General features: G+C 42.5%; 1 protein-coding gene across 1 annotated transcript; it reads right to left on the reverse strand.

Annotated features, from left to right (window-relative positions):
* Nucleotides 1-228: 228 nt before the first annotated feature.
* enpp6 (ectonucleotide pyrophosphatase/phosphodiesterase 6) lies at nt 229-65,884 on the reverse strand. Its single transcript, XM_072257127.1, has 8 exons — nt 65,574-65,884; nt 61,928-62,107; nt 54,950-55,061; nt 30,981-31,122; nt 21,599-21,778; nt 19,662-19,799; nt 10,026-10,149; nt 229-488 (listed from the first exon to the last, which is right to left on the reverse strand). Exons 1-8 carry the CDS (start codon nt 65,812-65,814, stop codon nt 283-285), a joined length of 1,323 nt encoding a protein of 440 aa, XP_072113228.1. The 5' UTR covers nt 65,815-65,884; the 3' UTR covers nt 229-282.
* Nucleotides 65,885-144,179: the final 78,295 nt, after the last annotated feature.

The raw sequence follows: 144,179 nt of genomic DNA on the forward strand, positions 1-144,179 counted from the left end.
CTATGATCCTGATGCAGGTTGATGGGACTAGACAGATTAATAGTTTGGCATGGATTAGGTGGGCTGAAGGACCTGCTTCCAGGCTGTGGTGTTCAATGACTAGTTTTTGTACTGAAGTCTTAAAATATGCCTTTGCCCCAAAAATATACTTTTAAAGAAATACAAGTCCAAAGTTTCATTACAAAATTTGATGTTAGAAACAAATTGAAGAATAACCAAATACAACAATCTTGGCCAAAATTTTATTTAAAATAACAAACACTGAAAGGACTTAAAAACATATTAGAAAAGCATCCAGGCAAGTGTTACTGTCATCATGATGATACCAGCTTCTGCTCTGAGGGTCACAATGGACTTGTTTCTCAGCATTAACTCCACTTGGGACCAGGAACCATTGTTTGGCAATGGCTCGATTCCAGCAACATGACACATGATGTTATAGACGTCAACCACCCTAATCGCAGGAACCTTGCAGTTCACTCTGAAATCTGAATAAATAATACAGATTAGTTTGAAACTTATTTTGAAGTGCTGGCCATTATCAAAATATTATAGTATTTAAGAAAAATCTACTTTCTAGTTAAGGAGGAAATTAGAGCACAAAAAATATAAAAATAGAGCACAATTAGCCATTAGGGTCTCTGAGTTTGCTCTGACATGCTGTCATAGCTGATTTGTTATCCCTCTCAACCCCATTCTCCTACCTGCTCCCTGTAAACTTTGACCCTATTAATCAAGAACCTATCAAGCTCCATTTTAAATATAACCAATGATATTAAATATAACCTCCATGCCAAAGAATTCCTGAGACTCTGGCTGAAGAAATTCCTCCTCATCTTTGTTCAAGAGGAATGTCCTTCTATTCTGATGCTGTGTCCTTTGGTCCTAGACTCTTCCACTATAGGAACATCTTTTCCACATTCACCCAATCTAAGTGTTTTGATTTTTCAATGGTATTTCCCTTCCATCTCCTGACACCGAAACCATTTCTACCATCGACAGACCGTGTCAGAATCATGACTTATGTAACTCCAGCAATGCTTAAAGGAGTTTGACTCAGTCCAGAAGAAAATTGTCCACTAGATTGGCACCACTCAAAATATTTGCTCCCTCCTCCATTGGCAATTCAGAGTTACGTTCCATCTACAAAATGAACTGCAGCAACACAACAAGTCTTCTGAAATAATTGTCCCAAATCGAAGGCCTTTAGCATACAGGATCTCTCCTGGTTACAGCAAAGTTCTTGTTCTTGAGGTCTGTTTGTAATCTGAACAGCCTGCAAGTTGGAAATGAGCCTGTGGGCAAAGTTCACACATGGTAGAACATGCCTGCAGAGCCGGGTCATCCCACTGGAATAGACACCCTGCAGAAGCATTTTAAATCCTTTTTTTTTTTTTTTTTGCTATTGTTAATAATAAAGCTGATATTAATGAATTTAGCCTGAGCATAATAATGAATTTTTTTTCTTTAAAAGACAAGGTTTTAAATACTACTGACAGTTTTTAGAAAGGATACATCTTCTGGACCAGACAGTGTGACTCTAGATAGGATTTACAAGATGGACAAAGTGTTAACTAGAATATATTTTATAATTCAATTAGACAAATTTCCAGCTGGTGTCAAGAACAATTGCCCGCAGCTTCACAACAGCTGTCAAATCCATTCCACAGGTCCACCAAATGCTTGTAGTGCAGTAGTCGGGCATTTAGAAATGTAGGAAACCTACAGCACAGTACAGGCCCTTCGGCCCACAAAGCTGTGCCAAACATGTCCTTCCTTTAGAAATTACCTAGGGTTACTCATAGCCCTCTATTTTTCTAAGCTCCATGTACCTATCCAGGAATCTCTTTAAAAGACCCTATCGTATCTGCCTCCACCACTGTCACTGGCAGCCCATTCCACACACACACCATTCTTTGCGTTTTTTAAAAAAAACTTACCCCGATATCTCCCCTGTACCTACTTCCAAGCACCTTAATACTGTGCCCTCTTGGCCATTTCAGCCCTGGGGAAAAAGCCTCTGACTATCCACACGATCAATGTCTCTCATTATCTTATACACCTCTATCAGGCATTTGTTTGTGGGGAGGATCTGTGTACATATACAAAGAAATCTGGTACATGGCAATATATTCCACCCTGATTTTAAATACATTGCTATCCCTTTATGGAATCTCCTCCTCTCAACAGTACTGTGGGCACTGAAAGTGCAGTTGGTCAGAAAGGAGCTCTACCTCTGCTTGTGTGGGTTTCAACTGCTACTGAAGGCAGGTAATGAAGGGAAAAAGGGAAAAAAAAATCACACAGGCAAAATATTGCTGGTCTCAAAGTTCAAAGTTACTATATACAACCTTGAGATTTATTTTCTCTTCTGGGGAAGGTGGGACCTGTACAGATTGGATGGGTTGCACCTGAACTCGAGGGGGAGCAATATCCTTGCAGGTAGGTTTGCTAGCAGGGTCCGGGAGGGTTTAAACTAATTTGCTAGGGGGATGGGACCCAGAGCGATAGAGCAGTGAAAGAATTGCATGGAGTAAAGCCAGATCTAACATACAGAGAGGCTTTGAGGAAAGAGAAGCAGAATAAACGGCGTAAAGACAGTAAGGTAGAAGGGCTGAAATGTGTGTACCTCAATGCAAGAAGCATCAGGAACAAAGGTGATGAACAGAGAGCTTGGATACATACATGGAATTATGATGTAGTGGCCATTACAGAGACTTGGCTGGCACCAGGGCAGGAATGGATTCTCAATGTTCCTGGATTTCAGTGCTTTAACAGGGATAGAGGGGGTGGAAAAAGGGGAGGAGGGGTGGCATTACTGGTCAGGGATACTATTACAGCTACAGAAAGGGTGGGTAATGTAGCAGGATCCTCTTTTGAGTCAGTATGGGTAGAAGTCAGGAACAGGAAGGGAGCAGTTACTCTATTGCTGGTATTCTATAGGCCACCTGGTAGCAGCAGAGATACATAGGAGCAGATTGGGAGGCAGATTTTGGAAAGGTGCAAAAATAAAAGGGTAGTTATCATGGGTGACTTTAACTTCCCTAACATTGATTGGCACCTGATTAGCTCCAAGTGTTTAGATGGGGCAGAGTTTGTTAAGTGTGTCCAGGATGGATTCCTGTCACAGTATGTGGACAGGCCGACCAGGGGGAATGCCATACTAGATCTAGTACTAGGTAATGAACTGGGTCAGGTCACAGATCTGTCAGTGGGTGAGCATCTGGGGGACAGTGATCACTGCTCCCTGGCCTTTAGCATTATCATGGAAAAGGACAGAATCGGAGAACACAGGAAAATTTTTAATTGGGGAAAGGCAAATTATGAGGCTATAAGGCTAGAACTTGCGGGTGTGAATTGGGATGATGTTTTTGCAGGGAAATGTACTATGGACATGTGGTCGATGCTTAGAGATCTCTTGCGGGATATAAGGGATAAATTTGTCCCGGTGAGGAAGCTAAAGAATGGTAGGGTGAAGGAACCATGGGTGACAAGTGAGGTGGAAAATCTAGTCAGGTGGAAGAAGACAGCATACATGAGGTTTAGGAAGCAAGGATCAGATGGGTCTATTGAGGAATATAGGGAAGCAAGAAAGGAGCTTAAGAAGGGGCTGAGAAGAGCAAGAAGGGGGCATGAGAAGGCCTTGGCGAGTAGGGTAAAGGAAAACCCCAAGGCATTCTTCAATTATGTGAAGAACAAAAGGATGACAGGAGTGAAGGTAGGACCGATTAGAGATAAAGGTGGGAAGATGTGCCTGGAGGCTGTGGAAGTGAGCAAGGTCCTCAATGAATACTTCTCTTCGGTATTCACCGATGAAAGGGAACTTGATGATGGTGAGGACAATATGAGTGAGGTTGATGTTTTGGAGCATGTTGATATTAAGGGAGAGGAGGTGTTGGAGTTGTTAAAATACATTAAGACAAATAAGTCCCCGGGACCTGACGGAATATTCCCCAGGCTGCTCCACGAGGCGAGAGGAGAGATTGCTGAGCCTCTGGCTAGGATCTTTATGTCCTCGTTGTCCATGGGAATGGTACCGGAGGATTGGAGGGAGGCAAATGTTGTCCCCTTGTTCAAAAAAGGTAGTAGGGATAGTTCGGGTAAGTATAGACCAGTGAGCCTTACGTCTGTGGTGGGAAAGCTATTGGAAAAGATTCTTAGAGATAAGATCTATAGACATTTAGAGAATCATGGTCTGATCAGGGACAGTCAGCATGGCTTTGTGAAGGGCAGATCGTGTCTAACAAGCCTGATAGAGTTCTTTGAGGAGGTGACCAGGCATATAGATGAGGGTACTGCAGTGTATGTGATCTATATGGATTTTAGTAAGGCATTTGACAAGGTTCCACACGGTAGGCTTATTCAGAAAGTTAGAAGGCATGGGATCCAGGGAAGTTTGGCCAGGTGGATTCAGAATTGGCTTGCCTGCAGAAGGCAGAGGGTGGTGGTGGAGGGAGTACATTTAGATTGGAGGATTGTGACTGGTGGTGTCCCACAAGGATCTGTTCTGGGACCTCTACTTTTCATGATTTTTATTAACGACCTGGATGTGGGGGTAGAAGGGTAGGTTGGCAAGTTTGCAGATGACACAAAGGTTGGTGGCGTTGTAGATAGTGTAGAGGATTGTCAAAGATTGCAGAGAGACATTGATAGGATGCAGAAGTGGGCTGAGAAGTGGCAGATGGAGTTCAACCTGGAGAAGTGTGAGGTGGTACACTTTGGAAGGACAAACTCCAAGGCAGAGTACAAAGTAAATGGCAGGATACTTGGTAGTGTGGAGGAGCAGAGGGATCTCGGGGTACATGTCCACAGATCCCTGAAAGTTGCATCACAGGTGGATAGGGTAGTTAAGAAAGCTTATGGGGTGTTAGCTTTCATAAGTCGAGGGATAGAGTTTAAGAGTCGCGATGTAATGATGCAGCTCTATAAAACTCTGGTTAGGCCACACTTGGATTACCGTGTCCAGTTCTGGTCACCTCACTATAGGAAGGATGTGGACGCATTGGAAAGGGTACAGAGGAGATTTACCAGGATGCTGCCTGGTTTAGAAAGTATGCATTATGATCAGAGATTAAGGGAGCTAGGGCTTCTCTCTTTGGAGAGAAGGAGGATGAGAGGAGACGTGATAGAGGTGTACAAGATATTAAGAGGAATAGATAGAATGGATAGCTGGCGCCTCTTCCCCAGGGCACCACTGCTCAATACAAGAGGACATGGCTTTAGGGTAAGGGGTGGGAAGTTCAAGGGGGATATTAGAGGAAGGTTTTTTACTCAGAAAATGCACTGCCTGAGTCAGTGGTGGAGGCAGATACACTAGTGAAGTTTAAGAGACTGCTAGACAGGTATATGGAGGAATTTAAGGTGGGGGCTTGTATGGGAGGCAGGGTTTGAGGGTCGGCACAACATTGTGGGCCAAAGGGTCTGTACTGTGCTGTACTATTCTATGTTCTTGTGGGCAACTGCATTAAATACAAGAAACACAGTGGAATCAATGAAAGATTGCACGCAACAGGTCAGACAAACAAACAAAAAAAAACTGTGCAAATACAAACCAGAAAGAAAAATAATAATTAATAAGCAATTTTAATTAATAATTTAATACTAATTTATTTTAATAAGCACGTAAGCACAATAAGCACGTGTTGGCACATGGCCAAGCGGTTAAGGCGTTCATCTAGTGATTTGAAGGTCGCCAGTTCGAGCCTTGGCTGAGACAGCGTGTGTGTCCTTGAGCAAGGCACTTAACCTCACATTGCTCTGCGACAACACCGGTGCCAAGCTGTATGGGTCCTAATGCCCTTCCCTTGGACAACATCGGTGGCGTGGAGAGGGGAGACTTGCTGCATGGGCAACTGCTGGTCTTCCATAAAACCTAGCCCAGGCCTGCGCCCTGGAAATTTTCCAAGGCGCAAATTCATGGTCTCATGAGACTAACGGATGCTTATATATACAAAAAAAATAAGCAATATACAGTATGTTAAGAACATGAGATGAAGAGTCCTTGAAAGTGAGTCCATTGGCTGTGGGTACAGTTCAGTGATGCTGCAAGTTAAGTTGAATGAAGTTATTCCCATTGTTTCAAGACCCTGATGGTTGAGGGGTAATTACAGTTCCTGAACCTGGTGGTGTGGTCCTGAAGCTCTTGTATCTCCTTCCTGATGGCAGCACCAAGAGGAGGACGCGGCCTGGATCCTTGATGATGCTGCCTTTCTGCCACAGCACTCCATGTAACTGTGCTCAATGGTGGGAAGGACTTTGCCCATGATGGACTGGGCCATATCCATTACTTTTTGTAGGCTTTTTCTATCCAAGGGCATTGGTGTTTCCACACCAGGCCATGATGCAACCAGTCCTCCACTGCACATCTATAAAAGGATATCAACGTTTTTGATGACTTCCCACACTTTTTCAAACTTCTAAGAAAGTAAAGGTGCTGCCATGCTTTCTTAGTAATGGCACTTGCATTCCAGACGCAGGATATATCTTCTGAAATGATAATACTGAGGAATTTAAAGTTGCTGACCCTCTTCACGTCTGATTCCCCCAATGAGTACTGGCTCATGCACCTCCAGTTTCCTTCTCCTGAAGTCAATAATTAGCTCCTTGGTCTTGCTGAAATTGAGAGGGAGGTTGTTGTTATGGCACCACTTAGCCAGATTTTCAATCTCCCTTCCATATGTTGATTCATCACCACTTTTGATTTGGCCAATGACGGCAGTTTCCTCAGCAAGTTTCGACATGGCATTGGAGCTGTGCTTAGCCTCACAGCCATAAATATAAAATGAGCTTAGCAGGAGTCTAAGTAACACAGCCTTGTGCTGAATGAGATTGTGGAGGCACTGGTATAACTGAAGCCTTCTGGGAGCAGGTGGATAATTCTGATTGCCGAAGCGAGAGGTTAAAGTGATCAGGGAACACTCCAGCCAGTGGATCAGCTTTAGTACTTGGCCAACTACCCCATCTGGGACAGTTTGCTTTCCCTGGGTTCACCCACCTGAAGGTTGCTCTCATGGCGACCACAGAGACTGAAATCACAGGGTCATAAGGGGCTGTGGGAGTTTATGAAGGTGCCTCCATGTTTTGATGGACAAATCTAGCAAAAAAAAAAAGGCACTGAGCACATCTAGGAGCGAAGCCTTGTTGTCAGCTCTGTCGCTTGGTTTCACTTTGTAGCAGGTGACAGCTTTCAAGCCCGGGCACGACTGTTGAGCATCCTGCACTGATTCAAGTTTGGTCTGGAATTACCATTTTGCATGTGAGATGGCTTTCTGGTCCCTATTTAACTTAATCACCAGAACTGAAAGCCACTGATCTGGCCCTCAGCAGATTGCGGATCTCGTGGTTCATCCAGGGATTCTGGTTGAGGAGGACTCTGAATGACTTTGTGGGGACACACTCGTCTACGACTGTTTTAGAAAGTCCATGACAACCATGATGTATTTGTTCATATCCCCTGATGAATCCTTGAACATTACCCAGTCAACTGACTCAAAGCAGGACCATAGCTACTCCACTGCTTCCTGTGACCACCATTGTTGTCCTCTCCTCTGGAACCTTGCTCGTTAGCCTCTGCCTATATGCAGGATGTGGGAGGAGGAGGACAGCCAAGTGATCAGGTTTCCCAAAATGTGGTGTAGGTATAGAATGGTAGTGTAACAGTGGTTGAGTGTGTTAGGACCCTCAGTGCTGCAGACACCGATGATAATTGGACATTTACATCTTTGGACTGTGGGAGGAAACCAGAGCACCCAGAGGAACCCATGTGGTCACAGGGAGAAAGTACAAGCTCTTTACAGACTGAGGCAGAAGTTGAACTAGGGTCACTGGTACTAGAAAGTTTTCTGCTAACAACTATACTGTTAAGCAATATACTTATAAGTTTTGTAAGCTGCCTGCAACACGTCGCCATGTTTCACTGGTGCCACCTTGTTGCTGTTCAGGTATTTTTGTTTCACTGAAAACAATAACCTTCACCTCCCATTTTCTCATTTAATCCCTTCCCCACCCTCCCACTTGCCACATGCCTTTCTTCCCCTCCCCCACCATCTTATTGGGGTTTTTTCCCTCCATTTCTAACAGTCCTGACGAAGGCTGTTAGCCTGGAACATTGACCATTGATTGCCCTGGGGGAAGATGATGCCTGGCCTGTTGAGTTCCTCCAGCATCTGCAGAATCTCCCGAGTTTATTATTTTCTCCTAATGCCATTGTTTAGCAGTTTCAAAGTGATTAATTCAGAGAATTATTTCTGGTTCTGGCTCTGTTTTTGTTTTAAACATCGACAAAAGCAAGGGTGACCAAGGAGTGGGGGAGAGTAGGGTTTTCATTGGGACAAGGACATCACGAGTAGAGGCAAGGTGAGCAGATCAGTAACTGCAGCAGAAGTCCAGAAAACTAGCCAGACAGTTGGAGAGAAGGTTGCCTGGAGCTTATAAACCTTTCTGGGATGACATTCCATCTTAGACATTCTTCTCAATCAGGAAAGCCCACCAACTTTTTGAGGTGGCTGAAGAGAGCTGGGGTATGCACATCCATACTCGTGTCCTTCTACAGGTGTGAGGTTGAGAGCATTCTTACAAGCAGTGGCAGGAAGGCTCTGCAACAGGTAGTCAAAACTTCCCAACCCATTACTGGACTAACCTACCCATCACTGAGGACACGTATACAGAAAAGTGCCAGAAAAAGACTAGTAAGATCATGAAAGATTCCACTCACCCTGCTCAGACAGAGTACATGGCATTTAACTGCGACGAAGGTACTCTCAACACCGTAGAGAATGATACCATTAAGAAAGTCTTTGACTACAAGTACCTCGGGTCAAGAATGATGAGTTCAGAGAAGGACATAAAGGTACGGAAGGCACTGACGTGGAGGGCTATGAACGACATGAAGGAAATCTGTAAGTCAAACCTGACCAGAGGGCTTAAAAAGAGGATTTTCATAGTAGTCATAGTGTCCATTCTCACGTACGGATGTGAGGTGTGGACACTCACCAAGACAATGCGAAAGTCTCTAGATGGTTGCTATACACGAATGCTCCGGGTGGCTCTTGATGTGAGTTGGCAACAGCACATGACGAACGTCGAGCTCTATAACAACCTACCGATGCTCACCACTAAAATCGAGGCGAGAAGACTGAAACTAGCGGGGCACTGTCTACGCCACCCCGAGCTACCTGCCAGCCTAGTCATCATATGGGAGCCCAAGCATGGGAGGATGAACCCTGGGCGCCCTCCCAAGACTACGGTTAACACGCTCCTAGAAGACAGCGGCGCGGCTAATGTAGATGAACTGAACACACTGATGAGGGAGAGGGAGAAGTGGAGAGTCCGTCATCGTGCCCGACGCCGGCCCCCCTAGGCCTGAGTCGACGTAGCAGTAGTAGTTGTAGCACCCTGCTCATGGACTGTTTGTCCCACTCCCAGCAGGAAAGAGACTATTTAGAATCCTTGCCAGAACCATCAGACTTAAAAACTGTCCTTTCCCCAAGTAGCAAGGCTGATCAATACCTCCACCCACTAACCCACCAACATTACTTTATCATTTCCTGTCAGAGTCACTCTATGTGCAGACACTCCTGTGCCTAGAGTCACTCTATGGGCACGCAATCTATCTATATAAGCTATCTTATGTATTTGCATTTCTTAAGTTTTTGTTCTTTTATTATTGTGTTTTTCATCTTACCGTATTTTTTGTGCTGCACAGGATCTGGAGAATCAATTATTTCATTTTCCTTTACATTTGTGTACTGGAAATAATATTAAACAATCTTGAATCTAACAATTCCCTTTCGAATCTCCTTTGCATTGTAATCTTCAGTTCTCCGAAAGTACCCTCAAATCCTTTCTCTCGGGTCTACAGACTTCCTTCACACGCCACTCTTCCAATACATACTCCATTGTTAAAATGCATTCCATTACATCAAGGAATTTTCCGAGAATTCAAATCATTTGGCTAGATTTACATGTTTGATGCAGAGTCTGTTTTGCACACCAGATAATAATTAAAGTATTGTATTCAATGTTACCTGGTCCGTATGCCAGAAAGAACCCCTTCATATCCATCAGCTCATTGTCATAGCCATGCCACCCTTTCTGCCAACGGTCTTTGATCCCTGTTCCATTCCCCCAATAAGGCAGTTTTTGTATATTCTGAAAGAAAATAAAACACCTGTGACCTTGAGTTGCTACAAATTATTTTACTGTGATTAGCATTGCATAAATACATGTATAACTGAATCTCTAATTATTTCAGCAGGCTTGAAAACTACATAAAGATGTTTTTTGTTTCCTCTCTCCAAGAAATACTAGCCTGCATTTTTAGCCTGCTCTACTATAAGCCTACTGACTCTCACAGCTATCTGGACTATTCCTCTTCTCACCCTGTCTCTTGCAAAAACGCCATCCCCTTCTCGCAATTCCTCCGTCTTCGCCGCATCTGCTCTCAGGATGAGGCTTTCCATTCTAGGACGAGGGAGATGTCTTCCTTTTTTAAAGAAAGGGGCTTCCCTTCCTCCACTATCAACTCTGCTCTTAAACACATCTCCCCCATTTCACGTACATCTGCTCTCACTCCATCCTCCTGCCACCCGACCAGGAATAGGGTTCCCCTGGTCCTCACCTACCACCCCACCAGCCTCCGGGTCCAACATATTATTCTCCGTAACTTCCGCCACCTCCAACGGGATCCCACCACTAAGCACATCTTTCCCTCCCCCCCACCCCCTGCATTCCGCAGGATCGTTCCCTACGCAACTCCCTTGTCCATTCGTTCCCCCCCCATCCCTCCCCACTGATCTCCCTCCTGGCACTTATCCGTGTAAGCGGAACAAGTGCTACACATGCCCTTACACTTCCTCCCTTACCACCATTCAGGGCCCCAAACAGTCCTTCCAGGTGAGGCAACACTTCACCTGTGAGTCGACTGGGGTGATATACTGCGTCCGGTGCTCCTGATGTGGCCTTTTATATATTGGCGAGACCGGATGCAGACTGGGAGACCGCTTTGCTGAACATCTATGCTCTGTCCGCCAGAGAAAGCAGGATCTCCCAGTGGCCACACAGTGGCCATTCCCATTCTGACATGTCTATCCACGGTCTCCTCTTCTGTAAAGATGAAGCCACACTCAGGTTGGAGGAACAACACCTTATATTCCGTCTGGGTAGCCTCCAACCTGATGGCATGAACATCGACTTCTCTAACTTCCGCTAAGGCCCCACCTCCCCCTCATACCCCATCTGTTACTTATTTTTATGCACATATTCTTTCTCTCACTCTCCTTTTTCTCCCTCTGGGTCCCCCCCTCCCATCTTTCTTCCCAGACCTCCTGTCCCATGATCCTCTCGTATCCCCTTTTGCCTATCACCTGTCCAGCTCTTGGCTCCATCCCTCCCCCTCCTGTTCTCCTATCATTTTGGATCTCCCCCTCCCCCTCCAACTTTCAAATCCCTTACTCACTCTTCCTTCAGTTAGTCCTGACGAAGGGTCTCGGCCTGAAACGTCGACTGCACCTCTTCCTACAGATGCTGCCTGGCCTGCTGCGTTCACCAGCAACTTTGATGTGTGTAGCCTGCATTTTAGTTTGGAGGTGAGTTATGTGCAAAAGGTGGGTGTCAGATTGGAAAAGTCCTGAAGTAACGTGTGTGTGTCTATCTCTCTCTCTCCCTCTTCTCTCCCCCCCCCCGCCCCCCACCGCCACTCTGCTGGAGGAACTCAGATGAATAAACATCGACTGTTAATTCATTTCCACAGATGCTGCTTGAACTGCTGAGTTCCTCCAGCATTGTGTGTGTGTATGTGTGTGTGTGTGTGTTGCTCCAGATTCCTCTGCAGAATCTCCTGCGTTTATAAAGTGTAGAAGTTTTCTGAAATGTCTGCCGAAAGTTCCCAATTACTCAGGCTGGACACCTTTTGGGATGGAAAGTTGCTTAAAGATCAGAGATAAAGATTAGCTTTATTTGTCACATGTACATTGAAACATAAAGTGAAATGCATTGTGCTGGACAGTCCGCAAGTATCGCCACATGTGGTGCCATTATAGGATGCCCACAACTTTCTAACTCTAACCATAAGACCTTGGAATGTGGGAGGAAACCAGAACACCATGGAGGAACCCCACAGGGTAATGTGGAGAATGTACAAACTCCTTAAAGACAGCAGTGGGACACAAATCCCAATGTTACAGTGATGCACTAACCATTATGCTACTGTAAGACCATAAGATATAGGAGCAGAAGTAGGCCATTCAGCCCATCGAGTCTGCTCTGCCATTCAATCCTGGGGTGATCCAATTCTTCCAGTCATCCCCACTCCCCTGCCTTCTCCCATACTCTTTGATGCCCTGGCTAATCAAGAACCCATCTATCTCTGCCTTAAATACACCCAATGACTTGGCAACAAATGACTCGTGGCAACAAATTCCACAGATTTACCACCCTCTGACTAAAGTAATTTCTCTGCACCTATTCTAAATGGATGTCCTTCAATCCTGAAGTCATGTCCTCTTGTCCTAGGCTCCCCTACCATGGGAAATAACTTTGCCACACCTAATCTATTAACAAGGCCTTTTAACATTCGGAATGTTTCTATGGGATCCCACCCCCCCCATTCTCCTGAACTCCAGGGAATTCAGCCCAAGAGCTGCCAGATGTTCTTCATACAGTAACCCTTTCATTCCAGGAATCATTCTCATGAATCTTCTCTGAACCCTCTCCAATGATAGTATATCCTTTCTAAAATAAGGAGCCCAAAATTGCACACATTACTCCAAATGTGGTCTCACCAGTGCCTTATAGAGCCTCAACATCACATCCCTGCTCTTATATTCTATACCTTTAGGAATGAATGCCAACATTGCATTTGCATTCTTCAACACCGACTCAACCTGGAGGTTAACCTTTAGGGTATCCTGCACAAGGTCTCCCAAGTCCCTTTACATCACTGCATTTTGAATTCTCTCTCCATCTAAATAATAGTCTGCCTGTTTATTTCTTCCAGCAAAGTGCATGACCATACACTTTCCAACATTGTATTTCATTTGCCATTTCTTTGCCCATTCTCCTTCTAAGTCTCTCTGCAGGCTCTCTGTTTCCTCAGCACTACCTGCTCCTCCACCTATCTTTGTATCATTGGCAAATTTAGCTACAAATCTATTAATCCCATAGTCCAAATCATAGACGTACATTGTAAAAAGCAGCAGTCCCAACACTGACCCCTGTGGAACTCCACTGGTAACCGGCAGCCAGCCAGAATAGGATCCCTTTATTCCCACTCTCTGATTTCTGCTGATCAGCCGATGCTCCACCATGTTGATGTTATGGCTTACTAAAGTCTCCTTCAATTGCGTAAAATACGGTAATACTTTGATATGCATATGCCGGCATGCATGAACAAACAACATTGTGAACGTAGGCGAGCTGAGTGTGGTTGAAAGAGCTTTACATTGTGGATTTAGGACAGGTAGAAAATGTAGATAAAGCTACACTGAACCACAAAATGAAGACTGTCCTATCAGACGTGTCATGTCACTCTCAGTTGTATATACATTCCTGAATGATAAACATAAAGCAATTCAGTGCTACTAGCAAACTCAAACACACACAAAAAAAACAGCAGAGTCTCATGGGAGCAGGGAACTAGGATCTTGAAAAAGGACGAGTGCACACACAAAGTATGTTCTCTCACGACAAGGTTCCGAGGTAGGAGGAACCTGGTCATGTAGGTTTACTCTCTGCACCTAGACAACTGAGTAAGTGGATGGCAGTAATTTAATACTTGACAGGAAGATTTACCAGCCCATAAAATACGGGGTATAAAAGACATATTTGATAAATACACAGAAAGGAGAACTAAAGATGTAACACACAGAATGGTGGAGGATCCCAGCAGGTCAGGCAGCATCTAAGGAGAAGAACAAACAATCAACGTTTCGGGTTGAGAATATAGAGATCTCAATCCTGAGAAGGGTCTCAACCCAAAACGCCCACTGTTTATTCCTTTCCACAGATGCAGCCTGACCTGATGAGTTTCTCCAGCATTTTACATAAATTACTCTGGACTTCAGCATCTGCAGAATCTCTTGTAGTTATCAAGAACCAAATGAATTTGGCCACAGGCAATCATTCAAGGGATCCATTAAATCTTACAACTGGCAATCCATTCTGCCATCAAGAATTCTATCTGCAGAAAATCTGCAGCTCTCCTTTTTGCTCTGAATGTCGATCAAGACTGTTTAGGCTTGGCAAGTCAATGGCAACTGAATTGCTATCTGAGTTAGTGCATTGGGTATGTGCACAGGCTGGTTAAAAGCTGAGCATTACGTACTGGGAAATACTTGGGAACATGAAGTATGACTGACAGTTTCTAAGTGCCCTTCATATTCTGCATCGAGCCACCCAAAGTCAATTTGTCTATAGCTACATGAATCTAAATTATTGATTCTTAATTCTACAATACTGTACAAAAGTCTTGGCTTTATATACATTAGTTAGGTCTTAAGGTGGATAAGTCACCTGGACCAGATGGACTTCATTCTAGTGTCCTGAAAGACAGACTTCATTCTAGAGTCCTGAAAGAGGTTACTGAAGAGAATTGGTCATGATCTTTCAAGAATCACTTGATTCTGGCATGGTTCTGGAGCACTAGAAAATTGTAAATGTCACTCCACTCTTTAAGGGAGGAAGACAAAAGTGAGGAAATAATAGGCCAGTTTGCCTAACCTTAGTGGTTGGGAAAGTGTTAGAGTCCATTATTAAGGATGGGGTTTTGGGGTACTTGGAGACCAATGATAAAATAAGTCAAAGTCAGCATGGTTTCTGTAAAGGGAAATCTTGTCTGACAATTCTGTTAGAGTTCTTTGAGGAACTAACAAGCAGGGTGGACAAAGGAGAGGCAGTGGATATCGTTTAACTTAGATTTTCAGAAGGTATTTGATAAGGTGCCTCAAGAGGCTGCTTAAGATAAAATCCTGTGGCATTACAGGAAATGGCTGACAGGCTGGAGGCGGCGAATGGAAATAAAGGGGGCCTTTTCTGGTTGGCTGTCAGTGACTAGTGGTGTGCCTCGGGGGTCAGTATTGAGACCACTACTTTTCACATTATTTGTCAGTGATTTAGATAATGGAATTGATGGTTTTGTGGTAAGGTTTGGGGATGATATGATGATAGGTGGAGGGGTAGGTAGTGTTGAGAAAGCAATGTAATTGCAGCAGAACTTAAACAATCTGGAAGAAAGGGCAAAAAAGTGGCAGATGAAATACAGTGTTGGGAAATGTATGACATTGCATTTTGGTAAAAGGAACAATAGTAAGGACAATTATCTAAATGGGGAGAAGGTTCAAGCTTCAGAGGTGCAGAGGGACTTGGGAATCCTCATGCAAGACTCCCAGAAGATTAATTCATAGGTTGAGTCTGTGGTAAAGAAGGCAAAAGCATTGTTGGCATTTATTTCAAGGGAAATAGAATATAAAAGCAAGGAGATAATGCTAAGGCTTTATAAGACACTGGTCAGGCTGCACTTGGAGTATTGTTAAGTTTTGGGCCCCTTATCTCAGAAATGATGTATTGTCATTGGTGAGAGTCCGGAGGTGGTTCATGAGGATGATTATGGGAATAAACGGGTTAACATATGAGAGTTTGGCAGCTTTGAGCCTGTACTCACTGGAACTTAGAAGAATGGGTGGGGGGAACAGTCTCATTGAAACCTACCGAATGTTGAAAAACTAGATGTGGAGAGGATGTTTCCTCTGGTGGTGGTATTTAGAACTAGAGGACGCAGCCTCAAAATTGAGGGGCGACCTTTTAGAACACAAGTATAGAAGAATTTTTTTTATTAGCCAGAGTGGTGAATCTGTGGAATGCTCTGCTACAGACTGTGGTGGAGGCCAAGTCCATGGGTATATTTAAAGTGGAAGTTGGTAGATTCCTGATTGGTCAGGGCATCGAGGGATATGGTGAGAAGGCAGGTGTATGGGGTTGAACGGGATCAGCCACGATGGAATGGTGAAGTGGACTCGATAGGCGGAATGGCCTAATTCTACTCCTATGTCTTATGGTCTTGTATGTGCCTTAGACTTTTGCACAGTACTGTTTTTGTCAATGTGGAACAGAGCGCAAGTTTGTAAATCTGGCGGGAGCAAAGACTGTTGGGAATGGTGAGGGTGGAGCGCCATGGGAGGGGTGTGGGACAGGTGGCTGAGGTGTGCCGGGGTGGGAGTGGTGCGAGTGCAGACATTCCCAGCCTGGAGACACCAGACAAGTTCATTGGATCCCAAACGAATGGATTACAGACAGTCTCTCTGGAGCTTCCTGCTCCCTCCTCTTTCCATTCCCCTTTTCCCAACAAAGATTCCCCACTCCCTGCCCCCTTCTTACTCTCAGTCCACAATAGAGACCCATATCAGAATCAGGTCTATCACTCACATGCATCATGGTTTTTTTTGTGTGGCAGCAGTACAGGGCAATACATTAAATTTCTACAGTACTATACAAAAGTCTTACGCACCCTAGCTATAATATATGTGCTTAAGACTTCGGTACAACACTATATTCTCCTCTTTATGCCCTGTCTCGTAGTTACAATGATACAGAAGGGCATTCAATATAGTAGGTTCATGCAAGCACTTAACGATCCCCATCACTCCCCTTCTTTTCCTGCAGACCAGCCGCAGTCTCTCCACCACCACATGTCCACCCACCACCTTTTGATTTTTCTTCCCAGAAACAGTGGCAAGCTTCCATAGCCAATTAAATACGAGCAATTCTTTGGCGTATGGGAGGAAACCCATGCATTCCAGGGAAATTCATGTGCTTCCAGAGAAAATGTACAGAATCCACTCAGGTAGCACGCAAGTCAGGCTGTTTCTCGGGACCTGAAACTGTTAGGAAAAGCACTAGCTGTTGAATCACTGTGCAGACCTTCATATGTATCCATATGAGGATGGAACTTTAATATGTTGAACCAGTATAACTTAATCTAACTATGGAAAAGCTAACATGCATCAAAAATACCTCTGCTTACAGTAAAAATCTGATATAGTTTTGTGACTAAGCTAGGTGGACGTCTCCAACAAATGGTAAGAGCCTAATAAACTATCTACATAAATTCTCTTTTTTATGAAAGTTGCATATTGTTACATACCTCATGGATATCTTATGGCCATGGTGTAATTGAGTATCTTATGAGCATGAGGTAATGGGCATGTGATGGTGGGGTGATGTAATTTTCCCACCAGTGTGAGGTCACGTGATGATACGTTCACCATGGGTATAAAAGGGAGACCCCTGGGGTGACGCAGTTAGTTTTAAAGTGCAGTTCTACTTTCTATTGTAAGTAGTATTGGAGAATGAAGACCTTACCAAAGTATAGGAATTCACCAAGTCGAGTAAAGCTGATATTGTTTGGCGGTTTCTGAGAGGATCGACCTTTATTGAATCTTCGTTCAAGAAAAAGTGTTCTGCATCTGAGATATCCTCTGCTAAAGCAGGAAGGATTGCACAGTGTCTATTCTCCAGAGGAAAAGGTCAGTTCATTTAAACCATTTTATTCCTGTCGTCATGAATCCTGCGGACAAGGCAGGTTCCGGCTGGGATCAGCAGTAACGTGACGTAATCGAGGAATTATTTACTTCAGGAAAGTCTCTCCTAATTGACTGTGTAAATCTCTTTGGCTTTCAAATTTGCCATTCTAAGAACTGTGTTTCGAATTTACCACTTTAAGATCTGTTTTCTTATTTACCCTTTAAGAACTGTTCCAGAGTTGCCGTATAGCAGTTAACTTCTGGTTAAGTTAGTCATTCAAATACATTTCACTATTTTTGAGTAGAGTTTAATAAATATTTGTTTTTATAAAACCTGACTCAATTCTATATTCATTGTTGCTGGTCACGTGACAATATGATCACAAATAATACCAACGTGCTGGGTGCTTCTGGCATTGTCTATTTTTGCTTTAGATTTCTAAACTCTGCAGTTTCCTAAGGCAATGATTCTTGTCCTCACTTACATCTTCACTTCTGTTAATACAGGCTCTTACTGTTTGACATGGTAGTGGCAATATCAGCTGAAGGAATGCCCCACATCTGATGATAGATGAAACCTCTTGCAAGGTAATGAATTCTAAAATTAATTTTGAAGACAGTTCTGATACAGAAACACAAATTAATTTACTAATTACAAACATTTCATATGCTCACAGAATGAACAAACACAGAGCATTCAAGCTCTATTCGCCTGCCAGTATATTTGATGCTTCCATTAGGAAGGAGGCACAGGAACCTTGGGTCCCACACCACGAGGTTCAGGAACAGTCGTTGCCCTTCAACCCTCAGCCTCCTGAACCAGTGTGGATAACGTCACTTGCCTCAACACTGAACTGATTCCACAACCCATGAACTCACTTTCAAGGACTCAACAACTCATGTTCTCAGTATTAAATATTTTACTTGCACAGTTTGTCTTTTGCACAGTGGTTATTTGTGCGTAGTTTGATTCTGTTGCATTTCTTTGTTCTGTTAATGCCTGCCAGTAAATGAATCACAGGAAAGTGTATAGACTTTGATAATAAATTTACTTTGAACTTGGAAAAAGGTTCTGAAAGATCCCCAACTGTATTAGTTTTCTGATTTCCTTTGGAGCATCACTATTGAAATCTGCATCTTCTGTTCTTTCAGGCAAGGCATACTGGATCTAAAAAAGTTTTTTTTTCTCCAGATTGCTCATCAAAAACTTCAAGAAAGCTATGATACTGCATTTCTTAATGCTCCAAGGAAAATAATCCAAATAGGTTATTTTTACAGATCAAATGCAAATCTGTCAGTTTACTATAGAAGTACAATAATAAACATTATTTTGCCTTCATCATGGAGTGTTTAAGTTACTGGACTAAATGCCAGAGCTCCAGCCTAGAAATATAGAGACAGGAGATTAAATTCCCCCAAGTACCATGGTGACATACAAAGTCATGTAATAAAATGAACTGGAATTTTTAAAGAAGCCAGCTCGGTGTTAGAAACCATGAACCAACTATTGTTTTCAAGAGCAGCGTATATCGCCAGATGGGACACACACAGGTGCACCCATTTGGGTTACCTAGAGAAATCGGCAGCAGCAGATCATTGCATTCACAATGTCCATAGGATTAACTTTGATGGCGCAGCACAGTAGTTTTGTGCCTATGGCTTTTGGGACTGCCTGGTGAAGAAAGCCATTGAAATAAAACTAGAGGAAAATAATTTTAATGAAGATAAAGGTCTCACTCAAAGTAAGAACTGGAATTCGATTGTAAACAAGACGGCAGAGCAGAAATCTGATTGGATAAGGACTAACCAATCAGGAGGGATGGAGTACGGGGGTATAAATACCACCAGACTAGACATGCCCAGGTATCATCCCTGATGAAGATGGCAGAGTTTGTTATGGTTATAATCGATACCTGTACCCAGCTGGAAGCCTGAGAAGAGTTTATTCCTCATGTACACCGGGAAAGCACAAGATCCTTTTTCAACTGTTGTTTTGTCATAAAACCATCTGGCTCACTCATGTCCTTCAGGAAGAAACAATCTGCCTTTCTTCCTAAACTAGGCTTTAACTGGCCCCAGACCAACAATAAGGTTCACTCTTAACTGCCTCTGATGATCACATCCTGTGAATGAATAAAATAATAATACCTCACTAATAAACCATCCTGGTTGAGCGACTAGAGTAAGCGGTGCTACAAATTTTCCTCCTTTATAATGGTATCGGTCTGGAATTTCCTCTTTCTTGTACACGCTCATTTCCTTGACTTTTTTCAGGCCGTTGTACACCTGGTGAGATCAAAGAAATGATACTGATCATATACAGTTGGTTAACTTTGGTTCACTTTCAGTAAACTATCATGTCTTTTTAAAAAAAAAAAGGTAACAAAATTAACAGTTTCAATTCAAAACTTTTCTAGATGTGGGGCAATTCATTTTCAGTTATAAGAATCAGTCTTTCCATGAAGACCAACAAAGCTGCAATTACCTGCTGGAGGAACTATTTACAGATTTGGTTTCCTTAAGGAAGAATGTATTTGTCTTGGAGAGGATTCAACAAGTTCTACTAAGCTGATTACAGCATGTAGCTGTACCTGCAGTAGGAGCACATCTAAAATAAAGTAAGGATTAAAGAACAACACACACAAAATGCTGAAGGTCAAACCGCATCTATGGAGGGAAATAAACAGTCAATGATTTGGGCTGAGACTAGTCTTGATGAAGGATTGTTCATCAGGATGAGTCAATTGTTCATTTTCCTCCATAGACGCTGCTTGACTGGCTGAGTACTTGCAGTATGTGTGTCAGCTGATCCTGGTATCCAGCATCAGCGTCTCCAAGTACTTAAAGGGTAAGTAAGATTTTTCAACAACATTTCATAACAGCAATGTAAACAGGATGGCCATCACTCTAATCTGACCATGCAATCATATTTTATGTTGGTTACCTGGTCCCATCACCAAGTCTCTACAGTGTGGCTGTCCACAAGACACAAACTGCTGGAGAATTAACAACCAGGAGACATCAAATCCCCATAGTCTATAAATGTGTTAGTGCTCAGATTATTGAGCAATAAGGTTCTAAGGTTTCAAGGTTGTCAAGCCGGGGAGTGGTAGTGGGGACAAGCTCCCACTACCTAAAAGTGCTCCTCACGGCATGCGCCTCAAATAACCTCTGACAACCAAGTCCAACTCCTTGGCCTTCTCGTGTGGCTTAGCCTCTAAGCCCAACGGAACTGTTTCTACTGACAGGAGAAGGAGAGAAGGCGGGTCCTGGCACCTTAAAACTAATGTTTCGGGTAGATGGAGCTCATCAGCCTGGGAAGGCAGTCTATCTAAGAAGGGGAAGACTCTGATTTCAAACCTCTGCTGTCTTGCGGCCATACCCACTCATGGGAAAGGCTTTGGGAGTAAACCCTGAGGACAAATCCAGAGCTGGAGTCCCTAAGGCAGTCCGATGTTGCTTTCAACCTCGTTCTGGCAACTCCTGCGACATCACTGGTGCCAAGCTGTATTAACCCTTGCCCTTCCCTTGGACAACATTGGTGGAGTGGAGAGGGGTGACTTGCTGCTTGGGCAACTGCCGGTCTTCCATACAACCTTGCTCAGGCCTGCGCCCTGGAGAGACTGAAGCAAGAGTTTCAGGGCGCAGATCCATGGTCTCGCGAGACTAACAGATGCCATCCATCAGATTATTGCAGGAATGTAATACTACTAATATTTCAAAATATTGAAAAACCCAGAACCATTCTTATCAAAGTATACTTGTACAATCATGGCCAAAACAGCAAATAGGATGACAGGGCAACAGGTGAATCCACTGAGATAGGATGAAGATTTCATATACTTACAATTAATAGACAAGATCAACATAAAGACAAAACCTGGGAGGATTGCTTCAATCAAATTGCCAAGGACAATTTGGAAGGAGCCATACATGACAAGTCAATGTATTGGTTCCATAATATTATAGCAATTCTAGTGCATTCCCCTTGCAAACATTAGATTGACAAACTTACCCAGCATGCATCAAATTGACTAGTATTCAAATTTATCCTCAAGTTCATTGTGCAGTTGTTTAATACCCACCTTGTTTAATTTTCCTTTTTGAGGCCATATGCTCACCACAGTTCCTCGATCCATCATGACCAATATATCTGTCATGTTTACATGTTTGTCGAGTTCGATAACCTTCTTCAGCCAGAAAATGTCTGTCATTCCATGATCCGAAAACAGAATAACATTCAAGTCGTCCTGGAGTCCTACTTCCTGTTAAGTATTTAAAGAGCAAGTTTTAGATTCAGCTCAACTTTCCACACATTACAAGGAAATTTAAAAGTTATTTGGTTTATATTTGTCACAGGTAGCGAGGTACAGTGAAAAACTGTTTTGCATGCCATTCATATGGATTATTTCATCACATCAGTGCATAGAGAGAAAAATATTAACAGAATGACACAGGATAAAGTGTTAAAGTTACAGTGAAAGTGTAGCTTTCTACACGGGCACAACTGAGAGCATCCTGACTAGCTGCATCTCTGCCTGGTATGGGCATGACACCTCCCTTAACCACATGACTCTGCAGAGAGTGGTGTGGACAGCCCAGTGCATCTGTAGACGTGAACTTCCCACTATTCAGGACACTTACAAAGATTGGTGTGTAAAAAGGGCCAAAGGATCATTGGGGACCCGAGTCACCCCAACCACAAACTGTTCCAGCTGCTACCATCCGGGAAATACCATCCACAGTATAAAAGCCAGGACCAACAGGCTCCGGGGCAGCTTCTTCCACCAGGCCTTCAGACAGATTAATTCACACTGATACAATTGCATTTCTATGCTACATTTACAGTCCTGTTGTACATGCTATTTATTATTAATTACTATAAACTGCACATTGCACATTTCGATGGAGACGTAGCAAAGATTTTTACTCATGTATGTGAAGGATGTAAGTAATAAAGTCAATTCAATTCAATGCATTAAGACAATTAGGTGCAAGACAACAACAAGAAAGACTGTGGGACCAAGGTTCCATTATATCATACTAGAGGTCTGTTTAAGAGAAGTTGTCCTTGAGCCTGGTGGTACAGACTTTCACGGTTTTGTATCTTCTACCTGGTTTGAGTGGTTGGGGGGGGGGGGAGGAAAGAAGAGACAATACAATTCTTCCTTTGGTCCTCCATCATAAAATATTGGAGCAAAGCTGTGGCAAGCACTGGATTCAGGCTCTTGTTCACCCTTTACTTCTGAGTTATCAACTCAAGATGTGACATTTCATTTAGCAGAATCTGATACGTGCTCAAGATGATGGAGAAATTTCAGCAGGTACTCGAAAAAAACATGCTCAAGCGCAAAAGTACCTTGGTTTTAACATTTACTCTCACCAGGTGAACTTTTATTTGAAAGGTGAATAGTAATATTCCCCAGGTATTAGAAAAAGGACCATTACTCTTTTTTTTCCTCTCATTCAAAAGCCATAGTTTCCAAATTTGCAGATGATATAAAACTTGACATTAATACTAACAGTGAAGAGAATAACAATAGATTTTAGCCAGATACAAACGGTCTAGTGGAATTTATAGCAGATGTAGTTTAATGAGAGGTAATGTGAGGTGCTGCCTTTTGCTGGAAAGATTGCTGCTGGAAAAAAGCTGTAGTCACAGTTTGAGGATAAAGGGGAAGCCTTTTAGGACCGAGATTAGGAAAAACTTCTTCACACAGAGAGTGGTGAATCTGTGAAATTCTCTGCCACAGGAAGCAGTTGAGGCCAGTTCATTGCCTATATTTAAGAGGGAGTTAGATATGGCCCTTGTGGCTACGGGGATCAGGGGGTATGGAGGGAAGGCTGGGGCAGGGTTCTGAGTTGGATGATCAGCCATGATCATAATAAATGGCAGTGCAGGCTTGAAGGGCTGAATGGCCTACTCCTGCACCTATTTTCTATGTTTCTATGTAGGAGCAGAAAGACCCAGCACATGTATGCAAAAATCACGGATACTGGCAGGGCAGATTGAAAAAGCAGTTAATAAGACATATAAAACTCTTAACTTCATTAATGAAAACCTATAGTACAAAAGCAGAGAAGTCATGCTAAACCTTTATAAAGTAGTAGTCCAGTCCTCAATTGAAGTATTCATTTCTGGTCACAGATTCATTTCCGATCCAGAATTAAAAATAAGGAGAATGGATTCTGGAATGGGGTCTACATTTACAAACATAGATTAGCATGTCCGAGTCTGTTTTCTCTGGAGGAGAAGGCCAAGAGCATAATTCTGAGAACTCTATCAACCTATCAGAAGTCAGGAAGGATTAGATAATGAAAGCCTGTTCCCCTTGGTGGTGCAGTCAAGAATTAAGAGGTCACAAGTATAAAATAAAGAGGATGAGAATTAAGAGTGTCATGAAAATTAAACAGAACTTTGTCAGAATCTAGAAGGTATTGTCTGCAGGTATGGTGGAAGATGTTTCACCTGTAGACCTCAAGAAGGAATGAGATAAATGTAAGGAGGGGGCCAACTTGAAAAACTATAGAGAAGGGCCAGTGGATGAGCCAACATATGCAAGACAGGTTGAATGGCCTCCTGCATTGTAACATTTCTCTCATTCAATGATTCTACCACTATAGCCGTTCACACAGTTGTGTTACAGAATAATGGTCACTTTCAGTGGAAGCATTTTAATACCATGTTGAGCAATACTCTGGAAACTATAGTCACAAATATAAATATTGCAAGAGATGTGTGAAAAAGCAAGAGCTCAAGTCATACTAATTTTTGCCTCTCAACAATAGTTACAGTCTCAAACAAGAGAAATTCTGCAGATGCTGGAAATCCAAGCAACACACAAAATGTTGGAGGAACTCAGCAGGTCAAGCAGCATCTATGGAAAGGAATACAGTCAACGTTTCAGGCCGAGACCCTTCAGCAGGATTGGAGAAAAAGAAAAGATGAGGGGTAGATTTAAAAGGTGGGAGGAGGGGAGGGAGAAACACAAGGTGATAGGTGAAACTGGGAGGGGAGGGATGAAGTAAAGAGCTGGAAAGTTGATTGGGGAAAGAGATACAGGGCTGGAGAAGGGGGAAATCTAATAGACAGAAGGCCATGGAAGAAAGAAAAGGGGGGAAGGAGAACCAGAGGGAGATGATGGGCTGGCAAGGAGATAAAGTGAGAAAGGGAAAAGGGGAAGGGGAATGGTGAAGGGTGGGGGGCATTACCAGAAGTCTGAGAAATCAATGTTCGTGTCATCAGGTTGGAGGCTACCCAGATGAAATACAAGGTGTTGTTCCTCCAACTCGAGTATGGCCTCATCACGACAGTGGAGGAGGCCATGGATTGACATATCGGAATGGGAATGGGAAGTGTACTTAAAATGGACGGCCACTGGAAGTTCCCGCTTCTTCTGGCGAATGGAGTGTAGGTGCTCAGTGAAGCTGTCTCCCAATCTATGTCAGGTCTCACCGATATACAGAAGGCCACATTGGGAGCATCAGACACAGTATGCGACCCCAACCGACTCACAGGTGAAGTGTCTCTTCACCTGGAAGGACTATTTGGGGCCCTGAATGGTAGTGAGGGAGGAGGTGTAGGGGTGGTGGGGGGGGGGGGGAAGAGGGAAAGATGTGTTTGGTGGTGGGATCCCACTGGAAATGGCAGAATTATGGAAAATTATGTGCTGGACACAGAGGCTGTTGGGGTGGTAAGTGAGGACAAGAGGAATCCTATCCCTGGTGGGGTGGCAGGAGGATGGGGTGTGAACAGACAAGCATGAAATGGAAGAGATGTGTTTGAGGACAACATTGATAGTGGAGGAAGGGAAGCCCCTTTCTTTGAAAGAGGACATCTCCTTCTTCTCCATTCTGCTGACTTTCACCAATAACAAACCATTTCTCTAACTAAAACAATCAGTGTGACACAAGTTCAAAAATTTAGTTCTAGTTAATCACTGGTTCAAAATCTATCATCAGTGCAGTGGCAAAAAAAATTCCATCATCTTGATCTCATATTGGAATAAATGAACTGATATTATTCTCAACAATTTCTCACTTTAACATAAAACAGATCACAAGGTCCTTCACAAAATTTACACACTATGTACTGGAAAGGTCTAGAAACATAGGAAACCTACAGCACAATACAGGCCCTTTGGCCCACAAAGTTGTGCTGAACATGTCCCTACCTTAGAAATTACAAGACTTCCCCATAGCCCTCTATTTTTCTAAGCTCCATGTACTTATCCAGAAGTCTCTTAAAAGACCCTATCATATCCGCCTCCACCACCGTAGCCAGCAGCCCATTCCACGCACTGACCACTCTCTGAGTAAAAAAATTACCCCTGACATCACCTCTGTACCTACTCCCCAACACCTTAAACCTGTGTCCTCTCATGGCAACCATCTCAGCCCTGGGAAAAAGCCTCTTCAATACCTCTCATCATCTTATACTCCTCTATCAGGTCACCTCTCATCCTCTGTCACTCCAAGGAGAAAAGGCCGAGTTCCCTCAACCTGTTTTCATAAGGCATGCTCCCCAATCCAGGCAACATCCTTGTAAATCTCCTCTGCACACTTTCTATGGTTTCCACATCCTTCCTGTAGTGAGGCAACCAGAACGGAGCACAGTACTCCAAGTGAGGTCTGACCAGGATCCAATATAGTTGCAACATTACCTCTCGACTCCTAAATTCAATTCCAAAATTAATGAAGGGCAATACATCGTATGCCTTCTTAACCACAGCATCAACCCGCGCAGCTGCTTTGAGCATCCTATGGATTCACAACCCAACATCCCTCTGATCCTTCACACTGCCAAGAGTCTTACCATTAATACTATATTCTGCCATCATATTTGACCTACCAAAATGAACCCCTTCACACTTATCTGGGTTGAACTCCATCTGCCACTTCTCAGCTCAGTTTTGCATCCTATCAATGTCCTGCTGTAACCTTTGACAGCCCTCCACACTATCCACAACACTTCCAACCTTTGCGTCATCAGAAAACTTAACCCATCCCTCCACTTCCTCATCCAGGTCTGATCTTTCACTGATGATAGACAAGACTTGAGAGATTTTTTTAAACGAAGTAAAGAGAAAAGTATGCAGAAATATTAGAGAGTAGGGAGAAGTCAGCTTTGCCTCAAGTTCAGTTTAAGAGATTAACAGTAAGCAACAGGTAGGTGATGGAAGTATTAACTAAGAGTTGAGGTGATGATGCAAACAAGGGATAAATTCCCAACAATTTGGAAGCTTAAGTAATGTTGTAATCAAAATTTTTGGACAAATGAGAAGGTGGTGGGATGGAAATGGAGAACAGTATGGGGCGGGAAGGGGGATGCAGTATCATTAGTAAAGAAGGGAAAATGGTGGAATTGTTGAATTCTCTTAAAATTGAAATTGCTAATTTTAAATTTGAGATGGATAGAATTATGTTAACTGAAGTCCTAAGAAATACAGGAAAATATATCATTGTTTTTCATGCTCTGCTGCCGTAGCTCATCCACTTCAAGGTTTGTCGTGTTGTGCATTCAGAGATGCTCTTCTGCACACCACTGTTGAAACGTGTGGTTATCTGAGTTTCTGTCGCCTTCCTGTCAGCTTCAACCAGTCTGGCCATTCTCCTTTGACCTCTCATTAACAAGGCATTTCTGCCCACATAACTGCTATCACTGGACTTTTTTGTTTGTTTTTCACACCACTCTCTTTAAACTCTAGAGATTGTTGTGCACAAAAATCCCAGGAGATCAGTAGTATCTCAGACACTCAAACTACTTTATCTGGCACAAACAAACATTCCTCGGTTAAAGTCACTTAGATCACATTTCTTCCCCATTCTGATGTTTGGTCTGAACATCAACCATGTTCAGAGAATGTCTGTAGGCTTTTATGTATTGAGCTGCTGCCACACGATTGGATGATTAAATATTTTCATCAACGAGGTGTACAGCTATGCCTGACAAAGTGACTCTGAATGTAGTTAATTCACAGGCCAGCCAAGATTTTACACGCATATTTGCAAATTACTCAGCCCTTTCAGTCTGTTCTATCATTTAATAAGGTCATGGATAAGCTGATCAGTACCATCTACCTTTCACTCCTGTGCTCATCAGGAATCTATCCAAACATCCATTAAAACAACCAAGGATTCTCCTTCCACTGTGCTTCAAAGAGCACAGACTAAGGTGAAAAAAATTCTCCTCTCTCTGCCTCTGTTTTTAACAGCAGTCCCTGGTTCTAGATTTTTCCACAAGAGAAATCATCTTCTCGACCTCTAAACAATCAAGAACCCTTAGAATTTTATATGCTACATTCAAGTTCTCTTTCGCCTCTTCTGAACTCCCGTAGGTACAAGCCTAAATTATCCAACTATCCTCTCATAAGGCAGCTTGTCCATTCCAAGTGTCTCTAAACTGCTTGCAAAACATTTCTTCTCATGGCAGATCAGAGTCAAGAAACTGAAGATGCACCTTCCTGATCCCGTGTCCCAAAGGGGTAGGTTGTGAACAAAACCCACAGAGATGGAGGATTCTGGGATGAATGTGTTGGAGATGGGGAGCCAAGCGTACATTCCCCTCCCCCTACCTTCTTTTCCAGTTCTGATGAGGGTCTCAGCCCAAACTGCTTATTCCTCTCCAAAGATGCTGCCTGACCTGCTGAGATCCCCAGCATCTCCAGATTTCCACCATCTGCACAATCTCTTGTGCTTATGTTAGGTTGTGTTTGATTTCGGCAGGTAGTATGCTATGGGGGCTTCACCAAGTTCGAGTCAGAGTAATTTAATTTGGATATTACTCAGGAACATGTCAATAATTTAACAGTGGTAGGTTGAATGTGAACAATAGAATAGAAGTAGAAGTAGGTGATTTTAAATCTCAGCACAGGTTTAAAAAAAAGCTTCATTTTCCAAATTAATACAGTACTATATTCATGGCAAGGATTAGCATTAACTTCCAAAAACAAAATTCTTCTCAACCATCTCTGAAGGTGGTCTGGATCTATATGGATTCACACTATTAGGAAGGAGATTTACTGTTGCTGTCTGTTCTCCCACATTCACTGTCCAACTAAATATTAATCAGGTGGCAGAAATCCTGCAATGCAACTCTTCACAAAGGAACTGCAGTGGCATCAACAACATGTGCACAACACGCAGGCTTTGCATTGAATGACATTGTCAAACTGACAGCGCATTGTATTTAGGTAACCAGTGTGAGGCCACATTCAGCACCAGCATCACACAGCTTCAACTCTCTGCTGGCAGTGGTACAACTGCAAATGACGCAAAGCAAAATTTAAACAGTTCTCCTTCAGCTCTTTTCTGGCACTGATAACGCAATTCACATTTCAACTTAAGTATAGACCCATCACTGCTTGGCCATAGGACAATTGGGCACTGAGATTATCAGGGTCAATAGATATTACTTTGCTTTATGGGGCTGTCTCAGAATTATCTCAGCAGTATAACAGAAGGCTTGAATCATTATTTCATTGCTGAGGGACCAACTTAGTTTTGTTTCCAATGACCAAAATCAGTACAATTCAAAGACAGAGTCTGCAGATGCCGGAAATCCAGAGCCCCACACACACACACACACACACACACACACAAAGTGCTGGAGGATCTCAGCGGGTCAGTGAGCATCTATGGAAAGAAATAAAGGGTCGATATTTCAGGCAGAGTTCCTCCAACATGTTGGTGCAATTCAATGTGTGATAGAATTATGGAATTATTATAGAAGACAACAAGACCATTCAACCAACTGAGTCGATGCCAGAACTAACAGAACATTCCTATCAGTCCCATACTCCCTGCTCTTTCTCCATGGCTCTGCAAATTATTCTCTCTCAGTTCCCTACCCAATTCCTGTCCAAAGACAAGAACTGATTCTGTTTTCAGAATATGGGCAGAGTATTCCTGACTGCTAGCTACAAACTTATTTCATGCACAACTCCCTAGTCAAAATTTCAAAATTGGTGCCACAAATCCTTGAATCATTAGGAACAATATTGTGCCTATCAAAACTTGCCATGATCTTGAACACCTTTCGACCATTCCTCCAAGAGAACAACTCCAACTTCTCCAGTTTAAACTTGCAGCTGAGATCTCTCACTACTAGAATCATTTGAGCAATTCTATTTCCACAGTCCTCATGGGCAGTATACTCTTCTCTACACTTTTACGGACATTTCTTCTCTGCACCTTTTCAAGCTCCTTTTACATCATTCCTAAAATTATACTGGCAAATAATTATCCACCCTAATTAACAAATGTGCAATAGAGGTTGAGGCTGTAAATTTATAATCATCTGTTGAAAGTTCATCAATCTGACACGTTCTCAATTTTCACCCTCCACAGATGCCATCTGACCTGCTGAGTAAATTTTAGTGCCTAAGACTTTTGCACAGTGCTGCAGTAATCAATATGGAGCAAACAGCAAGTTTGCAAATCTGGTGGGAGGAAAGGATGTTGGGAATGGCGGGGTTGGAATGCCTTGGGAAGGGTGTGGGACAGGTGGCAGACACACCCAGCTCTGAGACACCCAGGCAAGGTCATTTGATTCCAAACAATTGGTATATTGATCATTACAGAATGTCTCTCTGGTGCTTCCCGCTCCCTCCCCTCTCCCTTCCTCTTTCCCAATCATGACTCCCCTCTCCTTGCCTCCTTCCCACTCTCAGTCTGCAGTAGAGACCCGTATCAGAATCAGGCTTATTATCATTCACATATGTCATGAAATTTATTTTTTTTTATGGACAGTAACAAGGAAGACAAGAGAAAACCTAATAAATAACAGTATAATTTGAAATGCATGCCCACAGGTCCCTGAATAACAGCAGATAGACTGATAAGAAGGTACAAGGTATTCTCTCCTAATGATAGGAAGCATAAAATCAACCTAGTACTGTGGACAACGCTGCTCACCACATCAGGGAAGGATATGAAAACACTAGGGAAAGTGCAGAAGGGAACTATAAGGATTTTGCAAAGGCTGGAAAATTATGCAATGAGCAAAGACCATCTAGGCTGAGCTGAGCTGATTTAATTGGAACAAAAAATTTGGTGAGAGGAACAATTGATCAGCATAGATGAGTTGGGCAGAAGCACCTGACTCTATTGAAATGTGCAAAATTATAACAGGCCTAGACGGTGAGTAGATATCATTACTCCAGGGCAGAGAGGATTCTAAATGGGGCGGGGGGGGGGGGACTGATGTATTGGCAAAGAGCATTCGAGGAAAATTAAATTCATTAAATGTGTGATGGAGGTCTGAAATGCCACAGGTAAAGACAAAGCTCTCATTACATTAAAAAGTAAAAGGTTGAATACTTAAAAAGTCATAAATTGTATAAATCAGTGATACACAAAGTCAACATTATCTACAAGCAATCTGAAATTGAGTGATGCTTTTACTGATGAAGAAATGAGTCTCACAAGAAGGACACAGTTAATGAAGCAGCCACATATTTTTCTCACCTTAATTTTCATGTTCATTTTTCTTAAAGTCTCATCCAGTACTTTGGTGGCTTCCATCCTCTGCTTTGACCAGGGGCCAAAATGGTGACCTTCAACATCGTTCCGTTCATAGTATACTGCAGCCATATCTGCTTTCCCACTCCTAATCAAACAACAAATTACCATTCAGTAAAGGCAGCCTCCTTTTTAGCATGTACGATTCATTTTCCAAGATCACGTATCGTGCCAATTTGCCACAGTCTTAAAATTTTAAATGTTAATTTTGGCAATGCTTCAAGAATGGGAAGATGAACCACTTTCTGTTGTTGCATGCTACAACAAAAAAAAAATTATGACAGTGCAGCAATCTGATCTGAATAGAAAATTTTATTCTGCAGAAAGAGGCACCAAGTTGATCTCTCTATGACTCGTTTGTAATTATGATGCCAAAAATAAGGGAAATAACAAAAATCACAAATAAATGACCAAGAACCAAACCCTTCATAAACCTGGCTTAATTTTGTGAACTTGGTCACTGTGATATTGGAATTTGATTTAGAATTAGATTAGATTATGAGGACACTCAGTCCTCATTTATTGTCATTTAGAAATGCATGCATTAGGAAATGATACAACGTTCCTCCAGTATGGTATCACAGAAAACACAGGACAGAACAAGACTAAAACTGACAAAAAACACATAATTATAACATATAGTTAGAACAGTGCAAAGCAATACTGTAATTTGATAAAGAGCAGACCATGGGCACTGTAAAAAAAAGTCTCAAAGTCCCGATAGCCCATCATCACACGCAGACGGTAGAAGGGAGAAATTCTCCCTGCCATGAATCTCCAGCGCCGCAAACTTGCTGATGCAGCACCCTGGAAGCACCCGACCGCAGCCGACTCTGAGTCCGTCTGAAAACTTCGAGCCTCCAACCAGCCGTCCGTCACCGAGCACCATCTCTGCCGAGCACTTCAACCCCGCCCCAGCCGCCAAGCAACAAGCGAAGCTGAGGACTCGGGGTCTTCCCCTCCGGAGGTTCTGGATCACACAGTAGCAGCGGCAGTGAAACAGGCATTTCAGAAGTTTCACCAGATGTTCCTCCACGCTCTCACGTCTGTCTCCATCAAATCTGGACCGTGCACAGCACCCTACTTGACAGGTAACGGATATTCACCACCGGAGTGGCCGCTGCGCACTGTGTCGCACCACTATCTTCTCCTCTCTTAATTATTCTCATCCTGTTTACATGACTACTAAAATTCTGCTACAACAGGTCACTTTCCTGTACCTTCCAAATCTTGTTCAGTAGGTCCATTTAATATCAGAGAAACTTATATAATACACATCATGAAATTCTTTTCTTCGCAGACATCCATGAAAAGAGAAGTGCTCCAAAGAATGGGTGACAATTAAAACGTTAGAACCACAAAGCCCCCCCTTACTGCCCCCCACGCACAAGCAGCAAAGCAGCAACCCTCCACCACCCCCACAAAAAGCATCAACACCTTCCACCCACTGTGCAAGAGAAAAGCCCCCCATAAAGACCGCGATCTGCAGTGGACCTAAAACAAATCGTTCCACCGACACTTCCAACAACACACACACACACACACAAACAAACAAAAACACAGAAAAAAGAGGTGTCCCCTTTCACAGAAAGAGGGGAGACAACAAAACAGCTCTCTGGTTTACGGTGTTAAAAGTTATCCCACTGTTAACATTGACAGTGTTCCCTTCTGTGGCTGAACAAGGGAAGAACAAAATTACCAACGCTTCTTACTGTAGCGTGCTGTTGTAAGGAGCCTTGGTAATTTTATTTGTGTGTACGCATCAATATGTTGGGTCCAGTTTCGATCCTCAGAGATGTAGACACCTCTTTGATGACTAGTGCGTGTGTGCATGTGTGTGTGCGTGTGTGCATGTTTTCCCTGTCTTACCCTTTCCACAGTCTTTGTTCTTTGGTCTTTCTGACATTGGGTGCAAGGTTGTTGCTACCACTCCACTCCACCAGCTGATATATCTCACTCCTATATGCCCTCTCATGACCATCTGAAATTTTGCCAGCAATGATTGTATCGTCAGCAAATTTATAGATGGTGTTTGAGCTATGCCTAGCCACACAGGGTGTAGAGGGAGTAGAGCTGCAGGTTAAGCACACATCCCTGAGGTGTGCCAGTGTTATCAATGAGGTGGAGATGCTGTTTCCAATCTGCCGACAATTCGATGGATTGTGGTCTACTGATTAGGAAGAACATTTCAAACCAGGCTACAAAATAATGACTTTCTTGCTATCAAAATGCAACATAATAATTGTGAATAGGATTAATTTCAAGTTGTATGAATATCTATAAGAATAATCTGTAACATTTCACTGAGGAGGGAAGAATGTAATAGCAGCCTCTTATGGCTGGGGGAATTAAGCTCTGTGCAAACTCTAACCTTCCTCTACAGTTCCTAAGGGCCAAGTCTGCACTGTGTTCTGAAGTGACTGATAAGGCCAAAGTAGGAAGCATAAATTCGACTGCAGATAGGCAGAGGGGGTACCTGACAGGAGGGAAGGGTGGCAGCTTGTGACATGGTGCACTCTTCCTGCAATTTACACAGGACTGCTGCGTGCTCCCAATGCATGGACTCAAGGACTGGGAGCATAGCCTTAAATCATCGAATCAAATAGGGCGATGGCTTACAGTTATGGCTTAGCCAACATGCAGACTACCCATCAGTGGATTCCTAGCAAATAAAGAGTTACAGTGAAAGTTTGGTAAATATCGCAAGTTGATCTAGGGCCTGGGTATAGTGGGAGCCTCTCCTTTGTACAAGGGTTCAGAGCTTGCAGTGCAAAGCAGCACAAACCGACAGAGTCCTTTGAACGTAGGCCAATCATGGCTTTTTGGATGAGCTTAGCATCATTTCCATATCCCTCCACATAGATTTGACAAGGCCTCCCCTTCTTGTGGTACTCAGCAAAAAGAACAATGATCCGCATTAAGCTATAGAATTCTGAAAATCAGTGGGAAAGCTGTGCAGATGACTACTGCTCGCTGTGAGCTAACTGGTGCACAATTAGCCATTTGCGTGCATGGCAAGAGCTTGCCAGCTGAGGAGGGAAACAGACAAAGGCTGTTGCTGATGACCAGAGCAGAATTGCAGGGCTTTTGAGTCCAGTAATGCAATCCAGCACTCATTGGCTACATTCAAACCAAAGTTTTCCAAGGGTGCTTGGCAGCACAATTCCCTGAATTTTTTTTATATATACAAAAGGAAAACCAAAACCAATAATTAACTGTTAAAACAGTGCTTTTGAGAAAGCTATCAGCTACAGCTGGACAATGATTTTTAAAAGGCCTACATTGGGAAACAAGAAGACACTGTGCATATGTTACAGGTGGCTTGCTCGTATACCAGAGCATAGTTCAATGTGAAAAGCATCTGTGAGAACAGAAAGGTTTTGGCAATCCAAATAGGGTCCAATGATATTAGCTGTCCCAAAGGCAATGACTCATACTAACAAAAATGCATTGCTAACTCCAGCATCTTAATCAGTTCTGTCATATTAATGCAAGGCAGAAATCTTGTCCTCACTCACCCTTACAATAGGACTTTCCACTGAAGGATCACCAGATCACAGTAGAGTAGTGGTTAGCATGGCATTCTTACAGGTCAGGACATCGGAGTTTGGAGTTCAATTCTGGTGCCATCTGTAAGGAGTTTGTACATTCTCTCTGTGATTGCCTGGGTTTCCTTCCACAGTTCAGGGACATACTGACCAGTAGATTAACTGCTCATTGTAAATGGTGCTGCAATTAGGCTAGGGTTATACAGGTGAGTTGCTGGGCAACACGTCTCGTTGGGCTGGAAGGGCCTGTTACGTGCTGTATCTCTAAATGATAATTTTAAAAATCATGAGCAGGAGCAGAACTCCTGCCTAATTCTCCACTTGTGGCTAGGGTACTCTGGGCAAATTATTGATTCTGGCCACTGTCCCTAACCAGAGCTTTGATTAGATGATAATACCATCTAAGACATCCTACTCCCTCTTTGTGCTGTCTCTGCATGGACCCAACCACAGAAATATTGTACTTAATAGAACAAGATGCAGGCTGAGTAGTCTATACAAATGGCTCACCTGCTCGCTTCCAAGACTTCTCAACTCTCTGTCAAAGAACAAGATAGACAATGGGACAAAACACAATCCATTATCTGAATAGGACCAGTACAACAGGACAAAAATTCCACAACAAAGTGACACCTCATTTATCAGCTGAAGTTTTCATTTCTTCCATCACAGGTAGAATGTGACTACAGTTTGTAATAATTAACTTTTCATTTGATGTCCATACCCTGAGTATAATTAAGTGAAAATAAAACACATGAGTGGTCAGTTACTCTATGATACAGCTTGACTTGAAACCAAAAGATTTCATTTGCTCATAACATTTAATATAATATCAGATTGGAAAAACAATATGCCAAGGAAAACTGCCCTATTCTCCCATATTTTAAAGCTGTACAAAAAAGGAGCTGGGATTTTATAGTGGTGTTACTTATCTTGTGAGCTTGATGTAGTTATCTTGTGAGCATTATGTCATTATCTCGTGATGGGCATGATGTAATTGTCTCATGATAGCGGGGTGATGTGATGTCACATGATGGCATGGTATAAAAGAAAAGGCCGCCACTGTGACGCAGTTCTCATTTTTATTTTTATTGCAACATTGTTGTTGCCGGTTGGTTGTTTTGGAGACGCCACGGGTTTTGTTTGTTACACGTTTACTTTCCCCTTACAGTCCAGTATCGGTGAGTGAAAACATTACCAGCGTTATCCGAACCCAAAGGATTGGGTAAAGTTAATGTCGGTCAGCATCTTGGGAATGATCGACCTTTTTGGATTTTCGTTCAGGGATTGTGGCATGCACATTTGAGTAAAATCCCTGCAAGGCCAGGAAGGTTTGTGCAGTGACCACCCTCCAGCCAAAAGGTCAGTTGCTTTAGGACACTTTATTTCTTCGGACAAGGCATCTCTTGGCTGTGATCGGCAGATTCGTCATTACTTCGAAGGGATCGTTGTTTCGGAGAAGTCTCTCCTTAATGACTGTATAAATCACTTGGACTTTTGAATTTATCACTAAGTCTGTGCTTGGATGAGAACTGGTTAAGAACAGTTTATAAGTTTGACTGTTCGATATAGTCGCCTAACTGTTAACTTCCGGTTAGGTTAGTCATTTGTTTATTTTTCAATGTTTTTGAGCAGAGGTTAATAAATCTCATGGTTTGTTTATAAACCTTGTCTCAGTATTGTTGCTGGTTCATAACAGTGGTTAAATGATGGAACTGGTAATCCAGTGGTTTGAATCAACTTCATGTCCACTACAACCGGGAAATTTAACTTCAGTTAATTCACTTCTGAAACTGTTGGTTTGTTAAAAGATCCAAACGATTCACGAACATCCTCAAGGGAAAAAAGAATTGTGGTGCCCTTAAACATTCTGGCTTCATTTGATTCCAAACCCAAAGTAATATTTCACTCTTTAAAATGGCCAAAATTCCACACTCTACTGTGAGATCACTTTGAGGGTATTCAATAGTACCCTGTAAGTAAAGTTCAAAGTAGATTTATTATCGAAGTATATATAATCACCATATACAACCCTGAGATTCATTTTCTTGTTGGCATGCTCAACAAATCTATGGAATAATATCTTTAACAGGATCAATGAAAGACCGCCAAACTCGGGCATTCAACCAGAGCACAGAAGACAACAAACCGTGCAAATATACGCAGATATAAAGAAATAAATAATGAGAACCTTAGATGAAGAGTTATTGAAAGCAAGTCCATTGGTTGCTGGAACATTTCAATGATGGGGCAAGTGAAGTTATCCCCAGTGGTTCAAGAGCCTGATGGTTGAGGGGTAGCAATTTTTCTTGAACATAGTGGTGCGAGTCCCCCAAGTGTCTTGTACCTTCTACTTTATTTTACTTCCTGAGAAAACTAAAGAAATTTGGCCTGTCCCCTAAAACCCTCACTAATTTTTTATAGATGCACCATAGAAAGCATTCTTCTAGGGTGCATCACAACCTGGTATGGAAGTTGTCCTGTCCAAGACTGGAAGAAGCTGCAGAAGATCATGAACACAGCGCAGCACATCACACAAACCAATCTTTTGTCCTTGGACTCACTTTACACCACATGCTGTCGGAGCAGTGCTGCCAAGATAATCGAGGACACGACCCACCCAGCCAACACACTTTTCGTCCCTCTTCCCTCCAGGAGAAGGCTCAGGAGCTTGAAGACTCGTACGGCCAGATTTGGGAACAGTTTCTTTCCAACTGTGATAAGACTGCTGAACGGATCCTGACCCGGATCTGGGCCATACCCTCCAAATATCCGGACCTGCCTCTCGGTTTTTTTTGCACTACCTTACTTTCCCATTTCTATTTTCTATTTATGATTTATAATTTAAATTTTTAATATTTACTATCGATTTGTACTCCAGGGAATGCGAAGCACAGAATCAAATATCGCTGTGATGATTGTATGCTCTAGTATCAATTGTTTGGCGATAATAAAATAAAGTAATGGCAGCAAGACAGCATAATCTGATGGATGCTGCATTCCTACAACAGCACCCTGGGTACATGTGCTCAATGGGGGAGGGCTTTACCTGTGATGTATTGGGCCAAATCCATACTTTTTGCCGGATTTTCCTTCAAGGGGATTGGCAATTCCATGCAGCCAGTCAATATGCTCTTCACTACACATCTATAGAAGTTTGTCAAAGTCTTGGTTGTCACGCTGCATCTCCACCAACTCCTAAGGAAGTAGAGGTGCTGCTGTGCTTTCTTTGTAACCGCACTTACGTGCTGGGCCCAGGCCAGGTCCTCTGAAATAGTAACACCTAGGAACTTAAAGTTGCTGACCCCCTCCACTTCTGATCCTCCGATGAGTACTGGCTCATGGACCTCCGGTTTCCCTCCTGAAGTCTACAATCTGTTCCTTGATCTTGCTGACATTGAGTGAGAGGTAGCTGTTATGACACCATTCAATCAGATTTCCACTTTCCTTCTTGTATACTGATTCATCACCACCTTCGGTACAGCCCACAACAGTGGTGTCATCAGCAAGCTTGAATATGGTTTTAGAGCTGCGCTTAGCCACAGTCATAAGTGTAAAGTGAGTAAAACGGGGGCTAAGCAGCCGCCTTGAGGTGCACCTGTGCCAATTGAGATTGTGAGAGGAGATGTTATTGCCAATCTGAACTGACAGGGGTCTGCATGTGTGGAAACTGAGGATCCATGTGCAGAAGGTGGCATTGAGACCAAGGTCTAGGAGCTTATAGATTAGTTCTGAGAGGACGATGGCATTGAATGCTGAGCTGTAGTCAATAAAGAGCGTCCTGATGTATGTATCTTTGCTGTCCAGATGTTCCAGGGTTGAGTGAAGAGTCAACGAGATGGCATCTGTTATGGACCTGTTGCTCCGGGAGGCAAATTGGAGCATTCATATGGAGTTCATAAGTAGGTTCACTTGGAGTGCTAACATGATATGACCACATAGGGGCAATAAGGGAAATGGTTTTGCTGATATCCTGTATTGTATATTAAATTTTAAAAACGACAGCATTCAGCAAAGCCAAAAACATAAGAGATTCTGCAGATGTTAGAAATTCTCTCTCTCTCTCTCACACACACACACACAAAATGCTGGAGGAACTCAGAAAGTCAGGCAGCATCCATGGAGTGGGACTGAACAGCCCAAGACACTTAAACCTCTTCAGGGTAGGCCTCCCTGGAAGATACTGCGAAGAGGTTTAAATCTTCCATTTGATGGGAGTTCAGCGAAACCCACTCTCACAGTTCCCTCTCTGTGATCTCCTATCAGATGTCCCCTTCCCCAGTCTTGTATCTCTTTCACTAAACAACTTCCCAGCTCTTTACTTCACCCCTCCAACCCACACCCCCCAATTTCACTTCTCACCTTGAGGTTCTTCCTCCCCTCTCCCCCGCTTTCTCACTCTGACTCATCTTTTTTTTTCCCCAGTCCTGGTGAAGGGTCTCAGCCTGAAACGTCAACTGTTTACACTTTTCCAGAGGTGCTGCCTGGCCTGCTGAGTTCCTCCAGCATTTTGTGTGTGTTGCTTGGATTTCCAGCTTCTGCAGATTTTCTCTTGTAGGCGATAGGTAAACCCAGGTGAGGGTGAAGATGGGTGGGTGGGGGAAGGGAGATAAAGATGCTGTGGAAGTGATAGTAAGAGATAAACGGCTAAAGCAGGAGGAATCCAAGAAGAGGACAATGGACCATGGAAGTAAGGGAGAGGAGCACTAGAGAGGTGATGGGCAAGTGAGGGTCATATCACCAGTTCATTCCCTCCACGGATATGGAGTTCTTTCAGCATTTTGCGTGTGATGCAGAAAATCCAGCTCTCTCTGGTGGGCATTAGATTTTGAAGCAATATTTCTTGTGCCTGGATGCAAACACCAGCAGTCAAATACAAATCAAATTTTCAAAAGATGATTATATAAGTGGATTTTGGGAGCTAAAGCTAGACATTAAATAATGTTGAATTTTCCAACTCGCAACTCCAGTGCAATTGCAGTATGCTATTTCTGAATATGTGTATATGAAGGAAATGTCAACTTCTCAATTTTTTGGAACACAAATTGCATTTCTACAGCTGTTTTAGATTGACTGCTGTCAGGATTCAATCTCATTGAGCTGAGCTGCCCAAGTCTTGAAGCAAGCAAATCCCAAACCAGGTCATCACACAGCACTATATTAATCATCTGCACAATGTACAGATGTTTCCAAGACATTACGTAATTTCCCTGATGGCTTCTTCTAATTGCTATTTATGCCTTGCATTCATAGCATCTCCTTTCACACCATATCAATTTTTGTATATGATTTAAAAAAACTGATTCCACTTCAGCTTTAACATCTGGTAGATTGCAAACATGCCATCCCTGTGCTGAGCTGACAAACTTCAGCATGGAAATGGAGACAACATTTTCAATTTCACCATGCAGCTGCAATATTCCCTGACCTTTCCCCTGCCACTGTTGTAAAATCATTATGCCATTCCAAACTGGAAAATGATAAGCCCTTGTCATTCATTGGGGTTCACAATCTGGAGTCCATGGACCCCTTGCTTAATGGTATTGGTCCAAGGCATAAAAAGTGTTTTGGAATCCCTGTATTTGACAGACCCTGTTACATGATGTAGAATAAGTGGCTGCTTTCTTTATCATGACACCCAGACCACTGGGCATGCTCAGAACTAGGCACTCTTAAATCAGCCATGATGGAATGACAGGGCAGACTTGATAGAGCAGAATTCGACAAGTAGATTTTAGATTATGAAGACACGCAGTCCTCTTTTATTGTCATTTAGTAATGCATGCATTAAGAAATGATACAATATTTCCTCTGGTGTGATATCACAAAACACAGGACAAATCAAGACTGAAAAAACTAACAAAACCACATAATTATAACATATAGTTACAACAGTGCAACAATACCATAACTTGAAGAACAGTCCATGGCACAGTAAAAAAGCTCAAAGTCTCTCAAATATCCCACATCTCACGCAGACGGGAGAAGGAAGAAAAACTCTCCCTGCCATGCCCGACCACAGTCCGACTCTGAGTCATCCGAAAACTTCGAGCCTCCGATCAGCCCTCCGACACCGAGTACTGAGCACCATCTCTATCCGAACGATTCGACCTCAATCTCGGTCGCCAGCAGCAGGCAAAGCCGGGGATTTTGGGGCCTTCCCTCCGGAAGATTTCTCGATCGCGCAGTAACAACAGCAGCGAACTGGCATTTCAGAAATTTCTCCAGATGTTCCTCTGTGCTTTCACGTCTGTCTCCATCAAATCAGAATTGTCTATGGCCTCCTATTTAACAGATACAATATCATTTTCACCGGAGGGCTGCGCACGCATGGCGCGCTGCTATCTCTCCTTCCGCCAATTGGCCCATGTCTTACGGTCTTACAAATTAAATACACTAAACTTAGCACAGCAATAACCAAAATGCAGGCTTTGCCTTTGCAGGATTTGTATTACCTTATTCGTTATATCAATGTGTCACAAAATCCGTCCAATATGAAAAATGTTTTTGCTTACGTGATAAATAGCAACAAAGGTTTTCAGGATACAAAGCCACTAGCTGTTGCATCAACTGAAGACATTTAGTTTCTACTTCTGTCTTGATGTTATCCATTTCAGATTCATTAACAGTGGGTGACATTATCACCGTTGAATGGCAGTCCATTACCCATCCGGAGAAGTGTGAGGTGGTACACTTTGGAAGGACAAACTCCAAGGCAGAGTACAAAGTAAATGGCAGGATACTTGGTAGTGTGGAGGAGCAGAGGGATCTCAGGGTACATGTCCACAGATCCCTGAAAGTTGCATCACAGGTGGAAACTTATGCGGTGCTAGCTTTCATAAGTCAAGGGATAAAGTTTAAGAGTCGCGATGTAATGATGTAGCTTTATAAAACTCTGGTTAGGCCACACTTGGAGTACTGTGTCCAGTTCTGGTCGCCTCACTATAGGAAGGATATGGAAGCATCGGAAAGGGTACAGAGGAGATTTACCAGGATGCTGCCTGGTTTAGAAAGTATGCATTATGATCAGGGATTAAGGGAGCTAGGGCTTTACTCTTTGGAGAGGAGGAGGATGAAAGGAGACATGATAGAGGTATACAAGATAATAAGAGGAATAGATAGAATGGATAGCCAGCACCTCTTCCTCAGGGCACCACTGCTCAATACAAGAGGACATGGTTTTAAGGTAAGGGGTGGGAAGTTCAAGGGGGATATTAGAGGAAGGTTTTTTACTCAGAGAGTGGTTGGTGCGTGGAATACACTGCCTGAGTCAGTGGTGGAGGCAGATACACTACTGAAATTTAAGAGACTGCTAGACAGGTATATGGAGGAATTTAAGGTGGGGGCTTATATGGGAGGCAGGGTTTGAGGCTCGGCACAACATTATGGGCCGAAGGGCCTGTACTATGCTGTACTATTCTATGTTCTATGTTCTCATTATTTTCAGTCAGGCCAAAGGACCTGTTTCCATGGCTTTATGTCTCTAAATGCAACATTGGCCATCATCACAAAACAAAAACAGAAAAGCATACAAAAAGTAGTGGATACAGCTCAGCCCATCACAGGAAAATACCCCACCATCATTAAGCACATCTACAAGGAGTGCTACCACAAGAAATTAGTGAGGACACCCACTATTCAGGCCATGCTCTCTCCTCACTGCTGCCATTAGGAATGAGGTACAGGAGCCTCAGGAACAGTTATTGCCCTTCAACCATCAGGCCCCAGAAACTGCATGGTTAACTTCACTCACGTCAACAATAAACTGATTCCGCAACCTATAGATTCATTATCAGGACTCTATAACTCATGTTATCAGTATTATTTATCCACTTTTTTTCTGTATTTGCACAGTTCATCTTCTTTTACACATTGGTTGTTTGTCAGTCTTTGTGTTTAATTTTTCATTGAAAATATTGTATTTCATCATTCTACTGTGAAACCTGCATGAATCCAAGGGTAACATATGGTACTTTGATAATAAATTTGCTTCAAACTTTTGAACTTTGAAAACAAAGGATGGAACCTCCGTACAAATGCACAAGGTGCTAGGGAGACCACACCTGACTACTGTGAGTCTAAGGAATGATAAGTCACCAAATAGGCTCCTGTGTTTAAGGAACTGTCTTATGATCATAGCTTGAATAGTTTGGGCCTATGGTCATTGCAGGGTTGAGAGTCATTTGTTGAGGGAGCTTCACAAGACAGGCGATGAAAGAAGGTTTCCCCTTATTGGGCAATTTAGAACCTGGGGTCACTTTCTAAATATAACGTCTACTTTATAAGACTGAGAAGAGTACAGATTTCTTTTCTCAAAGAATCACGAGAGTTGTGGAGGCCAAACATACTCAGAGTCAAGATGGACACATTTTTGGTTCAGTGGGGCCAAGGCATGAAGTTCAGAGCTTGTTCAGAACAGTCATGACCACATTGAATGGCAGAGCAGGATCACAGAGCATATTCCACTTACTATTTTGTGCATTCCACAAAGCCATGACTCCCCCCTTAATGCATATTTTTCACAACTTCATGATGACATTTTTGAACAATGTCTGTAGCACTTTCCATTACTGCAGTGGAAGGGTAACGTAATTACATTACAGGTGCTAGACTGGTGAAGACATGGAGTTGGTACAGACGAGCACAAGTGCTGGCGTGGACATGGGCTGAAGGACCTAACCCTGGGTATGACTCAATGACACACAGAGGTTGTATGTCAATGTTAATCAGATATTATTATACATGACACAAGCTTAAAAATGACCCATTAACTCACAAGTAGTAATCAAACAGACACCATCACTTGAGAGATATACTTTAGAAACTTGACAGTCTCTTCTATTGACACTTGAACAAAGATGCTTTTCATACAATGTAGTATCCACTTATAGGTGAAGGTCATTGAAACCAACCACTGTATGTTGCACGCTGGGTTTGCACCATTATAAACTAATTAAGGGAATATAACAAATGAATATTTGTTAAATAGCCCCACATTGAAACTGCCAGAATGAGATCAGGGGAGGGTTCAGTGATCATCCTGTCACTTAACACACAGTTAAAGACAGATTTGTTCTGTCAATTGATATTTGGGGTGTCTTATATCTAGGGAGCCATCTGTCAAAACACTGATAAAAATGTTTTTATGGATAACGAGCTCAGGAGTTTCAGATTATCTCAGCTGTTTGAAGTCATCATGTCATTTAAGATGTACTCCCATTGTAAATATATACTTCTACAAAGTTACTTTTAGACACCCAAAATGTTGAGGTAAACCATGTAATTAGAACTATAAACACAATATTTAATCACCAGCTGTTATCTTTGTGCCTAAAAACTAAAAGAGCCTCATTATAGTTTGAGCTTGTCTTAAGAGGGATTCTCCAGAATGCCTTCTTGCCCTGTTTAATAAAGCCCTTTTGTATCTACAAGTGGCTCATTGACTGTCACAGCAACCCACCGTGGATCAATAACCTCATAGCATTAGACCAGAAGTAGGCACAATTGTGAGTTTGTTGCAGACTTCATTCAAATCATGCAGTATGTGTGTGACATCACTAGAAGGTGCGTATTATATAACCAGTTGCCATCTTTTGTGACTTTGCTGTTACACACAAGTATCGAACATTTTGCTTCACTATAACTTCATTTTGCCTTGGACATATCCACCTTCACATAAATCATATGCTATTCTTTACTCTCTGACAATTTGGTCTGTCACAAGTACCGTACATGTGATCCCTATGTCGTAACTGTGATTCTGTAAACTGAGTATCATAGTTACTGCAATTACATACAATGCTGTCAACATTTAGGTTTGATTTGCAATTAAACCCAAATATTAATTGTCAAAGGTGTGCACTCCATAAGAAAAAAATTTGGTGTTTCTTAAAAGTAGGACAACCACCCATGGCCAATTGCTCTGCTAAATGCAGGGAACAACAAGTGCATAGTGATGATTAACAGAATTGTTGTTAACTGGCTTCAATAATCACTAACTACATAATGTGGTCTATGTGGTGAAGTCGAATGCACCGAGATTAAACTGCCAGTTTTTCAGTCTTGGTTTGTCTTGTGTTTCTGTGATATCACACTGGAGGAACATTGTATCATCTCTTAATGCATGCATTACTAAATGACAATAAAAGAGGACTGCATGCCCTCATAATCTAATCTAAAAGATGGTTTAATTTTCCAAACTACTTGTACCATTTCAATTTACCAGGTCATTCTGCATTGCAAGGATAGCAGTCAACTGCAAATCAGCACAGTCCCCAGTTCTGTGTTTCTCAAAGTGCTTCTCTGTGGATAGGTTCAGGCAATAGGTTCTGCCATGTAAATATAGTCTGACTCCCAAGTGTATTTTGTGGCCTTTCTTTCATCTCTGAAATCAACACTGATCTCCCTAACCAAAGCAACTTGAAGCAGTTTGATATGCTTTTCAGAGGCTCTTTGAAGTTGTTTTGATATGGATCTTTTAATAATCTTTACTCTCAGCTCTTAAAACACATCTGTCTCAAAAGCACACTCAGCCATGGAGTGCTATGTGCAGAGCAGCTTTTGTTTCTTTAGTTATTTTGATTGGTATGCTAGATAATCATGGCTTAGAATAACATAGTATAACCCAAATGTTTTCCTTCTTGCACAATCTGTAATTCCAGATTCTGTCACTGACATTTCCAACTTGCAGATACACTTTTCCCCAATGGTTCCTGATCCAGGATGACCCAGTGTGCACATCCAAAGGCACAGAGTTAGACATCACTGTAGTCATCTGAACAATATGCAAGTAAGCAGCTTTGGTCCACAAGATACATTTTCAATATTATTCCGCTTGCACACACCAAGTAATTAGATTAAGCTTTGGAATTCACTGCCTATTCACTAGCTGAAGCCTTAACCTACAAATCAATTACAAAGCAAGCAGCAAGAAATATAACTCACTGAACTAAAATCAGCAGCAACTGTACACTGAGTGGTACACAAATCAGCAAATGCACTGCCAGATTGTTTATCCTGGTCACCAGTTTAAATTGCAATGTTATTTGTATGATGAATAATAGAATTTCACTACTCCATGACATAGAATAATCAGTTATTTTCATTATTATCATACCAAATATACAGTCTGAGTCAATGAGAAAACAGTCTCAAAGAGAAAATGCACACAGTATTTGTAAGACGTACGAAGAGAGCATTATCATTAGATCAAACAGTGTAAATTATTCCATTCACAAGATTTCAATTTTTATCCACTATTCAGAAACCGTATTACTGCTGGATATTTTTACCGGGATCTCCACTACTCCATACATACCATGGCTTCTTTAGTGGCTCTGCGTAACTCACAAGTAAAGCCTGTTCTTTAGGGTTCAGCCATTGGCCTTAGAAACTGCAAGAGCAAAACACAGGCTCCATTTGGACTCACCTTCCTCCATGCCTGCCATACCCTCCTTTCCTTTTCACTGTGGTCTGCATGGAGAAGCATGGATTACCTTGTTCTAGTGAACTGCTATATCTGTTTGTTTTAAGATTTGCGGGATTCCTCTGTCATAAAATAAATTTTACTGAAAAATATTTGAAATATAGATTCATAGTACCCTACAGCACAGAAACAGGCACTTCAGCCCATCTAGTCTGTGCCAAATGATTAATCTGCATTGGACCATCAATCTGCCTAGTCTCATCAACCTGCAGCTGGACCATAGCCCTCCTTACCAGTCTCATCCACATACCTATCCAAATTCCTCTTGAATGGTGAAATCAACCCTGAATCTACCGCTTGTGCTGACAGCTCATTCCACACACTCTTCACCCTCTGAATGAAGTTTTCCCTCATGTTCCCCTGAAACATTTCACTACTTACCCTTAACTCATTACATCTAGTTATAGTGTCACCCAACCTCAGTGAGAAAAACCTCATATACCTCTATCAAATCTCTGCTCCATCTTCTACGTTCTAGGGAATAAAGTCCTTACCTAATCAAACTTTCTCAATAACTCAGGTCCTCAAGTATCGGCAACATCCTTGTAAATTTTCTCTGTACTGTTTCAATCTTATTGGCATCTTTCCTGCAGGTAGGTGACCAAGATTGCACACAACACTCCATATTAGGCCTTGCCAACATCTTACACAACTTCAACATAACATTCCAACTCTTGTACTCAGTACTTTGATTTATGAAGACCAATGGGCCAAAACTTACTCTACAACCCTATCTACCTGTGACTTCCCTTTCGCAGAATTATGGATCTATATTCCCAGATCCCTCTGTGCTACTGCACTCCTCAGTACCCTACTAGTCACCGGGTAATACCCACCTGGTTGGTCCTCCCAAAGTGCTACACTTTGCACTGTCTGCATCAAATTCCATCTGTCATTTTTCAGCCTGTTTTTTTCCAGCTGGTCTAGATCCTGCTGCAAGCTTTGATAGTCCTCCACACTGTCAACTACACCCCTAATCTTGGTGTCATTCACAAATTGTTGATCCAGTTTAACACATTAGCATCCAGATCATTGATCTAGATGACAAACAACAACGGACCCAGCACAGATCCTTTCAGCACATCAGAATTCACAGGCCTCCAGTCAGCAATTCAACCATCTCCAACTACTCTCTGGCTTATTCTGTGAAGTCAATGTCTAATCCAATTAACTACTTCATCTTATATGCCAAGCGACTGAAACTTCTTGACAAACCTCCTATGGAAGACCTTGTCAAAGGCCTCGCTAAAGTCCATGTAGACAAAATCCACTGCATTTCCTTCTTCACCTTGGTTAGCCATGATTTACCATGCACAAAGTCACGTTGGCTATCCCTAATCAGTCCCGGTCTATCCAAATACTTATATATCCAGTCCGTTATAATATCTTCCATTAAATTTTCCACTATCGATAACAGACTCACTGTCCTACGACTTCCTGACATATTCATAGAGCCTTTCTTAAACACTGGAACAGTATTAGTTAACCACCAGTTCTCCGGCACCTCGCTCGTGACTAAGGTTGTTTTAAATATCTCTGCTAGGACACCTGCTATTCCTGCACTAACCTCCCACAGCATCCAAGGGAACACCTTGTCAGGCTCTGAGGATTTAGTCACCCAAAATTGCCTCAAGACAGCGAACGCTTCCTCCTCTGTAAACTGTACAGGATCTATGACCTCATTGCTGCATTTCCTCATATCTGTAGTCTGTCCGTCTCCCAAGAAAATACAGAAGCAAAGAATCCATTTAAGATCTCCCCCATTTCTTTCAGCTCCATGCTTAGATTACCACTGATCTTCCAGAGGATCAATTTTGTCCCCTGCTATCCTTTTGCTCTTACTATATCTGTAGAGACTCTGAGGATTCTCCTTCACCTCGTCCACCAGAGCAACATCATCTTTTAGCCCTCCTTAAAGTGTTCTCTTGCATTTCTTACTCAAGTACCTCGATTGCTCTTGCCTGCCTATACCTGCTATGCACCTCCTTTTTTCTTAACCAGGGTCTCAATATCTCTGAAAAAAAAAAGTCCATAAACCTGTTGTACTTGCCTTTTATTCTGACAAGAACACACAAACTCTATACACTCAAAATTTCACTCTTGAAAGCCTCCACTTACAAAGTACACCTTTGCCAGAAAACAACTTATCTCAATCCACATTTGCCAGATCCTTTATGAAAATTAGCCTTTCTCCAATATAGAACCTCAACCCAAGGAGCAGACTTATCCTTTTCCATAATTACCTTGAAACTAATGGCATTATGATCAGTAGATGCAAGGCGTTCCCCTACACAAACTACTATTACCTGCCATGTTTCATTCCCTAATAGGAGATCTGGTATCACACTCTCTTTAGCTGGATCTCTATGTACCGATTAAGGAAATTTTCCTGAACACATTTGACAAACTCTTTCTCATCCAGCCCTTTTACAGTATGGGAGTCCCAGTCAATATGTGGCAAGATAACACAACCTTTTGCTTCTTGTAACAGTCTGAGATTTCTCTACAAATTTGCTCCACTAAATCTCAGACTGTAGGATGGTCTATAATGTAATCTCATTAACATGATCATACTTTTCTTGTACCTCAGTTCTTCACATAAAGCCTCACTAGACGAGCTCTCCAGTTTGTCCTGACTGAGCACTCCAGAGACATTTTCGGACTAATAATGCTACCCCTCCCCTTTAAATCTTCCCATTCTATCACGCTAAAACAACAGAACCTCAAAACATTGAGCTACCGGTCCTGCCCCTAAGTCTCACTAATAGCTGCAGTGTCATGCTGACCCGTGCCCTAGGCTCAACTGCCTTCTTTCCTACAGCACTCCTTACATTAAAATATACAGTGCTCAGAACATTAGTCCTACCATACTCAACCTTTTGATTCCTGGCCTTGTATGTAGGCTTAACAACTGGTTCCCATCCCCTTGCAACTCAAGTTTAAATAGCTCCATGCAGCAATAGCAGACCTTCCCATTAAGATATTGGTCCCACTTCCAGTTCATATGCAAACCATCCCTTCTGTATGGGTCCCACCTTCCACGGGAGAGAAATCAATGATCTAAAAATCTGGAGGCCTCCCTCCTGCACCAATGCCTCATACAGTTAAGCTGTATGAGCTTCCCATTTCTGGCCTCACTAGCTCGTGGCATGGTGTTGAGACCACAGCTCTGGAGGTCCTGTTCTTCAACTTAGCACCTCGCCCCCAAAATTCACTTTGCAGGCCTTCATCACTCACCCTACCTGTGTCATTGGTGCCAATGTGGACCACAACCTGCAGCTGCTCAGCCTCCCTTTTAAGAACGCTGTGGACTCATTCTGCGATGTCCCTGACCTTAACACCCAGGAGGCAACCAATCATGCAGAAATCTTGTTCCCATCCACAGACCTCCTTTCTATTCCCCTAACCAATAAATCCCTTATCGCTACGTCACTTCTTCTCCCCCCGCCCCACTTTCCCTTCTGAGCCACAGAGCCAGACTCACTGCCAGAGACCTGACAACAGTGGCTTTCCCCCGTTAAATCATTTCTCCTCCTCCCCCCCACCACTCCCAACAGAATCCAAAGCTGAATTACTGTTCTTGAGGAAAAAAGCCCCAGGACTATTCAGCATATGTTGCCTATTCCCCTTCCCTCTCCTGTCCATCACCTAGCTACCTGCTTCCTACAACTTAGGGGTAACTACCTCCCAGTAGTTCCTATCTATCACCCCCTCATTCCCCCATGACAGCTGAAGGCCATTGAGCTGCAGCTCCAGTTCCTTAGCATGGTGTCTAAGGAGCAACAGCTCAGTGTACTTTGTGCTGATGTAGTAATCAGGAAGACTGGAGGTCTCCCGAAGTTCCCATATTCACACAATGAACACACCACTAACTCTAGGCCCATTCTCAGTACACTAGCTATATACCAACAGTAAAAAAAAAACTTACTGGAAACTTAGAGACTGCATTTGTACTTGCCCAAATCTGTTGAGCTAAAGCCAGACCACTCTAACACTGCTCCACTCAAACAATGGCCACTCCAGTTACACCTCCCTTTTCTTTATATCTCTATACAAGTTCCAATTTATACACACATTGAAAAGGAATTACTACAAGGATTTTTCTCATGTGTTTTGAGTACTCTATGTGGATTCATGTTCTTTAAGCATAAATCATAACAGCTTTAATATAATAATTTTATTCTACATTATCATTTACTGAAAAGATGGCAACAGTGTTTAAATTAACGGGTTCAAATTCAGAAGCCTAAACCATTCATCCAGAGACAATTCCAATTTTCCCTTCAGCAAGTGTAGAAATTATGTTCAAGTAATTAAATAAACCAGGAAGTGGTGGGGCATAAATATTCTGCAATTCTTGTCTGCTTCATATGTGACTCTACACCCACCAGTGTGGCTGACCCTTCAGTTTAGGGTAATTTGTGGTAGATGTTAAATACTGGCATTGCCCACAGTGTCCTCTTCCCATTAATAAGTACGTATATCAACCATTTATATACAATAACAGAGGAACATAATATGGTACAGAATATGCTGTGGTAGCAATTCCCATGCCAATGTCCTTGAATCCTCAACTATGTAAAGGATTCTAAAAGAACTCAAGTTTTCAAAAGGTAATAGCAAGTTTTGCTTTTACGTTCATAAAAATCTAGGTCTTAGGATCACAAATCCAGTAATGTAATCACCACACCTTACTCTCCAAACAGGGATGTCTAATCTAATGGAAGTGGTACTGGAAGTCCATTAAAACTGAATGTTTCAGGGCTTTGGATCAAAATGAAAAACAAGGAAATCACCATTCCCCTCCTAAAGAAGAGTAGTCCTTCATTTCAGGAGAGCTAGAGACACAAATAGCAATGTGGATTACAAAACGAAACGTCTACTAGCAAGAGCAATTCAATAGTACCAGTTCTGACCAAAACAACTGAGCCATCAAGGACATGTTGAACCTCTATCAGACCATGAGATAATCTATAGACCATAAGACATAGTAGCAAAATTAGACCATTTGGCCCATCGAGTCTGCTCCGCCATTCAATCATGGCTGATCTTTTTTTTCTCCTCCTCAACCCCAGTTCCCCACCTGCTCCCTGTAACCTTTGATGCCATGTCCGATCAAGAACGTATAATCTCTGCCTTAAATACACCCGGTGACCTGGGCTCCGCAGCTGCCTGTGGTAGTAAACTCTGCAAATTCACCATCCTCTGGCTAAAGAAATTTCTCTGCATCGCTGTTTTAAATGGACGCTCCCTCTATCCTGACACTGTGTCCTCTTGCTCTAGATTCCCCCACCATGGGAAACATCCTTTCCACATCTACTCTGTCTAGGCCATTCAACATTTGAAAGGTTTCAATGAGAATCCTCCACCGCCCCCCCCCACATCCTTCTAAATTCCAGTGAGTACAGATCCAAAGCCATCAATCAATCCTCGTATGATAACCCTTTCATTCCCCGAATCATCCTTGTGAACCTCCTCTGGACCCTCTCCAATGCCACCACATCTTTTCTTACATGAGGAACCCAAAACTGTTCACAATACTCAAGGTGAGGCCTCACCAGTGCCTTATAAAACCTCAGCATCACGTCCCTGCTCTTGTACTCTAGACCTCTTGAAATGAATGCTAACATTGCATTTCCCTTCATCACCACCAACTCTGCCCGCAAGTTAACTTTTAGGGTGCTCAGCACAAGATTTATCTCAAATCTTTGGATTTTCTCCCCATTTAGAAAATAGTCTGCACATTTATTTCTACTACTAAACTGCTTGACCATGTATTTTCCAACATTGTATTTCATTTGCCACTCTCTTGCTCATTCTCCTAATCTGCTTAAGTCCTTCTGCTGTTTCCTCAATACTACCTGCCCCTCCACCAATCTGCAAACTTGACCACAAAGCCATCTATTCCATCATCTAAATCATTAACATACAGCTTAAAAAGCAGTTCCAACACCATCCTCTGCGGAACACCACTACTCACTGGCAACCAACCAAAGGATCCTTTTATTCCCACTCGCTGCCTCCTACCAGTCATCCAATGCTGTAACCCTGCCAATAACTTTCCTGTAATACTATGGCCTCTTAACTTGGTAAGCAGCCTCACGTGTGTCAAAGGCCTTCTGAAAGTCCAAGTATGCAACATCCACTGCATTCCTTTATCTATCCTACTTGTAATCTCCTCAAAGAATTCCAACAGGTTCGTCAAGCAAGATGTTCCCTTAAATGACCCAGTTTATAATGAGATAATCTGAAGCCTTGTCCTTATTAACTCGCCTATTATTGAGAAGCACTTCCAAGATAGAACAGCTTTAAATGTCAATAGTGCAGGTCCATTGGCCTGCTCATTGCAAGAGCACATTTAGTGCATGGGCTCAAATTCTGATTTAATCAGGAGTAATTGATTTTTTAAGGAGGTTTGGGTGCATTGGTATAGCCATACAAGGTTCTCTGGCATTACCTGGAGAAATCATGCAGTACAAGACTCCAAAAATGGGAAAGACAATCTTCATAGCATGGAGATTGTTATACAGTACTGCCTGTGTTAGTACGTACCCCGTAACTGGGTTGCCAAACCAGCAGAAATGGACACTCAGTTGGAGTCTGGATTACTAGAACTAAGAAAGTTTTATTAAAGAAACAAGCAACACAGTACTCTAATCAAAAGGATAATAAATGCAACAGTTCAGCAATGATAAACATACATGTGCACAGAAGTAAGATAACAGGATCAATCAAGCTCTATCGTTGTCTAGGGGCAAATGACCAGTTTCAAAGTGACGCAAAGTTCAGTTCAGTTCGCAGTAATCGCTGCCGTGGGAGATGGACAGTGTGGGGGAAGGAGAGAGAGCAAAACGAATGAATATTCAAAACAGCTTCCACACACAGACCTTTGCAGTCAGCTTTCAGGCGAGTCCTTTGTGATGTCATCTGAGGTCACTGACCGTGACCCCTCCGTTTCCAGATACGATCGTTTCCCTGCGCTGAACCTGGCACCCAGGCAAGGGTGGACACACACCAGGTTCCTGCCGATCGTGCCTTTGCACCCTGAGCATCTAAGGCTTGATCCCGCGATCAGCCGTCCAAAAGCTTCCCACCGACTTGTGAGAGGTGCACCACTTCCAGGGTCTCGTTATCTCAGGTGTCGTGTGTGTCCTGCCTCAGCAAACCGGTCCCTTTTTATCCCCCTGCTGGGGTATCGCCTGTCCATCACTTCAAACAGTTCAGGGTTCAAAGGGGGAGCCGCTCTTGACAGCTCTCTCTCCCGTCCCTTCATTACACATCTCCAAATGCTGCTCCATTGTTTTCCTTATCTCTCTCTCTCCTGAAGACAGGTGGCAGACCAACTGCTGATCACACAGGACAGCTAACATCTTATCTATGTGTATTCTTGTCACACCTGTACCAAAGGAATCCACCTTGTGGCTCATGAAATGTGTACAGCATGGTGGGCTACCTGCTGCCTGGAATAAGTCAATCCACGTTTTAAATCAAATGTCAACAAGAAATCAATGACTGGCAGGAGCAAAGTACATTTTCCAAAGTTATTATCAACATTAAGGATGAGCACATTTCACAGCGTAAATACAGGCTGTTGTGATTGGCAACACAAGAGACTGCAGATGCTCAAATCTGAAGCAAAAAAATAAATCTGCTGAAGGAATTCAGTGTGGCCCAAGCAGCATGTGGGGAGAGAAAATCCTAGGTCCAAGCTTGTCTTTTTCCCTCCATGTGAAGAGGAGGCCTGACCCTTATGCCTGGGGCCAACCTCACTGAACTGTAAAGTGGTGGCTATATGACCAAAAGGTTTGTTGGTTTACTGTGGTGGCTGTCCACCATAACTGACAATGGCAGGGAAACCCTGTGTAGCACTGTTTTTAAACTTCCTTGGTTGCAGCGGATGATCGTGACTTTGTCTGTGTCCCTTCATGCCTTTTGCTCTCCGTGGAGCTTTGCAAAACCACCTTCCTGGCCACTGGATCTCACTGTAGAGCTCAACTGCCCAGTCCACCAGAGCTAACTTCACATACTAGGACAGGCATATTCCTATCTTGCTGGGGTAGGAGGCCCATCAGCTACCCTCACCTGTCGAAGCAGTGTACTGGGGTGTGGCTGCTCTCCCGTGCAAATAGCTACTTGGAGACACATGTGAGAGCTGAGTACCTGTCGGGGACCAAAGGGCTGCCCCAGACTGGCCACGACAAGCCCCTTCACCAGAGGTGCTAACCCTCCCTGAACACCCCATACACCCCAGGATGGAGTAGCACCTCTGGTGAAGGGTGCACTGTATTACCATCACAAAACAACAAATTTCACAACTGATGTCAGCAACCATAAAACAGATGCTGAAAAAAGAATTGTTGATGCTGTTTTGGGTCCAAATCCTGCATCAGGACTGATTTACTTGCCTGTGCTCCTTCAGTAACTCCATCTGCCTTTCCACCAGCAGATTGCTTCTTCTTGTGATTGAAAACATGGAATGAAAAGACAGCACAAGAACCAGACCAAAAATGAGTGTGTCACTGAAGCATTCGGAAGTGGTAAAATTAACCCCATGGAATAGTGGGAAAACTTGTACTTTTAGTCATCAGTGGCCATTCAAGTCCACATTCACTTCTCTCGGCACCAAGTAGAAATCCTGCATATACAGATGACAGGCAGTTCAATACAAATGGAGCAGAAATGATAAAATATTAAGCTTCATGATGTAACTATATTAGCACTGTGGCAGGGAGCATATTTGGCAGAACTAACTTCAGAGGTGATAAAACACAGGGAAGGATGCTCTCTAAACCCATCATCCAAAAGGCCCCACCCAAAATAGGATGGCAAAAAATAAATAAACCAAAGAAACGATTCTCAAGTACTATTTCAAGATGTCTTACCTCAACATATCAACAGCATCTGAAACAGCAGTCTCAAAGTCTTGGTCCGATGGGCAGTAGTAGTAATTTTCACAGTGTGTTGGCCTCACACCCCGGATCCTAACCTCGCAACCTGATAAAGAGAAAACAATTATTCTGTAGGCTTCCTTTTTTACTTTAGTTTTAGAAAGTCTGTCCATCAGAGTTGTTTTAATTAGAAGTAACATGTCACAACAATGAATGTTTTGGTCACAGGCCCAGCACTTTAAAGTTCAGTGGTGCTGAGCTCTAGGGGATGGCACCATGGTGCAGAGGAAGACAGGCAGGCCTAGGCCTAGGGCTTAGTTGGGGTAATAGTAGGGGAAAGGGGGATGAATTGGATATAGTAGCTGGGAAATTTTGACAAAAGCCAAAAGCGATTTGGGGCTCAGATGTCAGGCAACGTGAAGTGCGGATGTTCACTGGGTGTAGGTGGTGGGCAGTGTGAAAAAGTTCAAGTGATCGGAGCTGTCTTGGGCTCAACACATTTATGCAATTATGTTGCAGGAACACTGGCAATATACTTCATCAGGAGATTGAGGAGAATTGGTATGTCAAAAAAGACTCCAGCAAATTTCGACAGATGTACCATGGAGAGCATTCTGACCAACTACAACATTGTTTGGTACTTTGGCACCAATGCACAGAATCATAGGAGGCTGCAGAGGGTTGTAGACACTGGCAGCTCAGTCCTGGGCACAAACTTCCCCACCAAAGAACATTCTGAAAGGCTGGTGCCTCAAGGTGGCATTCATCGTGCAGGAGCCTCACTAGTCGGGACATGCCTTCTTCTCATTACTACCATCAGGGAAGAGGTACAAGAGCCTGAAGACTCATGATCAATGCTTTAGGAACAGCTTCTTCCCCTCTGCCATCAGATTTCTGAATGGTTCATGAAAACTACTACACTCCTTATTTATTATTGTAATTTACAGCAATTTGGTATGCCAGCAATACTGCTGCTCAAAGCAACAAATTTCATTACGTTCATCTGTTACAACAAATCTGATTCTGATACCAATTCTACTAAAAAAAACTGATTTAGGCAAATTTCTCACTCTTGCTCCCTATATTTAACCAATTTCCCTTGGGATCAATAAAGTATGACTATGACTATATAAGAAAACATTTGGACATATTCAACAAAACTCAGCTCCCAGCAGTGAGACAGACACTGGAGGTAGTTCAGAAGCCCTTATATGATACTGATTCAGTGAGCTAGGAGCCCTGCTCATGTTGTATGACTCTTGTGACTCATTACAACCCTGAGTTACCAATCAGCCAACAATAAATTCTATGAGGTACAATTAGATGAAAAGTCAGATCATTATTTTAAATTATTGCAAAATATACACTGGCATGAAAGTAGATTACCTACTGAATGAAACAAAAGATTTCAATAGGGCATGTAAGAACCAGTGTGAAAGGACTTGAATCTCCAGAAAAAAAATATATTTTCATGATGTGGTATCCAGGGATCAAAGGCACAAGAGGAGGTTGTGTGCTCAGACCAGTTAAACCTAGTGGCTATTTCTGCACTGACAATTTTATGGTCATTCATCTCAGCTAATGTTACCATGTTCACCACTAAACCCACAAAGAAAAGGTTCAAAGAATTGCATTGCTTGTTTGTAAATTAACTATTTTTCTTGGTGAAATTTAGGCTCAAGACACCTATTGGATGAAAAGGCAACCAAATTGGTTGTTGTGAGAGTCACCCTCAAGTACATGATGTGACTGTTTGCCAGGTATATATAGAAGAGGTAAATTGCGACTCCAGTTGGCATGCAATAACAATCTGATGCCAGTGTGGCAAGTTATAGACTGCAACTAACTAGCTAATACCTACTCCTAAATTCAGGTAGCTGAACTTGCTCCTGTAACCAGACGATTCTCACAAACAGTAGGACAGAGAAGATCTGCTCACAACTCCTAACTCAGAAAGGAGCAAGTAGGAACAAATGAGGGACTGGAGTAGAAGAAATGCAAGAGAACTCTTAAGGAAATCAGGGAGGGCAAAAGAAGGCATGCTGTAGCAAATAAGGTGAAGATCATCTCAAGAGTTTCTATAGATACATTAAGAGCAAAAGATTAGCAAGGGACAAAAATTGGTGCTCTGGAAGATCAGGGTGATCTACTGTGCCTGGAGCTGAAAGAGATGGGGGAGATCTCAAATGGATTTTTTGCATCTGCATTTACTCGGGAGATGGACACAAAGTCTCTAGAAGTGAAGCAAAGCAGTCATGGACTGTATACAGATTACAGAGGAGGTGGGTGTTTGGTGTCTTGAGGAAAATTAGGGTGGATTAATTCCCAGGGCCTGAGAAGGTGTTCCTTTAGACCCTGTGGGAGGCTAGTGCAGAAATTGCAGGAACTGTAGCAGGGAGCAGAGATACTTAAAAAAGTCCTTAGCCGCAGGTGAGATGCTGGAGGATTGGAGGATGGCTAATGTTGTTCCATTGTTTCAGAGAGGCTCCAAGAATAAACTTGGAATTTTTAGGCTAGTGAACCTGAAACCAGTAGTGGGTATGTTATTGGAAGGTATTCTAAGGAGCCAGATATAAAAGCACAAGAAATTTTGTAGATGCTAGAAATCCAAAGCAACACACACAAAAGGCTGGAGGAACTCAGCAGGTCAGGCAGCATCCATGGAAATGAACAGTCAAAATTTCAAGCCAAGACCCTTCTTCAGTACTGGAAAAAAAGTGGGAAGATGACATAATTAAAAAGGTTGGGGGAAGGGGAAGGAGGATAACTAGAAGGTGATAGGTGGGAAAGATAAGGGTTGGAGGGGAAGGAACCTGATAGAAGAGGATCGGTTCCTTTTAATTCTTTCCTCTCTCACCTTAAACCTATGACCTCAAGTTTTAGACTTCCCTACCCTGGGAATCCACCTTATCTATGCTCCTCTATAAAGTCACACCTCAGCCTCCTACGTTCCAGGGGAAAAAAAAACATCCCAGTCCATCCAGTCTCTCCTTATAGCTCAAGACCTGACGAAGCACTAACAATCTAAGGAATCTTTCCAGCTTATCGGCATCCTTCCTATCCCCAGGTAACCAGAACTGTACACATTATTCAAGTGTAGTCATAGAGCAATACAGCACAGATACATTGCCTTTGGCTGAATAAGTTGACCACAGTGCTCTCCTAACTAATCCTGATTTCCTGTATTCATCCCATGCTTCTCCAAAAGCACCTCCCTACCATGTATCTATCAAAGTGTTTCTTAAGTGGTATCATTATACCTGCCTCATCCACATTTTCTGGTAGCTCATTCCATACACTCGCCACCCTCTACATGAAAATGTTTCCCTCAGGTCCCTTTTAAATCCTTCCCCTCTCACTCAATGCCCCTAGTTTTGGACTCTCCTACCCTGAAGAAAAAATTGTTACCATCCACATTACCCATGCCTCATTTCTACAAGGTCACTCCTCATTCACCTACAAGGAATAAATACCTAGCTTGGCTACCCTCTCCCTATAACTCATGACTTCTAATTCTGGCAACATCCTTGTAAACTTTTTCCATTTTAACCGCATCTTTCCTATAACAGGATGGCCAAAAGTACTATGTACAGTTTAAGTGCAGCCTTACCAATGACTTATACAACTGCAACGTAACATTCTAACTCCTCTACTCAATGCCATGACTGAAGACCAGTATTCTAAACACCTTTTTTCACCACCACCTTCATGTGACATACCTTTCAATGAACTATGCACGTGAACTCCTAGGCCCCCCTATTCCATTAAACTCGCTGGTGTCCTACTATTCACAGTACAAGTCCTACACTGATTTAACTTTCCAAAGTGTATCACCTTACATTTAACTGTATTGAAATACAGTTATCATTCCTTGGCCCACTTCTATAACTGATCAAATATCCCATTGTAATTTATGATCATCTTCACTATCAACACCACCACCTAACTTAATAATCAAGCCTAATCCTACTAATCAAATCATTTATATAGTAACAAATAACAAGGTTCCCAACATCTACCCATGCAGCACACCACTAGCCACTGGTCTCTAATCCGACTCTATCTAAGCTTGTTCCTCAGAATTCCCTCCATTAACTTCCCAATTACTGATGTCAGGCTGGCTGGCCTGAAGTTCCTCGATTTGTCCTTGCTACCCTAATTAAACAACATCTCCTCAAGGGGCTCAGCCATTTCTCCTCCAGCCTCCTACAAAGCCCAAGGATGCACTTGGTCAAGTCCTGGGGTTTTATCCACTTTAGTGCACTGTAAGGCTGCAAATACCTCCTCCCTGGTAACACGAATGTCCTCCACAACATCTCCACTTATTATCTTTATCTCTTGAAGTGCTTCTCAGTAAATTCCAAGGAGCTTCCCCCCACCCACCCCCATCCCCCAACAAATTCAAAAGGGAACTTGGACATTTCACCAGTGACCGCACATCCTGGGCCCAAAGGATCATGAGCACAACTGATGGCTCAGGAGTTACTCTGAATGTGCAGAGATGCAAGCCTCGTACATCAGGACAACCTTAGCTAAGTAGTAGTGGAGTTGTCACCCAATCCACCACAATTTCTCCTCAAGATACCAAATGGATGGAACTCACAGACATACCTTTAGCACAGATCTGACATCTAAACACCCTAACCTTTCAAACTTTTAAGTACAATGGTGACTACATTACCAATTATCCATAACCCCTCTGTTTTCAGTTTAGACAGGATAATGAAACTTCAGAATCCATTTGGCAAACAGATTTCCAGGTCTTTTCCATCAACATGTTTGAGGCAAGGTCATATAATATTACTTTACCAACACATTTTTCATAGTCTGCTAACCTCTACCATTAATCAGTCACCCCTTTCCTCAGAGGCATACTTGCACTTAAAGAGTCTTCATCCTGCAAAATTCTTCTTGACGTTTTCCTGGAGTGATTTGGAACAGGAAGCTTAAATTTAACGTTAATCTGATGCACTGTTTTTCTAATGAGCTGTTCAACTTACTGCTTGGAGAATTTTAGTTTTCTTTCCATTTCTCAGAGCAAGGTTTGGACCATTTGGGAAATTACAATTTTGTTTCACAAGATTTAATGGCCTAGTGATTTTGAAAATGCTGCCTGGCCTGAATATTCCTTTCTCTGTCAGCTCCACAAGGTCAAAAGTGGAGTTGTATTGTGCAAGTCTCAAGACAAGGAGAACTGCAACATGAACTTAACATCTTTACTGATCACATTAAGTACCTGACTGTAATTCTCCCTGGCGCAGTTTGAAAAGCCTTGACTCTGTCTACAATAATGAGTCAAATGCCCTTCTTGCCAGCAATGCATGTTCTACACCCAGTAAACCTAAGCTCTTCTATACCCATGTTGTTGATATCACACTATTTATCGTATTTATTTATTACATGCACATCAAAACATATAGTGATATGCTTAATATTTCCTTAATATCGAAGCACTGCTTGTGTTGATAGCCAACATACCCAAGGATATGCTGAGGGACAGCCCGCAAGTGTTGCCACGTATTCCAGCACCAAGATAGCCCACAGCATACAACACACGACAACTAAACCCTAACCTGACCCCCAGCTCCCCACACACTGTCCAAAACCTAAAAATCAACTGAGCCACGACATTGTTGCATATTGCAGCTCAGTACCATCTTGACCAGAAGACTACACTATATTCATGCTGCACCATACTGATCCTCTGTTCAATGTGATCTGAAATGTTTAAATACACTATATCTCAATTTTCTGTACATATTTTACAATTCATGCTCTTGACGGTCAACCCCCCCCCCCCCAAAAGTCTTGTCTTTATCTCTACAGGTACTTTCTGTCTTGCACGTTATTGCTGTCTCTCAGTTCTCTCATTCCCAAGTTTAATCCTTATGGTGGAAAGAGAATTCTGAAGGCTGAAGAGAATGAGTGGGTGAAAATAAATCTATCCAGGTACTGTATGGGAACATAAACATCAAGAAACAGGAGTAGTCCATGCCATTTCTTATTCTTGCTCCACACTCAATCGCAGCTGATCAGCACCACTTTCCTGTCCCAACCCATATCCCTCATTCCCTTAATATCTATTGAGAGCCATTTTTAATATATTGAGTAACTGAGCCTCCACAACACCTCTTGGATAATGGATTCTAAAGATCTACCACCATCCAGGTGAAGGAAATTTTTCTTCATTTCTCTTCTGAAAATCTTCACTTTGAGCCTGATGCTGGTTCAAAACATCCCACCCATCAGCACCTTCTGTTCATTTAAATGAAATAATCTCTCATTCTTCTGAATTCTGAAAGCGAGTGCCAAATGTACTGTATCCCACTGTCTCACACTACCCAGTTCCTACACTCCGCAACCTATCTGCAGCTCATCTCCAGTCTGTTTATTCTCTCTTCATACAACCATCATGCCGTTCCAGGAATCAGTTTGGGGAAACTTCTCCGCGTTCCCTCTGTTGCAAGCCTATCCTTCCTTAGAAATGGAGACCAGTTTGTCTAAGGCAAGTTCTTTACACAGAGAGTGGTGGGCATGTGGCCCAGTCAGGTGTGGTGGTACAGACAGACAGACAGATTAGGGGCTGTTAAAAAACTCTTAGATATGGACATAGATAATAGAAAAATATAGAGGGTTAGGTAGGAGGGAAGGGTTAGATTGATCGTAGATTAGGTTAAAAAGTTGGCACAGCGTCACGGGCCAGACGCCTGTACTGTGCTGTAATGTTCTATTTACTTAGCCCTTGAAATCACTACAACTTCCTCAACCCCATAACTACCCAAGTGTGTGCCATCAGTAAATTTGGATTTACTGTACTGATTAGCTTTTCTAAATCACTGATAAAAATTGTAAAGCACCTATATTCAGCACTTCAATACCTTAGTCAGTTGTTGGAACAATTCGGTGTACATTGGCTCTGCTAAATTACCCATGAAGATGGGTGGAAAGGCTGATGTGATTTGAAGTACTAACCTGGCCAGTAATACATGTAAACATTTCTGTTATTCTTCATCATGGAAACCCAGATGGGTTCCGACGCATCCCACCACATGGGGAGCCGGCTGTCTTCATTCTCACCGATCAGGAAGGACTTGTTTGTTTTCTCATCCCACATGTAATTTCCAACCATCTGGTGCACTTCACAGTGATGTCCTGCAAGGTGCACACACAAAGCATAATAAGCAGGAAGTATTCTTAATTTACAGTTCACTAGACTGTAATATGTCCATCAACTTCTGTTTATCCAAGAGCAATAATAAAAAATAATAAACAAGAGAAAATCTGCAGATGCTGGAAATCCAAGTAACACACACAAAATGCTGGAGGAACTCAGCAGGCCAGGCAGCATCTATGGAAAAGAGTACAGTGGGCATTTCAGGCCGAAACCCTTTGGCAGGACTGGAGAAAAAGGAAAAGCTGAGGAGTAGATTTAAAAGGAGGGTGGGGGTGGTGGAGACAGGAAAGTGAATCACAAGGTGAAAGGTGAAACCTGAAGGGCAAGGTGATGAAGTAAAGTGCTGGGAAGTAAATTGGTGAAAGAGACAGGAGGTCATAGAAGAAAGAAGAGGGGGAGGAGCATCAGAGAGAGGGAAAGGGGATGGGCAAATGGTAAAGGAGAGGGGAGGGGCATTACTGGAAGTTTGAGAGATCGACGTTCATGCATTCAGGTTGGAGGCTACCCTTCAACCTAAGTTTGGCCTCATCACAACAGTGGAGGAGGCCATGGATAGACATATCGAAATGGGAACGGGAAGTGGAATTAAAATGGGTGGCCACTGGGAGATCCCACTTTTTCTGGCAAATGATCAGCAAATAAATAATAAGCAAATTTACTGATTGTAGCTTTATGTAATCTGTGTCTTCGTTAGCATTAATATCTTTTAACTGATCAATTTTCAATGTGTAAAAATACAAATGTATAAAAGGTAATTTTTCACACCATTCTCTGTAAATTCTAGAGACTGTTGTGCTTGAAAATCCCAGATCAGCAGTTTCTGAGATACTCAAGCCACCCTTTCTGGCACCAACAATCATTCCACGGTCAAGGTCACTTAGATCACATTTTTTCCTCTTTCTGATAGTTGGTCTGAACAATGACTGAACCTTTTGACCGTGTCTGCACGCTTTTATGCATTGAGTTGCTGCCACACGACTGGCTGATTAGATATTTCTATTAACGGGCAGGTGTATAGGTGTACCCAATAAAGTGGCCACTGTATGTATATCAATTTGTAATGTGTAAAAATATAAAGGTATTTTTCCAACATCATCACTGATCCGTGAATCTGAAGTATATTCTAATAGACACAGAAAAATTGATCCTTTGCTGTGAGGGTTAGTAAAGTAAATGAAAATAGTTATTTACAAAAGTTTTCACACTTAAACACCTTTTGCTGAACTCACCAACTTTTGTTGAAGTCAATTGTGGAATTTTATTATGATCCTGACAACAATCAGCTAACTCAGCACTGTTCAGGAATCAAACCTGTGGACTCTGTAAATTATCAACTACACATAACTAATTTCCTCCTTTCATCCCAGGAGCCTTGCAGATATTTAATAATTTTACTTTCTACACAACCCATGTTTTATTCATTTCCACTTAACCTGTTAGCCTTATCTAGAAGTTGTTAAGTTAATGGGCGTCAGCTGTGGCTCAGGTGGTATAGCTCGTGGGTCCAAGCTGCATGCCGAAAATTTGAAAGGCAAATAAAATCATACAGTTGTGAGAACGCTACACAGACAGAGGTGCTACTTTTAAAAAAAATATGTAAAACTGGGTATTTTCTCAGGTATATGTAAAAGATCTACACTGAGGAAGAGCAGGAGGGTGTTCACTCCTGTCTGGGCCAATAACTACCTTTAAAACCAAAACAGTAAGAGATCATTATCATAATATGCTCACTGTATTTGACATTCACATTTCAAATGAATTTAATTGAATGTAACATTATCTGGAATATAACGGTCATGAATGACACTGTATAAATTGTTCATTTCTTTTAAACTTAATGCTAGTGGAAAGAATCCACTGAACATTTCAGCAGTTTAGGCTTCTAGCTGGGTCGTCTTCTTTAGAAGGGAGTGTCTGAAAATGTATGTTGGGTTTACCAGCATCTGCGTTCCCATTCCACAGCGTTCTGGAACAGCAATTTCCCTGTAAGCATCAGGTTGTTAAACCTACCAGCACAACAACATTCTTACTTCAGCAATGGAACATTGTAGACCCCATCTTTCATTGCCAATCATGGGTTCAATCACGTCTTTTTTATTGTTTGAACAATTTAAATTTATATTTTGTGCATTGTCTATATCTACCTGGCTGTGATGGTGTTCATTGCACCCCTACCTCATCATATGTGTATCCATGATAATAAATTTGACTTGATGAAAGAAAGACCAACTGATGCATCTCTGATAGGGCAGGAGTGTCCGAATCAGTATCTAGACGTTATTTTAAATTTACGCTTGTAGGGGCACAATATAACAGATGGATGATTAGTTTATGAAGATGCTTACATTAGCGTCTTTTTGCCTGCATTCCACCCATATCCAAAACGCTTCCTATCTATGTACCAGCTCGACCGGCTACTGAACGTTGTAATTGTACACAAGTTTATCACTTTTTCTGACTTCTTCTTACCACCACGCTCCGTATGAAAATCTTGCCCCCTTTAACCCTTTCCCCTTAAACCTATGCCCTCCAACGTTAAGACTTCCCTTCGGAAAAGTAATGTTAGACTAGGGGGAAAAGCCTGTGGCCATCCGCCTCATCTATGCCCCACACATTGTATAAGGTCACCCGTCAGCTTCCAACATTAGTGAGGGATGCGCGGATGGTGTTTGTTGGTAAAATCACCGAGGTGAAGGTTCAGTCATGAACTTGGATGATTTGCATAACGGGCTTTGAATGCCAAATAGCCTCCTCCTGTTCCAATTTTTAATGTATATTGCTTCCCCCTCAAGTCTCTTTGTCCACTGGGACAAAGTCAACACCCATCTCCTGTGTTCTGAACCCTAATATCTTCTCGTAATTCATTCGGCATTTGAGGGACTAAAAGCGAGAAAATGTTTGCGTAATTAAACCTCACAGAAACCTATTCCCACAGCAATTGCTTCTTTCACAACAATTGGGACGAACGGACGCCAGTTCCTTAATGTTCCCTCTGGAGAGGCTTTGTATAATTCAAAAATTGTCGACGACGCCTACAATGATCCCCATTCAACGCTATCGGAAAAGGAAACAACCCCCAGCAAGATTCCCAATCAGGGTAAAGCGAATTCAACATGTGGTCATTTTAATCAGGTTACTTTGGCCAAAATAACCAGTTATATGTAAGTTGGCAGGGTGCGTAAATATTCAACACAAATCCACGTTTATAAATAAGACATTTATAAATTATCAATGAGTACAATATTAAAGCGTAATTAAATCTATGCTACATATTATTCAACATTTAAAAGTCAATATACCATTTTACAGTTTTTAAAAAACTAATTGTATAATTTTTTTTGTTTTTCACAGATCAAACGATGGTAATCTAATTTTTGTTTTGATGTCCCGAGCGTGTTTCCCTGTACAAAAATTAACGCCACCTCCTTTCTGCAAATCACTTACCAGTCATGAGAGAGTAGTAATTAGGATACGAATTGCTGGGAAAGTCTGGAGTTAAGTACTGGGCTTTGACGCCCATTTCTATGATATCTCGGAACCCCGGCAAACTCTCCAGCTCCTTCTCATTGATGTAATCATGGCGAAAGCCATCAATCAGGAAAACGAGCAGTTTTCGGCCTGCGAGACATGGAGTAGAGAGAAAGACGATCAAAACGATGACGCTGAGAGCTGCATGCCTGCCCATGGTAATCCCAGGCTATGCCGCAGTGATGTTGGCACTGGGCAGATGCAAACTACAGACTGATAATGAAGAAGAGTTGATAGTTCAGCTATCTATAAAGGGAGGCGAGGTGAAGCATTCCAGAGTACAGATAAAGGGGGGAAAAGTACGCGCACACTAATTAACGCTATTTTAATCCAAAGTTCATTAGAAAATGGGTTAACTTCTAGTGAATAAAAGAGTACATTTATATTATAGTGCAATTAAACTATTGGTCTAGTATTCCAGTGTTAGAAAAGTAGAAACAATTATTTTGGATGTCGTATTTTCTACCCAAAAAGCACAATGACATTTCATTTTTCTCTACCGAACCAAGAATAAATAGTTCAGGTGCCTGAACTCAAAAATCTGCTAGGTCACGTGATATAGTTAAATTCTCTTAATTAATTTGGAATCCGTAATACTGACCATGTTACTAATACCCCATTTAAAAGTGCGCATCTGATTCAACATTGTCTCTTAAAGAACGAAATCTGGTGTCACGTGCCTGGTGCTGACTTGGTTAATGATTCCCAAACCCCGACCTGGATAGTGTGCCTTGCAATCTATTCCTTTCATAGTCATAGAACACTACAGCACAGAAACAGGCCCTTCGGCCCATCCATGACAAACTATTATTCTGCCTAGCTTTTAACCAAAGCTTTATCAGGCATTAATCAGACTGCACTTCAAGTGTTTGCAGATTGTGTTTGTCTATTATTGTGACTTAGATGAAGATCAGACCACATTTTGTGAGTAATTAATGTAGAAAACCAGGTAACTGCAAAGGGTTCACAAACTTTTTCTTGCAACTTTATGTAATAGAACACGATGTAAATCATTGTCCTGAATGTAAGAATCAAAGGTATTGCAGAGTTTATTCCTGAAATTAACTTTTAATTATGAATGAAGTTTGTAGATATTAAAAAATATACCTCTCTGTACTTGAAGACAGATACCCAGCAATACCCATGACTGTGTCATCACCCACAGCTCCAATCTGCTAATTAAATTTGCTGATGATACTAAATTGATAACAAGGCAGCCTACAGAGAAGAAGACATCACCCTGACACACTGGTGTCAAGAAATCAAGACCTCCCTAAATGTCGCAAAAACAAAGGAGCTGGTTGTGGACTACCGGAGGACGGAGGCAGGCTAAGCCCTATTTACATCAATGGATGTGGGGATGAGAGGATGAACAGCTTTAAGTTCCTCGGCATACACATCATCAAGGATCTCACGTGGTCTGTACATACCGACTGTGTGGTGGAAAAAAGCACAACAGCGCCTCTTTCACCTCAGACAGTTGAAATAGTTTATGAGTTCACAAATCCTAAATCCTAAGGACCTTCTACAGGGGCACAGTTGAGAGCATCCTGGCTGGCTGTATCACTGCCTTGTATGGGAACTCTATTTCCCTCAATCACTGGACTCTGCAGAGAGTGGTGCAGACCGCCCAGTGCATCTGTAGATGTGAACTTCCCACTATTCAGGACATTCACAGAGACAGGTGCGAAAAAAGAGCCCAAAGCAACATTGGAGACCTGAGTCACCCCAACCACAAACTGTTCCAGCTGCTACCACCCGCGAAACAGTACCACAGCATAAAAGCCAGAACCAACAGGCTCTGGGACAGCTTCTTCCACCAGGACATCAGACTGATTAATTCACGCTGATACAATTGTATTTCTACGCTAAATTGACTGTCCTGATGTACATACTATTCATCACAAATCGCTATAAATTGTACATTGCACAATTAGACAGAGATGCAACGTAAAGATTTTTACTCCTCATGTACGTGAAAGACGTAAGAAATAAAGTCAATTCAATTCAATCTGTCACAAACCCCTGCCCTCCACTGGAGAGCAATGAAACAATGGTGCGTCACTCACTGTGAGACAATGAACGGAGGTTTGCTGCGGTGGCTGGTGGTTTGCAGATTAGACTGAGTGGGCAGGTCACTCAGCACTGAAATACTGGGTTCAGGATTGTAACCCAGCTAGCATAGTGTGAGTGTGAGTTACTTCTGGGGACTGTCCATGGCTACTCCTTGTACAAGATTGCACTGCAGTTGCCATGGATAAATCTCCAGGCTGGGGAGATCTGTGAAAGCAAACTGATGCAAGGACAATGGCTTTCATTATTAATGAGATGAGGTGTCAGGAAAATGGTGGACAGAGGAACTGTGACAGAAACAATCCCTATTTTGAGGCTTCATAAGACATTGTTCAGACCACACTTCTGTGAGCAGTTTTACGCCTCTTATCTAAAGAAGTAAGTGCTGGCATTGGAAGGGTCCAGAGGAAGTTCACAAGAGTGATCCCAGCAATGAAAGGGTCTGTACTAACTGGAGTTTAGAAGAATGCGGGGGGGGGGGGGGGAAATCTCATTGAAACCTATCAAATATTGAAAGGCCTAGATAAAGTGGACGTGGAGAGTTTGTTTCCTATAGTTGGGGAGCCTAGGACGAGGGGACGCAGCTGCAGAATAGCAGGATGTATATTTAGAACAGATGAGGAGGAATTTCTTAAGTCGGAGGGTGGTGAAACTACGGAATTCATTGCCACAGAGAGCTGTGGAGGCATTCGGTATACTTAATGTGGAGGCTGATAGGTTGTTGTTTAGGAAGGGTGTCAAAGATTATGGTGAAAAGGCAGGAGAGTGGGGTTGAGAAGAATAATAAATCAGCCATGATATAACGGTGCAGCAGATTTGATGGGCAGAGTGTGGCCCGATTCTGCTTCCGTATCTTATGCTCTAATGTTCTAATGAACCTCTGGAGCTCTGATTCTTCTTGCTGGGAATGCAGCCCGAGTGCCAGGCCAGGTTTCAGTGAAATGATTATTACTTGCGTTCATAAGCTTGCAGGTAACCCATCAGCAAATGACTTTGGTAATATGTAAAGGCCCAGATTCAATGGAATAAGAATCCCTGGTCACTTTTCACCCCAGTCCAGCAGTACATTCCAGTGACTCTGTTTATATGTTGCCACAGTCCATTCCCTGAGCATGGCTGTCCTTGCCTCCTTAGGAACCAAGGTGAAATTTGGAATTCCTGGAATTCTCTGCAATAATGACTGAGTAAACCCACTGGAATACATAGTATGATAACTATTGCAGCTGAGCTGCTTTTCATTATAAAGAGTCTAAGACAATTTTGACTTGTTTATAGTCCATCTCACACAGCTGCTGATAGACTCAGCAGATGGCTTTTCTGATTTACTTTACAATGGCCCAGAATTTTCAGAAAAAACTGCACAGAATCAGGGCATTCTGAATAGCAGCCTCTTGGTAGTTTTGTTCTGCATGAATGTCCTCCCATTCTACTTCATCTAATCCTGGAACATAATTTATGATTTAGTTTTATACTGACCCAGATCTTTCACCTAGGGGTGAGCTTACCAGCCCCTGCAGACCTAGAAAAACCTGCTCTTATCAGAAGTGGACCCTCTGGATGTAAGCCGAGTTCTCAGCTGATTGGCCAGGACACCAGCAGCACCCTTATGGCAAGTGAGGTTTAGAGTACCTCAAATCAAAGTTGCTGGTGAACGGAGCAGGCCAGGCAGCATCTCTAGGAAGAGGTACAGTCGACGTATCAGGCCTAGATGAAGGATCTCGGCCTGAAACGTCGACTGTACCTCTTCCTAGAGATGCTGCCTGGCCTGCTGCGTTCACCAGCAACTTTGATGTGTGTTGCTTGAATTTCTAGCAACTGCAGAATTCCTGTTGTTTAGTGTACCTCCCTGCGTTACAAACACCCAACTCATGGACAACCCATACATTGGAGCATGTGTTTGGGAGAACAGCAGGACAGATGTGGATGTGGTAGGATTGGAGGTCACCTTGTGCTAGATTGGAAGGGGTATTTCCATCTGCCTTCTCTCCCCAGTTCCCCACCAAGCCACAGCAATCAGGATCTGGGTCAAACTGACCAGAGCTGGGAGTACTGAGTCAGTGAGGTCGACAGGCAGTCACTTTTCCTGCCTCTACTCACTCTCCTGCCATAGGGTCATAGAGCACTACGCACAGAAGCAGGCCTTTCAGCCCATCTAGTCAATGCAGGTCAGCCTTTTGCCTAGTCCCATCTACCTGCAGCTGAACCATAGCCCTCTCTCACCCATATAGCTAACCAAACTTCTCTTGAACGTCAGGATCGAACCTGCAACCACCAAATATTAGAAGTGATCCAGCATCCACCACCTCTACTGGCAGCTCGTTCCACACTCACACCACCCTCTGAGTGAAGAACTTCCCCATCAGGTTCCCCTTAAATATTGTACCTTTTACCCAAAACCTATGACCTCTCTGGTTCTCATCTCACCCAATCTGAGAGGAAAAGAACCTGCACACATTCGCCCTATACTGTATATAATTTTGTATATCTCTGTAGCAGGGTTTCCCAAATTTTTTTATGCCCTGGACCCCTACCATTAACCGAGGGGTCCATGGACCCCAAGTTGGGAATCCCTGCTCTATAGGATCTCCCCATTCTCCTGTGCTCCACTGAATGAAGTCTGTTTCTGTGATTCTCCCCCACACACTGCTTTTGTTCATTTCTGACATAAGAGCAGTTCTCAGCATGGAACTCCGTCATTACATGTGTACTGTCTGTATTGTTAGATGATTATGCCACAGCTGGCTTCTCTGGTTGCCAAAATTTTAAGAGAGATTGAATGACTCTGACAGAGATTCAAGTTTTATCAGACGTTAAAATATTAATTCAAAACTCAATAAAGATAACTCAATATTTGCAGGAATCCCGAACTTACACACATTTACAGAGTTGTACTTTGTTACTTTCTCATGGATCACTGTTTCAACATATAGGTCAGTGTTCACTCTCAAACGACATTATCTCTCACAGATCCAGTCAGTAAACCAATTATGCGGGCAGCATCGTTATATCAAAGTAACTAAGATATACTTATGTGGAGATTTTGAAGTTATTTAATATTGGGTTACATACAAATGGACACCAGATACTGACTAAAATGCATATATGTTGACATATGTGAACTTTGTTCATAAATTTACTTCAAACTTTTTTTGTGATAAGTTAATTTTCAGCTGTAATAGCCAATAGAGACAGCTTATCTATTGTCATTTTTTTTTAGAAGTAGGCAAGGTAAATGCAATTGATTTCCAATGGACCTTTGATAAAGTACCATATTAATTAAAGGCATCTGTTAGCCTTGCGAGACCATGGATCTGCGCCTGGAAAGCCTTCACTCTCCAGGGCGCAGGCCTGGGCAAGGTTGTATGGAAGACCAGCAGTTGCCCATGCTGCAAGTCTCCCCTCTCCACAACACCAATGTTGTCCAAGGGAAGGACATTAGGACCCATACAGCTTGGCACCAGTGTCATCGCAGAGCAATGTGTGATTAAGTGCCTTGCTCAAGGACACAACACATTGCCTTGGCTGGGGCTCGAACTCACGACCTTCAGGTCGCTAGTCCAATGCCTTAACCACTTGGCCACGTGCCCACGCTCCAAAGTACATTCAATAAATCTGGTGAGACTCTATAAAATCAGGTGATACTTATTTTATTTTATTTAGAGATACAGCATGGAACAGGCCCTTCTAACCCAGTGAGCTACACTGCCCAGCAACCCACCTATTTAACCCTAGTCTAATTGCAGGACACTTTACATTTATCAATTAACCTTACAACCGGTGCATTTTTGGTTTGTGGGAGGAAAACAGGAGCAGCTGAAGGAAACCCACGGGGTCAGGGGGAGAACGTGCAAACTCCGTACAGACAGTGGTGGAATTGAACTCTGAACTCTGACACCCCAAGCTGTAATAGCACCGTGCAAACTGCTAGGCTATCATGGTGTCCTATTTTTATTTTATACGTAGCAATACGGATAGCTAGCTGGTTTCAAGAGAAATTGCAGAGAATAAGGGGAAGGGTTGCTATTTAGTATGGTGTAGATGGGAAATGGAGTCTCTTGAGAGACAATTTTTATTCACAATTTATATGAATGATTTTGGAATGTATTGTAATACTAATTAATGCTAATGATGTAAGGTTAATGTTAAACATTTCCTTTATAAGAAGAATGTCTATGTAAATTTATGTGTATCCTGAGTAACATCTGAGCATATCTGTTGTCTCAGGTGTTGCATATAAAAAACATTGTTTTGCATAGAAATTACATAAGAAGAAAAGTCAACTCATTGACAGTTTTCATTGGCAACAAGGCTGAAGGACCTGTGATTTTAATTGCTGTCAGCTTGAACGTGTGTGTGGGTACCACCCAAAATGAACTTTTACTGCCTTCCTTTTTCAATTCAGTGTATATTATTTCTTGCAGCTGTGTCTTTAACCTATCACTTAACTCTGCAGCTGCCAAGGACACAATGTTTTGCACTTAATTGCATTAAATTAAGTCTCTGTAAGTCAGCCAGCACTTAGAAAATCCATTTAAATTAACAGCAATTCTCAGTACTTACTCTTCACCTATACGGCATTCATAAACTGCAACGACATTAAGAATCATGTCTAAACTCATGCAATTTGATGTGCATTCTGAACCATCCCCAGCCTTATCCTATGGAGAAAAATGGATTTGCAGGTAAAACAGGACTTGGATTCACAGATAATGTCAGGAAAAAAACATTCTCGTTCAGCAGTAATGGTGAAGAATTATAGGCAATGTATAATCATCTACAATGAATGATTACATAGGAATAAAAACCTGTTTCAGAAAGTGGTATATGACACAATTGTGTTCTATTGCTCAAAGCAAGAAGAAAACAGTCAATATTATGCATGGCTGAAGCAGCTTGCTCTAAATTGCTCTATGTTAGTTTTGCATGAGAGCCGAAAAAGTAGACTATTGATGGATGGATACAACTGACTTTAATGAAAAGCCCCTTAAAGGGATAACAAACTCTCCAAGCTGAGAAAGAAACATCCTGTCACTTTCACAGAGCAGAGCAGTTGATTCTAATAGGCCTCAAGACACCACAATGACCAGAGACAGAGAAGAGCTTCTTTCTGTTTAAATTGTCAAAAGAGGACAATTGCCAGCATCAGTGCCAATTCAAAACTCTTCAACTTTTTTCTCACGATTAACATATGTGGTCCAGGCCTCATTATGGCTGAGGAATGCACTCAGGATGTAGGCTTGCAGCACCGTGTTCTCCACAAAGTTCATACTCTCTTGCTTAATTTGGATTTAACATCTGCAGCTCCGCAATGGATGTGTTGAATTCAGCATCAAGTTACACACTGCTATTGATTACTGAGCCAAGATTTGAAACAACCAGCAAACTGCAGTAAAAGACATATGGGAACACGTTCTGTAATGTTTTATTTCTTAACCCATCCCTCACTTGCTTGATTCATACACTTTATTTTTCCTATTAACTTTATTTCTTGTTTCCTTGAAAGCATGGGACAGCCTCCTAATTACCACCCTGTCATTGCTCGAGGGAATATTGCACAGTCAAACCGTCAAAAAAATGTCAAAAGTAAATTCATTATCAGATTACGTATCTGTCACCATATGCTACCTTGAGATTCATTTCCATGAAAGTAAAAAAATACAATAGAATTTATGAAAAGGTTACACATAAACAAGGACTGACAACCAATGTGCAAAAGAAGACAAATTGTGCAAATAAAAAACAAATATAAATAAATAAATGCAGAGGAGAGAAGATAAATGAGCAGATTCATGATGTTAGCAAATAAAGAAAGCCAAGTATGGAAAAACATGTTCCATTTCAACAAGACTTTTATAATTCTGAAATGGGTTTGACAGCTATCAGTGAGGATATCCTGGTCTTATCCTAGGCATACATTTTGTCGTATTGATGTTGATTGTCAATCCAGACCGTTCACACGCAAAAGAAATACTGTTGGAGGAATTCAGCAAATCAGGCAGCACTGATGAAGGCAAAAGAATAGTTGATATTTTGGGTCAAGACCCTACACCAGGGCTGAGAGTATAGACAATAGACAATAGGTGCAGGAGTAGGCCATTCAGCCCTTTGAGCCAGCACCGCCATTCACTGTGATCATGGCTGATCATCCACAATCAGTACCCTTTTCCTGCCTTCTCCCCATATCCCTTGACTCTGCTATCTTTAAGAGCTCTATCTAACTCTTTCTTGAAAGAATCCAGAGAATTGGCCTCCACTGCCTTCTGAGGCAGAGCATTCCACAGAACCACAATCCTCTGTGTGAAGAAGTTTTTCCTCAACTCCGTTCTAAATGGTCTATCCCTTATTCTTAAACTGTGGCCCCTGGTTCTGGACTCCCCCAACATCGGGAACATGTTTCCTGCTTCTAGTGTGTCCAATCCCTTAATAATCTTATAGGTTTCAATCAGATCCCCTCTCATCCTTCGAAATTCCAGTGTATACAAGCCCAGTTGCTCCAATCTTTCAACATATGACAGTCCCGCCATCCCGGGAATTAACCTCGTGAACCTACGCTGCACTCCCTCAATAGCAAGAATGTCCTTCCTCAAATTTGGAGACCAAAACTGTACACAATACTCCAGGTGTGGTCTCACCAGGGCCCTGTACAACTGCAGAAGGACCTCTTTGCTCTTTGTATAGAGTGAGATAACCAGAATGGGAAATGGAAAATGAGAGACGAAGTTTGGGGGAGGGGGAGGAAATTACCAGAAGTTAGAGAATTGATGTTCATGCCATCAGGCTGAAAGCTACACAGAGGGAATATAAGGTATTGCTCCTCCAACTTGAGTTTGACCTTATCCTGGCAGTTCAGAAGGCAAGGCAATGGACAGACATATCAGAATGCGAATGGAAAGTTGAATTGAAATGGGTAGGCACTGACAGATCTTGCCTTTGGAGGCAGAAGGAATGAAGAAGCTCAACAAAGCAGTCCCCTATTCTGCATCAGGTTTCACTGATGTAGACGAGGCCACCCCTTCCCCCCACCCTCCCATCTGTGTCAAATCTCACTGTACCTTCGCCATTGGATTTAAAAAGATGATCCCTTCTGTAGGCTGACTATGTTTAATATATGTTCATATGATATTTGTATTTGATTTTCCTAGAAAATTAATGATTGAACCAAGTTGAGAACATTTTTGTGTCCTCTTTCATCTCCTTCCATCCACTTCTCTTCAACACAGATTAACTGTAATTTATAAGCCTTTACCATCCTCTCTCAGTCAGCATCACTTCTCTGTTCTCTCACAGGGATTTCCTTTTATTTCTCCCATTCCGGCAATGTAACAGATTGTCTTTTCTTGTGTTTTCCTGGTACTCATGAGAGTTCATTGAGCTGAAATGCTAACTGCTTCTCTCCCCTCATACGCTACCCGATCTGCTGAGTTGTTTCCAGCATTTTCTGGTTTTGCAGATGATTTCAGCCCTCTGCAGTTGTTTGTTATTCAAGTGTCAATCCATTTTCAGTTATATTTTCTGAGCCTTGATATCTGATGTAAGTTGTCAAAGTTTCAAACCCTGGCCCTCACTCTTGAGCTGAAGTCCCGTACCAGGTAGAGATGTCCTGTCATAGAGATTTCACATACAACAATGTCAAATTCTTCAGCATCTTATATCCGTGTTTGAGCATGACATGGGGCCATAGAGTTGAACAGACCCTGTTTGGGTTAAGAGAGGGATAGAGATAACTTAATGTGTAATGTTGATCCACTTCCAGCAAGTATTGTGCCTGGTAAGCAAAGTACGGCAATATTCAGCCTATCAAGCCATCCCCAGAGCAAAATCAAATAACCAAGAGAGCAGGTGCAGATCCCATGAGTTGAGCTGATTGCAGGTGCAACATTGTTGAATTATGTGCTTTAATGGTGCCTTTTGTGAGTGTGTGCTTCTGTCAATTAAATAATGATGCTTATATCTATTGATGATGATGATAATTATGAAGACACGTAGTCCTCTTTTATTGTCATTTAGTAATGCATGCATTAAGAAATGATACATTATTTCCTCCGGTATGATATCATAGAACACAGGACAAACCAAGACTGAAAAAACTGACAAAACCACATAATTATAACATATCATTACAAACAGTGTAACAATACCATAACTTGATGAAGAAGTCCATGAGCACAGTAAAGTTCAAAGTTTCTCAAATGTCCCACATCTCACGCAGATGGGAGAAGGAAGAAAAACTCTCCCTGCCATGCCGACCACAATCCAACTCTGAGTCATCCGAAAACTTCGAGCTCTGATCAGCTCTCTGACATCGAGTACAGAGCGCCATCTCTGTCCGAACGATTTGACCTCAACATCGGTCGCCAAAAGCAGGCAAGGCCGGAGATTTTGAGGCCTACCCTCCGAAAGGAAGATGAGGAGAGATAAATGCAGTAATGCAAGAGGCCAAGCAGTTCTGTATTTATATAGTTCCAGAGATGTCTTGAGTGCCTGTTTGTCAACAGCAAAAAGATTAGTAAAATTCTCTGAACTTACTCTATGATAAATAAAAAATAATTTCTCTTCCCAACAAATCTTGACCAGGCCTATAATTAGAGATGCTGATGAACTTATTCTGCAGCTGGATCTTCAACTTCCTCACAGACAGGACCCAGACTGTAAAAGTAGGGGACAAGCTCTCCTCTACAATCACTCTGAGCACCGGTGCCCCACAAGGCTGTGTACTCAGCCCCCTGCTGTACTCACTGTACACCCATGATTATGTAGCCAAGTTTCCATCAAACTCAATATATAAGTTTGCTGATGACACCACAATTGTGGGCCATATCTCGGGTAATGATGAGTTTGAGTACAGAGAGGAAATTAAGAACCGGGTGGTATGGTGCGAAGACAATAACCTATCCCCCAATGTCAGCAAGACGAAGGAATTGGTTGTTGACTTCAGAGGAGTAGCGGACCGCACTACCCAATTTACATCGGTGGTGCGCAAGTGGAACAGGTCAAAAGCTTTAAATTTCTCGGGGTCAATATCACAAATGACCTGACTTGGTCGAACCAAGCAGAGCTCACTGCCAAGAAGGCCCACCAGCGCCTTTACTTCCTGAGAAAATTAAAGAAATTTGGCCTGTCCCCCAAAACCCTCACTAATTTTTATAGATGCACCATAGAAAGCATTCTTTTAGGGTGCATCACAACCTGGTATGGAAGTTGTCCTGTCCAAGACCTGAAGAAGCTGCAGAAGATCGTGAACACAGCCCAGCACATCACACAAACCAATCTCCCGTCCTTGGACTCACTTTACACCGCACGCTGTCAGAGCAGTGCTGCCAGGATAATCGAGGATACGACCCTCCCAGCCAACACACCTTTCGTCCTTCTTCCCTCTGGGAGAAGGTTCAGGAGCTTGAAGACTCTTACGGCCAGATTTGGGAATAGCTTCTTTCCAACTGTGATAAGACTGCTGAAGGGATCCCGACCCGTACCCTCCAGATATCCCGACCTGCCTCTTGGTTTTTTTGCACTACCTTACTTTCCCTTTTCTATTTTCTATTTATGATGTATAATCTAAATTTTTACTATTTACTATTGATTTGTACTCTAGGGAGCGTGAAACGCAGAATCAAATATCGCTGTGATGATTGTACGCTCTAGTATCAATTTTTTGGCGACAATAAAGTAAAGATACTCTCTGAAAAGAGATCTGTAGCTAAGATGACAATGATCTCAACACTGACAAGAACAAAGTGTTACAGAAAATGAATAAGAAAGAGGAGCCAAGAGAATAAAGAGAAGACAAAGGGGAAAACAAAACAGTCATGCTTCTCTCCTACTCAGAATAGAGAACAAAATTCCAGTGATAGCAACTAATCTATAAAATACCCAGATTCAAGAGGTGTGACACCTGCTACTGAAAACTAAGAGGCATCTAGAAAAATACAAAAGCAACTGTGCTGTAATTGGTGGAAAATTGACTGAATAAATGCTTGTATATGGGTAATTATGTAAAAATACAAGCAAGTATAGAGAAGTTAAACTTCATAAAAATACAGGGAAAATAACAATTCTACTCCCCAATGCAATAGCATGAACCCCTTTGAGCTTTAACCCCTACTGTCCCAGGGTGAGTTTATCAGGATCAGACTCAGGTGTATTTGAGAAAAACAGATACATTTCAATGTCAGCATAGTAGGTGGAGCATATTCAAAGATTCAAGTACATTTATTATCAAAATATGGAGGTGATCTTACAAATGCTCACATGTAATTGGTGTCCTGGCATTCCTTGCTAGAGGTTACATGCACAGTTCTATGCAAAAGGCATTGGCACATATACTTATATTCCTAGGGTGCCTAAAGAATTATGCACAGTACTGTATTTGTCAACGTGAAGCTGAGAGAGAGTTAGTAAATCTGGCAGGAACAAAGGATGTTGGAAGAAGCAAGGGTGGAGCACTGCAGGAGGGGTGTGGGACAGGTGGCAGAGAAGGAGTGCCGGGGCAGGAGTGGTTCAGGTGCAGACACACCCAGCCCTGAGACACCAGGCAAGGTCATTTGTTTCCAAACAACTGGTTCATTGATGTCTCTCTGGTGGTCCCTGCTCGCTGCCCTCTTCCTTCCCCTTTTTCCAACTTTGATTCCCCTCTCCCTGCCCTCTTCTCTCTCTCAGTCTATAATTGAGACCCATATAATTAAGAAGATGGCGGCACGACGGCAGCGCGTGCGGCCACTTCGGTGGTGGTGATGTCTGTTACCTGTCAAGTAGGGGACCGTGCACAATTTTGATTTGATGGAGACAGACGTGAGAGTGCGGAGGAACATTTGGAAAACTTCTGAAATGCCCGCTTCGCTGCCGCTCCTACTGTGTGGTAACCGGAATCTCCGGAGCAGAAGGCCCCGATCCTCGGCTTTGCGTGTTTCAGCGGCCGGGGAGAGGTCGAAGGCTCTCGGCAGAGGATGGCGCTCAGGAGGCTGTATCGGAGAGGCTGGTCGGAAGCTCGAAATTTTCAGACGGATAGACTCAGTGTCGGCTGCGGTCGACTGCTTCCAAGGCATCGGCAAGTTAACGGTGCCTGCAGGTTTATGGCAGGGAGTTTCTCCCTTTTGCTGCCTGTTATCGGGGACTCGGGAGTCGATCGACTCAGGGACTTTTGAGACTTTATTTACCGTGCCCATGGTTTGTTCTTCATCAAATTATGGTATTGCTTTGCACTGCTGTAACTATATGTTATAATTATGTGGTTCTGTCAGTGTTAGTCTTTGGTTTGTCCTGTTTTCCGTGCTATCACTCTGGAGAAACATTGTATCATTTCTCATGCATGTATGCATTTCTAAATGACAATAAAAAGAGGACTGAGTGTTCTCATAATCTAAAAAAAAATTAGAATCAGGTTTATTATCACTTATATATGTCACAGAATTTGTCTTTTTGTGACAGCAGCACAGTGCAATGCATAGAATTACTACAGTACTGTGCAAAAGTCTTAGGCACCCTATCTATGTGTGTGTGTGTATAACTCAGGTGCCTAGCTATATGGTATGTGCTCTGAATGAAATCTTGGCAGGTTGCAACAGTAGTGCCAACCCTAGCCATATGCTGAAATGGTGGAGTGAATGAATGCTTATGGTGGAGTCTAGGCAGTAATTCTCAGGTTACTTTGTCCTAATAGGTGTCAAGTTTCTTGAGTGCTATTGGAGCTGAGCTCATCCAGCAGAATTTTCCATCAAGCTACTGATGTGACATGTAAGTCCCCAGAGCTATGAAAAATTGCTGTTGAATTGTCAATATCTAACCTAAACTTGTAGGCAAAATATTTAACCTGGCTTCTAAAGTTAAACTATTTGTTAGAATATTAATGGCAAAGGTTTCCCAGTCTACATCAGTTTGGCGCGGTACAATCGTTCAAGTTGCAGATGGCCGTCACCTCACACATATGGTTAAATAGTACTGATCACAAGGGATTTTGCAGATGCTGGTAATCCAAAGCAACGTACTCAAAATGCTGAAGGAACTCAGCGGGTCAGGCAATACAGGGAAATAAGCAGTTGACATTTCGGGCCAAGGCACTTCATCAGGACTACAAATGGACTGCTTCATTCCTTAAAGAGGAACAGATAGGTAAAAATCTAATTGAACAATATGAGGCCTTTAAATCTGCCGTCTACTTTCATTTCCTTGAAGGAGAAATTAAACCCAGAGCTCCATGATTGACCAAAAAGGTGAGTAAAACAGGGTGAGAAAAAATAGAACGTATCACACAGGGCCAGATTTAAAAGAAATGAGAACAAGGCAGATTAAAAATTCAGGAGAAATAAATAAAATAACAGGGGCAAGAGAAAAGACTGGTAGCAAACATAAAAGTGAGCCCCAAAATTTTCTGTAGGCATGTAAAAAGGGAATGGAGTGTAACTAGATCTTTTCAGTGACCAGAAAAGAAATATGTTCATGGTGGGTGAGTGCTTGGCTGAGGTACCAAAAGGAGATATTTCTAGAGTCACAGAAAGGGGAAGTATAATTGGGATTCTGGAGGGCTAAAATCAATACAATATATACAAGAAAGTTATCACTGAAGTGAATAAATTGTCGGGTCCTGCTGGGGTGCAGTTAATGTTGCAGAAAGTCACAAAGAAAAAAAATGCTCTAGCCATAATCTTCCAGACATACTGTTCATAGATTCAGAGGACATGTACAAAATTCAGAAAATTAGAAATATTACACCATCAATCATAAAAAGGACTAAGTATAAAACCAGTAACTAGATCCCAGTCAATTTAACCTCGGTGGTGGAGAAAGTTTCAGAAACAATAATCAACTACATAATTAACTGTCTATTAGACAAGTGTGGATTGATTAGAAAAAGCCACCATGGATTTGTTAAATATAGGTTGTGTCTAACTGATTTGATAGAGTTTTTGATGCAATAACAGAGAGGTATAATGAAGGAAATGAGATGATGTATTATATATGGACTCTAGGAGACATTCGATAAGCTGCTATGTTATAGGCTTGTCATCAAGATTGAAGGGCAAGGCATAAAAAGATCTATAGCAGGATGGATAGAAAAATGTCTGTGTGGAAAGAAATACAGAGTAGTGGTGAAAGGTTCTTTATTGGATGGGATGGAAGTTACCAGGAGTCAGGACCAGAACTACTGTGTTGCTTAGTATATATTAATAATTTGAACTTGGGTGTGTGTACAAGATACAATTCCAAATCTGCAGATGATGCTAAACCTGGGGGCCTGTGAAGTGTAAAGATAGTAATAGATTTCAAAAAGATTTAGATAGGCCGATGGAATAGGTAGATAGATGGAATTTAATGGTAAGAAATATGAGGCGTTATTTTTTATTAGGATTATTTTTGTAGGGAGAATGAGAAGAGAAGGTATAAACTAGAGGCATAATTCTAAAAAAGACACCACAAGAATAAAGAGAACTAAAGCTTAATTCAATAAAATTAGTGGGAGGGGTTGGGAAAAAGGTTAAAAGAGCTGATAGAATTCTGGGCACAGTACTGCAGAAGGGAAATCATGACGAGCATTTATAAAATACTACTTCAGTCATAAATGGAATATTGCATCCATTTCTGGGGGCCACACACTTGAACAGATGTAAAACTTTAGGAAATTGTTTATAAACCTACCAATTCCCATGGTTATCTTGACTATACCTCTTCCCACCCTGTCTCCTGTAAAAATGCTATTCCCTTTGCTCAGTTCCTTTGTCTCCGCCACATCTGATCCCAGGACATTAGAGATTACCTCTTTCTTCAAAAAAATGGAGTTTCACTTCCTCCACCATTGATGTTGCCCACACCCACATCTCCATTTCCCAAACATCTGTGCTCAGCCCACCTTCCCACTGCCTTAACAGTGATAGAGTTCCTCTTGTCCTTTCCTACCACCCCATGAGCTTTCACATCCAACATATCACCCTCGCTATCTCCAAAGGAAGAAGGATGAGATTGATCACTTTTGATGGCCTGAAAGGCCTTTCTCTGAACCATGAACGTAGAGTGATCCCCGATTAATCTTCCATGTGCTCAGCTTTCTGTCTGTGTACTCAGTTCTCTCTCAGTGTGGTCTGCACTCCCTCAATGAGCTCAGTGCTCTGTCTGGATGACAGCACTTCCTTCAGTCAGCTCAGAGCTCCCTCCATGTGCTCATTGCTCCCTCAATATACTTAGTGCTCCATCTAGATGATCACATCTCTCTCAGTCCGCTTGGAGTTCTCTGGGTGTGGTCTGTGCCCCTTCAATGTAGTCAATGCTCCCTCAGTGTGAACTGTGCTCCCTCCGTGTGCTCAAAGCTCCCTCCACGTGTTCAGAGCTCCATTCATGAGCTCGTGGTCTCTCTGGGTAACCACACCTCCCTTAACCTCTTGAGGGCTCCCTCGGTGTGCCCTGGGCACTCTCAGGGTGCTCAGTCACTGGTGTGCTCCCTTCTCAAATCTGCACCAACTTCATCCCGTATTTGTAAGGTGCAGATGGTGTAAATATTCACCCTTTCCCTGCATAGCTCCACTCTTAGACCCCATTGTTTGACTTGTTTCCATTAGAAAGCCAAGACCAGAGCCAGCAGTGACTGTGAGCATGAGAGCAGATATAGAAGTGAGACCACCTCACCAACTCCAATGTCCACAGCCTTCTCTTGGATAGTCAGACCTCATGTACAGTGGACTTAGTCTAGAGGCATTATCACCCTATAGAGATGGACTAAGCCCTATAAAATGGTAGATCAACAAATACAAGGCTACAGCTGGATTCAGCTCCAGACTATTCAGATGAGGACTTCAATAGGCACGCCAGAGAGAAAGGCATTGAGAGAAAGGCAGAAGTATGTGGTAACCAGCATGATCGATTGGCAGAATTGCTGACAATGGGCTCAAGTCTTTTGTAGATAGTAATATCAATATTTTAATTTGAAACTGTAAATAAAGTGTTTTATGGAGTCTTGAATGCTGCATAACGGTGTCTTGTGATATTAGAGCAGAGAACATAGAACACAGCACAGGAACGGGCTCTTTGGCCCACAATGTTGTGCCAAAACAAATAAGTCAATCATCAAAAGGCCAACTAGACTAATCCCTCATGCTCATATCCTTTCACTCTCCTCACATTCATGTTCCTATCAATAGGGGTCTTTTAAAAGTCCCTAATGTATCTCCCTCTACCACCACCTGAGGCAGTGCATTCCAGGTACCAACCACTCTATGTAAAATACATATTCTTTGAAATTACCCCCTCTCACCTTAAATGCATGCCCTCTGCCTTAGACATTCGACTCTGGGGATAAAGATACTGACTGTCTATTCTATCTATGCCTCCCATAATCTTATAAACCTCTACCCGATCTCCTATCAGCCTCCACCGCTCCAGAGAAAACAACCCAAGTTTGTTCAACCTCTCATTGTAACACGCCTTCTAATCCAGGCAGCATCCTGGTAAACTTACTCTACACCCTCTCCAAAGCCTTGACATCCTTCTTATAATAGGGCAACCAGAACTGTATGCGATGCTCAAGATATGGCCGTACTAGAATTTTATAAAGCTGTAACATAACTTACTGACTTTTGAACTTGAGGACCCAACTAATAAAGGCAAACATGCCATATACCTTCGTAACATCCCTATCAAACTGTGCAGTCACTTTCAGGGAGCTGTGAACTTGGACCGCAAGATTGCTTGCTCGGATCCTTTACTCTTGACCTACCAAGGTGCAACACTTCACACCTGGCTGGGTTAAATTCCATCTGCCATTTCTCAGCCCATATCTGCAACTGATCTATATCTTACTGTATTCATTGCCAGTCTTCTACGCTATCTACAACACCACCAATTTTCATATCATCTGCAAACTTACTAACTTACCCATCTACATTTTCATCCAGGTCATTTATGTACATGACAATAGCAGAGGTCCCAGTAGAGATTTTTGCAGAACATCACTAATCACAGAACTCAAGTTAGAATAAGTCCTTTGCACCACTATCCTCCCTTTTCTATGAGCAAGCTGGTTCTGAATCCAAACAGTGAATTCATTATTGATTGTATGCATTTTATTCTTCTGGATGAGCTTCCCATGAGGAACCTTGTGAAAAACCTCACTAAAATCCACAACTCTACCTTCATCAATCACCTGTGTCACCTCATTAAAAAAACCCAATCAAATTAGTAAGACATGACTTAGCCCAGCGCTCCCCAACCACCGGGCTGCGGACCAGTACCGGGCCGCAAAGCATGTGCTACCGGGCCGTGAGGAAACGATATATTTGGCGATATGAGTCAGCTGCACCTTTCCTCATTCCCTGTCACACACTGTTGAGTTTGAACGCACGCGGGGTCATTACCTGCGCAACATCCATGTCAGGGCGGGAAGGAGATCAACTCCTCAAGCTTGCAGATGACAGCGGGCTGAAAAGTATGTTTGACATAACATCTCTGTCAGCATTCTGGATTAAAGTCAAGGCTAAATATCCTGAGATAGCCACAAAAGCACTGAAAACGTTGCTTCCATTTCCAACATATCTCTGCAATCAATGCAACGAAAACTAAATTGCGGAATAGATCGGACTTAAGGAACCCCCTTCGAGTATCGCTGTCCTCCTCGATGGCACCATCTCATTGCAGGAAAACAAGCCCAGGGCTCCCACTGATTCAGCAATATTGATGTGTTGCAATGATTTTATATGTTCATACGGGAAAAATATGTGCTGTGTGTTTAATATCCAAACATTACTTAAAATGTTATGATGCTATTGACTTATAAGTGACCTATATAACCATATAACAATTACAGCACGGAAACAGGCCATCTGTGCCCTTCTAGTCCGTGCCGAACGCTACTCTCACCTAGCCCCACCGACCTGCACTCAGCCCATAACCCTCCATTCCTTTCCTGTCCATATACCTATCCAATTTTTCTTTAAATGATAATATCCAACCTGCCTCTACCACTTCTACTGGAAGTTCGTTCAACACTTACTTCAATCTCCCCTGTCCTCCCCTGATAATTGACTTATCACTATATTCATGCAAGGAAAATATGCGCTGTGTGTTTAATATTAAATTCGTTAGATAAACCCTTTTAGAAACAAAATTGTGTGTATTAGCCACTTATCACCTATATTCCGGTCATGATTAACACCCCCCCCCGAACAGAATCGCCAAAAACGAATTGTAGAAAAAAATCGGCACGTACACGCATGCAGAAGTCATGTATGCGCACACTGGTGCCCGCGCAAGGCTTCATGGTCATGGTAGTCTTTCTCTGGGTAAACACAACGTATTTGACTGCTACTCTTGTCCGTTGGCCACCCCACCCCCACCCCCCGGGTCGGCCGGTCGGCAAGAATATTGTCAATAATAAACCGGTCCGCAGTGCACAAAAAGTTGGGGTCCCCTGACTTACCCTGTACAAAGCCGTGCTGGCTCTCCTTAATTAGCCGTGGTTTTCCAAATGCTTATAAATCCTGTCCCTAAGAAGCCTCTCCAGTGACTCCCCTACGACTGAGATGATACTCACCAGTTTATTATTTCCAGGGTTATCCCTGGTTCCCTTTTTGAATAATGGAACAACATTAGCTACTCGCCAGTCCTCTGGGAACTCACATCTGGCTAGGGTGGACACAAAGATTTTGGTTGAGGACCCAGCAAACTTGCTTTGCTTGATTTTGGTCAAGGACCCAGCAAACTTGCTTTGCTCAATAACCTGGGGTACATCCCATCAGGCCCTGGGGACTTATCCACCTTAATGCTCTTTAAGGGACCCAATACTATCTTCTCCTTTACTTCAAAATGGCCTAGCATATTAATACACTCAGTAATGACCTCCCTATCCTCCACATCCTTCTCCTTGATAAATACTCATGTAAAGTACTCATTAAGGACCTCACCCAAATACTTTGCATCCAAGCAAATGTTCCCCCCCCCCACCTTTATCCTTGAGTGGCCCCACTCTCTCACTAGTTATCCTCTTGCTCCTGACATATTTCTGAGTGCCTTGGGATTCTCTTTAATCTTACTTGCTGAGGACTTTTCATGGCCCCTCCTGGCTTTCCTAAATAGCATGAAATGAAAGAGCATGAAATAACAGGATCAAGAGTTCTTGAAGTGAGACTGTCGACTATGAGAACACTAGAAGTAGAATGCGTATCGTTATCCCCTTTTGTTCAACAGTTTGATGGTTGAGGTGTAGTAACTGTTCTTGAACCTGATGGTTATGAGGCCCCTGTACCTTCTACCTGATGGCAGTGGTGAGAAAAGAGCATGGCCTGGGTGGTGAGGATCTTTGATGATGGATGCTGCTTTTATATGGCAACGTTTCAGGTAGATGTGCTCTATGGTTGGGAGAGCTTTACTCATGATGTACTGGGCCAAACCCATTAAATTTTGTAGGATTTTCCGCACAGTGGCATTGGTGTTCCCATACCAGGCCACAATGCAGCCAGTCAGCATAGTTTCCATCACACATCTATAGAGGTTTGCCAAGGTTTTTGATGACTTGCTGAATCTCCACACACTCCTGAGGAAGCAGGAGAATTGTTATGTTTTCTTTGCAATTATATTAATACGATTGGTCCAGGACAGGCCCTCTGATATAGTGACACCCAGGAATTTAAAGTTACTGACCATCTCCCCCTCTGAAAGGCTGTTTTTGGACAAACAGCCAGCATTTTTGTCCACCTATCTGAATGGAAATCAACTAAAGATAGGCTTTATTTGTTATATGTATATCAAAACATGCAGTGAAATGTGAAACAGTAAAAGGGGCTTATGACTCGGTTTGTGATTAACCTACGCATTCAATCTCCTTTCAGTCTGCAGCTTGAAAAATGATGTGTATTGAAAACAACTTTTCTTTCTCATCAACAGACAAATTACCGGAAGAACTCAGTGGGTCAGACAGCATCTATGGAGGGAAATAGACCGTTGAAGTTTTGGGTCAAGAACCTCCGTTCAGACTGAAAGATCGAGGGGAGATAACCAATATAAAAAGGTGGAGGGGAAGGGATGGAGCAAAAGCCGGCAAGTGATAGGAGGATCCAGGTGAAGGAGGTTAAAAGGCAAATCGAGGAGGAAGGAGTAGAAATAGTGACAAAAACTGAGGTGGGGGCAGATGGTGGAATTTAATAGGAAAGGATGGTATAGCATGGAACCAAATAAAGAGACTCGGGATGGCAATGCGGACAATGGGGTGGAAGGGAGCCATTGGAAGGAGTATGTGGGTGATGGACAGATGGAATAAATGGATGAAGTTTTCTTCCAGTCCAGCTTGCCTGCAATGAGCTTGTGCCACTGGTACAAAGTGGTTTTTGAACCAATCAGAAAACATTTCTCAGGTTACTCACACTTTCTTGTTTGCATAATAATGCACAGGTAAATTGCGAACACCTTTCAGACATCTCGGATGTTATCGGATATCTTACACCATATTCTTCAGTAAGACGACGCACGGATAGACAACGATCAAGCTCCTGCAATAACCCCACTTTCTGCGTTATTGATAATGATAGATGCTCCCTTCTCTTTTTCTCATTGTTACCCATAGGGGTATCTGCAGTTCTTTTTGACATTTTCACAGTGAAATTAAACACGAAGTCAACAGTGAACACAAAGTATCAGCGAACAGCAAATGCACGTGTAACCAGTACGAGCGCTGAGCCACAACTGACGTCTGGCGGCCTCTGCTAGTGCTGCCACGTCACACCTGAGTGATGTCAGCTGTTGGCGCGCCAAACAAGCCTTGTTACGACACGCTCCACACTCCATTAAAAAAAACTTCGGTTTTTGGAACTTTTCGGATTTCAGAATTTCGGATAAGGGATTGTGGACCTGCACAACTTTAACATAATATCCCAACCCCTGTACTCAATACTTTGACTTATGAAGGCCAACGTGCCAAAAGATCTCTTTACAACCTTATCTACCTGTGATGCCACTTTCAAGCAATTATGGATCTGTATTCCCAATCCCTGTTCTACCACATTCCTTAGTGTGCTACCATTCACTGTGTTAAGTCCTAACCTGGTTTGGCAGGGAGCTGGAGAGGGAAGGGAGTTGGGTATGTGTAGGCAGAACTAGATAGAACAGGAGAAGGGAGAAAGGGATGAAAAAGGTGTAGATGACCTGAAACTGGAGCATTTAGCTGTCGCAGTCAGGTCAGCCATGATCTTATGTGGGAGTAGGCTCAAAGGACTGGGAGGTCTAACCCTGTTCCTATTTCATATGTTTAAAAGTAACTCTGTCACATCACTTTACAAAAAGATTCAGTTCCTTTTTTTTGGCAAAAATAACTTTTCAAGCATTATATACATTTTTCTCAAGCAGGTACCACTCTATTCAGTCAGGCTGTTCTCTCTAATGTGCCCATGGAATGTGGTCCCCCCCCTTATGTGATTTGTGTCCTGCTTTGTAGAAATGTGGCTGTTGGAATGGTGGAGATTTATATTTCTCCATCCAGGAGGCACAGCTGGTAAATGTTTTCAGCTAGGCAGCTGTCACTGCCGCTGCGACCTGAGCCAAAAACAGCAGGACTCATGTAACTGAAACAATATTTTCCTTCACTTTAACCAGCATCCTTGTATTTTATTCTTTTAATGAAAATTCTATAAATTCTGCGTCATCCTTCAAACTTTCATTGTGCAGAACAGGCATTATCCAATTTACATCAAAATTCTGAGGCTTTTTTTTGATAAACGTTTGACCCAAAATGACAGACTCTATTAAAACCACATGACATAAAGAATTGTTTTAGATGCACTATTATTTTCTTTGTAATTTACAACCAAGTACTTTCTTATATTTCTCTGCATTTAGCCCCTCTAAGTGGAACCCATCGTTTTCCATTAGCACTCCAACAGAAAGTTCTCCATTTGACAAGTGGAAGTCCAGAGAAGAGGTTCTTTATGGTTGTGGTACATAAAACATTACAATTTGCTGCCACTTCTAGCTCATTTCTCATATCTCAGTCCATTCCTATCACCCTGAAGCATAAGTCCTTCCTTCCACACTGTCCACCAACCTTCATGCCATCTACAAACTTACTGATTATGCTTGCTCTATCCACCTCCAAGCCATTCACAAGTATTATAAAAAGCAAGAACACCAACACCGTCCTCTGTGAAACACTGTTCACTATCCAACTGTCGAAACAACCCTCTATCATTCACCCTCTGTCTCCTGTTGCTATCGGTAGTCTACATTTCAGGTTGGGACCCTGCATTTTTTATTTTATGCCTCATATGCTGATATGGAGAAAGGATAATATGGGGTGGAGATCACTCAACATCAAGATAGACAGTGAATTTAGGGATGACAAAACTGTTCCTAGCAAGGTGAACCTTGCAAAGTGCTCACAATCATCTATGCCGTGCAAACTCAAATAGTAAAGCCTCCCCAAAGACTATTCAAGCAAAAGTGTGACATCATCTTACTGATAGGATCATACCATACAGGCTATATGATAGGCTCCCTCATTACAATGGCTGATAGGCTTTTCTTTGGGATTCCCCAGCACTGAGGACTCTACGAAGTCTGATGTCATGTGGTCAATACAAGGAAGAAAGCTTCCTACTGTCTTCATTCAGCTGATGAATTGGTGTTTCTTCATGTTGAACACCACTTGCAAGAAGTAATGGAAGTAGCAAGGGCTCTGAAATACTCCCACTTGAGGACTTACAATGTCTATCTTCAAGAGCAGCTTGGTCCCACCACCAGCACCCAAGCTGGCTAAATCCTGAAGCACAGTTCTGTGCAAAAGTCTTAGGCACATATGTAAGACCATAAGATATAGGAGCAGAAGTAGACCATTCAGCCCATCAAGTCTGCTCTGCCATTCTATCATGGCTGATCCCAGATCCCACTCAACCCCATACACCTGCCTACTCCTCATAACTTTTGATGCCCTGGCCAATCAGGAAACTATCAATTTTCACTTTAAATATACCCATGGTCTTAACCTCCACAGCTGTCTGTGGCACAGCATTCCACAGATTCCCTATTCCCTGGCCAAAACCATTCCTCCTAACCTCTGCTCTAAAAGGTCGGCCCTCAACCTTGAGGCTGTGCCTTCTAGTTCTGGTCACCCCCACCACAGGAAACATCCTCTTCACATCCATCTGATCTAACCCTTTCAACATTCAGTAGGTTTCAATGAGATCCTCCACATTCTTCTAAGTTCCAGTAAGTACAGGCCCAAAGCTGCCAAACACTTCTCAATTGTTAACCCCTTCGTTCCCAGAATCATCCTAGTGAACCTCCTCTGGACTTTCTCCAATGACAACACATCTTTTCTGAGATATGGGGCCCAAAACTGTTGACGATACTCCAAGTGTGGCCTGACTAATTCTATGTAGCTAGGGTGCTCAAGGATTTTTCACAGGACTATATTTGTCAACATGGAGCAGAGCACGAGTTTGTAAATCTGGTGGGAGAAAAGGGTACTACAAGGGCAAGGGTGGAGGACAGCGGGAGGGGAGTGGGACAGGTGGCAGAGGAGTGACGGGGCAGGGGGTGGTATGGGTGTAGACCAGGCAATGTCATTTGATTCCATTAAAGTTAAAGTCTGTCCTGAGCCTTGTGGCCCATCAGGCCGGTGCTTATGCCTGTTTCTGTGGCGTGAAGCGACTGAGAGTAAGAGACTCCTCCTCCCCCCCCCCCCGGATAGGACACCAGTCTATCGCGAGGTTAACCCCCAGCATTTACCAGTACCCATTTTCAGCTGGGTGGACTGGAGCAGTGTGTGGTTAAGTGCCTTGCTCAAGGACACACATGCTGCCTTGGCAGAGACTTGAACCCACGACCTTCATGAGCCCAACGCCCTAACCATTTGGCCACGCGCCGCACACCATTTGATTCCGGACAATTGATTTATTGATCATTACAGAATGTCTCTCTGGTTCTACCCACTCCTTCCCCTCTCCCTTCCCCTTTTCCCAACTATGATTCCCCTCTCATTCTCAATCCACAATAGAGAGCCATATCAAATTCAGGCTTATCATCACTCGCATATGTCGTAAAATTTGTTTTTTTGTTTGTGGCAGCAGTACGGTGCAATGCATAAAATTACTACAGTACCGTGCAAACAATGAACTAGCTCATGAACACTACCTCACCATTTTTGGCTTTCATTTTGCACTACTTATTGAAATTAATTTTAATTTATAGTATTTTTAATAAATTGCACTATATTGCTGCCACAGAACAGCAAATTTCATGACGTATTAAACCTGAATCGGATTCTCTTGCTTATCAACACATACCTACCTCTTCCTTAAAAATATCCAAAGGCTCTGCTTCTACTGCCCTTTGGCAGCGCTCTGAAAGACAGTTCATCTGATCGCCATCTTAAATGGTGACCCATACTTTGAACCATTAAACCCTGTCTTATACTCTTCCCAAAGGGAAAACATTCTGCATAGAATCACATCACTGAGAAACAAGCCTTTCAACTCAGTATGTCCATGCCATCCATCAACCCATTGGATCTATGCCAACCATCAACTCATTATGTCCATGCTAGCTATCAACCCATTATATCTATACTAATCATCAACCTATTATGTCTATACTAACCATCAAGCATCCATCTGCACTAACCCCATTTATTCCCTTTCATGCCCTAACAACTTCACACCCCATTACTTGCCTCCCCCTACCTTTTCCTTTGCAAACCCATCTATACTGCAAGCAACTTACAACATCCCATTAACCTACCAATCTTTGTCATGTGCAAGAAAATCAAAGAATTGTAGAGTAATTAAGCAAAGCAGCACAAATCAAGCCCTTCAGCCCAACCGGTTCTGCCAAACATGATGCTTACCCATCTAGACCCAATTTCCTGAATTTATCCCATATCCCTCCATGTACTTATGCAAGTGTTTTCAAATGATACTATTGTACCTGCCTCAACCACTCCCCTGACGCAGGAGCCCCTAACCTTTCTTATTCACCTACCATTAATTGAGGAGTCCGTCGATAGCAGGTCAGGAACCCCTGCTATAGTGGCTCATTCCACATGCTCACCACCCTCCATGTGAAAATATTGCCCCCCAGGTCCCTTTAAATCTTTCTCCTTTCACCCTCAATCTGTGCCCCATTGTTCATTGATCATGGAGTTATACATCATGTAAATGTGTCCTTCATCCCAGTGTCCATTTACTTCAATCCCATTTTATTCTCTCTATATTCTTTAAACCCTTTCCCACCCCAGATCCCACAACTCACCTATACAAGGGGCAATATACAAAGGGCAATTAATCAATCAATCTGCATGTCTTTGGGAAGTGGGTGGAAACAAGAGAAAAACAGGCTTTAATAAGGGAAGATCCTGTCTGGGCAATCTGATAGATTTTTTTGTGTCACGTGATCAGCAACAATGAATATCAATCAAGTCAGGCTTTATAAAAATATTCAAACATTTATTAAACTCTGCTCAATATTAAAAAAAATAAACAAACAAAAATCTTAACCGGAAGTAAACTGCTATGCGGCCATTTAACAAACCACCACTCAGTACTAGTTCTTAAAGCGATAAATGCGAAAACAGTTCTTAGAATAGTAAATTCAAAAGTCCAAGAGATTTATACAGTTAATTAGGAGAGACTTTCCGGAAGTAAAGAATTCCTCGAAGACACGGCGTCACTGCCAATCCCAGCCGGAACCTGCCTTGTCCGCAAGATTCACGACGACGGAAATAAAACGGTTTAAAGGCACTGACCTTTTTCTCTGTAGAACAAACTAGATACTGCACAGCCTTTTCTGCTGCTTTTAGCAGAGGCTGTCTCATGCATATCATTCTTTCTTGAACGAATTCAATAATGGTCGATTCTCTCCAAAACCGCCCAACGACTCCTTCAGGTTCCCGTCTTCACTCTCCAATATTACTGAAAAGATACATCAACAAACCTGGCAGCGATTGGTGAAACTACCGGCCCAACACTTTTGTACCTTACAATAGAACGTAAAGCTCCGTTTTAAATCAAAACTGTGTCATAAGGCAAATACGCAGAGTAAAATATCTTGCTGAAGTTCTAACTGGAAAACTAACTACGTCACCCCAGGGGTCTCCTTTTATACCCGTGGTGAACATGCCATCACATGACCCCACATCGGCGGCAAAATTACATCAGGTGACCTCCAAAAGACCATTACATCATGGTCGTAAGACAGTCACAAGATATCCATGAGGTATGTAACATTTGGAGGTAACAAAGTTTATCGGTGAGGGATAAATGGTGGATGTTGGTTATATGGACTTCAGTAAGGCCTACAACAAAGTTCCCAGAAGGAGACTTCTCTGAAAGTTACTGCCCATGGAATCCATTCTGCTGGAAAATTACGCATAGACTGTAAACACTGACTTTTTAACATTCCAGTTTGGGAAATATCATCCTTGCTTCTACCCCCTCAAATTCCCAAGTTTTTGATATATTTCACTTTCAACTTTGGAGGCATAAGAGTCCGCAGGTACTGGAAACTGGATCAACAATAGCAAACTGCAGGAGGATTTCCATGAGTCAAGCAGTATCTGTGGAGGAAAAGGTGAACATTGGTGGTTGCTACTGCAGTGGTATTGTCCTGTGTTTTATGTTTGGCACTGAACCATAATTAATTCCAGTATGTTTCATACACTGGCAAAAAAGTGATTCTGATTCTGATTCCATCAGGGAGACACTGTAAGTCCACACCACCAGGAACACAAGTCGTCTCCAAAGCTTATTTCCTGTAGCTATCCAGTTTCTCAAAAACTCAAGCAGGTATGACACCCTAGCTGTCCCTGCACGACATCCATTAAATGGTCTTTCCAGCTCTCCTTGTTCTGTTGATAATTATTTAATCTGTTTATATGTTCACATTTATTTAAGATTGTTTATTGAAGTTTGGGTATGTGACAATTCTGCTAATTGTTGATTGCTCATGGTTGTTTGCACTATTGTCTTGTAAAATGTTCATTGCTGTCGAGTTGACTATTATGGTATTGTCATGTTTTTTTATGCTCGGCACTGAACCACTATCAACTCTAGTATGTTTCCCATAATGGCAATAAAATGATTCTGATTCTGAGTGGTTGACGTTTCAGGATGCAGGACCACGTCCCAAAACATCAATCATCCCTTTACCTCCACAGATGTTGCTCAACCCACGGATCTCTTACAGCAGCTTGTTACTGGCTCATCTTTACCTTTGATGCTCTAATATCCATTAAAATACAACTCTTTCGCATTGTACGATAGCGTAGCGGTTAATACAACATTTTACAGCAAAAGCTGTAAGATCGACGTCTGATTCCCACCGCCATCTATAAGGAGTTTGTACATTATCCCCATGATCACGTGAGTTTCAAAGGGAAGCAGTCTTGAGCAAGTGTATTGATAGCTGGCTTAGATGTCCCCACAGTTCCAGCACCTTTTGCATGTAGAAGAGTTACCAAACTTCACTCCTGAAAAGCCAGACACTAGATTTAGAGCTATGTACCCTTGCCTTCAAAGTTCAAAGTAAATTTATCATCAAAATACACATATGTCACCATATATAACCCTAAGATTCCTAGTCATGGAACACTACAGCACAGAAATAGGCCATTCAGCTCATATAGTCCATGAAAAGCTATTAATCTGCCAAGTTCCATCGACCTGAACCTGGACCATGGCGTTCCATTCCTCTCCCACCCTCTCCCATTCATGCACCTATCCAAATTTCTCTTAAGTGTTGAAATCAAACCTGTACCAACCACATGCACTGGCAGCCTGTTCCACACTTTCACCACCCATCTGAATGAAGAAGATCCTCCTCATGTTCTCCTTAAACATTTCACCTTTCATCCTTAACCCATGATCTCTAGTCTCACCCAACCTCAGGAGAAAAAGCCTGCTTGCATTTACCCTATCTATACCCCTAATAATTTTGTACATCTCTATCAAACCTCCCCTCAAACTTCTACGTACCAGGGAATGAAGTCTGAACCTATTCAATCTTTTCCTATAACTCAGGTCCTCAAGTCCCAGCAACATCTCTGCATTCTTTCAATATCATTTACATCTTTCCTATAGGTAGGTGACCTAAACTGCAAACAATACTCCAAATTAGGTCTCACAAACATCTTATACAATTTCAAAATAACATCCCAACTCCTGCACAAAATACATTGACTAATGAAGGCCAACGTGCTTTCTTTATGAACCTATCTACCTGTGACACCTCGTTTAAGGAATTATGGATCTTATTCCCAGCTCCCTCTGTTCTACCACACTCCTCAGTGCCCTACAACTCACCATATAAGACCTGCGTTGGTTGGTTCTCCCAAAGTGCAACACCTCACACTTATCTGCATTAAAGTACATCTGGCATTTTCAGCCTCTTTTTCCAGCTGGTCCAGATTCCACTGCAAGCTTTGATAGTCTTCCTTGCTGTTCACTACACCCCCAGTCTTGTTGTGATCCACAAATTTGTTGATCCAGTTTACTAACAACAGACCTAGCACTGATCCCTGCAGCACACCACTAGTCACAGGCTTCCAGTCAGAGAGGCAGCCACCTACTACCACCGTCTGGCTTCTTCTGCAGACCCGAAGTCTAAACCGATTTACTATCTCATATTGAATACCCAGCGACTGAATCTTCTTGACCTACCTCCTATGGAGGATCTTGTCAAAGGTCTTGCTAAGGTCCATGTAGATAATTTCCACTGCCTTACCTTCATCAGCTTTCCTGCTCACTTCCTTGAAAAACTCTATGGCTGGTTAGACATGACCTACCATGCACAAAGCCATACTGACTATCCCTGATTAGCCCCTGTCTGTCCAAATACTTATATATCCGGTCCCTTAGGATACCTTCAAATAACTTTCCCACTACTGATGTCAGGCTCACCGGCTTATAATTTCCAGACTTCTTGGACCTCTTCTTAAACAATGGAACAAAATTAGCTATTCTCCAATCCAACACCACTTCACCCTTGGCCCTAGTTAAGATGAGATGAAACTTTATTTATCCCGAAGGAAATGATTGTTGCAAGGGTGCTCAGTCAGAAATATATATTTTAAAATACAAATGCAAAGCATTGAGGTATGAAAAGAAATACAAAATGTGCATTAAAAAGCAATAGTGCAAAATACATATGTGCAATGAAACCATATACTTATAAAGGATAAGGAGTTGTAGCATCTTATAGCCACAGGGAAAAAGGATTTCCTGTGGCGTTCAGTGGTGCACCTTGGTGAAATCAGTCTGTTACTAAATGTGTTCTTCGGTTAATGTTATAAATATATCTGCTAGGGCCCCTGCAATTTCTGCACTACCCCATACAGGGTCAGAGGGAACACCTTGTCAACCTTAATTTGCATCAAGACAGCGAACATTTCACTCTCTGTAAACTGCTGAGTTCACTACTACATTTCCTCACATCTATTGTCTCTGTGTCCATCTCCCAAGTAAATACTGATGCAGAAAATCCATTTACAATCTCCACCATCTTTTTCGTCTCTACGCTTAGATTACCACTCCGATCTTCCAGAGGACCAGTTTTGTCCCTTGCTGTCCTTTTGCTCTTAATATATCTGTAGAAGCCCCTGGGATGCTCCTTCACCTTGCCTGCTCGAGCAACCTCATCTTAGCCCTCTTGATTTCTTTCTTAAGTGTTCTCCTGCATTTTTCTACTCCTCAGTTACCTCATTTGTTCCTATCTGCCTATGTCTGTTATGCACCTCCTTCTTTTTCTTAACTAGGGCCTCAATATCTCTTGTAAACCAAAGTTCCCTAAATCTGTCTCCAGCTGGGACATCATTATACTGATTAAGGAAACTTTCCTGAATACATTTGACAAACTCTTTCCAGGCCTTTTACAGTATGGGAGTTCCAGTCAATATGTGGAAAGTTAAAATCATCTACTATCACAAGCAAACCTAAACAAGTCCTGTTGAAGGGTCTTGGCCTGAAACGTCAACTGTACTTTTTTCCATAGATGCTGCCCGGCCTGCTGAGTTCCTCCAGCATTTTTTGTGTGTTACTAGCACAACGTTTGTTTCTTGCAACAGTCCGTGATATCTCTACCAACTTGTTCCTCTAAATTATGCCAATTGTTGAGTTGTCTATAATATAATCTCATTAACGTGGTCATACCTTTCTTATACTTCAGTCCTACTCATAAAGCTTCACTAGACGAGCTCTCCAGTCTGTCCTGACTGAGCACTGTGTGACATTTTCCCTGACTATTAATAACATCCCTCCCGATCAATCGCATCTAAAAAAAAAATGGAACCTCGGAACATTCCTGCCCCTCCGGCAACTAAATCTCACTAATGGCTACAATGTCATAAATCCATGTGTTGATCCATGACTAAACTCATCCACTTTCTCTACAATTATCCTTGCATTGAAATATAGGCAACTCAGAACACTAGTCCCACCGTGTTCAACCTTTTGATTCCTGACTTAACAGCAGCTTTCTCCACAACCACTCCATTATCTGTTCTGATGCTCGAGTTCCAATACCCCGCAACTCTAGTTTAACCCATTCCGTGCAGCAACCGCATACTCGTCCTCCCCTAGTTCAGGTGTAAACCATCCTATCTGTCCAGGTCCCACCTTCTCTGGAAGAGAGTCCACTTCTATAGAAGTTTGTCAAAGTAATAGATGATCTGTTGAGTATGTCACCTTGCAATCTTCTAAGAAAATGGAGGGCTGCCATACTTCCCTTGTAATGACAATTACATTCTCGACCCAGGACAGTTACTCTGAAATGATAGCATCGAGGAATTTAAAGTTGCTGACACTCTCCACCTCGAATCCTCCCAATGAGAACTGGCTCAAAGACCTCTGGCTTCCTCCTCCTGAAGTCAATTGGTCTTGCTGACATTTAGTGAGAGGTTATTGTTGTGACACCACTCAGCCAGGTTTTCAATCTCCCTCCTCTTTGCTGATTTGTTTATTCGGCCAATGACAGTGGTGTCTTCAGCAAATTTAAATATGGGGTTGGGCTGTGGCTAGCCTCACAGCGCTAAGTATAAATCAAGTAGAATAGGGGGCTAAACTCACAGCCCTGTGGTGCACCTGTGCTGATGGAGATTATTGAGGAGATGCTGTTGCCAATCCAAACAGACTGGGGTCTGCAAGTGAGGAAATCAAAAATCCAATGCATAGTGAGGTATTAAGGCCAAGGTCATGAAGTTTATTGATTAATTTTGAGAGGATGATAGATTGAATGACAAATTGTAGTCAATGAAGAGCATCCAGCTGCATGCATCTTTGTTGTCCAGATGATCCAGGGTTGAGTGAAGAGCTAATGAAATGGCATTTGCTGTTGACCTGTTGTGACGGTAGGCAAATTTGACTGGATCCAAGTCACTTTTCACACAGGAGACCTCAGTCAAATCAATCTTCAATGAATAGTGAAAGGCCTAGGTATAGTGTTTCAGGCAGGTGGGTTTGTCAGCCTTGGACAGCAGCCCGCCTAGGAGAAGGAAAACTCTGATTTTCAACCTCCGCTGCCTTGCGCCATACCCACCCATGGGAAAGGCTTCGGGAGTAAACCCTGAGGAAGAAATCCAGAGCCGGGATCCCTAAGAAAGTTTGATGTTGTTTACAACTTGACTCTGGCAACCTCTGCAACAACACTGGTGCTAAGCTGTATCGGCGCTTGCCCTTTCCTTGGACTACATCAGTGACGTGGAGAGGGGGACCCCGCTGCATGGGAAACAGCCAGTTCTTCAAATCTTCCCACCCAGGATTGTGCCCAGAGAGGACACAGTCCACCAGAGGCACAAACGCATGATCCCCTGGGATCGACGGCTGCCTTCTAGATATAGTGTAAGTGCAGAGGATGTTTCATATAGTGGGGAAGTCGACGACCAGAAGGCACAGCATCGGAATATAAGGATGACCCTTTAGAACAAAGATGAAGAGGAACGTCTTTAGCCAGGGAATATTGAATCTGTTTCATTCATTGCCACAGACATCTGGGTATACTTAAAGTGGATGTTGATAAGTACTTTATTAGTAAGGACTGCAAAAGCTTCTGGGAGAAAGCAGGAGGATGGGGCTGAGAGTGAAAATAAATCAGCCATGACTGAGTGGCAGAGGATACTCGATGGCCTGATTGGCTAATTGTGCTCCTGTTCCTTATGGTCTTTACACTTAAAAAGAAAAACCTTAACCAAGAGAAGAGAAGCTCACAATTAAAGGAGTTAAGGTAAATAGCATTCATATACTTAAGTGAAAGCCAGATGAGTACGAGGAAGGGAGGAATCATGGGATGTGCTTCATGTTTGAGTAAAAATGGATAGCAATTGGTTACTGTGGTGCATAAATAGTAGCACAGATTAGTTGGACTGAAATTTCTTGCAGCTCTATGTGTCTTATATTTGGAATAGATGAACCATTTGTGTTCTCCAGCACCCTCTAGTGAAGTCTTGGTGATTTGTTAAAAAATTGACAGTGAAAGAAGGGGGTTCCCAACTTTCTTTCATATCATGGACCAATACCATTGAGCAGGGGGTCTGTGGACTCCACGTTGGGACCCTTGCCGAAAGATAATAGATGTTAATTATTCACAATTGTTTGAAGCTTAATCTGGAGAGTCACATACTTACAATAAGTTCGAGATAATTCTGTTACGGCCGAGAAGTTTGGAATCTAAAGATGAAAATAATTTTGCTGAAGTTCAAAGTTCAAGGTAAAATTATAACCAAGTACATATATGTCACAATGTACAACCCTGAGAGATGGTGCACATGGAAGTTTTTCAAAGATATATTCAGCAACAGTAAAATTGGGAAAAGAAATTACATCATCATCACTATTTTCTCGTGTTTGTGCAATAATTGTCTTCACATTCCCCGTTAGAAGTATAAATTCTATTCTATAAATGTGGGGAGCTGTGTGACGAATGCGAATGTATTGCAGAGATTGTGGAAGAGATTTACCTGAATGGTTCTAGGGATGAGAGATTGAAGCTTACATGGCAGAATTACATTTTCAGAATGGCAGGCGGTGACTAGTGGGGTACCGCAAGGCTCAGTGCTGGGACCCCAGTTGCTTACAATATATATTAATGACTTAGACGAGGGAATTAAATGCAGCGTCTCCAAGTTTGCGGATGACACGAAGCTGGGCGGCAGTGTTAGCTGTGAGGAGGATGCTAAGAGGATGCAGGGTGACTTCGATAGGTTAGGTGAATGGGCAAATTCATGGCAGATGCAATTTAATGTGGATAAATGTGAGGTTATCCACTTTGGTGGCAAAAACAGGAAAACAGATTATTATCTGAATGGTGGCCGATTAGGAAAAGGGGAGGTGCAACGAGACCTGGGTGTCATTATACACCAGTCTTTGAAAGTGGGCATGCAGGTACAGCAAGCGGTGAAAAAGGCGAATGGTATGCTAGCATTCATAGCAAGAGGATTCGAGTACAGGAGCGGGGAGGTACTACTGCAGTTGTACAAGGCCTTGGTGAGACCACACCTGGAGTATTGTGTGCAGTTTTGGTCCCCTAATCTGAGGAAAGACATTCTTGCCATAGAGGGAGTACAAAGAAGGTTCACCAGATTGATTCCTGGGGTGGCAGGACTTTCATATGATGAAAGACTGGATCGACTAGGCTTATACTCGTTGGAATTTAGAAGATTGGGGGGGATCTTATTGAAACGTATAAAATCCTAAAGGGATTGGACAGGCTAGATGCAGGAAGATTGTTCTCAATGTTGGGGAAGTCCAGAACGAGGGGTCACAGTTTGAGGATAAAGGGGAAGCCTTTCAGGACCGAGATTAGGAAAAACTTCTCCACACAGAGAGTGGTGAATCTGTGGAATTCTCTGCCACAGGAAACAGTTGAGGCCAGTTCATTGGCTATATTTAAGAGGGAGTTAGATATGGACCTTGTGGCTAAAGGGATCGGGGGTATGGAGGGAAGGCTGGTACAGGGTTCTGAGTTGGATGATCAACCATGATCATACTGAATGGCGGTGCAGGCTCAAAGGGCTGAATGGCCTACTCCTGCACCTATTTTCTATGTTTCTGTGTTTCTATGTAAGCTGGGGCATTAACCTCAGAGTGTTGCACGTGGAAGGGAGAGTTGAAAGGGGAGTACTGTACATGGTCATGGCTAGTTTGGGTAGGATTAGCCAGAAGGAAGCTGCTCTCTGGGCGGAAAGTTTCAAGAACCAAAGGACACAGTTTTAAAATTTTAGTGAAAAGTTCATGGGAGATGTGAAGGAAAATTTATTTTTATGCAAAAGCTGGTTATCAAAGATAGTGGAAATGGAATAAATCAAGACATTCAAAAGAGACTTGGAAAGGCACTGGAGATAAATAATTAACAGGGTTTTAGGAATGATTGGGGAACTGAGTAGATAAGATTTCTCTATAAGGAACCTACGAATGGCCATCTGTGCTTTAACAATTCCATGGCTCTGTGATCATGAGTGGAAGGGGAAGGAGTTTGACTACATAGTTTAATGTCCACAGAATAAGTTGAATCTTGGGGCAAATCAGTAATACAGTAAATTGCTGATCAGGTATATCTGAACACCAAGGTTGCAGTATCCAAAGCATATCCAACACAAAAGAAGATTTACTGAAAAATCCATGGTGGGGTTGGGGGTGAAGCTTTGCAAAAGCAGACAGTAAATGGACATTGCTTGCCCAGACATGGAATGAACATGATAGTGCAATTATCTTCCCACCAGGAGATGATTTTCAGTTTCTTGCTACCCAGACTAACATAAATAATTTATATTAATTACAGAAACTGCAGCAATAGGAATAATTAACATGAATTGCAGTACCACTGAGGAAGATTTTAGGATTTTCTTCAGAAATATTTTCCTTGTTGCCTTCCATGTGTAAATGTCCTACTAACTCAGATATACTAATGGAATCCAAGATGATTTTGGAATGTGTACAACCTAAGAGGCAGGATACAGCAATTTAGCAAGATTTCCTTAATAGCACCTCAAGAAAACACTCAACTATTGACAAGTTAACAACTTTGTGGAAGGACCTTTAATATTCCAAAAGTTAATAGGTCAGTTCACCAGTATTCCCAAAGGAAACTGGTTTTGACCAATAAGTAGAGGCCAGTAACATTCTGCATCATGTGTGTGGATAAGTTTGCATAAATGCTCAGTTTATTTACTGATTTTTATTACAAGTTAAAAAACAGGGCATGCTGAAAATACTTGGTAGGTCTGACAGCACCTATGGAGAGGGGAACAACGTTAACATTTGAGGTTGATGACTCGGAAAATTTAGAGCATAGGGATAAGGCACAAATTGCCTTGAGCTCCAAATCTGTAGAGCATCTCTGTTCATGCAGTTCTCCGATTCAATCTGTCTAATAATTCCAAACTGTTCCAAACTATCATCAGAGAAGACAGTGCCTGAACAAAGTTGGATTTGGGACATTCAGGGGTAAAAGCAAATGAGGGGCTGTTTCCACTAGCCTTCAGACCCAAGAACTTGCCATGAATTAATCATTCCACTTGCCCGTCTAGTGCACTTAGTCACCAGTAGGCAACTATGTTTCATAAGTTGGCCTGGCAGCACTGCATTCAGACCAAAACTGAGGAAATGCAGTGTGGTTGCACCAGCAGAGACTAGTGCACATAAACAGTGTTCAAATCTGAGGTGTCCAATGAGTTCCATCTGTGATACATATATAGTCAGCAAAATCAAACAGCCTGTTTATAGTCCGAATCATTCTACCAGGACAGGCCAGAACTTTTCCCACAATGGAAAGTTCAAAGTTCAAAGGGAATTTATTATCAAAGTATATATATGTTAAGTCAAGTCAAGTTTATTGTCATTTAACTATATACATGTATATATTGTATATAACCATGTAATGTACATAGAAACAAGAGAACGTTTCTCAGAACCAGGGTGGAAAGCACAGTAGTGCACATAACACACTGTAACTTATGAAGGTAAGGATAAAATCTACAGATGAAGCAAACATCTTTGTGGGCGGAGCTTAGGAAGACGACGGCACCTAATAGTGATTCCTTTGCTTGCATATTTGAAAACAGCTGGATGGATGGATGGGTGGGATCCTTAATAAAACTCAGGGCCCTGCGTATGCAGCGCTCCTGATAACTGTCTCCGATGATGGAAGGGAGACCCCAATGATCCTCTCAGCTGTTCTCACAGTCCTATGTAAGGACTTCAGGTCCAATGCTCGACTGCTCCCAAACCAGATGGAGATGCAACTTGTCAGGACGCTGTCAATGGTGCTCCTGTAAAATGCAGTTAAGATGTTGGGGTAGGGTGGGGGTAATACTATTTTCTACCCTGAGATTCATTTTCTTGCAGGCATTCACAGTAGAACAAAGAAATACAATGGAATCAACAAAAAATTATAGACAAAGATTGACAATCAATGTGCAAGAGACAAACTGTGCAAATAAAATAATAATAATAATAAAGTAAATAAATATTACTAAAACATAAGTTGCAGCGTCCTTGAAAGTGAGTACAGAGGTTGTGAAATCATTTCAGTGTTGAGGTGAGTGAAATTATCCACCCTGGTTCAGGAGCCTGATGGTTAAAGGGTAATAACTGTTCCTGAACCTGGTGATGTGGGCCATAAGGCTCCTGAACCTCCTTCCCGATGGCAGTAGTGAGAACAGAGCATGGCCTGGTGACAGAGGCCTTGGTGATGGATGCTGCTTTCTTGCCGCAGCACTCCATGTAGAAGTGCTCAAGAGTGGGCAGGGCTTGTCCTGTTTTCCATCTCTTTTTGTAGCCTTCTCCGTTTTTGTGCATCTCTTCCATCAGACTTAAGAATGGCCCACGAATGCATGAACACTACCTCATGATTTGCCTTTGGCGTTACTTATGCATTTTGTAAGTTATAGTAATTTTACACTCAGTGGCCTCTTTATTTGGTACACCTGCTCATTAATGCAAATATCTCATCAGCCAATCATGTGGCAGCAACTCAATGCATAAAAGTATGCAGACATGGTCAAGAGGTTCAGTTGCTGTTTAGACCAAATATCAGAATGGGGAAGAAATGTGATCTAAGTGACTTTGTCTGTGGAATGATTGTTGGTGCCAGACAGGGTGGTTTGAGTATCTCAGAAACTGCTGATCTCCTAGTACTTTCACACAAAACAGTCTCTAGAGCAGGGGTTCCCAACCTTTTTTATGCCCTGGAGCCTTACCATTAACCGAAGGGTCAGTGGACCCCTGATTGGGAACCCTACTCCAGAGTTTACAGAGAATGGTGCAAAAAACAAAAAACATCCAGTGATAGGCAGTTCTGTAGGCAAAAATGCCTTGTTAATGAGAGAAGTCAGAGAAGAATGGACAGACTGGTTCAAGCTTACAGAAGGGCAACAGTAACTCAAGTAACTACACATTACAACAGCGGTGTGCGGAAGAACTTCTATGAAATGCACAATATATCGAACCTTGAAGTGGATGGGCTACAGCGGCAGAAGACCACGAACACACGCTGAGTGGCCGCTCTATTAGGTACAGAAGGTACCTAGTATATTTGGCCAGTGAGTGCATATCTTGGCACTGTACTGCTGCTGCAGAATGACAAATTTCACATCATCTAAGTCAGGAATAATAAATCTATTCTGATTCTGACATTCAGATGACTTTGTTGGTCTGTTGGTTAGCATTAACGGCTGAGCTATGCAATAAAGTGCCTTTGTGGTCATGTGATCTTCTTGTAGTCCGACATTGAAATGAGCAAGTATTCATGAACAATGTGTGATATAGTGTTTTACTATGGTGATGGTCAGATGTATAAGACCATAAGACATAGGAGCAGAATTAGACTATCGAGTCTGCTCCACTATTCCCTCACGCCCAATGGAGTATCCCCCTCAACCCCATTCTCCTGCTTTCTGCCCATAACCTTTGACACCCTTACTAATTAAGAACTATCAACCTCTACTTTAAGTTAATCCAATGACAGCCTCCATAGCTGCCTGTGGCAACAAATTCTATCAATTACCCTCTAGCTAAATAAATTCCTCCTCATTTCTGTTCTAAAGGGACAGTCTTCCATTCTGAGGCTGTGCCCTCTAGATTCCCCCACTGTAGGAAACATCCACTCTATGTCCACTACAGCTAGGTCTCTCTATATTCAATAAGTGTCAGTGAGATCCCACCTTGCCCTGTTTGGTGTCTGTGATGAAGAAAGGCCTTCCTTCCTCTTTGGTGCAAATGAGAAACTCCCCAGTCAGTCGTCACACATCCATCTGGTACTCCTTGATCCCCATTTATCATGTAAGCCAATACCCAGAAGGTGCAAGTTACACTTTCTATAATATAATTCTTTGTTTTTAAAAACACATTAGTTATTTCATCGATACAGTCTAAGGTCTTAAATTCCAGTGTTAGGCATCATGTGATGCTACAGAGTTGCCCCAAGCACATTCTGTGGGGGTAATAATCTGCTTTCAATAGGACCTGCTTGCACAGGCTAACCCAACATTTAGTTTCCATTTGGCCATGATGTCCAAGCTAGAGGCTAGTGATGCTCCTGCACAGCTCCAGTAACCCACATTCAATCTTAACCTTAGGTCTGAGTGGAGCTTGCGAGTTTTCCCTGAAGTGTGTGAACTTTGACAGTTTAGAATCATAGAGTATTACAGCACAGACACAGGCCCTTCAGCCCAACTCATTTATGCCAAGCCGTTATTCTGCCTAGTACCCCTCCTATCTATGTACTTATCCAAACTCAAACTTCTCTCAATCTTTGAAATCAAACCTGCACCCACCTCTTCCTCAGGCATTTCAATTCACACTCACATCAGTCTCTGAGTGAAGAAGCTCCCCGTCAGGTTCCCCTTAAATATTTCACCTTTCACTCTTAACCTAAGAGCTCTATTCCTAGTTTCACCCAACCTCAGTGAAAAAACCCTGCTTGCATTAATCCTGTCTATACCCCTCATAGTTGTGAATACCTCTATAAAACCTCTCCTCATTCCCCTACACTCCAGGGAAAAACGTCCTGTCCCATTCAACCTTTCCCTATAACTCAGGTCCACAACCTCCTAGCAATATCCTTGCAAATTTTCTCTGCACTCTTTCAGTCTTCTTCCCACATCCCAATGATGTGCTGTTGGGCTAACTGGTTGCTCCACATTTTCTCTTAAAGTAGAAATGTGGCAAAAAGAAACGCTAAATGGAAGCCGGTGGGCTTGTGGAGGAGTAGGGCTTCAAAGGTTACGGGGAGAAGACAGGAGTTGAGAGAGATAATAAATCAGCCATGGATGGTGGAGCAGACTCGATGGGCCAAATGGCCTAATTCTGCTCCTATGTCTTATAGTCTTTAAGTTGCAGGGCTGTAGGGAGATGGGAAGAGGTGAATATGTGCCCAGAGTCTACAATTTTGACCTGTGACTTGCAGATGGGAAAAGGCTTTTCACCACAGGATATAATCACTCACCATAGAATGCCTAGCCCCCAGCCTGCTGTCAGTTTTGTGGCTTGTCGAGCTGAGTGCCGGTGGTCCCTGGGAAGTTGATGAGAGATAACCTGGCAGGATGGTGAGAAAGGCATACAGCACAATAGCTCACAAATGCTGGAAATCCAGAATAACACGCACAAAATGCTGGAGGAACTCAGCAGATCAGGTAGCATCCATTGAGAGGAACAAAGAAATGGTGTTTCAGGCCAAGACCTTTCATCAGGGCTCACCCTTCCTTCAGCAGCTGAGAGGTTCAGTACAAGAGCTGAAATATCATATCACTGTTGCACAAAATGGAGGTTCGGCCACGCTTGGAGCATTGTGTGCAGTTCTGGGTCCATCAATTCAGACATAAAGGATTCAATTTCACAACATCCTCACTTTCTAGCCAATACACTCCTGTATCAATATTACTAAAACAAATAATCTAGTTATTGTAACATTAGGATTTGTTTGCTGATTCTGTTAACTGCCACACATCATTCTTTACACAGAAGCTATTCTTCTAAAGTACCTCACTGATAGCAAAGAGATTTGCAGTGTTCCTAAAGGACATAAGCTAAGCTTCATTCCTGTAAGAAGAAATCTTTAATACATTTATCTCAAAACACTATATACACTGGTCTAACTTTCATGAGCAGCATCCCTTCATTATTTTAGGCAAAGCAGCATTGAGTTTTTCTATTCCTTCACCCTAACTGGACCACTGTTAGATCGCACACTTGTTTGAGATCTTACTGGATTCTGCCCTGTTGCCAAAGTTATTTTCCCATTCAGGGTAATGGGCTCAAATGCACAGCAGGTGTCACTGTTACACCAGAGGACCAAAGTCAAACTAGGCTGAGGCAGCAGGAAAGTAAATTCCTTCCTGTGATTCATATTAAGGAAACTTCAAAACAAAGTTTAGGACTTATCATGTGAAAGGCTTTAGCCTGTGTGTCATCCTGACCTGTTGCACTCTGGCCATTAGCTTTGGCCCAATTTCTTTCGGTCACTACCTGATGGACAAATCTGGAAACCTCAAATTCTCAATGTAGTTATAATTGCAAACTAAGAGCATTTTTGAACTTCTAACAGAGAAATTTTAGAGTTACAAGTGTATTTGCAGAGATTCAAGTTACAGCTTTTGCCTGACGAAATAATTCTGGAAATACCAGCGAAGCAGTTAACATCTTTGCTTTGGACGTAAGGAACAATTTGCCAGTACCTGGAATTAAAAAGTAGCTTGAAAAAGCAGAAGACTGGATTAGATCGAATGAATGGATAGTGTAGGGGATAAAGAAATCTGCTAAACTGTGGGCTAAACATTAATCCTGGGGACATAGGCTCAAGATTCAGGGGAGTAGATTTAGAATGGAGCCGAAGGGGAGCTGCTTTTCCCAGAGAGTGGTGAATCTGTGGAATTCTCTGCCCAATGAAGCAGTGGAGGCTACCTCAGTAAATATATTAAAGACAAGATTGGATAGATTTTTGCATAGTAGGGGAATTAAGGGTTATGCGGAAAAGGCAGGCAGGTGGAGACGAGTCCGTGGTCAGATCACCTATGATCTTGTTGAATGGCAGGGCAGGCTCGATGGGCCAGATGGCCTACTCCTGCTCCTATTTCTTATGTTCTTAAGTTAAACAACAAGTTTCATGGCATATATCAGTGATAATAACGCCTCATCTTTTTTTCTCCGGTCCTGCAGAAGGAACTTGGCCCAAAACGCTGAGTATATTCTTTTCCATAGATGCTGCTTGGCCTGCTGAGTTCTGTCGGCATTTTGTGTGTGTTGCTTGAATTTCCAGCATCTGCAGATTTTCTCCTGGTGGTGATAATAAACCTGATTTTGATTCTGATTCAAGAAAGTGGAGCTTTAAGCCACTGAGATCTGACCCAGCCCCACAGACTAAAAGAGTACCTAACCAGAACCAGCAGGGGCCTTTGTAATGTTGCCAGCTCAGGATAATATCACCGGGACCCTAATAAAGCCTTCACTGATAAGGCTGAGCAAGAAATAGCAGTCAGTTCCTGCCAGACCAAGGCTTGATGATCTCCTCAGTCTCACAGTACAGTGGTAGGCCTCTCTTGCTACACTGGCATCAGCAAGTGCATGGATCCCTGGGACACAGACAGTACTGTGGAGTTACCAGATGGTGGCAGCTGCTCTCTGCACCTCACAAGTCTGTTACATAACTCCACCAAGCCTATGTTTCCCTCCTTAGCAACAACTACCCTCCTCCTCAAACAGGTAGAAAGATTTACAATCGCATGCGGTGAGCTCCAGGAGGATTTTCCCAAGTCTCCTTTACACTATAAAACAATCTCGACACTGTCACATGAGGTCAGACTGAAGGCTTGTATTCCTGGCTAGGATTAAAGAGGAAAGCATGGAGGGCGGCAGTAGAGACTTTCAGACTGAAGGCACAAGCGTTTGATCAGTTAGAATGTGGGGCGTACAAGGGATCTGAAATGGAGGACATCTTAAATTCAGAAGCATAGTGCTGTGAGATAGCGCAGCTTCAAACATTTTGCAAACTTTTTTCCTTCTCTGGCATATCAATAGAGATGGAGCTGGTTGCCACATATTCGGGAATGCTGCCAGACGGAAGAGTAGGATGCACACTTCACATCAAACGCCGTAGAGCTAAAACACAAAACTACCTCAATATGTGTGCAGTTCACACACTAATCTGAGCATTGTTTCAGCCACAGTGTATCAACACGTGAAGTACACGTGCGCTAGAATGCGGGCAGCATAATGAACTTCCTAAGAAATGGGATCGGAGCCTGGTGCAGACAGAAACTGAAACCGACTGTCAGGTCCAGAGTAGCCTTCACTGTGCACTCTTCAACACCGACAAAGCTTCAGCTGCCTCAGCAGTTTGTGTCTGTTCGTGCACATCGAAACGCATATGAATGTATGTGTGCACGCGCTTACATAGAGTAAATCAGAATTTACCGCATGGCGCATTCAACTCGTAACATTCCACCTGGCTGAAAAATATCTTTTCAGACTAATTTTATTTTCCAGGTCATGGTCCTTAGATATGTACAGCTCTGCATATATTTTAAATGTGAAATGAACTTCTGTTTTCAGAATCCTGAGTTCTAAACCCCCTCCACATGGTGGGTGAAACTTTTCCTCATTTCTAAGCTCCTGCATATTATAGCCTTTGCCTCCTAGATATTAGTATCCTTCCCAAGGGAAACAGATCTTACCTAATCAGCTATCTGGGCTGTATACACCTCAGTTAAATATCCATTACACTACCATAAGACCATATGACATGTGAACAGATTTAGGCCACTCGATCATGGCTGACTTACTATCCCTCTCAACCTCATTCTCCTGCCTTCACCCCGTAACCTTTGAGATGCTTACTAAATCAAGACCAATCAACCTCCATTTTGAACATGCACAATGACGGCCTCTACAGCCGTCAGTGGCAATGAATTCCACAGATTCACCCCCTCTGGCTAAAAGAATCCCTCCTCATCTCTGTTCTAAAGGGATACAATGACATTTTGAGGCTGTGCCCTTTGGTCCCGGAGGAGTGGGGGAGGATCAGCTGCTAGCAAGCTTCTCCAGTCCGGCTACCATATTTGCAAATTTCCTCTCTAGTTCGGAGACACAAGAGATTGCAGACTCTGGTACATTTCCAAAACAAAGACAATTCCTTTATCCATCACCACCCACCCCCCCCCCCCGCCACAACACACAAATGCTGCTCAACTCTTTGAATTTGTTCTCCTCTCTAATGCTATTACATCCTTCCCGTGATGAGGTGACCTCAACTCTATACAACACTCTAGCCATAGCCTGAGAGATGTTTTATACAGCGTAACCGCCCTCTTCACATAGTCTGAGCTTTGTTATAAAAGGAAGAAAATAACTTATGTGAATTCATTTGGTGACCTGATTAGGAAAGATCTATTGTAAATCAGGTGGAATTGTATGAAAGAATGGTACGAGAAAAAGGGTGGTACAGTGCCTGGGGTGGGCACGGCAGTGTAGCAGTTAGCGTAACACTGTCCCAGTGCCAGTGACCCCAGCTCAATTCTGCCGCAGTTGGTACATTCTCCCTGTGACCACGAGGGTTTCCTCCCAGTTCTCCGGTTCCCTCACACAGTCCAAAGTACAGCTGAGTAGATTAACTAGTCACATGGGTATAACTGGGTGTCGCCGACTCAAAGGGCTGGATTGGCCTGTCACTGTGCTAAATAAATACAATACAAAGCTATTTAAATCACAGCCCTCGTTTCTGTGTCAACCGAAAAGGTGAGTGCCGGAATTCAGCAAGGTTAACCAAAGGCCATCAGAGAAATGAGTGAAGCAAACAACGCTTGTGTTTGTCTTTCTGCTTCTAAGTGGGGTTGGTTTCTCAGGATTACCAGAATGAATGGCAAACTGCCTAAACAAGGAGTGCTTATGAAAAGTGAGCTGAATGATTCACTGTCACAATATTTAAGACTGGAGAAGGAAAGGGTTAGCCTTTCATGAGCTGGCTGCCGGGTATGTTGTTGACTATTTAAAACATGCTAACAAGCTCCAAGATCCATAACCACACAAGATTCTGCATGCTGGAAACCCAGAGTAACACACACAAGCACGCACCCAAAGTGCTGGAGGAACTCAATAGGTCAGGCAGCATCTATGGAGGGGATTAACCAGTCAATATTTCAGGCTGAGGCTCTTCATCAGGACTGGAAAAGAAGCGGGCAGAGGCCAAAATTAGAAGGTGGGGGAGAGGAAGGTGTATAATCTGGCAGGTAATAGGTAAGGCCAGGTGAGGGGGAAGGTGGAGGGGTGGGGAAAGGTGGCAAAGGGAGCAACTAAGAGGTGATAGGTGGAAAGGGTAAAGGACAGAAGAGGGAATCTGGTAGGAGAGGAGAGTAGACCATGGGAGAAAGTGAAGGAGAAGGGGCACCAGAGGGAGGTGATAGGGTGTGAGGAGAAGGAAAGGAGTAAGAGGGGAGCCAGGATGTGGAATGGACACAAACTTCTTCCCCATTCCTTTCCAGTCTTGATGAAGGGCTTTGACCAAAAACATCGACTGTTTAATCCACTACATAGATGCTGCCTGACCTACTGATTTCCTCCAGCATCTTGTGAGTATTCACCGAATCCCTGTGGTTGAAAATGTGTAACATCCCTGATTCATGTGACAACTAATTTAATGAAACAAAATGTGTATAAGATGCATCTGCCGCTGGGATCTGGAATTCCATATGGAATATCCCTGCCTTTGATAGTATGTCAGCAGAAAACAGCTACAGATCAAAACGAAACGGCTTAAGCATCTGAAAGTAACTGTTTCCATCATTTCCCTTCAAGTTTCACCAGTTTCCCAGTGGAAATACATTAATAAAGCCACAGGCGCTCTGGAAAAATCAATAACTAACTCACAGAAAAGATTGCCTTTGGCATTCAAATCAAGGTACAAGTGTGTAGCAACTCTTGTGTGTAACATTCAAAGGTTTAAAAAGTTGAAAATCAAGGATCATCTGTGAAATGAGAAACAGAGTTAACATTTAGGGTTGATTCCAGTCCTGATGAAGGGCCTTTGACCTTTACCACAATGTCTCTATCCACAGTTATTTCAGAAACTGAAAGTTAAGACCAGTGCTCTAACCCCCGAGCCATCCTCTGTGAAAACTGGCAAGGTAACTAGATTTGCTTGTTGTTCTATTTCAGGCTTTGTCACGTATTGGGCAGCATTTTTTTCTGTTTCTGTAGCATTTGACTGTTTTTTATGACGCCAAGTTGCTAGCTCAATACACAACCCAGCAGGGACGGAAAGCGTGCAAGGAAATGGCCAGATTCGAACCTGGGACCATTCGCCTTGAAGTCCAGTGCTGACGCCACTACACCACCAGCCAGGTTAAGGTAATTAAAGTTAAACGTTAATTTGTGAAGTGCATCATGGTACACTTTACGGGTCTTGGAAAGGTTTTGGTCAGGATTTCTGAAGGGTCTTTACTTCTAATTAATTACTGCAGCTGTACATTCAGTATTTTTTGTAGGCCATCAAGAAAGCAATTTTTGACACTGTGATTCCACAGAACAAACAAATAAATGACTGGTTAACACCATCAACCATGACATTTAACCTGTTCTATGACACCTCTAAACCAGCATACCAGCTCACACTTAAACGCTTCTTGTCAACATCTGAGATTTTACCCCACTAACGGTCTGCAAATTTATAGACGGTGTTTGAGTTGTTCTTCATCTCATAACCATGAGTGTGGAGAGAGTAGAGTAATGGGCTCAACACACAACCTTGAGGTGTGTCTGCATTGATTGTCAGCGAGGAAGAGATGTTATTATTGATCTGCACTGACTGTGGTCTCCTAATAAGGAAGCCAAGGATATAGTTGCAGAGGGAGGTACAGACGGCCAGGGTTTGAACACAAGAGATTCTGCAGATGCTGGAAACCTTGAGCAAGGCATCCAAAATGCTGGATTAACCCAGCAAATCAGGCAGCATCAACGGAGAGGAGTGAACCGTTCACATTTCAGGCCGAGAGGTTTTGAAGCTTGTTGATTGATGCCAAGAGGATGCTGGTGCTGAATGCTGAGCTGTAATTAATAACTAGTACCCTGAGGTATGTCTTGCGGTTGTCCAGGTGCTCCAAAGCAGAGTGCAGAGCCAGTGATATTGCATCCACCGTAGACCTGTTGTGATGGTTGGTATATCATTGCTTAGGCAGGACCAAACTCTCAAAGCATGCCATTAGAGTAGATGCCGGGTGATAGAGATTGAGCCAGCTCTTCTTGGGTACTGGTATAATTGCTGGTGGGAATTAACCTTTCAAAGCAGTCAGGAACCTCAGACCACAGCAGAGAGATGTTGAAGATGTCCTTGAACCAGCGTGTTGGTTGGCACAGGCTTTCAGTACCCGGCCAGATATACCATTGGGACCTGACACCTTGCAAGGGTTTACCCACTTGAAGGATATTCTGACCTGGTCAGAATATCCTTCAAGAGAATGAACCAGGTTTAGAGTTATCTTCTGTTTCAAAGTGTGCATTAAAGGTATTAAGCTGATCAGTAATGAAGCATCACTACACGCTTAGGTTATTAGGTTTCATATTATTAGACATAATGGCACGCAAACCCTGTGTCCCTAATTTCACACAGAGTTGCCCTTCTTCTCTCATATTGGCGTTCAATAGGCTGTACCTGGATTTCTTGTAGAATTATGGATTGTCAGTCATGAATACCATAAATCTATTCCTCAGCAGACTACAAATCTCCTGGTTCATCCAGCCAGGACTTCAGATTTTGGAAAGCTTTGTATGTTCTCAAAGGTGTGGCATAGTCATTCAGTTCCAAAGATTAATCCCTGAATATGGTCCAATCCATTTATTCAAAGCAGTACCTCCATTGATCCAAAACTGCCCAGGCACTCCACCACACTCATCCTATCTCATCTGTTCAAGCTGGAGTGGGCATTGACTCCATAACCTTCAAGCTCAGAGGCAAGAGGACTATCGCTAAATCAAGGCTGTCAATTGTAGAGTTAATTTAGTTCATCCTAAACTAGGATGAGAAAAGATCACTGAGAAAATAAGCCAAGAATTTTGCAGGCTTTCCCAGAGAGAACACATGCAAAATGCTGGAGGAACTCAGGAACCGTCTCTTAGTTCCTCTGTCTCAGATGCGTATATTCTCAGGATGAGGCTTTGTATTCTAGAACATCTGAGAGAGTTTCTCCACCAATTTTGTGTTTGTTGATCAAGATCTCCAGCATCTGCAGAACCTCTTCAGAGTTCAAAGTAAATTTATTACCACAGTACCTCTATGTCACCATATACAACCCACAGATTCATTTTCTTGGAGACATTCACAGTAGATACAAAGAAACACAATAGAATCAATGAAAAACTACACACAAAGACAGACAACAATCATTGTGCGAAAGAAGGCAAACTGTGCAACTACAAAAAAAACTAAAAATAATAAGTAAATTATCAGTTTTTTTTTTGTTTTTGCGCAGAGTGAATCTGTGTCCCAGATAACCAAAGAATCATTCTGTCCTATTCACAAACACCTGTAGGTTCAGAATACTATTTGCCAGTGTTCAGATCGTTGCTGTATACAACTGGATACTTACTGCAGATATCAGGGAATGTGGACCCCACACTCAAAGTCTACAAGGCAAAGAATGGCTTCCAACTGCCCTCCAACAATAATGTGTAAAATCGCACAGCAGCCACAAATAAAGCAACACACACAAAATGCTGGAGGAACTCAGCAGGCCAGGCAGCATCCATGAAAAAGAGTACAGTGGACATTTCGGGCCGAGTTCCTTCGCCGGGACTGGAGAAAAAAAGAAGAGGAGTCAGATTTAGAAGTTGGGGGGAGGAAGAAACAGAAGGTGATAGGTGAAACTGGGAGTGGGGAGGGGTGAAGTAAAGAGCTGGGAAGTTGGTTGGTGAAAGAGACACAGGGCACATGGTCGAAGAGTCAGCGGATGGCAGAGATCATAGAGGGGTAGCAATGAGAGGCGGTTTGACTGAACTCCCATTGAAGGGGAAGATTTAAACTTCGTCAGGGTAGGCCACCTTCTAACTCTGACTCCTCAACTTTTACCTCCAGTTCTGCTGAAGGGTCTTGGCCCGAAGCGTCGACTGTACTTTTTTCCATAGATGCTGCCTGGCCTGCTGAGTTCCTCCAGCATTTTGCGTGTGTAGCTTAGATCTCCTGCATCTGCAGATTTTCTCTTGTTTGCCACTGCATTACTACACTGTGAAGTCACTTCCAGGGGTGCCTACCCTGAACAAGTTTAAATCTTCCCCTTCAATGGAAGTTCTGTGAAACCTTCTCTCATTGCTACCCCTCTGTGATCTCTGCCGCCCGCTGACTCTTCGACCATGTGCCCTGTATCTCTTTCACCAATCAACTTCCCAGCTCTTTACTTCCTCCTCCCCCTCCCAATTTCACCCATCACCTCGTGTCCTTCCTCCCCTCCCCCCACCTTCTAACTCTGACTCATCTTTTTTTCTCCAGTCCTGACGAAGGGTTTCGGCCTGAAACATCGACAGTACTCTTTTCCATAGATGCTGCCTGGCCTGCTGAGTTCCTCCATTTTGTGTGTGTTGCTGGCATTTCCAGCATCTGCAGATTTTCTCTTGTTTGTCCACAAACATATGACCAGTTACCCCTGTTGAAGTAGACTGCATCCCATATCTTGTTGGCCACCTCTTAGAGAAGGCAGACATCGATGGAGAAATTCAGCACCAATGTATCAGCACAGTCCTTAGTCAAATGGGTAACTGAAGATCAAGACCTCTGACCTGTCACAAAACTCATGGTCTCCAGGACAACAGTAATCTTCGTATACACCTAACACTTCAGGGCCCTCAAAAAATACAAGCAGTTCTATCTGCATGGACTTCTCAGGAAATGCACAACATTTACATCCCTGACATCAAACTCCCAAAACAGGTGCTTTTTTTGCAAGCTCTGTCACTGTAGGGGATTAGCCAGGAGAAAGAAAAAGGTGCAAGCAGGTGTTCAAAGCCTCCTTTGAAAAAAAAATCACCACAGTCTCATGCACACTCTACAAAGCTGTATATAATTTCAGATAGAAGGTGCAAGCACATGGAATACATCTAACACAAAATTATGACATCTTTCATAATACATTCCCAATATATTATGCAATCTTAACTTTACAATGCTGTTAATAATGTTTTCATTAATATATCAGAAATATTAATACCTCATGTATTTGTGTGAAAAGTCTCAGCTTTAATATTCCTGGTTAACTAATTCACTTAGTAGTTCACAGTCCTGATGTGATTGATACAGTTTACACATTAGTAAATATACTTTGGACTGGGCTAATGCAGAGAATTCAAAAGCACATCCCATCCCAGCCTCTGAAAAATATAGGTGCAGCTGATAAAGTTTAGATCTTTAATTCTAAATTGAAGCAAGGTAATAAAAAATTCACTTGAGATTCTTTGATATCTCTTAAATAATTTATGGTTTTATTTTTCCAACACTTTTACAAGCTTCTTTGAGAATCATCACTGTCCACAGTTGCTCAAAACTGCCCAGAAAGTGTCCAGAATTAAACATTAAACAGCCCACACAAAAAAGCGGCTGAGATTAAGAGAAAGTCGATGGTTTTTGAAAAACACAATACTGCTGATGTAATCATTACCAACGATTTCTTGTCTGGTTCAGTCTGTGTTTACCGATTCCATAAACCCTGGGAACTCTCAGGATTTCCTTCCAAGCAACTCACTGAATGCCAGATGAGACCACAAGTGTCAGCAAACACTTCATTAATGTATGGCACCATTGATTACCCCAAACCCTAACCTCATCTCCTCGGTTATCAGGGGAGGAACCAAGACTGATTCTCCTCCCCATCAATCAATGGTAGCAGTCTCAAATGTGAGCTGAGCCAAGGTCAGTCATATTCCTTCTGTTTTATCCAAAGGTAACAAAGGCCCCCAGCACTGCAAAAGTAATTAGGCTTCTACAACAATTACAATGGCATGTGGTTATAGGTTGCATTCTCCAAAAGATATATTCGACTTAACCGGTCAGCTCCAGATGTGCGCAATAGCATAAACAGCTTGGCCCAGTTTGACGATTAAAATGCCAAAACTCAGATGTTTTTAATTTTAGGATACTTATTTTCATTCCAGTGATATTACATTCAAGCAATTAATCAACTAATCAAGTTGTTTTGCTTTGTTGTCACATCAGTCATAATGACTTTACTTCTGCAGCTCAAAGATTAATTTCAATTGTTCGTGAAGTGCTGAGCCTGACCAAAGCCTATTTTGACATCTCTGCAGCTGCTGACTAGCTTATTTATCATGCACTTTTGCGACTGCCTCTTGACATAAGGGCTTGGGCTATATCTAGATGGGACACTATTAACCCATATTCTGTTGCTGCATATCAAGTGTGGTTTCCTTTCTGCTCTGCTCCAGAGGAGATTCATGAGGATGGTTCCGGCAATGAAGGGGTTAACATGTGAGAAGTGCTTGGTGGCTTTGGGCCTGTACTCACTGGAATTTAGAAGAATGTGGGGGGATCCCATTGAAATCTACTGAATGTTGAAAGGACTAGACAGGATGTGGGGAGGATGTTGCCTCTGGTGAGAGTATCCAGAACTAGAGGGCACAGCCTCAAAATTGAGGGGTGACTTTTTAAAAGAGAAGGAAGGAGAATTTTCTTTTTAGCCAAAGATTGGTGAACCTGTGGGATGCTCAGCCACAGATTGCGGTGAAGGTCAAGTCCGTGGGTATGTTCTAAGTGGAAGTTGGTAGGTTCCTGATTGGTCGGGGCATCAAGGGATACGGTGAGAGGGCAGGTGTATGGGGTTGAATAGGATCCGTGATCAGCCGTGATGAAATGGCGGAGCAGACTCGATGGGCTGAATAGCCTAATTCTGCTCCTATGTCTTATGGTGGTAATTTAAAGATTAAAAGATTATTTCTCACATGTACCTTGAAACATGGAGTGAAAATGTGTTGTTTGCATCAATTACTAACATAGTCCAAGGGTCTACTCAGGGCTGCTCACAAGTGTCCAGGACTTTTATTATTAATTATTTTTCTGCCGTCATCTATCTGTGGGACATGCTGTGTGTAAATCACCTGCCCCATTTCCTTTGATGTTATGGTTAAAAAAAACTTCAACATATCAAGGGCTTTAGGGCCACCAGCCAGCTCCTTGCTCTTTTATTTATTTCAGCAGATAATGATGGTGGGATATTGACAGGCAGACATACTGTATATATAAATTGTTGCAGTTTATCACACATTCAGAGGTGTATAAAATGATAAGAGGCATAGGTAGAGTGGGCAGCCACAGGCTTTTCCCCAGGGCAGCAATATGAGAAGACATAACTTTACGTCAGCAGAGGAAAGTATCAACCAAGAGGACTACAACCTTGTTTTGGTTAGCATGCGTTAGTGACCTAGAGAGCTATGTTGACTGGAGTCAGGACTTAATACTTTGGCTTTTGATAGGTTCATCCATGCCAAACAGGTCAAAGGGTAGAGGCCCAACTAAGAGTGGGCTACCAGTCCTCCAGGTTCGGGGGTTCACCTCAGGGCTAACAACCCTGACTGGTAAAACAAAACTGTTATGGAAACAGCAATGAAAAATCCTTCTACGTCTGAGTGCAGCAATATTTCTGGGTCTCCACTCGGGACTTACACGACTGCCCGGAGTGAAAATCGAGAGGAAGCTACTGACATGACGAAGGAAGCCCTGAACACTGTCAGAGATGGAGGACTTTCATCGTTGCCCTAAATGCCTGCAGCATAATGGGCAGCAAGTAAATAAGTAGGAAGGAAAGTATAGGGGAGATGCCAGAGGTAGATTTTTTACAGAGAGTGTAGGTGCATGGAACATACTGCCGAGTCGTTGATAAAGACAGATGCATTAGGGAGATTTAAAAGACTCTTACACAGGCTTGTGGATGAAATAAAATGGAGGGCTATGTGGGAGGGAAGGGCTAGATTTATCTTACAGTTTGTAGGCTAGAGGGACTGTATTGTACTGGTGTTCTATGTCGTAAGAAACAGCTAGACCTCAAGCTTGTTACAGGTTTTTGAAGGTCAACTACTTAATAAATTATTGTCTAAAAGCAGTAACAAATGACTTTACAGCCCCATTGCATATTTGTAGTTATCTTTGAAAGACAGGAATTTGATCTGGGTGAGATAATAAAACAGAAGAACAAAATCATTATTTTCCATAATGGGAAGGACATTGTTTTGAGGATTCATATAATCAGCAACTGTACTTTACATTTTGTGAAGCTGCAGTGTGATTTGATTTGAATACAAATATGAAAGTTTGGCTGCGGATGCACAAGGAAAGCACAGTAAAGTAAGGAAGGAAATGCTGTGTGAAATGGCTGAATGTAGTGGCTTAAACTGGGCAAAAAGCCCAGACCTGCAAACCAGATCTATTTTGGCACTGGGACGGATAAAGTAATTTCCCTTTTCTCTCCAGTCAAGGAAGTTCCCATGCCTAATTTTCCTTGTGGTTTCACTTTAGTTTTCAACGTTCCTCAATCAGCTGTAGAGGAATAAACAAACAACAGTAACCAAGAATTCTCCTTCCAACAGATGAAGCTTTCTGAAATCCACATTGCTTCTGGAAAGGATTATGGTTTGAGTCCATTTACTGTAAATAAATTGTGGCTCCTGGGTACTTAGAACATTGATTCCCTCTAATATCTGAAACAGGACAAAGTGGGTCTCTTCTCTTCTCAGTAATTTAAAATGAGTTTTATTGTGTCTGTAGTTCATTTAATAGGAGAGGGATAGACAGGAGATTCTGAGGCCAGGATATTTGGTTGCCAGAGTCAAGGACATCTCTGGACAATTACAGAAAGTTCTCGAGCAGGAGAACAAACAGCCAGAGGTTGTTGTATATGTTGGTACAAACAACTCAAGGGATGAGGGTGTGTAGAATGTTAGGTAAGAAATTAAAATGCAGGACCTCGGGGGTAGTGATCTCCAGATTACTCCCGGTGCCACATACTGGTGAGTCCAAGAACAGAAAGATAAGCCAGAAACAGAATGTGTGGTTGAGGAGTTGGTGCAGAGGTGAGGGGCCCAGGTTCTTGGATCATTGGCATCTCTTTTAGGGTAGAGGCATCCTGCATAAGAGAAAGCCAGAGGAGGGCCAATGTCCTAAAGGGGAGATTTTGCCCCCAAGGTGATTTAAACTAGATTGGCAGGGACGTGGGACTTGAGAGAACCAAGTCAGAACTACATGCGGCAATCACAGTGTGTAAGACCTGCGATCAGCTTCGCCGTCATCGTCATGGCTATCCCTCGAGGTCGAGGATGATGGTCTTCGTTCTGTTGATCGAAAGTGGCTTAAGGGTCGAATCTTGGATTTGAAAGTTCTTCTGCATTCGGGACAGGTAGTTCCAGATGGCAGATCGGGCTTTGGTTGTTGCTGCCTCTCTTTCCATTTTCTTCCCTTTCCTTCTAATTCTGCACATCTGTTGGCTTTGAAAGTTGCTGTTCCTTCTTGAATGATAGCTTGCCAGAGTTTCCTGTCCTTGGCATTGGTTTCCCAATTGCTGATGTCGATGTTACATTTCTTCAAGTTGGCTTTTAAGAAGTCTTTGAATCTCTTCTGTTGTCCGCCTCTTTTATGTTTGCCTTCTTTAAGCTGGGAGTAGAAGATTTGTTTTGGCAGACATTCGTCTTTCATCCAAACAACATGACTGCTCCATCTTAGTTGGTTTTTGATGACGTAGGCTTCAATGCTTGTTGTCTTTGCTTCATTTAGCACACTGACGTTGGTTCTTCTATCTTCCCAGCTGATATTTAAGATGTTTCGAAGACAGCGTTGATGGAACTTTTCACGTGTCTTCAGATGCCGTTGGTATGTTGTCCAGGTTTCTGATGCATACAGGAGCGTTGGGATCACCACTGCTTTGTACATTAACATTTTGGTGTCTGTTCAGATGTCACGATCACGAAAGACTCTTGTTCGGAGACGTCCAAAAGCTGTTCCAGCGCATTTAAGACGATGTTGGAGCTCGTTATTAAGGTCAACTTTCACCATATTTACAGTGAAGGGGCAGGTAGAAACACTACTTTAAATTCATCTATTTCAATGCACACAGCTTCACAGTTAAGGTGGGTGGGCTTAGGGTGTGGATTGCCTCTAGGTTCTGGGATATTGTGCCCATAATAGAAACATGCTCAGAGAAGGGTAGGACTGGTAGCTCAATATTTCGGGATACTGATGCTTTACGTGTGAAAGAGGAACAATTAAAAGTGGAGTGAATGCTACTTATTTGATAAGAGAGGACACACCAGCAGTGCTCAGAGGGGATAATCTTGAGGGGTTATCTAATAATGCCATTTGAGTAGAACATAGAAGTAAGAAGGGGATGGATTCCCCCCCCCCCCCCACCCATGGTCAGCAAGCGTGTTGAGAAATTGCACGTTTGGTAGTTGAATGAGAAAGTAGCGTGGTACTAGTGGGAGATTTCAGTTTTCCTGGTATTGACTGGGCCACCCAGAATGCAAAGGGCCTAAACGGGCGGACTTTCTGCAATGCATTGAAAGCATAGGGGAACGTACTAAAGAAGGAGCAATACGTGATCTCGTAGGGAACAAGGAGAGTCAAGTAACCTCCTTTTTAGGGAGGCAATTGGGGAGCACTTGGGAACCAGCGACCACAATTCTATTAGTTGTAAAATAATGATGGATAAAGAACAGCTCCACAGATTAAAGCCCTGAATGGAAAAGGACCAACTTTGATGGCGTTAGGCAGGATCTAGCGGGGGCCCAGCAGGGTATTCTAATTAGAAGTAAAGGAACAGTTGGCAAGTGAGAGGCTTTCAAAAGGGTCTTATCATGTTCCTGTTAGGGTGAAGGATAGACATACCAAGTTCAAGTTCAAACCTTGACTGACGGGAGATATTGAGGCTCTGGTTAGGAAAAAACAAAGGAAGCATACATTAATTTTTGGCAGTTGGCTTAAGAGGGAAGTCAAGAGATCAGAAAGCAGGTGTGAGATTTTGACAGACAGTGTTAAAGATAATCCCGAGAAGTTCTCCAGTTATATTAACAGTAAAAGGGTGACTAGGGAGCAACTAAGTCTTCGTAAAGACCATCAGGGTCGCCTGCATGTGGAGGTGCAGGAAATAATCAAGTTTTAATGCCAATATGCCTTCAGTGTTTACCTAGGAGAAAATCATAGATGGCAAAGAAATGAAGGTAATAAGTAGTGAGGCCTTGGACCATTTGCACATTAGGAATACAGTATTTGCAGCCTTGGAGCACACTAAGTTGGGCAAATCCCCGCTGAACCATGATAGTGCAGCAGTTAGCGCGATGCTATTACTGCCCAGGGCACTGGAGTTCAGAGTTCAATTGCAGTGACCTCTGTAAGTATTCTCTGTACGTCCTCCCCATGGAATGCGGATTCTCCCCGGGTGCTCCAATATCCTCCTACAGTCCAAAGATGTACCGGTAGGTTCAAGCAACACACATCAAAGTTGCTGGTGAACGCAGCAGGCCAGGCAGCATCTGTAGGAAGAGGTGCAGTCGGCGTTTCAGGCCGAGACCCTTCGTCAGGACTAACTGAAGGAAGAGTGAGTAAGGGATTTGAAAGTTGGAGGGGGAGGGGGAGATCCAAAATGATAGGAGAAGACAGGAGGGGGAGGGATAGAGCCAAGAGCTGGACAGGTGATAGGCAAAAGGGGATACGAGAGGATCATGGGACAGGAGGTCCGGGAAGAAAGACAAGGTGGGGGGGGGGACCCAGAGGATGGGCAAGAGGTATATTCAGAGGGACAGAGGGAGAAAAAGGAGAGTGAGAGAAAGAATGTGTGCATAAAAATGAGTAACAGATGGGGTACGAGGGGGAGGTGGGGCCTTAGCGGAAGTTAGAGAAGTCGATGTTCATGCCATCAGGTTGGAGGCTACCCAGACGGAATATAAGGTGTTGTTCCTCCAACCTGAGTGTGGCTTCATCTTTACAGTAGAGGAGGCCGTGGATAGACATGTCAGAATGGGAATGGGATGTGGAATTAAAATGTCTGGCCACTGGGAGATCCTGCTTTCTCTGGCGGACAGAGCGTAGATGTTCAGCAAAGCAGTCTCCCAGTCTGCGTCAGGTCTCGCCAATATATAAAAGGCCACATCGGGAGCACCGGACGCAGTATATCACCCCAGTCGACTCACAGGTGAAGTGTTGCCTCACCGGTAGGTTGACTGGTTGTTGTAAATTGTCATGTGATAAGGCTGGGGTTGAAATCGGGGTTGTCGAGAGTTGTTGGGGCAACGTGGCCCGAAGCTGTATCGCTAAATAAAATAAAATTCATCAGGGCAACACGGTTAGGACTTGATGATGTTGCAGTCACGTAAGTTGTTGGCGAGGCCGCACTTGGAGTATTGTGTTTGCTCAGTTTTGCTCAGTTTGTTATAGGAAATACTTTGTCAAGCTGGAGAGGGTGCAGAAATGATTTACAAAGATGCTGTCTGTACTAAAGAGCCATAATTATAGAAAGAAGTTGGCCACCCTGGATCTTTATTCTTGGAGGGTGACCTCACAGAAGTCTATAAAATCTTGAGGGGTATGGAAAAGGTGGACAGTCATAGTCTTTTCCCCAGGGTTTGTATGTCTAAAAGTAAAGGGTACAGATATTCAGTGAAAAGGGGAGAGATTTGGAAGGTACCTGAGAGGTACCTTCCTTATACAAAAGGGCAGTGAGTACCTGGAGTGCTACCAGAGGAAGTGGCTGAGGTAGGTACATTTGCAACATTTAAGAGGCACTTGATTAGATACCTGGAGGGAGGGGAGGGGCTTGGAGGGTAATGAGGACAACTGGGACCAGTAGGGAGGATACTCTGGTCATTGTAGAGCAATTGGTCTGAACAGCCTCTTTCCCTGCTATGTTACTCTTTGACTCTATGACACTATCAAGACCTGAGCCAAAACAAAAATCAAGAGAGCTGTATGACAGGTTGTAAATTGGTTATCACAGATTCCACACTTGCTGATCTAGCATAACACATAAATTCAGTATTGAGGTGTGTTTTTCCACTCTGAGTAATAAAATCTCTGGCACTGGACTAGAATGTTAACCTAGTCTTTGGCATTTGATGTCTTTCAGGCAAGATGTTATACCAAAAGTTCAAAGTAAATATAATCAAAGTACATATATGTCACCATATACTACCCTGAATTTCATCTTCTTGCATGTCTTCACAGTAGAAGAAAGAAATACAATAAAATTAATGAAAAAAAACTACACACGAAGACTGACAAAGAACCAGTGGGCAAAAAAAGAAAAACATTGCAAATACAAAAAAAATCAGATAATAATAAATAAATAAACAAACATGTTTTAGAGGCCTTAAAAGTGAAATTTCTAAAATTACTCCTAAAATTAGTCAGGAACAAATTATTAAACTACAGTCATAGCATCATAAAAAACTACAACACTGAAACAGGCCCTTCAGCCCATCTTGTCCATGCCAAACCATTTAAACTGCCTACTCCCATCGACCTGCAGCTGGACCATAGCCCTCCATACCTCTACTATCCATACATCTATCCAGACTTCTCTTAATCATTGAAATCAGGCATGCATGCACCATTTATGCTGGCAGCTCGTTCCACATGCTCACAACCCTCTGAGTGAAGAAGTTTACCCTCATGTTCCCCTTAAACTTTTCGCCTTTCACCTTAACCCATGACCTCCAGTTGTATTCCACACTGAAAATGCCTGCTCGCATTAACCCTATCTATACCCCTCATAATTTTGTATACCCCTATCAAATCTCCCCTCAATCTTTTATGTTCCAAGGAATAAAGTCCTAACCTATTTAACCTTTCTTCATAACTCAGTCCTCCAGTCCCAGCAACATCCCTATAATTTTTTTCAATCCTCTTTCAACCTTATTTACATTTTTCCTGTAGGTGGGTGACCAAAATTGCACGCAATACTCCAAATTAGGCCTTACCAATGTCTTATACAACTTCAACACAATATTCCATCTCTTGTACTCAATACTTTGATTAATGAAGGCCAATGTGCCAAAAGCTTTCTTTACAACCCTATCTATCTGTGATACCACTTTCATTGAATTATGAACCTGTATTCCCAGATCCATTTGTTCTACAGCACTCCTCAGTGTATCGTTATTCACTGTGTAAGACCTACTCTAGTTGGAACTACCGAAATGCAATTTCTCGCACTTGTCTGCACTAATAAAAATACTTGTATATTATTACATTGGTATTTGTGGTTCATACTTGCTGTAGAGTACTTGAATGCTTGAAGTTGAAAGGTCCTAGATAAATATAGTTTTAATTTGCTTTCTTTACCACAAAACAAAGCTCTGCAGAATGAATTTCTCATTTCTAGCACTGCTTACATTGACCACAAATAAGAAATTTATTCTTGTCACAGACACTCTCTTTACTCTACACATTGCTCCCTAACAGAAATCCTACTTGCGTTCCTCTTTCCCAGTTCTGACGAAGGGTCACAGACCCTAAATGCCGATTTTTCTTAATTTCCACAGACGCTGCCTAACTTGCCGAGTTTTATTAGCATGTTCTGTTTTTCATTTGTTTCAGATTTCCAGGTTCCACAGCTTTTCTAAACAACAAATAAGTTTTGTGCCTGTGTTCTTTTGGCCCAATATGCTCTGTAGAAGTCAAAGTCCTGAGGAAACATTAAATAATTAGCATGTTGGTGTAGTTGGATACAATTTTTGTGAAGGTAATCTTTAGGAACATCAAAATTTTTACAAAAAGTTTTAGTTTTTCTTTTTCTTGTGATGTACTCTGTGACTTTACATTTTACCATACAGCTGTGACCTGTGTGACTTCAATTTATTAACTTTCTCAGTAGCCCATAGAATGTCAGGGCTTCATGCTCCTGCCTTGTTCTTATACTTAGCGAAATAACCCAATGTGTGAACAGCGGCTGATGTATCCAACTTAAGAAAGGCAAACAAAAAACAGTGCAACAAGGCTATGATTAATTTAACCGGATGGGGCAGAAACAGAGCAACAAGCCTACTGATGAAAACAAAATGGGGTTTCACCGGACAATGTGACACCACAGCAGGTAAATGTTGCGTGGCTGATGTAGATATTGCATGTGTGTATATACAGTCAGTGGCCACTTTACTAGCTGCCTCCTGTACTTAATAAAATGAGTGTATGTTCATAGTCTCCTGCTGTTGTAACACATCCACTTCAAAGTTCAACATGTTCGGCATTCAGATGTTCTTCTACACACCACTGGTGTAGTGAGTTTATATTTATGTTACTGTCACCTTCCTGTCAGCTTATAGCAATCTGATCATTCTCCACTGACCTCTCTCGTTAGCAATGTGCTTTCACCCACAGTAATGTTAGCCACTGGATTTTTTTGTTTTTCGCGCCGTTCTCTGTAAGCTTTGGAGGCTTTGGTGGGTGAAGATACCAGGAAATACACAGATTCTGAGATACTCAAACACAGCCCCCCCCCCCGCAATCTGGCACCAACAATCATTCCACAGTCAAAGCCACTTGATCACATTTCTTCTCCATTCTAATGCCTGGTCTGAACAACAACAAACCTCTTCACCATCTCTACGTGCCTTATGCATTGAGCTGCTGCCATATGATTGGCTGATTAGATATTTGTATTAACAAACAGGTGGACAGGCGTAACTAACAAAGTTGCCACAGAGTTTATAGAACCCCAATTTGTAACTGGATAGCAAGGTAATAGTGGTTATTACAGGAAAATTAACTTATGAATTTTTTAGTGGATTTGAAGTGTCCAATTGTGATTTACAGTCATTGGTGCGCTTTTGAAATTTAGTCACATTTGAAGAATAAAAAGTATGGCAGTGAAGAATGCAGAGGATGTTTTTCCAAAGTGCAATTTGATAGAAAGTCACCAATGCTACTTTAAAATGATGTCTTTCATATCTTTCTGAGTGAGTAGATGGGTTCTTGCTTTATCCAAAAGGCACCCTCTCAGAATTGCACCAGAGGATTAGATTTGAGTGAGCCTCAGGAGGGAATTTGAAACATTTGGCTCAGATACAAGAACGCTATTTACTAAGCCATAGCTAACAACTAAACCACAGTACTTGTGCCATCTATTGTCCGAAGCCAGAAGGTGTGACCGTGTGAAGAGGTTTATAAATCACGATATTTCACAAGAGACACATCCAGATCTCTACATTCTACACAGTAAGCTATTACGCAGGGTTACAGGTGTTTCCTGTAAGTAACTTGCATGCAATTGCCCCACAATCCATCTGGTTAAAGATATGATCAAAACATACATATTCAGAATCAGTTTTCTTCTAAATAGTACATTTTAAAGGCTCCTGGGGATCGAGTACAAAGTTTTTAGAAATTAGCAGAACAAGTTGTTAAGGGAATTTTATCTGAGCAAAATAAATCAGTTGGGATATTTAACTTTGTGCTGAAATACAGAACAGGAAAACAAGTTTACTCCATATAACCTGATCACTGGTTGAGTATCAGCAGGAATACTGTGAGCACTGCTGTTAAGGGGAGATGTTAAAATTTTGGAGAGTGCACAATCCTAGAATGTTAGAAGGGATGAGGGACTTCAGAGAAAGTTAAGCCAACATTTAGAGCAAATCAAAATTCCACAAGGTTTTGATAGAGTAAAACTGCTTCCACTGGCCTCCCCCCTCCACATTTTAATCAATTTTGACAGGAATGCCATTTGGAGTGGCCTGACCAGCTGCATCACCGTCTGGTCAGGAAGAGCAAGGCATCTGACTGCAAGTCCCTACAAAGGACTGTGAGGACTGCTGAGAGGGTCTGTCTTCCACCCATTAGAGATATTTATCAGGGGAGCTGCATATGGAGGGCCCTTATGTGCGAGAGGTCCGTAAGTGTCAGGGAGTAGGAATGAGTGCCATTGCTATTTCAAAGGAAAAAGTGCTAGGCAAACCCATTAGGAAGGGAGGAGGGCAAAAAATCGGAAATTATAGGCCAGTTAGCCTAACCTCTGTGGTTGGAAAAGTATCAGAGTCCATTATTAAAGATGAGGTTTTGGGGTACTTAGAGACCAATGATAAAATAAGTCATGGTTTCTGTAAAAGGAAATCTTGCCTGACAAATCCGTTAGAGTTCTTTGAGGAAGAAACAAGCAGGGTGGATAAAGGAGAGGCAGTGGATGTCATTTACTTGGATTTTCAGAAGGCATTTGATAAGGCGACACTCATGTGGCTTCTTAACAAGATAAAATCCTATGGCATTACAGGAAAAATATTGGCATGGATAACAGAATAGCTCTCAGGCTGGAGGCAGTGAGTGGGAATAAAAGGGGCTGTTTCTGGTTGGCTGCCGGTGACTAGTGGCATTCCTCAGGGGTCAGTATTGGGACTGCTACTTTTTACATTGTTTGTCAATGATTTAGATAATAGAATTGGAGGTTTTGTGGCAAAGTTTGCAGATGATACAAAGAAAGGTGGAGGGAAAGTAATGTGATTGCCGCAGGACTTAGACAAATTGGAAGAATGTGCAAAAAAATGGCAGATGAAATACAGTGTTGGGAAATGTATGACAATGCATTTTTGTAAAAGGAACAATAGTTTAAATGGGGAGAAGGTTCAAACATCAGAGGTGCAGAGGAACTTGGGAGTCCTCGTGCAAGACTCCCAGAAGGTTAATTTACAGGTTCAGTCTGTGGAAAAAGAAGGCAAATGCAAAATTGTATTTATTTCAAGGGGAATGAATATAAAAGCAAGGTCATAATGCTGTTTCTAGTCAGGCCGCACTTGGAGTACAATCAACAGTTCTGGGCCCCATATCTCAGAAAGGATATGTTGTCATTGGAGAGAGTCACGAGGATGATTCCAGGAATGAAGGGATTAACGTTGAGCAGTGTTTGGCAGTTTTGGGCCTGTACTCACTGGAATTTAGAAGAATGCGGGGGGATCCCATTAAAACCTACCGAATGTTGAAAGGATGAGATGAGGTGGATTTGGAGAGGATGTTTCCTATGGTGGGGCTATCCAGAACTAGAAGGCACAGCCTCAAAATTGAAGGGAGATCTTTTAGAACAAGGGTAAGAAGATTTTTGTTTTAGCCAGAGAGTAGTGAAGCTATGGAATGCTCTGCAACAAACTGGGGTGGAGGCCAGTCTGTGCGTATATTTAAGACGGAAGTTGATTGTTTCCTGATCGGTCAGGGCATCAAATGATGTGGCAAGAAGGCAGGTGTATGGGGTTGAGTGGGATCTGGGATCAGCCATGATGGAATAGCAGGACAGACTCGATAGGCTGAATGGCCTAATTCTGTTCCTATGTCTTATGGTCTTGTGGTCTAATCTCATCATACGGTCTCATTATGCCTGAAGAACCAGCAGCATTATACTGTTTACTTTTTAACGTATGCATCCTATTATTCATTAACTTACTAGCGGTAATGTTGCTTTATGTGTTATGCATATGAGTTACATGTACTATGTTATGCACCTTGGTCTAGAAGAACACTGGTTTGTTTGGCAGTATACATATGTACAGTTGAATGACAATAGACTTGAACATGAGGAGAATTTGTATTAAGAAAAAGCAACTATCAAAAGGTCAAGGGGGGGGAGGGTATGAGGCTGAAGATTTCACTCAGCCAGTTATTATAGTCTAGAATGAATTGCCCAAAATGACGTTGGAATCAAATTCAAACGTAGCATTCAAAAGGAATTTAGTGAGTCAAGCTGCTTCTATGAAGAGAAATAAAAAGTCAACGTTTCAGGCCAAGACTTCTCAGCAGCACTTATTCCCCTCTATAGATGCTACCTCAGCTTCCATGATCCACTAGCGTTTTGAGTGTGTTTCACTGGATTTCCAGTGTCTGCAGAATCTTTTGTGTTACAAAAGGAACTTGACTACTTTTTGGCGGTAACTAATTGCATGATATCAAAAATAATTGACAACAGTGTTTTAACATATTCCTAGAATTTTCATACCCATTAAATCATTCAATACTGCTTTCATACAGCCAGCAATGTCCAATAGGCCTAAAGCTCTCTTTGGGGTGTATCGTCCTACGATTATGACACTGACTGTACTTCATTACCTCTGAAGAGCTTTGGGATAGTGTACATTCTGATAAGCCAAATATAAATGCAAAACTTTCTATTTATTTAGTAGGTAGCTTTGTGAACTTTGAGTGCACCCTGCTTTAATGATAGGCAGCAAAGTTACATTTATAATTGATCTGAGTTAAGGTTTCTTTGCAGTGTAAACATTCTTTTCAGCAATTATGGAGCAAAGTACGGCGTAAGGTTCTGTGTAAAGTACAAGCTTGAATATAAGTAGCCACCTCCTCCACCCCCCTGCAGCTTTCTTCTTGTAAAAAGATGAAAGTAAATGGGTCATTGCCTGTGAAATTTGAGTTAATCATTGTGACTTATATTTTTGTAGCTCACAAACAGTCACAACTCTTCAGACCTAAATTTTATATCTTTTCAGCCTCCTTTTGCCCAAGATAATGTCAAATTTTGCAAATATTTTTGTTGCAAAGAACTTACAAAACTACATGAAATTAGCTCAATATTGAGGCTGGGATGCAAATTCAGGGAGTGAACACAGTAAACATCACTTTCAATCGTAAGTGCGGTATATAATTATGGGGGAGAAAAAGGACCTGGATTATTTAAATGACATCGTGTTTGGTTTATGTACAGGCAATGCCCCATTTTTACCTGCTTGTTTCCTAAAAAAAAATCTCTTTGATCATCAGCTTCTATTTACCTCAGCATGTTTAAAATGTTGGAATTAGCAAACTTACCAGGGGTGATTGATAAGTTCGTGGCCTAAGGTGGAAGGAGATGAGTTATACAGCTCTTGTTACATGCACGTGCAGGTCAACTCTTTGAGTGATTATGCAGAAAGTTTGAAGTTAATAACTCATCAGGGGTGACTGATATGTTCGTGGCCTAAGGTAGCAGGAGATGAGTTATTAACCAAACTTTCTGCATAATCACTCAAAGAGTTGAACTGCACGTGCATGTAACAAGAGCTGTATAACTCATCTCCTTCTACCTTAGGCCACGAACTTATCAATCACCCCTGCTGTGGACATTTTCTGGAGGTCCAAGATCTGTATGCTCCACGACCGCTGGGCTAAGTGTGTGAATATAGGAGGGGACTATGCTGAAAAATAAATGTGCTAGGTTTTCTAAAATTGACTCCTTCTACCTTAGGCCACGGACTTATCAATCATTCCTCGTATGTGTTTGGAAGGACAGGTAGAAGATTGGGGAGGAGAAGAGGGGGCTGAAGATGAAAAGGATGTGGATAGAAGGGTCTGCCTCAGTGAGCCACCATTAACCCACCATGCCCTGACCTTTGGTGGTGCTGACATTGCAGATTTTCCAGAGCTGGATGATTTTTTTCTAATTAATGTTGTAACACAACAGTATTTTGGATGTTACGCAATAGTATAATTTTCCAACAGATGTGTAAGCTTTTAAAAAGAGCATGGGAATCAGGGCCAAATGTGTCAAAAGGAGGACAGGAACCAGTACTCAGCGAGCCAGCAGCTGAACTGTCACGATTTCTCAACAGTTGGCTCACAGATCACAGTGGTCAGCGAATCTGGAAGTCAAAGCCCTAACGTCAACAGGTCCTGGGATTGAGGGCTGTGACCGGCGAGTGCTGGGGTCGAAACACAGGTCCGAAAGTTCAAGCCCAGAGATTGGGGTTTTGAGTTTTGTGATCACCAGGTCCAGAGGTCAAAACCCAAAGGTCAAAGCCTGGGATTGGCAAACCCAGGGAAGCCCCTAAGTCAGAGGTCAGAGAACGGAGTCTGCAGAAAGGTGCTTGTTTTGTTTTGTTGTTATTGTTTGTTTGTTTGTTAATCAATTTCCCCCAGGATCAATAAAGTATGACTATGACTATGACTACTATGTTTGTTGTATGTTGGCTGCATGTTGTCCTGCCGAACACTGTAGGCACACTATTTTGGTATTGGAACATATGGCAACACTTGCAGGCTGCCCTCGTAGGTTATGTCAATTGTTAACACAAACAATGCATTTCACTGTATGCTTCAATGTACGTGTGATAAATAAAAGTTCCTAGTTAACTAGAACACCAACAGACATACCTTATGAGAACAGGTTGATTGAGCTCGGCCTTTTTACCTTGGAGCGACGGAGTATGAGAGGTGACCTGATAGAGGTGTGTAAGATGATGAGAGGCATTGATCGTGTGGATAGTCAGAGGCTTTTTCCCAGGGCTGAAATGGCTAGTAATAGAAGGCACAGTTTTAAGGTGCTTGGAAATAGGTACAGAAGAGATGTCAGGGGTAAGTTTTTTACGCAGAGTGGTGAGGGTGTGGAATGAGCTGCCAGCATCAGTGGTAGAGGCGGATACGATAGGGTCTTTTAAGAGACTCCTGGACAGGTACACGGAGTTCAGAAAAATAGAGGGCTATGGGTTAGCCTAGATAATTTCTAAGCTAAAGACATGTTCGTTACAGCTTTGTGGGCCGAAGGGCCTGTATTGTGCTGTAGGTTTCCTATGTTCTACGTTCTTTGTTGTACCATTTGTTACCACTTCTTTGCTATTGCAAATACAAATTTCAAGGTTAGGGAAACCTAATGGCAAAACCAGAAAAAGCAAGTAATTTTTTAAATTGAAAACTCCTGTTTATAACCTGCAGCCCAAAGTCCATAATCTGTAGGCCTGCCATTTTGCAGTTACTGGCGACTGTGCTGAAACAGCCAATGATTTAACAGAACCCATATGTTTACATCTCTGCTGCTTCAGAGTCAGCTGACGTTAACTTTAGTTTACTGGTTCTAGCTGGTTACTAAATAACTAGGAGATCAGCAGGTAATTTGCAAATTCTTGTTATTAAAATAAAGCTAAGAAAATGCTGAGACTCAGGAGGCTGCAGATTCTGGACTCTGAATCATCGAATAACCTACTGGAGGAACTCAGTGAGTCAGACAGCATCTGCTGGGGACATGATTGTCCTGACGTAAGGTTTTGACAATTCCTTTCCCCGCACAGAAGCAGCATGACCCATCGAGTTCCTCCAGCAGACGGATGATAAAAGAAAGTAAACGTTGTGAATCTGAAATACAACCAAGAATGCTAGAAGCACTGAAGTCAGGCTGCATTCAGTGAAAGAGGAGCTGAGTTAATGTTTCAAGTCAAAGACCGACCTTTGTCACAATTGGAAAAGCGAGAAAAGCAATTTGTTCTAAGATGTAAATTAACAAATAATATTTGGAAGAAGAGATGTGGCGGCTTTACAAGTCCGTTTATTAGATTTCCCTGTTTAACTGCCCTTGTTAACTTATCGACCAGTTGGCTTCATAAACAGCTTGTCACTATGGCAGCCTGACCTCAACCTATCCGGATTGCTCAGTTTGTCAGATTCATGCCTGCAGCACATTTTCTGTAACATAAAGCTAACCTGCTTTCACTTTTCCAATTCTAATGAATGGTCTTCAGCTCAAAAGGTTCACTCAGTTTCCCTTACTTTACGATGTAGGAGGAAGCCATTTTGGGATCCATACCATCTCCCAACAGGTAATCCCGTCAATCCCATTCCCCCTCATTTTCCTGTAATATACCCTCTCACACCTGAGCCTACTTCCAGCCACCTACACCAAGGTACACAGCAGCCAATTAACCTACCAGCATATGGGAGGAAACCAGAACATCCCAGTGGATGGTGTACAGTTCTAGTTGCCCCCTTACTTGAAAGTTGTGGAGGCTTTGGAGAGGGTGCAGAAGAGGTTCAACAGGATATTGCCTTGATTATTATGCATTAGCTACATTGAAAGGGTTAAACAAACTTAAATAGTTTTCTCTGGAACACCAGAGACTGAGAGGAGATTTGACAGAGGTACAGTATGTCAAGATGAAGAACGATCTCAGTGGTGGAACTGGTGGAAGACGAAGACACATCAAGATAGTAGAGAAGGCATCAAATCCCCTTAGCTACTGTTTCATCCTGTCGTAATTTGCCCTTCCCCAATTTAATAACTTACTGTAAAATCTAATTTTATCCTTACTTGTAAGAATCTTAAAACATAATGAATTGTGTTCATTATTTCCAAGGTATTCATGCACCACCGGGTCGGTAAACTGGCCAGGCTCTTTCCTCAAAACCAGGTCCAGCATGTTTTCTCCTCGAGTTGAACTCTCCCCAAACGGTTTCAAGAGCCCCTCTTGAATGCACTGAAGAAATCCCACCCCATTTAATCCTCTTGTATTAAGGAAGTTTCAATCAATACTGGAGAACTTAAAGTCCACCAATATGACAATGCAATCGTCCTTGTGTTTTTCCATATCTGTTCCTCCACCTCTAGGTGGCTGTTGAGGGTCCAAAGTATAATCCCATCAGTGTAATTGTATCTTTCTTATTTTGGAGCTCCACCTGTGGGTCTCTATGCATGAGCTCTCTCTGAATAATGCTGTGACATTCTACCTTACCAGTAGTGCAAATCCTTCACCTCTTTTACTTCCTCCCCAACTCTATCACATCTGTAACAACAATACCCCAGAATGCTGAGCTGCCAGTCCTGTCCCTTGTGCAGCCAGGTCTCTATAATGGCAACAACATTGTACTGAGCCAGGCTCTAAATTCAATCCCCTCATCCATAATATTCCTGGTACTGAAATTTCAGCATTTCAGCCAGTCAGGCACCCTGCTTATCAGACCACCCCTTGCCAACCCTACTTGCCATACAAACTTCCTCCCCATAACCCTGTTACCCGGCTGCTGTGGTTTCCAACACCCTGCCACTGTAGCTTAAGCCCCTCCAGAGTAGCATTAGCAAGGATATTGGTTTTCCTCCAGTACAAGTCCAAAGCATTTTGTTTGTACAGTCCCTGGACGAGAGCCCAGTGATCCATAAGCATGACCCCCACCCCCCGCCCCACCACCTCCTGCACCAGCTCCTTGGCCATGCATTGAACTGCACTGTGTATCTATTTCTCAGCTCACAAGCAAGAGGCGCATGGCTGTTTAATTTGGCATCGTGGTCAGCACGGACATTGTGGGTCTAATGATCTATTCCTCTGTTGGTGTATGTTCCATGAAACCTAGACATTCGAGGAGAGAATGTAAAACGTCCGCAGTGGGGGTGAACCATCATGTTGCCTTTCCACAGGTGCTGCTCGAGCAGCTGAAAGATTCCAGCATTTTCTCTTTTACGTTTTGAAGTCTGCACTTAGGCTAGGGTGCCTAAGACTTTTGCACATTACTGTATATTATGTCTTTCCAGTTACCAAATAACACTTAATACTATTGCATTTCAGACAAGCTGGTGCCTGCATACAATACTCCCTCAGTTGACATCTTTTGGATAGACTACAAAACTGCTTACTTGACATCTATTACATTTTTTTTCATCTTGAATGTGTTTCTGGAACTGTTAGAGCCTGTGATTTACGGTTTGGAGATTGATTGGGTGATCCAGTACTTTGCTGCCTCTGAGGAGATTCCGGGAAGCAGCAAGCGCGAGCCTCAAGGCGAAGAATCTATGAGATGGAGCATGAGCCAATATTCAACTCCACTTTGCCGATTAATGCTTCCATTATCCTCCAGTTAAAACGATGAGGAAGATTGAAACATCGAGGCAAATGCGGAAGGCAAGCCCTGACTACCTGCCTTCTATTCGCTGATGGGATTGCCCGCCTGCCAGAAAAGCAGTCTGTGTCACCTATCACTGTGCCCAGTGGGTAGGTGTCTGCGTTTGAGTGGTGTCTCTCTCATTCGATAATGTTGGAATTTGTTACCGAAGTTCTGCGTTTATGGATTTGAACTATGGGCTATGACTTTTTCAGACTTATTTGGGTCTTATATTCTCTGTTTTCACCTGTTCTTTCTCATTTTTTGTGTGAGTGGAGGGGGATTTGGAGGTCAGTGTTCTTGTTGCTTTTTATTTTAGTTTTTTTGTGCGGGGGTGTTGGGGGCAGATGTTCTTGTTGTGTTTTGTGCGGGGAAGGGGGGTCTGCGGGGGGTCAATGTTCTTGTTGCTTTTTATGTAAGTTTTTTGTGTGGGGGTTCGGGGCCTGACAATGTTGTTGCATTTCATGCGGCGGAGTGGGGCGGCCGACGTTCTTGTTGTATTCTTTGCGGGGGAAGGGGGGCTTGAGAGGTTGATGATCTTTGTTATGTGGCTGGGTGAGTTTGCAGATTCTCTTGGAACTGACTTCCGTGTTTTTTCCTTGTTTCATGGCTACTTGGAGAAGGAGAATCTCAGTTGTATACTGTATACATGAACCTATGAACCTTTTTTTTTGAACCTTTGAGCTAATGCAAAGGTAAATACTCTTAATTCTGTTTCCCAACCACCCTCCTGTTTTAACCAAGATACAATACTGTGTAAAAATCTTCAGCACCTTGTTATACACATACATGCCTAAGACTTTTGCACAATACCGTATGACCATAACATTCATTTTCTTGCAAGCATTCATGGTAGAACTAAGAAATACAAAAGAAGCAATGAAAAACTACACACAAACAAAGACTGACAAACAACCAATGTGCAAAAGAAGACAAATCGTGCAAGGTCCTGTGAAGGATTTACCAACAATTGAATAGTAGGAAGAAACATTGCAGATAAAATGGGCCATTCACTCACACACACAATAACCCGATGACGTATCCCTTTCACAACTTAATCCTTTTTTCAAAATTTCAATCATATTATCAATATGATTAGCCTAGCTTGTGTTCTGTTGAATTCATCCAATGATTTAAGAGGAGCATTTGCCCAAAAGGAGAAAAAAAATATGTCACTGACACTCAAGGCTGTCTGGCTGAACTTGTTTCGACAAACTAGGTTAGTCTACTTTCATTTAATGTAAACAACTGCAGCCATGGCAATGATTTACAGCCAGGGTTGCTAACTGAAATAAGACACTGTGAATAGTAACAAGCAATAGGTCAAAACAAAGCAGAGGAGAACCTTCCTTAAGGCCGCCTCCTGCTCTGTCAGTCAAACATTGACAGAGAACCCTGTTTAGAGACGGTTTCATAGAACGTAGAACATTACAGCACAGGAACAGGCCCTTCAGCCCATAATGTTGTACTAGATGAAATAAAATATGATCCAATGTCCAACTAAACAAATTGCTTCTGCCTACCTAATATCCAGTTCCTGTACATTCATGCACCCATCTAAGGGCCTCGTGAATGCCTCTGTCATTCTTGCCTGCACCATCACCGGGCAGCACGTTCCAGGCATCCACCACTCTCTGTACAAGGAAAAAAACTTGCCCCAAACATCTCCTCTGAACTTAACCCCTCTCATCTCAAATGCCTCCCAGTACTAGACATTCAAACCCTGGGGAAAAGGTACTTGCTGTCCACTCTATCCATGTCTCTCAGAATCCTACAAACTTCCAGCAGATCTTCCCTTAGCTTCCGCTGCACCGGAGAAAGCTACCCAAGTCTGACCACAGTTACACCGGGAAAATGGAGAAAATGCTGATGAAGCTTCCAGTCTATGACACCCACTAATCAGATTTCCCCTGTAGATTCAGAAGTTCCAACATAAGAAAGCAATAATGACTGTGGATGAGTGTAAATATTATCGAATTACATCAGGTTTGAATCTTCATACAAATCCACTCTTCAAACCTTTTGTACAGATGCCGATTGATCAAGTCATGATTATGTTGCAAATTTCTAAACTAAGCAATGAGGTTACAGCAACCACTGGCTTTGTTTTGATGTTAGCAGCAAAAATATTGGATTAGTGCCAGATAATGCTGACCACGAGGATATTATCATACTCTGTACTTTTGCTGATGGGGCTGTTGTTTACAGAAATGATATCTCTCAGCATTGGTTTTATGACTCAGTCAAAGGGCAACAGTATTACACAATGAGTTAATTAAAATGTAAATTCATCAACCTTTGGGAAAATCAACAAAACATTACTTAATACTCTAAAGGGTAAACAGAAACTTTGGTTGTCTCAATTGCACCTTGTCTTTGTGAAAGATGAACAATTCTGGTTATCTGCAGGGTGTACTGTGTTAGGCATTAATTACCAGCTTAGTAACAATCAGAAAACATTATAATGTCAGCTAGTGGAAATGGATTTAGAGTCAGAGAGGCAAGCGGGCCTTTTGGCCCAGCTGATCCATTCCAAACAAGATGGCCATCTAAGCGACTCATTTGCCAATGCATGGCCCATGTCCCTCTAAACCTTTTCTATCTATATATATACATGCCCAAGTGCCTTTGAAATGTCATTAACGTACCAACCTCAACCACTTCCTTTAACAGCTTGCTCCGTATACAGACCACTCAGTGGGTGGAAAAGAATTTACGGTTGGACAGGTGATTTGTTCACAAAGAAATTACCAGGTCTTAGAAGTAACAGACAGACACAGTACAGATATAGGCCCTTCGGCCCACCAAATCTGCACTAACCAACCACCCTAGTTAGACTAAACCTATATAATTACCATCTTTTTATTCTCCCTATGTTTTCATTACAGACATCCCACCTCTCCCGAAGTTCCGGGAGTCTCCCGCAAATTGATGGTGCTACCTCCCTGAAATGAGTTTTTGCAGGGTGGGATGTCTGTCATTAACTCTCCCTGGACTCCTCCATTCAGCCACGCACTGGGGCAATTTACAATGGCCAACTAACCTACCAATAGCGCATCATTGGGACATGGAAGATGCGCCAGAGCAGTCAAAGGAAGCCCGTGCAGTTGCAGGGAGAAAGTGCAAACTGCACGCTGACAACACCCGAGGTCTCCGGCACTCAGAATCAGTGGCTCTATTAGCTGCACCTTTCTGCCACTCTTGGATCTTCACTCAAAGGAATTGAATTGTGAGCTTCATTTCGGGATGCTTTATTTCTTGAAGAGGCACTTGTTTAGGTGTCCAGCTGTTCTTTGTGCTCTCACTCAGGCCCCCATTCAGCAACTAAGCCTCGGAAAAATGAAGACAGAAGAGAATGCAGATGCTGGAATTTTTAAAGTGGAATTTTCAAGAGTTCTTAAAGTGGAAAAGTCATTATACTAGGGCAGTTCCACTCTCTTGACCTCAGAAGTACGGGGGTCCTGTGGTACAAACAAGCATCACAAACTGGAGTCTTCCTTAGTAACAGTGGATAAAGATGACGACTTCTGTGCCTTGTCATGCCCTTTGCTCTCCACGGAGCGTTGCAGTACTGCCTTCCTGACCATTGGATCTCACTGCAGATCTTATCCACCCAGTCCGCCAGAGATGACTTTGCATGTTAGGACAGACATGACCCTGTATCACCAGGGTATAAGGCCGCTGGCTGCCATCACATGGTTTAGCCCACCTGTCAAAACGATGTACCAGGGGTCGCTGTCACATGTAAATAGTTACTTGGATGTGCAGGTGAGAGCCTGTGATCCGGTGGGGACAAAAGTTGAGTTAGCTGCTCCTGCACCAGAGGTGCTGCCCCTCCCTGGACTCCCCATACACCCCATCAACCAATTAAGCCCTATTTAAATAGACACTTGGCAAATACTTATGATGCTCAATAGTTCTGCCCACTGCAACCAACTAAACGGCTACATTTCAACCATTTGTTGAGAAAGTCATGCATGGTGGTTATGAGGATTGATTCTGCCCAACTATGAGCCATTTCTTGCCATGGATTAGCGTTTTGCTCAGTATTGGTGGGTTAGATTTCACTGGCATTCTAACCTGGATGTGGAAATTTCCTAAAGCAGAACTTGACTAAACTTTAGCAGGTCAAATGAGTATTAAGTCACGAGGAATATGTTGGGAGATTCCCATAACTGAATTTAATATAATGAGCATCAGACAATCTGCTGGAGGAACTCAGCGGATCGAGCTACATCTATGGAAGTAAAGAAATTCTCAACGTTTCGGGTTGAATCTCTGCATCAGGACTCCTTTCATGGAAGGAGATCAAGGTCAAACCCACAATGTGAAAGAGTTTAGAATGTAGTAAGTCCAGCATTTATAGTTCATCCCTGGTTTTCATTGAGAAACTGGTAATTATTTTGAGTTTTAATTGCTATTGTTTTTGTGTTCTGTTCCTGCATTTTTTCTGTCCTCCACAATGAGCTTGTTCTTACTCACCCCCAGCGATCCATCTGCTTGCCTCAGTGAGTTTGAGTGAGAGCATTGAATACGTGACATTATTTTAATCATTTCTCAGGTGTAAATTATCTGTAAAGGCATGTAATGGAATCTGAGTTATCGCAGGTGAGTGCGTTATTTGCATATCAGTTCTGTAATTCCCTAAACGTAAATGCTATTCTTCGATACACACAGTCAATAGAACTCTTTGAATCTGGTTATATGAAGCTTTTGCTGATACTAAATTTTCTCAACATTGATCTCAGCTTCGTCACACAGTCACACAGTCTTACAGTGGTAATTTGATTATCAGTTGTCAAGCATAAAATGCAAAATGATTTTATCTGTAAGTGTGTGAATGCGCAGTACATCTAACATCTCACATTGCAAGGAAGCATACATCTGCTCTGCCAATACCACAGGAGGAAATAATATTATCCTGGAGCATATTTTGATCCAGTCTTACAGTCTATTCCACATTCCTTGAATTACAGATGCAAAACTTCACCCTAGTAATCAGGACTACCCTGGGCCTATTTTGAAAATTTAGTACTTTCAAAACATATTCCCAAGCTGCTTGCTAATAGTTCAACTCAGGTGTGTCCAATTAAAATTTAAGTTTCACAGAAAGTTGCTCAGGAAATAAATACACCACAGGTATATAGTCCCTTTATTTATTCATGACAATTTGCATCTGAAATTACTTGTGCCATTTAGATAAAATACCATTCCAAATAAATAGTTACCTATTTTATGGTCAGAAAAGTGTTTTGTTTTAACTGAAACCATCCTTGCGGTTTTGAAATGGAGACAGGATGGCTGAAAATAGCCCTAGAGGTCAGCTACACTGGAACATGATGTGTTGCTAGTTCATTCTACCATTATTATTTCTATTTCTCACCCAGCAGTAAACTAAGCTAAAGCCTGGCCAGTAGCTGAGACTGAAAATCATTAGCATGATTTTTGAGAGGATTTGAAGTCTCTCTTCATGTCTTTGATCCTCTTTGTACTCAGTCCCTGATCCAATAACTACTGTACATTCTTGTTACCCACAGCTCATTTACATCATCTGTGATGTTTTTGTATTTTCGCCATTTTTTCCCCTTTATTAAGCAACCACTGTGAATCCTCACAGCCATTACAAGGTCAATAATTTGTTAAAATTACATCAAAATAAAGGAAGCAAATTAAAATGATTGCTTTTCCATTCAGTTCCCATCTTTCTTTAAATTCTAAGGTAATGGGAAAGTGATAGAGATTAAGCAACATCCTGCCCTGTTATGGAGGAATGAGGTGATTTGGTCTTTTGAAGGAGTGCAGCATTAATTACTTAAGATAAGCCACCAGGATGCAAACAGCTTTGATAAAGAGCCAAGAAACGTAATTGTAAATATTATAGGAAAAATAAACCAGAACAGCTCCTGGAGAATTAAAGGGACTGGCAAATGCAAGAAGCTCAGGGCCTCTCCTTTGCACATAATGCACATTTTTCCACACAACAGTCACCCAATCTGCATTTAATTTCTTCAGTGCCGGAGACGAAGTTGTGAGCACTGAGTGCAGAACACTAAACTGGACGTCAGCTGATGCTGACAGGTAATGGTTTGAAAAAGTACTGGATTTGGCCCAGTCCGTCACGGGTAAAGCCCTCCCCACCAGTGAAACATGAAGCATTACGGCAGCACATGCTCTCTTCTTGCTGCTACCATCAGGAAGGCAGCACAAGAGCCTCAGCACTCACACCACCCGGATCAGGAACAGCTATTTCCCCTCAACCTACAGGCTTTTCAGGGATAACGTCACTCAATTTCACTTGCCCTGTCATTGAAATGTTACCACAACCAATGGACTCCCTTGAAAGGACTCCTCATCTCATGTTCTGAATATTTATTGCTTATTTATTTTTTATTATTATTATTTCTTCTTGTGTTTTCACAGTTTGTTGTCCTCTGCACTCTGGTTGATTGCCCTAGATGGGTGGTCTTTCATTGATTCTATTATAGTTATTATTCTATAGATTGATTGACTACAATATTTTTTATATATATTGCACTGCACTGCACATTTTACAACATAATTCAAGTGATAATAAACAAGAAAGTGATTCTCAGGGTTGTATATGGTGACATATATGTACTTTGATAATAAAATTTACTTTGGACTTTGAACTTTGAAATCTATAACATGTCAGCTGCTTAGCAAAGCAGTGCTGCATTGCTGTCCAGCACCAACTTTCAATGAAGCCTTCATGTTGCAATATTCTGTAGCACACGAGGTCCAGGATGTCCCATGCAGCCAAACACAGATAAGGGTGGGAGGGATGACCGAGAATGCTCAGAATCGGAATCAGGTTTATTGTCACTTGACATATGTTGTGAAGTTTGTTGTTCTACGGCAGCGGTGCAGTTCAATATATAAAAACAATATAGGAACAGTAACAAATATAAAATAAGTAAGTAGTGCTAAAAGAAAATAAAATAGTGAGGTTTTGTTCACGGGTTTATGGAAATTTGATGGCAGAGGGGAAGGAGCATTGAGTGTTGGTCTTCAGGCTCCCGCACTTCATCTCTGATGATCGTGAGGAGAAGAGGGCATGTCCCAGATGGCGAGGGTCCTTAATGGTGGATGCCACCGTCTTGAAGCATCGCCTTTTGAAGATACCGCTGACAGTGGGGAGGCTAGACCACTTGATAAAGTTGGCTGAGCTTACAGTCCTCTGCAGTTCTTTTCTGATCCTGTGCTTTGGCACTTCCATAACGGATAGTAATGTGACCAGAATGCTCTGCACGTGCCCCAGTAATACATTGCTAGAGCCTTTAATGATATACCAAATCTCCTCAAACGTCTAGTGAAAGCTGGAGTAGATTTGATACTGTATGTCAACAAAGACTCCAGCAAATGCTAGGGTGACAATTGGACCAACAGGGTGCTCAGAAAGGCAGTTGTGGAAGAGTTCAGGGAGGGATGAGGAGATGGTTGGAATGTAATCAGAGGGATGTTGACAAAATTACAGAAAAGGGATGGTAGTTTCAGCAAGTTCCTGTTCTTATTTTCAAGATTCAAGTTTATTTGTCAAATGTACATTGAAACACAGAGTGAAACAAAGTGCTTGCATTAGCACCCGTGGGTGCGCTGGGGACAGCCCAGCAGTGTTGCCACACGCTCTGGCACCAACATAGCGTGCCCACAATGCTTGGCAGAGCAACACGCAACAACAGCAAATCAAATCCCGTTCCTCCCTTCAACCCATGCTCATGCACAGTGCTCTAACCTCAAGACAGGCCTCCAGCGGACACTGACTCGGGCCCGCAGACACCGTGATTTGACCTCCCCGGCAGACTTGCAGAGATTTACAGACTTAGGTCCGGCCAACAAGGCTCGGCTTCCGGTCTTCCAAATTATCCCTTGGGCCTTGACCCTCGGCACTGATCCAAGGACGTGCTGATTACGGAATACTAGGCCTTGAACTCTGGCCTCACTTTTTTCTGACATCCATACAGACATGAAATGGTAAACGCTTCCACGGGAGTTTTCAGGTAAGATGGTGGTAGTTAGTCACAGCAGCCTCTCGGGGTCCAACAAAGGGTGCAAGCGTTTGTCATACACGTTATTCTTATGATTGCAAGACCCTGTTGGATATTAATAAAGTCCAGTTCATCAGTTCAGTAATGAGACCAACTGCAGAGGAGCTGCATAGTCTTGGGTTATTGCACGGACCAGGCCCTTGTGGGATCTCCTGTTACAACGACCCAGGGGAATAGGCACTGGAAACAGTGCGAGAGAAAACAGGTACACAGCAAGCATGTTGGGATCCACGCTAGGTTAAAGGCTAACCCCTGCAGACCAGCTCTCCTGTCTGTACTGCTCTCTGATGTTCATTCCCTGGATTACCTTCGTCTGCAACTGAGCCGGCGCAAGATGACTAACCGCTGCGTACTTTTTCTTGGAGAAACATGGCTGCAGGACAACATCCCATGCACCATCAATCTTCAAGCCATGCCATCCAGGGACTTGTGCTAATTTTATTCTAGTAGCTGTGTGTGCTGGATCATAACTATATATGCTGTCTGTGACTTAAATACTATGCTTTGCACCTCTGCCCTACAGTCCGTGAGCCAGGACCCAATTTGGGCCTGGGTACCATCTGGGGGGAATAATTCTTATAGTGATTTTTGACAAGGTATACACCCCTAGTGCTAGAAAATATGTGATAGTATCGCAGCAGTGGTAGCTTTCTGTGAGGGGGACTGGGAGTTGCTCTATGCTATAAGAAACATGATCCCATGGTGCTTTCCCTATGATAAGGTGAATTATGCCAGATACCTGTCCCCTTACTTTGCTCAGATGACGAACCTCCCAGAGAAGAATCCTTCTGTGTATGAGGCCTTCAAGACAGGCCAATTCTCAGTGCAGCTGTCAAGTAACAACCCCTTTGGGCAGATCCCTGTGAACCAGGCT

This window comes from Mobula birostris, chromosome 5 (assembly GCF_030028105.1).
Source record: "Mobula birostris isolate sMobBir1 chromosome 5, sMobBir1.hap1, whole genome shotgun sequence".
In the NCBI taxonomy this organism is placed as follows: Eukaryota; Metazoa; Chordata; class Chondrichthyes; order Myliobatiformes; family Myliobatidae; genus Mobula; species Mobula birostris.

Coding starts and splice junctions, on each gene's coding strand:
- enpp6 (XM_072257127.1), bottom strand. CDS start 65,814: ATGGGCAGGCATGCAGCTCTCAGCGTCATCGTTTTGATCGTCTTTCTC. Junction 55,062..61,927: donor TTACATGTATTACTGGCCAG/GTTAGTACTTCA, acceptor TCTCTTTATCAG/GTTGCGAGGTTAGGATCCGG. Junction 489..10,025: donor CTTTCTGGCATACGGACCAG/GTAACATTGAAT, acceptor TTATTTATTCAG/ATTTCAGAGTGAACTGCAAG.